The following is a 144179-nucleotide window of genomic DNA, read 5'->3' as shown; positions in this document are numbered from 1 at the left end:
CGACATTAATAACCATGCTATGGAGCCTACTGATATTGTTACCATGGAAACGGATGGATGCCGATCGGCAGCCGATGGAATCCACTCCCCTACGCATGTATCCTCACCTGGAGGAAAGGAAGACGTGGAGGAAAAAAGTTTAAACATATTAAATTAAAAGAATGGTATAGAAGATACGTGTGCTGTAGCTAAGTTTGTAATATACCACTTCAACTGTTGTAGAACACATTGGAAATAAGTTGGGTGATACTTTCATAGGATAAGTAATCCTCTCAAAATTTCTGAAACATGTTTCAAATATATATATATATATATATATATATATATATATATATATATGTATACTTTATTTGATTAAATCAAATAAGATCTAATCGGTATTGATGTATATGCATTATCAATATAGGTTTTAGAGGGGCGGGGTCTTAATCCCAGAAATAATTTTCAACCCCATCTCCTATTTTTTGTTGATTATAAATTAATGTTATCGAGGCAAATGTAGAACATGAGTGCAAGAACCCCTAAGCCCCCAGCCCCAGCCCCCACCCCTGAAAAAAAAACCTTCTAGAATCGCGCCTGAGCATCAAACGATGGTGAAAAACAAGTATATTGAAGAAAGTATAACATTGAAAGAAAGGGCGATAAATAATTGAAGGGAGGTAGAGTTAGAGAGGGGAAGAGGGGTAGAGAGGACGGGTAGGGGTAGAGAGGGAGGGCAGAGGGTTAGATGGGATGTGGGAGCAAGAGGGAGAAAAGGAAGATCGAGTGGGACAGATATATAACGTGACAGAGATACAGGTATTTTATGTGACGTGCGTTTGCATTGTGTGTGGGAAAGAGAGGGTGGGACGGGAATGTGCGTGAGAGAGAGAGAGAGAGAGATAGAGCATTGACAGATACAGAGAGACAGAGAGGGAGGGAGGGAGGGAGAGAGAGAGAGAGAGATACTCACCAGCACATGCATTTCCAACAAATTCAGATTCCGGTGAAGGTTTGTAGACAACTGTGACACAGAAAGAAAAGTTATTCAAATCATCAACATTTTTATCAGTTCTTCCCGATTATGCGTAACAGAAACCCCTCGGTGACATTAGTTCGTCATGGTTAAAAACAGGACCCTAGACCCTACACTTATCCCGATCTTAATCCAAACCTAAAAAGAAAAAAAGAAAGAAAAGGAGAGAGAGAGGGGAGAGGGAGAGAGAGAGATGGCAAGAGGATGAAGTGCAACAAACTTATAGGAGGGTCCCCCGATAACCTCTCAACGGATAAATGGGCTTAAGTTTTTTAATTCACATTTAACATGTTTAAAACCGGTGTGTCCCCCGGCCCTACGCTTGCTACGCTACTATTCGGAGAGTTTGTTTGTTTTGTTTGATTTTATTTCAGTGTTAAAAAAGATAAAAATTCAAAAAATCGAACAATAACAGATATATTGAATAAAATGTTTACAAATTAAAGTAATTGAATAGAAAATCATGTACAATTATATCATACAATAAACATGTACGAAACATACAAATGAGATAAGAAATATATAGTAAATAATTTTCAATAAATTAGAGAGGTAATTTAGTACGCATGACACCACCATCGTGAGCGGTTAGACTGGAGATAAATAATAATAACGTTTTATTTACCCAGAGTAGCCACTTCAGTTATGAAACTGCTCTTCCAGCGGGCCCTGTATAACTGTTGTTATTACTACCCTTCTCAAATCTAATATGCAGAGCGCCTAGCTATGGTAGAAGGTCCCATTGTTATAAGTCTTTGGTATGACTCGGCCGGGGTTTGAACCCACGACTTCCCGTTCATGAGGCGGGCGCTCTAACCACTGAGCCACCATGCCCCAAGGAACTCACCTACTGATGTTGCGAATGTAAACGATGTGCAGTCTCCCAAACCATAGTCATTCTCAGGGCACAGCACACCCACGTAGGAGCTATTCTCAATCAAGTCAAAGAGGACGAATGACCCGTAGTTGCCGGTAGCCGCCGATAAAGCATCCTCTGGCCATCTGAGGGACACTATACTGATGTTCTTTAAAAGACAGGAGGGGGGGGGGGGTTCACAAAGATCCTAAGTTGAACTTATCTCTAAGTTCGACTTAACAACTATGGAAAGTCGTTAAAGCATCTATGAAAATATTTTTTAAAAGTTATTTTAAAGGTATATAATGTTGATTCAAATCATTCATATTTTCTATGATCAAAGAGATTCCATGTTCTTCAGAAGTGGAATTTATGAAAAGTCAAGAATACATTTTGATTTTGAATATATTCTATTTAATGGCTACAAATGGCTCTCCATAATTTTTAAGTTCAACTTAGAGCTAAGTTTGACTTATGATCTTTGTGAAACACCCCCTAAATAAAGACATTGAAATCTCAAGCATACCACTTTCATCGTTGAAAAAGAAGTGATTTTCGGCGTAATTTTTATACTTACTATGTTGTTAAATATTTATTGGTGTTTGAACTATCTGCCCCTTGGTGGCTTAAGTTGGACGGATGGGTTGGACCATCGTTAATAATATTACATTTATAAAGTGCCTTTTCATTTGAAAACAAAATGCATAAACAAGAAATACTAACAAACAACAAAAATAGATAACACTATCATATAAAGCGTATATTAATTACAAACAGAGAGGAATATTACAACAAATTAGAAAAGATAAGTTTTCAGACATTTCTTGAAAACTGCCAATTCTTAAGTACAGGGGGTAAGGAGTTCCAGGTTGGGGGGGGGGGCAATAATGGACAGTAGTAGTTACTATAGGCTAACTGAACAAATATGGGGACCTATATTCGAGTTCTAGCGCTTCTAAATTAATTGCATGTTATTTTGTACGTTAAATTTTCGGGTTTTACCATTTCTTCATTTTTATTTAATTTCTTTACGTTTTTATTCTTTAATTACTAATACTCTACATTAAATCATTCATTCATTTATTTTCTTATAAAATTGTCTTTAGCAAAATAGATAGGTAGCGCACGGACCAACAGAAGAACAGCCTTTGGCTGAAGTTGGTGCCGTGCAAAAATAAAATAAACTGAAACTGATAGATGCACATCTTGAATTCTTTGGAAGGGGGGGGGGGTGAATCTTACTACATTGATAAAAGCAACAAGTCTGCAATTTTATAACATGATTCAAAATCGCTTGATTTTTTGTTCATGTAATCAAATCAGGTATATAATGTATAGTTGTCTTTGTATATGCCGCCAGTAAAAAGTCTAACGTGCCTTACGTACCCCCCCCCCCCCCCCCCGCCACCCCACCCCTTCGGTCCGTTTCTGTCTCTCATTTCAACTTACCTCTATAACGTCTTGCCTTTGGTATTGGATGATGTACCGTGATATAGGGATATTGATGAGTTGAGTGCTATTATCTCCTGGGACTGAAGTTGGTGACCAAATCAGGGTGTAAAAGCGTCCATAGCGACCCAACGTCTCCTTATTCAAGATCACGGGTGCTAGAGGGCGTCCTAAAATAATAGAGATGATGATAACAATAATGATAATAATAACAATTGGAACCAGCTTAAACCGGAGACTATCGCCCACACTGACCCTGTCAAATTCAAAATTGCCCTATCGTCCCCCCCCCCCCCCCCCATCTACAAATAAATACACACTACCCGCACCTCCAGTTAAAACTCAGACGAGTATTTTGTAGGACCAACCAACCAAGAACCAAGAACAATTAAAACAACAACAATATAATAATAACAATTTTAAAAGGAATAATAATTAATATACAATTAACGTTCAGAAGAAAGAAAAGATTGCCTGATAATATCCCCAAACAGTGGCATAGCAAGAGTCCATCTTACCACCCTTCGTCTTGTTACATAAAAGATAATTTAGAAAATAAATCCCCTCACCACTAATTTCTATTGTAGCAGTAGATGTTCCAAGCGAGTTTGTAGCCACGCACGTGTAATTACCATAGTCCTTCTGTGCGTCTAGTTTAAAGATCACGAATCTATACCGAGAGATAAGTTAAATGAAAGGTAATATGTGTAACCACTGTTCATATCTATACAAATATAACGAAGATTCAGTTTTTCACTTTTTTTCACTCCATGGACTTTTATACGAAGAGTAAAATAACAGAAAAATACACTGATAATGTTATTGTAGATGCATAATTATTACAAAACTTGTTCTCAAAATAGACCATAATTAGCGAATAAATAGATGAATACATAATTTGAGACCACAACAATTATCATCGAATTTATAATTATTTCTTACAATCATGTAAACGTTTATCGGAGGAGAATTCTAATTAGTTTCCCTTATGAAATATGTATAATTCATTTCTATAATGAGAAAATGTAAGTGAGGATGAATTATCCTATCCAATGGTAACTCCACATGACTGGAATTTAGAACGGTAATATTGGGCAAGCTAGCTCCCCTTCTAATTTCTTACGGCACTTATAAGATATTCCTTTGGGGCAAAATTGTCGGTCGGCAGTTTGCCATGGATCACCGGCCAGATGGGTCTTTAACCTGTTTTAGGTTGTGTTTCCATATTTCTATCATTTCTCTCTTTGTGTTATGATAAATACTTTCTTGTACGGAAGAGTCGTTGGTGGCGTTCAGTAGACCAGTTTAGCCACAGTAGTAGTTATAGCAGTATGGGGACGGCCATAGGTTTTGCACACAAATATTTTCGTACTTATACTATTTCTAATTGACTCGTGTACATTAACTTTGACATAGTCTATTTACGAGAAAAACGGACTTATAACACGCGTGTCTATGGTTTTTTTTTTTGAGGTCTTGACTTTTCGAATTTAATTTGGGATTTGTCATTTTGGACTTGTACATTTTTTCGAAAAAAACTGAATTATAACACGTGTGTCTATGGTAGTAAGACTTTATGAATATGACTTAGAGACTTTTCATTATCATCTAGACTTACAATTTTTTCGAGAAAAAATGACTTTTAACACTTGTGGTAATAAGTCACTTGTGACTCCCACGCCAAAAAATCAGAATGTCCATACTTTCATTAATCTCGACTTTATGTCCATATATTTGTGTACACAACCTATGGCCGTCCCCATACTCACTGCTATTACTACTAGCCACATAGCGTTTATGCATAGTTTCAGCATGTATTGTCCATTTTATTATATCTGTATAGTATATTATGTGATAATTTTTTTCGTTTCGTTTTCTTTGTACTCTGTATTAATTGTTGTGATTGTAAGGGGAATCGCTGTGTTTTATTGCAAGCCACTGGCTTTTTAATGCGATTTCCCAGGCAAAGTTGTATCACATATTATATCTTTGTATTTTATGAAATTAATGTAAATTGTAGAAAGAAAAAATAAATATAATGAAATGACACTTGCCTGATAAACGTGGAGAAACATGAGAGGGAGATCCTAATAATGATAATTAGAAAGAAATAACAAGAAACTATATACAACTACATTATATAACCACAATCAAAATATGTTTTACAGATGTTCAATCTACAGGTTGTACGATTGGTCTGTGCAGAAAAGTTATCATATAATATATCAAACGACACACCGGCCATATGATAAGCGTATATCACAATTTTCATTTTCATTTTCCCCACGCATTAAAATATAAAATCATTAGTATTTAAACAGTGAATAAAATATTGAACAATAGATGCACATAACCACATGGAAATATTAACATTACAAAAGTGAGTCAATGTTTACATCAAAGTATAGCGAAAATGGATAATAGATCAGCATGAATTAAATATTATTGTGCCTTAAATGTTCTAGTTTGAATACTGCCAAACTAGGGAAAAAATGATACATTCCAAAAGTAAATTTCATCAGGGGCACACTTAAAGACGATTCGATTGGTGCCCCCCCCCCGGATCAATCATTGAATCTCAACGTATTTCTAAACTTACGCGTTAGGAATAGATTCTGTGTCATCTCCGTCGTCATCTAAAATTCTGACGTCATCCTTCAGCCAATAAAAATCCAGAGGTTCGGGAATCCCTGTGACATCACAACCAATCGCTACTGCATCTTTAGGAGCAGCACGGATGTCTGTTTGAGTGGGGTGCACTTCCGGGGCATCTGGCCGTGAAAAAGAATTATTTACATGCAAGTCTACGATAATACTTAAGTAATTCTTTCTTTTTTTTAATTGGAAAAAAAAAAAATCGTAATTGGGATTTGGATCATACTTCGTGTAATTGACTACTTATGTAGTAGCATGCCGTCATTTCGTTTCGTTTTTGTTTACATACTGTACGTGACATGAACTTTGATGAGGCTGGAAACGAAGGAAAATGAATTTCCATAAGAACTTAGTTGGTTGAGCTTTATTCAAACTGAAGAGCATGGGAGAGATCTCTATACAGTACCATAAGTATTACAATACAAATACCGTGTGGGTCAAAAAAAAGTTTACACCTAGAAAATTGCTAATTATTCTTTAAATCATCTATGAACAGTAAATTATTATACATCTTATGAAAGAGTGTTTTATCCCAAATCATTTGGTATCATTTTTGTGTGGTATGTGTTCACGCTTGGATGAATAGGAGGCATTGTTTGCGAGAGTGCAAAAATCGACTTGCGCCAAAGTGATGCCTACAGTATGTATTATGTTGGGATTAGCTGAGTGAGAGAATGAATTGAATGTATCAAATGAAATGCATTACAATGCTTTTTGCAAAGGGCAAAGTCACACACACCCACACACACGCAAATGTTTGTTGATATTTGATATTCGGTTATTTGATATGTGAGGCATGATTATTTTTTTTAGGGATGTTATTTGGATCTGCAAAGACCAAATTAATACCCAAATCCCAATTGTTTTATTCAAACATCACATAAGCAACTTTGGCGCAAGTCGATTTTTGCACGCTCACAAACAATACCTCCTGTTCATTCAAGCGTGAATACATAACACACAAAAGTGTTACCAAATGATTTGGGATAAAACACCCATGCATAAGATGTATAATAATTTACTGTTCATAGATGACTTTTAAAATAATTAGCAATTTTCTAGGTGTAAACTTTTTTTTGGCTCACACTGTACACAGCAGAAAATAAGTTATAGTATAAGAATAAAGAACTACGGAACTCCAGAAAGTAATAATAATATATGGACATGACTTTCACAGCCCCGTATTTTTACGCGCACTTTGTTCCTTTAGCTTGTTATATTATCTGATCTGTTCATTCTTGCGATTTACTCCGATGAGTGCAAGACGAAAGACTTTAGTATGTTTGTTTTCGTTGCAACATCATATATACAATTTGCGACTTGTAGCCGTATAGCCCTACAACAAAGGTCTACCAATAAAACACATTTATTAAAATCAGGAGGACACATTAAAAGCAAGTAAATTCGTGTTAAGTCTATCTCCGAACCACTTCCACAACAAACAAATAACCAAAACATGAAAACATCAATATACACTGTTGCCCAAAACATTGGAATAAAATTCTATTACATCTTTTCGTCAAATGATTGTGACAATATGATTTATTCTATTCTTGATTGGGAAAGTTAATATAATCTCTCTTCTCGGAACTCTATGAATCACTCGAAAGAGTCATAGAGATTGATCTGCAATGTTATAACTTTATGGGAAGATATAATATTATCTATTAAGAATAAATCATACTGTCAATATCTTTTCAATAAAAGAATAAATAAGTTTATTCCAACTTTACGGGCAAAATGGTGAAATAGATATTTTGTACATACATTGTACGACCAGTTCTACATCTGCGGCGTCGTTTCCAAACTGGTTTATCGACTTGCACCTATATATCCCACTCTGTTTTCTTGATACGTTAGTTAACCTTAAATCACCAAGCACTGTCTCATCTGAATAAGAATTGAGAAACGCGGAAATTGTTGAAACTTCGTAACCTTCAATATGTATATTAACAAAATTAACAATAATTGTCATTTCCATATACGACTGATCTAAATGCAATTTAATTCCTTCATGAAAATTATGTTTTTATGATTTATGTCAGTTTAAACAAAAATTCAACCATGAATCGTTATCATTTATTGATCGTGTCGTTTGTATCATTTTACCCTCTGCAATATTGCATTCTTTGTATCTTTAAATTTGTTTGTAAATTTTGAACTATTCAGCAATTGGCTACTTATCCATTTTGTATTGAACCATGAATAAATGAATAAATAAATAAATAATTCAAATATTACGGACAGAGCGTTCTTCGTGCCACTCTCACCTTTGACCTCACACCAACGAACGAACTCTTAAAAAACAGTAAAGAACTGCGCGCGTACATCACTCTTTACCATACTATGAATATTCATTAATATGTTGATTCGTAACACAGTGCTCAAGGCAGATGGAAAGTTATCTATACTTTCCCTCAAAATCCTAGAAAATCAGGTTAGAAATGATTTTAGATCGTTACCAGAAATCAACATAATCTTTAAAACGCTCAAAAGAAAATCCACATAGTAGTGACAGCGGTGGGATATGAAACGACAAAGTTTGCTCTAAAATCGTTAACAGATTGATAAATCATTTTCTGTTTTTTAAATAAAGAATATACAACTGAAGTATAACTATATAAAAGAATAAAAAGAACGAGAAAAAAACTCATTTGAGAAAGAAGAGCATGATTAATGATAACTCCAGAGTTTTAGCAACCAAGCTGTTTAAAGAAAAGTCATTTACTTCAGTAAAATGTTGACAATTAAAAAAGAAATAAATATGAAGAAGTCACATTCATTTCAGAGATATAAAATAATATGGAAAAAATGTGCCTCTGCTTACCTGCAAGTGAAACATTTTTCATGACTTCTCCATCTCGATTTATTCTGGTCCAGTTTATGAATGGCGCTGGTTCACCTCCAGAGTTGCAGCTTAGTGTGATGTTTTCAGTCTCGTTCACGGATATCTTCCCCGGCTCCGCAGGGGTCCAATATGGCACCTTTCTTGGTCCGATGAAATGGATACTGGCGGGGTCTTCGAATGAAAAGATATAGGGACAATCAAGTTAATTTCTACAATCATTATTTTAAATGATTTAAATTTTGTTTTATATACCTCATACATAGATTGTCATTCACTTATTGGTCGAAACTATATCACATGACAAGGAGCATTTCGATCTATCATTGCGTCAGAGGGTTTGATAGCTACTATCAAACCCTGTGATAGAACTCCTAACCCCTCCGCGACTTTTGCTTCGCCTCGGGGGTGATAGGGCCGGTATGAACACCACCTTGGGCGTGATAATTCCCACCATCATCCTCATGAGCAGTCAATATTTGTATATTATTGCCTACCAGCCTACTATACATAAGTACTATTCATACCATGAATAGTCCTTGGCTTTTCTTATTATATTCTTTGTATGTCTTTGTCTAAATTTCTCTCTTTCTGTTTCTGAAGTATCAATAAAGTGATATACCAACTATTCGATAGATATATTTACACCCCCCCCCCCAAAAAAAAAAAAAAAAAAAAAAAAACGTTCAATCAACATTTAAAAGGATCGAGGAGTGACATTAAATCAACACGGTAGCTTTAAAATACTTGGTCAAACAGTACAAAGTTGAATTCAGCATGTAAAAATGTTGATCTAACATTTTGAAAATATTCTTAATCAACAGCCCAATTAAAGGTTTTGGAGTGTATGCAAATGTAATCGCCATTTGAAATATCACAATCACTCATCCCATGTTTTTGTATGCATTGCAAAAATGAAAACAAATATTTACATCTATGTTTTCTCAACAACAAAATACAAGAGACAAAAAACAGCAGCGACATGGACAAGCGGTAAAGGAATAAAAGGAAAGGGGATGTGTCAACAATTAATTAGGGAGGAGCCAAAGTGGTTAAGTGATTGTTTGAGTTGTGGTTGACACGGTAAAGAATCAATAACATATTCTATTTATCTTGACAGTAATTCTCTTTACATTTTGAGCACGATATCCAAAGATCATTCGATATACAGTACATGAAAACGTCACACTTTCTGAATATCAATGAGCATCGTCTTTCCCTCGAGTATTGATAAAGTAAAGCATTAACAAAATAAAACTATATTTCGTGCAGCAGGTCTAAAACGTGACCCAAAATCATAAAATGCTTGTAACATAAAATTGTTTGTATCTATATTAAATTATCTCTTGACATTCACTATAACTAGAGATTTTTATATGATGGTAAAAACTAATCTAACTTAAAATGAAACATCATTATGGAGATTAGGATAGTGAGATAAATGCCAATATATTATTTTGGTGATACAAAATAGTTTAAATGTGCATAAGGAATTAGGAAAAGTTGGAAAAGTCTAAGCTATTTTCAAGTGCGTTTAACATCTCGAATTTTAGTACAGTGTATAATGATCATTACATGATATTATTACCATAATAATATAATAATAAATCTGGCTTTGAAGCGCTTAATGCGGAATATTGTCTCCAAGCGCTTTACAGATACTATTATGACCCCGGTTATCGGATTCAGTCACGCAAACAGTGTGCACAATTTCCTCTCACTGGGAGTATTCTAACCATTAGGCCTATGGTCACCGTGAGGGCATATGTAATTTTATATCACTAAGGCTTTCATCATCCCTCCAGGGGGGTGTTTCACAAAGATCCTAAGTTGAACTTATCTCTAAGTTGGACTTAATAGTTATGAAAAGCCGTTAGCATCATTGAAAATATTTTTTTTAAATTATTTTAAAAGCCATAAAATGTAGATTCAAATCATTTTTTTTTTAATTATCTTGGGAGATTTCATGTTCTTGATGTGGAATTTATGAAAAGTCTAAAATACTAGAATTTTGCTTTGGAATGTATTTCATTATAAGGCTACAAATGGCTTTCCATAATATTTAGGTCCAACTTAGAGATAAGTTCAACTTAGGATCTTTGTGAAACACCCCCCTGGTCTCCATTTCTTTCTTGGGTGAAGAGTGGAACTATAGATTAATGCCTTGCCAAAGAACATTACTGCCTTGCTGGGGATCGAACCCACGGCATTAGCATTTCCAGTCAAGCGCTTAAACCACTCGACTACGACACCTCTCTTCATTAACAGCTAAACTAAAGCTTAGATCAGACCAGAACATTTACGGAAATAACACATTTTATATTCATAATTATATTCAGAACTAAAAAAAACAAAAATTGGTTAAATTTGTACAGCAAATGACCAATAACATTGGACTCAATAATTCAGATGAGATCTGGGGGCGTTTCACAAAGCTTTTTTTCAATGACAAATAACAACAAAACAGTGACAAATCTGCTGATAACCAATCAGAAGCAAGGATTTCAGTAGCTTATAACACAAATTGTCATTTGTCACTGATGACATGTTTTGTGAAACACCCCCTGATGGAAAGCTTTTTTTCTCATCAGGTTCAATCGGGTCAAGTTTAAATAATGAAATATTAACCATCTCATTATTCGTTTCATTGTGGTACTTCCTCGTGTATTCTCATGTGGTTACTGAATTTTTAATCAGGATTCCGAAATGGGTCAGCAAAGGACACAAGCAAGAAACACCCATCTCTTTTAATCTAAACTATCATTATCCGGTATAATAAATCATACAAAATCATGTCATTTTTTTCTTTATAAGAAAACCCCCATCGTGTGACAGAATGAAGCCCAATTTATTACCAAAGTTATAACCATATTAATGAGCATAATATACATCCTTTGAAGAATGAGATAATACATACGAAACCGGATTCTAAAAATTAAAGATAAACTTTAGTACTGGTAATGCGATTGCATTGTGAAAGAAAAGGTGTGGAAAGGATCAGAAACAGTTGATCATGTAGCATGTAAGTATTGGTGCGCACTGCAAGGTTCTGGAGTCATCAAAATCATAATAAATTTGACCGAGTCTTGGTAAAGTAACAAGCACATACACAGAAAGCTATGTATGGGACAACACGCATGGTGTCGGGGTTGGTACTACCTTGATTCCTTGTCTTTCTATGCTCATTACTCAGCCAGTATACATTTTCTTCCAAAATTGTTTGGCACATGTCATTTATTTGTAATCTTGAACATTCAGTGTAAGTTTCGTTTGATTCTGTGAGAAATAATTTTCTTTTTTTTACCAGTACTCAACCTTCTCTTTAATTATGAGAGCATAATATAAATTATTTCAGGAAAAAGAGTATTTTACCAATGGAAAGCTTGATAAATTAGTTGTCGAAAAGAATAACTGCATATTAAAATATGGCTTATCATTTGAGTGTATGCATGGGCGGAAATAGCAAAAGAAAAAAAAATAGATAGGCGGGATAAGCCCCAGCTTCCGTGCGAATTTTAGTATATTTGAAAATTAATAATTGGAAATTGCATGACTATCATGTGAATGTTTTGAACCATATTAAAGTCAGGCAATGGCTCGATTGGAAGCAAAATATATTCGCCGCGCCACCTTCTTCTAATTGGGTATTAATGGAGGGACAACTATTCACCGGTTAGCGGGAAAGATAATTGAATTTTATTATTCATAGCTGGCAGAATTAATTTCTACCATCAGTTCTGATGGGTGCGCCTTGGGAATTGCCCTAGTGTTTAGGTCATGTACATTGTTGTTACAATATCATCATCCATGCTTTATCTCTCGTTCCGTATTTAGGATGTGTCGTGTGTTTCCTATTTTTTCCCCGGTGATGCCACTTCATATTAACGTAGTGTAGAAATTTCGCGGCAAAGGGGTGATTTTCGGAGATCTTTGCAGATTTGAAAAAGCGCATTTTTGTTGTTTGTGTAGTTATTGTAGTTTTAAAGAGCAATACATTTCATGGAAACGGTCACGCATATGAAAAACAAACCTGCCACTCGTATAACATCAAAGTAAATTCCGCGGAAATGTGGTATTCTTTCAGTCTTTATACATTTCGTACTCAATACGAAACAAGGTGTAATTTTAGAGGACATTATTTTTCTACTCGTTTTTAAGGCAATAATGGTTCTTCTGTTGTCGGAAATGTTCTTCGAAGTCTCAAAAGATGTGGCCATTTTCGACATAGCTGGCAGAATTAATTTCTACCAAGAATTCTGGTGAATGCACCTAGGGAATTGCTTTAGTATTGGGGTCATGTATGCACTGTTGTCACAATATCATCAGCCATGATTCATAATTATCTCTCATCGCTTATCTAGAAATGCCCTTTTTGTTTACTATTTCTTCTCACTTCTTTTTGTGCTGTGTGTTGTTTGAGTAAGTTGTCATTGCACAGCCACGACAAAGAGTGTAAATATTATTTCAATTGTATAATTTTAATTGTAATTTTCATTTGTAGTCGAGGTTAGTCCTTGACAAATCATTTTTGATTTTTGACTTCCTCTTCCACATTTGCTGATTTGTTTCTGTTTAAATCATACATTGCTCCAACTGGAGTCATTCTATATATATTGTACATGTTCTATTATTGTATTGTATGTATGTATTTCATTTTATGTAGCTCCCTATGTTTTGCATTTGTGGAGAAATAAATTGAACTATTAAGAACATTTATATCTCTGTATACATGTGTATTATCAGACCTACTAGTCAGAAAACAGGGGTGAAACATCCCTCAAGTCTCCACCACTTACGCCTCCCCCACCGTCCCTCCCCGCCCTCCCGCCCCTCCCCTTCTCCTCCCTTCTCCTCAACCCCCTATCTCCCCTCCCCTTCCTTCCCCTTCCCCTTCCCCCTCTTCTTCCTAGCCCTGTCATGAAGACTGAATGACGCCCCTGGATTAGTATACTCACATTTAACGATGACAGTAAAAATCTCCTGTTTTCTGCAACTCCCCACTCTGGCTTGACACGTGTAATTTAGTGGATCATTTCTGTGCGCGGAGAGAATCGTTAGGTTCGAGCTTTTTGTTAAAGCAGGGCTAACTTTCTGGTAATCGAGCGAATATTTTTCCGATATGGTTATAGGCTCCTCGTTTGCATATAAGGTAGTAACGCCGGCTAGAGAGAGAGATATAGAGAGAGAGAGAGATTGAAAAAGGGTGAGATGGAGAAAGAACAAATGAGGTAAAATGAAAACTGCAGTTTGATGTATGATGTATCATCTAAATGAAAATCTTAGCAGCACTTTCTTTTATGCACACACACACACACACACACACACACACACACAAAAGACAAAAGAAAACATAAAGATAAAAATAGCTGATGTCAATTAAATTTTCTAACTTCGTTCTCAATTCTATATTATATGCGTGAATATGTTCATTTTTTGTCAGCATAGACGAATTTTCTTTTCGTTAATACCTAGCAAAAAGCAAAAGCAGTATCAATGGATTAATGCCTGGCCAAAGGACCTTAGTGCCGGGAGGGGATTCGAACCTTTAACCCTGGGATTGAGAGTCAAGTGGATGAAGCACTATTTAACGACACCTCCACAATCATGAAGTTGTAATAGTTGTGCATCCTAATAACTAAATTTGTCATACCCTTAACAAGGATTTGCAATCTGTTAAGTATGTTAACAATTAATAGTATGTCCAGATTTATGTTTCTGATAATATGACATATTAAAGTTTGAATCTAAAAGTATTAAACAAAGGCCCCAATTCAACCAGTCCACCTTTCTTGATTTACGAAAAACAACAAAAACAAAAAACATCAAATTTACAAAGGATATGAATGATTTAGTTGTGAACTGTATAGAACAAATAATTCTATCTGGATAATCATCCGTCACGATAATATACAAATAATAATAAAAACAATTGAGGAAAAAAAATCCTTCAGAGTTCACTTCTTCACTATACTAAAGAAGTGCATTCTCGGGGATTTTTATTTCAAATGATTTTAGTATTTATATATATATATATATATATATATATATATATAGGATTGTACTGTGGAAAACTTAGTTATGCAGACTCAATTACAAATCAACTTACCATACCAATAGACGTTGGAGCTGGTGCTGATGTTTTTATAGATACACGGTAAAGTGATTGGAGTTCCTTCGGCTACACTTAAGACTTGGTGTTTAGGCTCTGCACCTGAAATTTCAAAAAAGAAGGCAGATGGGTAACACCAGTGTTCAAGATCTATACCCAATAGAATAAGGCTAAGGCATATGAACAACGGGCCTCAACTTCAAGACGTCATATAAGGCCAAGGCTTTGCATCAACGCACCACAAAACCGAAACTAAACATGGGATTTATCTCAACCTAGCATTCATGTCCCTTTCTTACCTTCTGAACCTTCTGAATTTGGAGTCAGCAGGGTGGTATTCCGCATGACGCTAACTTGTACTGGGGGGTGCAGGTGGACCACTACACCGGGGTTCCCCCCTACTCTTATACAAATAGTGCAGTGGGTTCTTAACGTGCAAAGGTAGTGACTCTTCTCTACACGGGGCCTCCATTTAACGTCCTATCCGAGGGATATGATTATGATTGATTAAGTGATAGATTGTATCATCAACAATAACAATATCATGTCTTCAAATTGTCGTTAACGTTATGCAAAGAATATTTCAGAAACGAAAAAAAAAGCCTATCATTAACCACAATTTTGTACGATATACTTAGTGGGATATATTGATAAAATTGCTACCATAATGATGATGCTCAATAATTTTGCTTGAGAATTTTTTCTCCAGATTTCTTCAAGGAATTGTATAAAACTTTGTCGTCAATATGCATACACAGAATGCTGTCCAATCTAACAGAATTTTGCACAAACAAGTCAGGTTAATATTGCATAAATTCTTCTTTTGAAATATTTTGGATCATTTTTTTTTTTATTATAGATGCTCTAAATAACAAAAGGAAGAAGAATTTACTTACACATGAACCTAGCTGCTGCGAGATTCAGATGAAAACATACATGAGCGACCAAGATGTACAGAGACACAGCCATGGCAGCCATCGTCCTGCAAACTGGGAAGCAAATATTTTATTGCAAATGTAAAGCAAATAAGAACGTTCATAATACGTGAAATGTTTTAGATTAGTATCAATTTTGGCTTTATAAAAGACAAGCATAAATGATTATTAAAGCTTTCCAAATATAAATAATTGTATTAAAATGGTCAAATAAGAAAACTACATAAAGAAGAAATGTACACAAATGTAATGACATCACCCTAGTAAAAATCAACTAGTCGAAAAATTGTTAGAGAAAAAACTGCACGACAGAAAATATGTTTTTTGACTATTTCAACTCAAAAATATAATTTTCATCTATTCTTGTAATCCATAGCCTAAAAATGCGTTTTTCATCTTCTTTTCATTAAAAAATAGTTTATTTTTCTAGCAAATACCATAAAAAGATAGATGGAATAGCAACAAAATTGTTAAAATGTGGAAAAGACCAGTATAGGCACATGCTGTTACAATAAGTAGGAACACATTTCATGAGAAAGCTCAAAATATGTATATAATTTATATACAAAATATAAAAGAAATTATAGTTTGTTATATAGAACAATACTTACCGAGTGTGATTCCACAGTTGACTAATATTTCAATATCACTCGCTTCTCTTTCTGTATCAGTATTCGAAGATGACCATCCAAAAAGTTAATTGAATCCCACAATCAACCGGGGTATTCCTCGAAAGTGATACAGCACAATATCGGATACAAGTTGTTACCAATGTTGCTCAATAGGTGTTTAAAGCGTCAAGAATCCGCCACGTATAAGGCAAAGCGAAGCGCGAAAGCAGAAACACATTATTGTCGCCTGCATGAGGAAGATAGATGCAATTATTTCCGCCACCGTAAGTTCAAGCCTTGACGATGGGCCGTGAAATATGCTACTTAATCTCCAGGAACTACAGTAGCAATTGCTTATTACAGAAATTCGGAGGCGCGCGCCCCAGCCTTAAGATGCACTAAAGATGCACTAAAACCAAGGGATGAGATGAGAATAGATTATCTGAACTTCACAGGTGGCTGATGATGCGCGCTCTGACAATTCATAATGGCGTATATTATGCAACAATATTGTTTAGCGTAGCATCGCAGCCCTCAACAGTGGCATATAAACTATAGCTACGATCAGAACACGGGGCAAGGGTACTGGGGCATACCCCCCCCCCCCCCGACAATAGAAAAGCAAAAGGGGAGGGAGGGGCTGAGAAATAAAACAGAAAGGAACAAAGGGGGAAACAACTTGAAAAAAAGAAGAAAAAAAGTCCCCATCTCAAACTCTTCCTTGAGGCTTTGTTCTCTATCATCATCCACTAAGTAAGACGACCCCCCCCCCCTCCCCTCCCCCACCAAACACACACTATTTTGTGTCGGGAACCACGCTTAATGCCACTTGACCTATTATTAAACATACAACATTCACAGCTTCATACACTGCGTCCGATTTTTAATAACTTCGTTAACTTTAAGAATAAACAAAATTCACATCCACCACCTCATAGCAGTAACGCTGTTCTACTTTTCGCGCGCTATTGGAATGCATGGCGCGAAATCATTATAGGAACAAAATATCTGCCAGATTAAATGTGTCGTGAGCGGAGACTAGGGTGTCTCCAAAGACAGATGAAATATTCATTGCTATTCATGTTACATGACGAGATCGGGGCCGAGGAGATAGTACATTACTATTAATTGGCAAATTCTATAAGGTACGTGCCAGTAACACTCTCTACCGGCAACGTGTCTTACACTCGCTTATTAAAGGGACTTGGTAACATATTGTTCAGATAAGACTGAGAGAAATGGTGCTAAGGTATCGGACTTCAATGCTGCATGGATGTACAATTAAAGATAATCTGAAAATTCGTGTGAAAACAGACTATTATTAACGATAAAAATTGGGAAAAACTGATCTGATCGAATCCTTAATTCTCCCAAGTCCCAACGAGATATTATTACAATTTAATTACATTTCAGGTGAATTCAAAAATGGTTGGGAGAATAACTGTAAGAGGGTGTCGCACAGTGACACCTTCAAAGGAAACCCTAAATAATTTTTTCAGGATTTGTTGCATGTAAGAGGGATAATACAGTAGAAGGAATAAAATAAGAAACATTTCACACAAAAATTACGCAATTTTTTCATCATCCTTCAACAATGTTACCGAGTCACTATAACGGGGGAAACTAACCTTGGACCCCTTTTTTCATTCTCTCTCTCTCTCTCTCTCTCTCTCTATTTCTCTCTCTTGTCTGAATTTCAAATGGGAGGGGATAGGTGCTAGGGACGAAAAGTGAGATATCAAACATATCTATTCTATATCACGACTAAATAAAAAAAATGCATAACAGAATTATAGCAAAGGCTTTTGATAATCAGACTAAAACAATTTCAATAGCCTTGTTTGAAAAGTGCGCACTTTACAATGAGGCATAAAGAATAATCCACACATGATTCTATTGCACGTCAAAAACAACTTTCAATTACATTGTAATACATGAATATTATTAGCCCAGTATATTTATACTATGTTACCATGCAGGCGCGTACGCAGGGGGGGGGGGGGGTGAACTCCTCCTTTGGTATTTTTATGTGTGTATTTTGGAGAACCCCCCCCCCCCCCCTTGGTTTGGTTTGGTTGTTGGTTTTTTTTTATTATTAAAAAAAAAAAAATTATGCCAATTGCTGACCTAAAAAAGGTGACCTTATCCCCCCCCCCCCCCCACGAAGAAAAATGTCAAATTTTCAAATTTCCGTGTACAGTGCTTGTAACTTTACGAAGACTGGGCCAAATTTCTTATCATTTTGACGATTCCAGAACCTTGCAGTACACACCAATACTTATATGCTAGATGATCAACCTTTTCTGATCGATTCCACAATGTTTTTTTCACAATGCAATCGCATGACCAGAACTGGTCTTTATCTTTAAGGTTGACCCTTTTTTGATAGTAAAATTTGTCCCATTTGTAGGCCAAAGAAATAAAAATGAAAAGGTTAAATTCCAACGACATTTGAAAGATAATACTAATTTAGAACTTCCCTAAAAAAAAAGGAGTTTGAAAATGTCTTTAAGTGGGAAAATAACGACTATTGGTTGTCGAATCGACTCTAGAGCTATAGAGCCAGTAAGTAATAGTCTGATTTTCAGACCATTGTACCGAATGGTCGTACGTTTTATGCTGCGCAAAGATTCAGTCAGTTTAATTTTGGCCATTACAAAAAGTGGGTTATTGATGTAGACAAATCCTTTACAGCTCATTGTATGTATGTTATTACCAAAGAAGAAAAAAGGCCAGTAGTGACTCAATAGTGTCTGACAGTGAAGTCTATCAAGTAAACGGGTTTCCCTGCATAATTTAAATATTAGGACACTGCTAACGTTAAAATTTCACAGATAGGACATCATGACATATTCATAATTCCTGCAAAGTTCTACAGAATATGATGTTGGCTGCAAAAGGGACATAGTATCCTTAAAGGAAATCTAACCCCAAGAATAAGGCCTAAAATAAAAACTTGTTGTATTGCCCTTTGCGACCGACCCAAAAATCTGAAAATCTACGGCCGGCATTTTAAAAAAGCTTTTTTTTTAAACCGTTTTTTTTTTTTTTTTTTTTTTTTTTTTAATTAATGAATACAAAAATATGTATTTTTTTTTTTTTAGATGGGATATAAATGCATAAAATCAAATTGTTCCAAAATTCTCACTTGTGCACACAATGGATGATTATGAGGGGAAAAGATATCAATGGACATCAATGGATCAAAGCATTAAAAACTGAGAAATATCAGCCAAAAGAGGGCGGGAAAAAAAAAAAGAAACAAAAAAACATTAAAATCTGAAAAATATCGGCCCAAAGAGGGCGACAAAAAAAAGTTAAAAAAAAAAAAAAAATCCGACCGACCGACCCATGTTTTGGCACCCAAAGGCATTTTAGGCCTAAATGTAGGTATTCTGAAAAAAACGAGATGAATTCCTGCCTTTTGATATACAATGAATCTTACGAACGTGTACAAGAGATATATAAATAAAGATTAATGCCTTTTATTTAGCATGACATGGGCGCAGCCATTTTCTTGAAAAAGTTATGTACCAAGCGGAGATGTACATGTTGCGGCAAGCTAAGACTTTCATAACAAAAGTTTTACTTTTCAATAAAGGAAAATCACAACTGAGAAGGAAAAAACTACATTTGGTGAAAATGTATAATAGGGTAACATTACAAATTGTAACTCTAATTATTTTTAAAATTACATAAACATAGCGTTTGAAAAATCTATTCATTTTATGCGACACCTACGCCCTCGAGATCAGCACCAACTTATTTATGCAATTTGCATAGCAGGTGAATGAAATGCTTTGACAACAACACTTGGGAAGGAAGCATCCATAAATTTAGTAGGCCTACGTCATGCAATCAAGAAAATGGCGATGCCCATGTCTTGCTGAGAAACTTATTTTATTCTTGCTTCATGCCTTTCTCATACACTTTGGTGGGAGATCTTGAAGATTGATGGGCAAGAATGATCTCTCAGAACAATTACAGTTCTCCTTTAAACAGTCACGAAAAAAGCTAATCAGACCCGGGAAAATTGTAATATGATACAAAATGGGACAGGCACCGACTAATTTTCCCATTTGAGATTCTCATATTTTACCAACCAAATAATGCATTATTAGCTTATTGTTAGTCCCATTTCTGCCAGTCGTCTATAATATAAGCCCGTTTTTCGCAAATGAACTCGTTAAAAAGACTCGAGTGCATTATCTCTAATCAGCAGGGCCGTAGCCAGAGTGTGATGTGGGGGGGGGGGGGGGGAAGGCACATACATGTAATTGATCGACGTCCTGGGAGGGGTCTAAAAAAGTTCAACCAATCTTGGAAAAAAATTTGAGGGGCACGTGCCCCCCCCCCCCGACCCGTGGCTATGTGCCTGCTAATCAGCCGTAGGGCATTATCTAGAGCTAACCTGCGTATCGGTGAGGTGCAAGCTTCGATTTAAGGTATATTTAATTCAATTCAATTTTTTTCAATTCAATTTCGGTTTTTATTAATATCAATATAATGTACAATGCAGTATTCCAGTGACCAATAATGCAATGTTTACATAAAATGGGCATACAAACAGGAATAATCATATAAATGTATAATAAAAATGATGAAAGATAAAGTTAAAATTATTGTTCATACCTAAAGTTATATACATATATAAATAAATGATAATAGATGGATGATAATAAATGTTGAACCAGTTATTGCAAGTACAAATAATCTTTAAATTAAACAATTATTAAATATATATATATATATAGAGAGAGAGAGAGAGAGAGAGAGAGAGAGAGAGAGAGAGTGAGGAGAGAGAGAGAGAGAGAGGGAGAGAGAGAGAGAGAGGAAATTATTATATTGCAATTGTTAACATGAGATCCATAGACTGAAAAAATATACATGCAGGTGTATCTGTTGTGTGACAGGTAAGGTCAAATTATGTTGAATAGAATTATTACATTAAGAATATATCATTAAAGCATTTCATATAAAATTAAAAGTGATGTATAGTGCCCATGAGCATACACAAATTCTCATAATTGTTGAGTTTCCACATTCAATTTTAAATTGGAGTTGAGTTACAATTATGTTATTGCAGCAGAATTATACGCGGTGGTTTAAGAACAACTTTATAAGAAAAATGAAGAGCACTCAATAAATGTGCACGGAATTTTGAATTTCGGATCGATCTTGAGTTCAATTAAACAAAGTAACACAACAATAACTCCAATATTATTAAAAAAAGAGAAGAAAAACAAGTATGACACATTACTATAGATGATCTACAACTGAGCATTGACCAGTTTGACAAGTGCGGGGACACTTGATTTTCTATATCGTTCAGTTCTTGCATAAGGAATGTGTAGGTGGTTAGAATTCCTAAGTCCACCTCGCGAGAGATGCTGTCGTTCAGCCGGAAGCAAATCACGGTGTCGCGAGGAGACAAGGATTGATTTGGCAAAGTTGGTAAGTAAGTCACTCCTTCGCCTGGCAAGGGAGGGAATGCCGAAGCTGCTCAGGAGTTCCTCATAGTGCTGGTTGATCAGGGTATGATATCATCCTGAGTGATCGACGCTGTACCCGCTCTATGCTATCTGACTGCTGTGATATGATTATATTATTAATATAATGCATTTTTAGAATACATGACAATTTAGAGAGAGGGAGAGGGCGGGGATAGGGAGAGAGAAGGAAAAGGGGCATTTACAAAATAACCTTCATCTTCTTTTCTTCCTCTTTCTCTTCCTCCTCGTCCTCCTTCTTCTTTTCCTTCTTCTTCTTCTTCTTCTTCTTCTTCTCCTTCTCCTTCTTCTTCTTCTTCTTCTTCTTCTTCTTCTTCTTCTTCTTCTTCTTCTTCTTCTTCTTCTTCTTCTTCTTCTTCTTCTTCTTCTTCTTCTTCTTCTTCTTCTTCTTCTTCTTCTTCTTCTTCTTCTTCTTCTTCTTCTTCTTCTTCTTCTTCTTCTTCTTCTTTCTCTTCTTTTACCGATCGTTCCTATTCTTCTCCTTTTTTTTCTTTTTCGATTTTCGATTTTAGGGTACATCAGCCGGAACGTGGGTAAAGATTTTGGCTGAGGATCGAGATCGCCAGTACATGTAAGAGTCCAATTTCATTACTTTTTATGAATAAACGTATGATTGTATTAATAATGTATCGTATGCAAATGCTATGGCATATTATGCATGCAGTGTTCTGTAGATTATGTGAGTAGTGCAATGAAAATCAGCAAACTAAAGCCTTTTGTGTCCCATCTATTGAAAATTGGGTCAGTGTAGCTTAGTGAACGTTTCATGCCGAGACTCCCTCGCCGCGCCGGTCGGTCAGGCGGCCGACCGGCTTGTAACTTGCTCTCGACTTCTTGTACGTCGATACCCAGCAGGATCCATAAGTAAAGATGGAATACTGATGAATTGCACTTGGGTGCTCATTTACAGTGTATGCTTGTAGATCTAGATCTAGGTCTGCTTGTTAATGTTGATTGCTGGTGCTAAATTCTAAGTTGTTGGCATGTTTCAACTTTCATGTTGATTGTTGGCGGCATTGCGTTTTCATTCCTTCAATTTAGAGTTTTCGGCCGATTGGTTGGATGCATGGTAAAATCCCTTTCCAATACATCGCATAATATCATATCACATATCCCACACATACCATACCATGCCAGAGTCACTGAAGAACCACATTTGCAATGAAAAATATATCCTAAAATATCACATTTTAGCGATGTAATCGGCGGTCCCGCTACCCGAATCTGAAAAATTGAGTATCTTACGCGTGTCTGTAAGAAATTTGGGTACCATAAAATGAGTTTTATTTCATGCATTTTTCAGATTAATAGCCCGATTTTGTGCTAGTCGCAAGCTCAAAAGTATCTCACCGCATGTATTAATTAAATCAATGCAGCCGGACACCGCAACGCACACACGATATCTCTGTCTAATTCAGATTCCAATATCCGATCACCGCAGTACTAGTTTTCGGCATGGCGAGCTCCGGGGAGCTCCGTCGTGGGATACCTGCTCCGCCCGCTAGTACTATAGATCAGCGCGGAAATGCATGGGGCGAGCGCGCTTCCTATTGACTTTGTACATGCGGCCGAAAACTGGTTTGCTATGCCGATAACTGACTCCGAAACAGTGAAAATTGAAATGAATATTGTCATGGCAATTCGTGATTTTTTTCTGGGATTCTTTAAAAAAAAAAAAAAATAATATTTGCTTCATGATTTGAACAAGAAATGATAATAAATAGGAAGTAAAGGGTCCAAAAAATAGGATTTTGTCTTAAGTGGCCGAAAACCCCCTCCTTTACTGTACTTTACTTTTTAAAATACTGAAACTAAATAAAGCCTAGGCACTGCCATGGTGAGCAGCCACTTCTTAACTTGAAATGTGGCTGCAATGTTCAAGCCAAGTTTTTTAAAATTGGATTCCATTTTAAAACTTAAGACAGAATCAAACTTTAGAACTCTTTTATTCCAGTTATTTTCCCTTTTAACTAAAATCATGGAAGTCCATTTTGACTGTTAAGATTGAACAAAAGAAAGATCTTGAAAAATTAGGGTCAAGGAGTTGCTGTTTCAGTATCAATTTTCATTTTTAAAGAAAAACAGATGAACAGAGGACTGTATCAGGATGTTAAAATGTACCTTTATTCTTTAACGGACTTCTTTAACGGACAAAGTTAAAGGTACTATGTCCCTTTTGCAGCCAACCTCAAATTCTGTAGAACTTTGCAGGAATTATGAATATGTCATGTATGTCCTATCTGTGAAATTTAAACGTTAGCAGTGTCCTCATATTCAAATTATGCAAGGAAACCCGTTTACTTGCTAGACTTCACTGTCAGACACTATTGAGTGACTGACTGGCTTTTTTCTTCTTTGGTAATAACATACATGAAAATAGTTGTAAAGGGTACATGAGCATTTGTCTACATCAATAACCCACTACTTGTGATGGCCAAGATTAAAGTATTAAACTGATTGAATCTTTGCGCAGCATAAAACGTATGACCATTCGATTTATTGTCTGAAAATCAAGACTATTACTTTTGGGCTCTATAGCCCTAAAGTCGATTTGACAACTAATAGTCATTATTTTCCCACTTGAAGACATTTTCAAGCCCCGCCTTTTTTAGGGAAATTCTAAATAAGTATTATCTTTCAAATGCAGTTGGAATTTAAATTTTTCATTTTTTTGGCCTGCAAATGGGACATAGTACCTTTAAAACAACACAAAACAGAAAATTAAAAATGGATTTATTAGATCTTGAATTTACTCACAATTTACTGTACAGTGTAGGCTGGTCTGGTTTTCTAAAGAGAAGTTTTGACCTTAATTATTGCTTGATTTTTCTTTGCAGCGCTACTGTACATCACACCATGCCATCCAGCATGACCACTAGGCTTTTTCTCAAGTCTAGCAGCCTAGCTGGTAGTAGACTCCTGACAGGTCCCCTCATCCTTCCAGGCCAGAAATGGATTCTTGTGCGGGGTTATCGGCCGGAGAAGAAAAGGCAGATCCGTGAGAGGGGCAAGGAGCAGAGGAAGACGACAGCGAGAAAGATTTATGAGACGTTAGATCTACCAAGCCCCTACAACATACCAACAAAGTAAGTCTCAAGGAACAATGAGACATGTTCTGCATCGGAATGACATGTTAACCTGCAGGCTCCTGTTCAGGGAGAAACTAGCAGAGATTGGATTATTATGATTAGATTTCCTTCATGCTCAATTGTGAACCATTTAATTATCTCAGTGCAGGATGATGCTATATCTTCTAAAAAATATTTCTTCTTCTTACGTTTCATCATCTGTGCTCAAATGTTCTGCCAGGCTCTTGCACACTGAAGAGCCTTCTCATTAGCTGCCACTAGGTCTTCCAGGCAGCATTGGTCATCTAGGAGTGGGCATCTTAATAAGTGCGGACTTAGATTGCATGGATGTTCCACACTTGCAGTCGGTGTCTGTGTCATCAGTGTATCCCCATTTATGCATGTTGTATTAGTTCCCCTTTAAAAAAAAGATTACTATTTCCTTTCCTTATATTCAGGATGAAGGTAGCAGACTGTCATCCCAGGTATTTGAGTCGTATTTCTTTGATTGAATTTGACCAATGCTACCATGATGAGAAAACACATAACACTTACAAGGGGTAATCCATTGGATCCCTTTAAAACCTATTTAAAATAATCTTTAGTCTGTCAAAAAGGCATTTATTTTCATCCTTTCCAGGGAGAATATAGCAGACTATCATCCTCGATTACTGAATCGTGTTGCTGTAAATAAAGACAACTTACACTACCACGATAATATATATACTTTTTGACAGGGTGAGGTATTGATTCGACCTGTTAAAACATATTTAAGAGGCACTTTATATCAAAGTGTAACAGTCTTCAATGGGATAAGAAACATTTTCTTTCATCCTTTCCAGGGAGAAGATAGCAGACTTCCATCCCAGGTACATGAACCGTGTTCACATGAACGAGGACAACCCTCACTACCACGAGGAGAAGACCTACATCTTCAACCATCGGTGTCGGCTAGAGGAAGGTGTGAACCAGGCCCTGTGGCTGACCAAGAGCAAACTCATGGGAGAGGGACAGGTATAAAATGAGTGGTGAATTCCCATTTGGTCTACAACGTGTTCGTCTAATACCCAATTAGTCTATTCCCACATGACCTTTTTATGCTTATGCCCGTTCTGTATCTACGATAGACCAGTTCGTAATTAGCTTTGACCCACCAATATCCACAGATCTTATACACATGGAGACATCCTACTTCGTGTATTTTAGAATAAGTGATGAAGGTGCTTCACGAATACAATTTGTGAGAAGACTTTCACCTGTGTATCAGGGAATGAGCCATCGATGACTATCAATTATTATAAGATGATGACATGGATCCTAATCAAATGATTGGTTGAGAGCGTACACGTCACCAGGCATTTATTTTGCCTAATGCGTCATTTGGAGAATGACCGGTCATTAGTAAAATCATGTTATAAAACATCATTTTATAAAACAAATAAAAAATAATCTTCTAAAACAAATAATACACATCATTTTGTTCGGGCATTAGTAAAATTACCAACACTCAGTACCTTCAAAACAGTCCAAATAACCTGGGCTATCGCCTCTGGCGTGTTAAACTGTTCCAAATGTACCTTGTATGGGTAATTCTTTCTAATGCCTTCATTGCTGCGTGAAGAAACAGTCAATGAAAAGTCGTAGTAGGGTTGACTTGCTAATTTATTCTATGTCAACTAATTCCATCACACTTGCTCCGTGAAAACTGTATGAACAAAACATGATAAAGAAAAAGAACAGATTATAAGTAATTGTTCATACAGGCATTTTCGAATACATGTGTATAAATAATATCATCAGTTCGCCTATTAAATGCAGTGATTAATAACAAATGAATTTCTTCTCTTTGTCTCTTATCATTTGTGTATATGCAATTATCTATAAACAATACCTTCACTCAAGTCACGTGACCAATATTCGTGGTAGATAGTTTGAATCACAAAGACTTATTAGCATAACGCATATCAATGACTGCGTCCTTCTTATAGCGGACACGTCATTCGTATCGTTAATATCGTATACCTATTTACGTGCATACAATTAACATTGCCTTACGTAGCACCCTAGCTTACACTCTATATCGTATATATCGTATACCTGTTTTACGTGCATCTAATTTGCATATATATAACGTCCCCTACAGCCGTATACGGTATCATACGTGTCCGTGCATACACTAATACTACACACACCATTCATTATCACTTAAGCATATTAGATTACATTCATATCATCATTTCTCATTATTTATACTATTTATACTCGTTATACATTAATATATCGAATTAACGAACCTTCTTGCCTCCTTATTGTTGCAAACGGGTTGGCTTCGTATCAATAACAGGTGTAATTTAGGACAAGATTTCGGTGCGAACATCCAATTCGTTGCTACTGCTATGTCGGAATTAGGAAAGCGTAGATGGCGCTATTTCAGCCCATGACGTAAGTCAGAATACTCCTTTTTGTCAGATAAACTAACTCTCATAAACGATCACATTAACATGGCTCCTTTAAATTAATAATTAATTTACCCCTTTTTAGCTTCATAGAAATGACTTGGATTATTTGTTCCTTATCAACATTAATAGTTCAAAATATATCAATATATGTATACATATAGATCTACATCTCAAAATTTCAATTTCTACTTATCTTGAAACGTACATGATCAATTGCGCATGCAGGAAAACAAATCTTTATTCAAGATTTACAGTTCAAATTGTATCGTGAGATTACTTCATCTCTAGTACAGAGCTTGTACCAAGTATCTTATTACAGCATCTGAGTTAAATTAAATTTAACCGCGAGTCTCAAACACTCAGACCTTGCAACTCACCATTTATGACTAGCAATTAGCTGTATTTGCAAGTACTGGATTTAGAAATCGAGAAAATAACCTGGATCAACTCTCAGTTCAAATACTCTGCATGAATTTACGTTGCAAAAGGGGGGTTTCAATTCAGGTTCACATCTAATGCTCATTCATGTATACAATACATACAAGCATAATGATGAAATTGAACTGAAATACCCTTTAAATACATTCTTATAAGTGCAATCACATTGTAATTTTTTGCAAGGTAATTAATGCGATAAAATGAGGTATATCAACTTAATTTCCGTTTTCTACAAATATAGTTGTCATATGCTCGATCTTCCAATTTGATAAGATTACATTTTTTCAAACAGAGAACAAAAAACAAACAGCAATAAAGGTCATTACAGCTCATTCGGAAATGTCGTCAATCCACAAAAAGAGTTCTTGTTGTTGTTCAATCAGATCAATTAGTTCAAGAGTTTACTCAGTTCAATTAGACTTCATTTCAGCTGATGTGCGTCTGTAGTTACAGTTCCAGCATAGTCTTTGTTACAGACCAATTACAGATATTCTTGGTTCTAAAACTTCAATTAGATTATTTGACTAGTCTTATTCTAGACTTTCAGATTTTGCGGGTAATTCGAATTTTGGATAGTCTTATGTTCAGACTTCTATATTTACTTAAATCTATCAAAACCTATTTGTGAGGGATATTAATTACCTTACAGTATTCAAGGCTCCTTGGTCGGGAATCCGTCCTGGTCTTCACGCGGAAGCAGCAAAACCAGTTTGTGTATCGGACGCTCTAGTTCTTTCACAGGTCCTTTACGCTTACCGCTGTCGTCAAGTTCGGAGTCACCCTTTACGAGCTTCACTTTACGAATGAGTCCATCGGTAGAAGGAAAGACCTCGCTTATCCTTGCTAGGGACCATTGATTTCGTGGCAAGTTCTCGTCTTTCATGATGACGATATCCCCAATCTTAGCATCCCGTCGGGGCCGAGTCCATTTCTGGCGTGTCTGTAAGTTCTGGAGAAACTCCTTTCTCCAACGATCCCAGAACTCGTTGATCAGATGTTGTACCCTCCTCCAACGCTTTCTGGAGTACAAATCAGTGTCCTGAAAATTGCCTGGTGGAGGAAGTAAGACTTTCGACTTCATGGTTATGAGATGATTTGGCGTAAGAGGAGCCAAATATGTTGGGTCGTTCAGGTCAGTCACAGTCAGCGGCCTGCTATTGACAATTGCAGCCGCTTCATACATCAGTGTTCTCAGTGATTCATCATTGAGTTGTCTACTCGATTGATACAGCAAAGTTTCAAGCACTCTCCTGGCAGATCTTATCTGGCGCTCCCATACTCCACCCATATGGCTTGCCGCGGGGACGTTGAAAGTGAACTGTACGTAGTCACATCCTTCTTTCATTAGAGTGCCTTTGACATGTTCGTGATTCATTTCTGACCACGCTTTCCTTAACTCTGCTTCTGCGCCAACGAAGTTCGTTCCCCTGTCGCATCTCAGTTGACGTATTGGACCCCTCAGAGCAGCAAAGCGACGATATCCCTGAATGAATGAGTCTGTAGTCAGACTATTGAGTGTCTCAATATGCACGGCTCTCGAAGGCATGCATGTGAAGAGGAGTCCATATCGCTTCATCTCCTTTCTACCTTCCTTTATCACCCATGGGCCAAAGCAGTCGATGCCACAGTAAGTGAAAGGTGCTGCAGGTAACACACGGTCAGACGGTAGATCAGACATCTTCTGTATTTGTGCGGGACTACGTAGCCTATTGCATATGACACATTTTCGTATGAAATTGGCCACTCGATTACTGCTTCCAAGAACCCAAAATCCATTCTCTCTTATCTGGTTCAATGTCATGCCTCTTCCTTGATGAGCAGTCAACTCATGACAGTGACGTATCACAAGGTCCGTTACGTGGCTTCTTTGTGGGAGAATCAGGGGATGCTTTCTGTCATATGAGTCGTCTCCCCTTCGAATTCTTCCTCCAACTCTTAGAATTCCCTTTTTATCCAGGAAAGTGTCAAGTCCATGGAGACGACTTTCTTTCTTTATTTGACGTCTTCTCTGCCTGTCATTCAGATCCTGTTTCCTCTGGATTGACTTCAGGATTTCTATTTCTTCCCCAAAGGCTTCACTCTGGACGTGTCTCAGTATCTCAGTTTCTGCCTGTTGTAGATTCTGCACCGAGACTTTGCCTTGGGAAGTTGAGTCATCATTTGCCTGTCTTGTACGTTTTCTTTGACAACGTTGTTTCAGTCTTGTGATGAACAGCAGACAATAAGCCATCGCCCTCTTTGCTCTATACCATGTCGGGAATCGGTCTAGGCGACTCAGATCAAACTTGGAGTCACCCATTACAGTCGCGTTCACCATAGACTTCTTCACCTCGGGGTCACCTGGTGAAACCTCGAATTCCTCCTGATCATCAGCGCGAGGAACCGTCTCTTCCCATAGAAAATCTGGGCCAGTGAACCAGTTCGAAGTGATGAGTTGGTCAACGGTAAACCCTCTGGAAGCTCCATCTGCTGGATTGTCCTGTGTTCGAACGTGCTTCCACTGCGATGATTCTGAGTGTTGTCTGATCTCACAGATCCTATTTGCTACGAACACATGGAACCGCTTCGATTCATTGTTTATGTATCCAAGTACCACATTGCTGTCTGTCCAGTAGATATGCTCAATGTCCTCCAAGGCTAACTCTCGCTGAAGAAATGTGCTCACCCTAATGGAAACAACGGCAGCTGATAGTTCCAAACGGGGTATTGTTACTGCCTTGAGCGGGGCAATCCTGGACTTTGCCATCACCAGGATACAGTGGACTCTTCCCTCTCCATTCTTAATTCTCATGTATGAGCATTGGCCGTATCCCTCGGAACTAGCATCGGAGAAGTGGTGCATCTGCATGGTCGTAACCTCACCGAAGTCTGCAGGTTTGTAGCATCTCTGTATTGATAGGGAGTCAAGATTATGCAGATCAGTTGTCCATTTCTCCCATCTTTCTCTGAGATGATCTGGCAGGGGGTCGTCCCAATCAGCAGACATCTTACACAGCTCTTGCAGAATCTGCTTACCAGGTAAGACAATCGGGGCTAGTAATCCCATAGGGTCATAGATCGACATCACGGTTGACAGTATTCCGCGCCTGGTTAGAGGTCTGTCATCGAGTGTGACTCTGAATTGGAACGTGTCAGATTCCACACACCATTGCACCCCAAGTGCCTTCTGCAAAGGAAGCTTATCCTGTAGGAGATTAGTCTTGGTAGTGCCCTTTGCTCTATCCTCTTCCGGAACTGTTTCCAGCACTTCTTGGGTGTTTGAGATGAATTTGTGCAAGTGGAGGCCTCCTTTCTTGCACATCTCTCTGGTTCTCGAGATCAGATTCTTGGCCTCTTCTTTGGTAGGAACAGATATTAGCCCATCGTCCACGTAGAAGTTATGATGTACAAAGTTCTTTACATCCTCTCCAAATTCAATAGCATGGTCGCTGGCAATCTGTTTCAAACAAAAGTTTGAGCATCCTGGAGACGACGTCGCCCCAAACAAATGGACAGTCATTCTTAGCTCATGGGGCTGTTGCAGAAAGTCTCCATCCTTCCACCACAAATACCGTAGGTATTTCCTATGATCTTCCTTCACCTTGAATTGGTAGAACATCTCACGTATATCGCAACAAAATGCGATTGGTTCCAGTCTGAACCTGCAAAGTACTCCCACTAGTGTGTTAGTCAGATCTGGTCCAGAAAGAAGCTGCTTGTTGAGAGATTCCTTTCCAAATTCTGCACTGCAATCAAACACAACTCGTAACTTGTTGGGTTGTACTACCCCATGATGGGGAATGTACCATGCTTGGCCGTTCTGCTTGTCATATTCTGGTACACTTTCAGCATATCCTTTCTCCAAGAGAGCATCCATCTTTTCCGAGTATTTCTGATGATACTCAGAGTCTCTTTGAAACTTTCTCTTTAGATGACTCAATCTCCTTTCCGCCATGAATCTGTTGTTGGGAAGGTTGACGACATCTTCTTTAAAGGGAAGAGGAGTCTCGTAATGACCATCATCTGTGATATGGACATTCTCCGACATGATTCTCATAAATCTTGTATCATGTTGCGAAAATGGTACCTCACTTCTGCTCTCTGAGAAATCTCTTTCCATCAGCTTCAGCACAGACGAAGGGCTGATCTCTTCTTTGATTGTAACGTTGTGAGTGAACGTTACTCTCTTCTTGATGGACATGTCTCTTTCAGCTAGTTCAGCGGGTATTTCACGTGCTGTCAAGCGATGACTGTGGCCAACGTGATCATCGGGGTTGTAGTGCTGTTCATCTTGACTTGTAACACCCACTATGCTCCATCCCAAGTCAGTTTTCATTCCAAATGGACCGTCATCGTCTTGGGAGGGAATCACATCTCGAGGAGTCAGAGCTCTTCCACAATCATAGCCGATCAACAATCCTATTTCACAGTGCTTCAGAGGCAGAAGTTGGTCAGCAATTGGAACCAAATGTGGGAAAGAGCGAGCTACTTCAGGAGTGGGGATGTGTTCTCTGTTGGCTGGCATTATGTCTCTAGTGTATGCAGCTGGAAGGTGTATCACCTTTTCACTGTTAAAGGCTCGAGCTGTGAGTCCTTTAATCTTCTCACTTGGAATCCTTTCGTTCTTGGTCGACATTGTAGACAGAAGAAGGTTGACCCTCAGTCCATGAAGTCCTAAGGCATCCTTTGTAGAATTCAATATGAAGGTGGTATCCGATTGAGTATCTAATAGTGCGTATACGAGCCTCTCTTCCTTCATATTCTCATGAGACAGCCAGACTGGCACGATTGCCGCGCTTTTCACATAACTTGTGGCGTTAGAATTAACAAGTGTATGTGAATTTGAAGATTGTATTTCTTCCTGGTTCGATGTCCTTTCCCTTTCTTCTGAAGGTCTTCTGTCAAAGTGTAGTGGCGTAGGATGACGCTTGTTGCACTCTCTGCATGTGCTTCTCACTCGACATTTTTTGGTCAGATGACCTCTCTTGAGACACCCGTAACACAAGCCCTTTTCTCTTATGAACTTCTTCCTCTCGGACATAGGCTGATTGACAAAGGCTTGACAATCCTCAAGGTGATGATGATTTCTACAGAATATACAGAATGATTTCCGTTCTGGCCTCTTTGTCTCATCTTGGATGGAGCTGGTTCTCGTAGTTAACGCTCTCATGGATTTTCCTCTGTCCTGTTTCGGTTTGTCCTCCTTCAGGCTACCAATGGACGTGATTGGGTCACATGCAATGTTACTCTCTTCCTCAATGAATGATGAGAAGGTACCGAATGAAGGAAATGTACCATGTGACCTCCTATGCTCATAGACTCGTCGGCTCCATTTAGTAACAAGCCAATCGGGAAGTTTGGATAGGAGTTTCCTATTCTCACGTTCGTCATCTAACTGTCGGAGGTTGCCGATCTTTTCTATTGCTGTTTGGCATTGTCGTAGGTAATCAGAGAATCTACGCAGTCCTCTGGAATCCTTTGTAGGTATCTTTGGCCAGTTATCCAGTCGGTCACGAAATGCATTCGAAATGATGAATGGATCACCATATCTCTGTTCTAGTTCACTCGTAGCTCGATTGTATGCCATATCATTGTGTATCAGAGAAAATCCTTGCACGAGTTCGAGAGGTGGGCCACGTAGATACTTCTTTAAGTAGAAGAATCGATCCCTTGCAGGAATACCTTGATGTTCCATTAAGATGTCGTAGGCCTGTTTCCAACTAGGGTATTGCAGTGGATCCCCAGAAAAGATATCTGGTTCTGGCAGTGGCAAGCGACCAATCTGTAGCTGAGTCAGCAAATTTAACAAGGGTTCTTTAGTCGGCAATTCTGTAGTCGGAACATCTTCAGTTGGCACATCTTTGGTCGGCACATCTTTAGTCGGCACATCATCCTGGCTTTCAAACGAGCATTCATTCACCCATTTTTGACAGGATGATAGTCTTTTCGATGAAACTTTAGATTTTCTTGACGATTCTTGTTCGAGGAGGTGTTCTTGTACTCCTTTCATCAGCTCTGAGTGTTCTTGTTCGATGTTGTCGAGCCTTTCATGGCTGTCATCGTCGATTCCTGCCAACTCCAATAGAATCTGAAGGTCTTCTTGAGCGGATATGGCGTTGTCCATCACCTGCTGCAGAGCGTCCCTACCTTGTCGAATAACTTTGACATCACTGATGTCGCTCAAGGTAGCTCTTAACTTATTCGACGCTCTACGCCAAGCACTAATGGATCTCTTAAATTCCTTCCCTTTTGTTTCAGCTTGATACTGCAGACCTTTCTCAGTGAGTTTGACTTCTCGCTTTGACCTTGTGTCCACAGCTTCAGCAACAGGGTTTTCCTTCTCCTTGTCCCCCATCATGTCCACTTCCGACATCTTGTACCAAATCACGTAATCTGAATCACGACGTCATCGCAGGTTGCAAGTCGTAGTGAAGTGAAGTTTTCACTGAAGAAACAGTCAATGAAAAGTCGTAGTAGGGTTGACTTGCTAATTTATTCTATGTCAACTAATTCCATCACACTTGCTCCGTGAAAACTGTATGAACAAAACATGATAAAGAAAAAGAACAGATTATAAGTAATTGTTCATACAGGCATTTTCGAATACATGTGTATAAATAATATCATCAGTTCGCCTATTAAATGCAGTGATTAATAACAAATGAATTTCTTCTCTTTGTCTCTTATCATTTGTGTATATGCAATTATCTATAAACAATACCTTCACTCAAGTCACGTGACCAATATTCGTGGTAGATAGTTTGAATCACAAAGACTTATTAGCATAACGCATATCAATGACTGCGTCCTTCTTATAGCGGACACGTCATTCGTATCGTTAATATCGTATACCTATTTACGTGCATACAATTAACATTGCCTTACGTAGCACCCTAGCTTACACTCTATATCGTATATATCGTATACCTGTTTTACGTGCATCTAATTTGAATATATATAACGTCCCCTACAGCCGTATACGGTATCATACGTGTCCGTGCATACACTAATACTACACACACCATTCATTATCACTTAAGCATATTAGATTACATTCATATCATCATTTCTCATTATTTATACTATTTATACTCGTTATACATTAATATATCGAATTAACGAACCTTCTTGCCTCCTTATTGTTGCAAACGGGTTGGCTTCGTATCAATAACAGGTGTAATTTAGGACAAGATTTCGGTGCGAACATCCAATTCGTTGCTACTGCTATGTCGGAATTAGGAAAGCGTAGATGGCGCTATTTCAGCCCATGACGTAAGTCAGAATACTCCTTTTTGTCAGATAAACTAACTCTCATAAACGATCACATTAACACTGCGTATAATTTGTATAATGAACAATGATTACATAACTTTCATGAGCACAAATCCAGAATTTATCTCGATGGGTTTTACAATTTATTAACAAATGACCTTCATCTGCCCATTTTCTTTATTTTTCTAGCTTCCAGAGAGGATACAGGAGCTCGCGTCTCGTCTTGAGATGCCCGATATGGAGGAGAGAGTCTTGAGATCAATCAGGAAATGTCGTCAGTATGACACGCAGAGCAAACTCATCCCAGTCGATAGATACAGGTAGCTATAATGCTTTTTTGAAATTATGCTATTTTTTAACATAATTTTTTTGTCTGGTCATGGAATCTTGTGAAAGAATCTGACTGGAAGTGATTGGCAACGGTTGATTACCGTATTTGCCGGCGATAAGGCCGCAGCGCCGCATAGGCCGCACCCCCGATTTTGAAAAAAGTTTGGAAAAAAAATTTGGAAAAAAAATTACCGCCTTAGACCGCTCGGCCATCCCACACTGATGCCATACCCTGCAGTTTTCTCTGATGTATACATTGAAATGGAATGAAAATGGCGACTTTGCGTGCTGGATGCTTCGCGGCAGCTCCGTTAAACGGGCCCTTTTACTTTTGCAATGCATTGGCATGAACTTAGATCAAGATCTATCGGCAGATGTTGTTTTTGGAAGTTTATTTTCATCTTCATGTCAACAATGCAAGATAAAATTGTCGGTAAGATGTGTGGAAATGTCCTGTACCATAGTGGTATAGTTATTTTACCGTTCGTAGTCCCATATGTGCAAATTCATGCTGGTTTGGACTTACATTTTTTTTTTTTTTTTACTGTTTCGCCGCAAAGGCCGCACCCCGACTTTTTGATATTTTCTCTTCCAAAAATAATGTGGCCATTACGTCGGCAAATACGGTATGTAAAATTTAGGAGGCACGATGGCTTAGCATGAGATCAGTTGTCTCAGAATTGGTAGGTCCTGGGTTCGAAACCAATTTGATGCGCTTGTGCCATTTCCTAAGGTAATAATCCTCATTACTAACATTGAAAAAAAAATGCAACAGTGAAAGAATATTACCAGTCATGCCAATTGTGTAGACGACTACCTGTCCATGACAAGTTCAGAACCTTCATACATGGGATGGCAGGACTTTTTGATGTAAATCCTTCAATACAAATACCATTGCCTTTTTTATGCCTCCGTTACGAAGTAGCCGGAGGCATTATGTTTTCGGGTTGTCCGTCCGTCCGTCCGTCCGTCCGTCCGAGTTTGCGATGGTATGCTTGTGTGTTTAGTTTTACGTATGAGATATCCTTGTGTGTCACTTTAGACTTGTGTGTCTAGCCACACAAGAAAACTATCATATTCAGTGTCTAAGATGTCTGACATGTCATTTCTAATCAACTAAGATTTAGTCACACAAGAAAAGTTTCTCCCAAAAAAAGCCCAAAATAAATGTCCAAATTTTAGAGAGGGGTTGTGTCCAAGTAGCCAAACAGAATAGTGCCATCTACAGTTGACATCCAGGTAGCTAGGTACTATGCTCATCTGCAGTACTTGGGTGTGTGTGTGTGTGTGTGACTTGTTAGTGTGTAGTATTTGTAAGCAAAGTAGTAGGCAGTGTATGGCTCTGTGTGTGTGTGTGTCATGGGTGGATGGTTTTGTGTGTGCAGTGTATATAATACATGTAATGTTTTTTTATGCCACACAAGCCTTAATTTTCTTGAATTGGACAGGGGTAGACAATAATGTCGTTCTGCCACACTAGCCTTAATTTTCACGACTTGGACAGAGGTATATAATACATGTAATGTCTTTCTGCCACACAAGCCCTAATTTTCTTGACTTGGACTGGGGTAGATAATAATGTCTTTCTGCCACACAAGCCTCTATTTTCTTGACTTTGACAGGGGTAGACAATAATGTCTTTCTGCCACACAAGCCTTAATTTTCATGACTTGGACTGGGGTAGATAATAATGTGTTTCAGCCACACAAGCCCTAATTTTCTTGACTTGGACAGGGGTAGACAATAATGTCGTTCTGCCACACAAGCCTTAATTTTCATGACTTGGACAGAGGTATATAATACATGTAATGTCTTTCTGCCACACATGCCCTAATTTTCTTGACTTGGACAGGGAAAGATAATAATGTCTTTCTGACACAAGCCTTAATTTTCTTGACTTGGACTGGAGTAGATAATAATGTCTTTCTGCCACACAAGCCTTAATTTTCTTGACTTGGACAGGGGTAGACAATAATGTCGTTCTGCCACACAAGCCTTAATTTTCATGACTTGGACAGAGGTATATAATACATGTAATGTCTTTCTGCTACACATGCCCTAATTTTCTTGACTTGGACAGGGAAAGATAATAATGTCTTTCTGACACACAAGCCTTAATTTTCTTGACTTGGACAGGGGTAGACAATAATGTCTTTCTGCCACACATGCCCTAATTTTCTTGACTTGGACAGGGAAAGATAATAATGTCTTTCTGACACACAAGCCTTAATTTTCTTGACTTGGACAGGGGTAGACAATAATGTGTTTCTGCCACACAAGCCTTAATTTTCTTGACTTGGACAGGGGTAGACAATAATGTCGTTCTGCCACACAAGCCTTAATTTTCATGACTTGGACAGAGGTATATAATACATGTAATGTCTTTCTGCCACACAAGCCCTAATTTTCTTGACTTGGACAGGGGTAGACAATAATGTGTTTCTGCCACACAAGCCTTAATTTTCTTGACTTGGACAGGGGTAGACAATAATGTCGTTCTGCCACACAAGCCTTAATTTTCATGACTTGGACAGAGGTATATAATACATGTAATGTCTTTCTGCCACACATGCCCTAATTTTCTTGACTTGGACAGGGAAAGATAATAATGTCTTTCTGACACACAAGCCTTAATTTTCTTGACTTGGACTGGAGTAGATAATAATGTCTTTCTGCCACACAAGCCTTAATTTTCATGACTTGGACAGAGGTATATAATACATGTAATGTCTTTCTGCCACACAAGCCCATTATTTTCTTGACTTGGACTGGGGTAGATAATAATGCCTTTCTGCCACACAAGCCCTAATTTTCTTGACTTGGACAGTGGTACAGGTATATATTACATGTAATGTTTTTATGCCACACAAGCCTTAATTTTCTTGACTTGGACTGGGGTAGACAATAATGTTTTTCTGCCACACAAGCCTTAATTTTCTCGACTTGGACTGGGGTAGATGACAATATCTTTCTGACACACAAGCCTTAATTTTCATGACTTGGACAGAGGTATATAATACATGTAATGTTTTTTTTATGCCACACAAGCCCTAATTTTCGTGACTTGGACAGGGGTAGACAATAATGTCTTTCTGCCACACAAGCCTTAATTTTCTTGACTTGGACAGGGGTAGATAATAATGTCTTTCTGTCACACAAGCCTCTATTTTCTTGACTTGGACTTGGGTAGATGACAATATCTTTCTAGCAACACAAGCCTTAATTTTCTTGACTTGGACTGGGGTAGACAATAATGTCTTTCTGCCACACAAGCCCTAATTTTCTTGACTTTGACAGGGGTAGATAATAATGTCTTTCTGTCACACAAGCCTTAATTTTCTTGACTTGGACAGGGGGAGAAAATAATGTCTTTCTGCCACACAAGCCCTAATTTTCTTGACTTGGACCGGGGTAATTGACAATATCTTTCTGACACACAAGCCTTAATTTTCATGACTTGGACAGGGGTAGATAATAATGTCTTTCTGCCACACAAGCCTTAATTTTCATGACTTGGACTGGGGTAGATGACAATATCTTTCTGACACACAAGCCTTAATTTTCATGACTTGGACAGAGGTAGATGACAATATCTTTCTGACAAACAAGCCTTAATTTTCATGACTTGGACAGAGGTATATAATACATGTAATGTTTTTTTTATGCCACACAAGCCCTAATTTTCTTGACTTGGACAGGGGTAGACAATAATGTCGTTCTGCCACACAAGCCTTAATTTTCATGACTTGGACAGAGGTATATAATACATGTAATGTCTTTCTGCCACACATGCCCTAATTTTCTTGACTTGGACAGGGAAAGATAATAATGTCTTTCTGACACACAAGCCTTAATTTTCTTGACTTGGACTGGAGTAGATAATAATGTCTTTCTGCCACACAAGCCTTAATTTTCATGACTTGGACAGAGGTATATAATACATGTAATGTCTTTCTGCCACACAAGCCCATTATTTTCTTGACTTGGACTGGGGTAGATAATAATGCCTTTCTGCCACACAAGCCCTAATTTTCTTGACTTGGACAGTGGTACAGGTATATATTACATGTAATGTTTTTATGCCACACAAGCCTTAATTTTCTTGACTTGGACTGGGGTAGACAATAATGTTTTTCTGCCACACAAGCCTTAATTTTCTTGACTTGGACTGGGGTAGATGACAATATCTTTCTGACACACAAGCCTTAATTTTCATGACTTGGACAGAGGTATATAATACATGTAATGTTTTTTTTATGCCACACAAGCCCTAATTTTCTGGACTTGGACAGGGGTAGACAATAATGTCTTTCTGCCACACAAGCCTTAATTTTCTTGACTTGGACAGGGGTAGATAATAATGTCTTTCTGTCACACAAGCCTTAATTTTCTTGACTTGGACAGGGGTAGACAATAATGTCTTTCTGCCACACATGCCCTAATTTTCTTGACTTGGACAGGGAAAGATAATAATGTCTTTCTGACACACAAGCCTTAATTTTCTTGACTTGGACAGGGGTAGACAATAATGTGTTTCTGCCACACAAGCCTTAATTTTCTTGACTTGGACAGGGGTAGACAATAATGTCGTTCTGCCACACAAGCCTTAATTTTCATGACTTGGACAGAGGTATATAATACATGTAATGTCTTTCTGCCACACAAGCCCTAATTTTCTTGACTTGGACAGGGGTAGACAATAATGTGTTTCTGCCACACAAGCCTTAATTTTCTTGACTTGGACAGGGGTAGACAATAATGTCGTTCTGCCACACAAGCCTTAATTTTCATGACTTGGACAGAGGTATATAATACATGTAATGTCTTTCTGCCACACATGCCCTAATTTTCTTGACTTGGACAGGGAAAGATAATAATGTCTTTCTGACACACAAGCCTTAATTTTCTTGACTTGGACTGGAGTAGATAATAATGTCTTTCTGCCACACAAGCCTTAATTTTCATGACTTGGACAGAGGTATATAATACATGTAATGTCTTTCTGCCACACAAGCCCATTATTTTCTTGACTTGGACTGGGGTAGATAATAATGCCTTTCTGCCACACAAGCCCTAATTTTCTTGACTTGGACAGTGGTACAGGTATATATTACATGTAATGTTTTTATGCCACACAAGCCTTAATTTTCTTGACTTGGACTGGGGTAGACAATAATGTTTTTCTGCCACACAAGCCTTAATTTTCTCGACTTGGACTAGGGTAGATGACAATATCTTTCTGACACACAAGCCTTAATTTTCATGACTTGGACAGAGGTATATAATACATGTAATGTTTTTTTTATGCCACACAAGCCCTAATTTTCGTGACTTGGACAGGGGTAGACAATAATGTCTTTCTGCCACACAAGCCTTAATTTTCTTGACTTGGACAGGGGTAGATAATAATGTCTTTCTGTCACACAAGCCTCTATTTTCTTGACTTGGACTTGGGTAGATGACAATATCTTTCTAGCAACACAAGCCTTAATTTTCTTGACTTGGACTGGGGTAGACAATAATGTCTTTCTGCCACACAAGCCCTAATTTTCTTGACTTTGACAGGGGTAGATAATAATGTCTTTCTGTCACACAAGCCTTAATTTTCTTGACTTGGACAGGGGGAGAAAATAATGTCTTTCTGCCACACAAGCCCTAATTTTCTTGACTTGGACCGGGGTAATTGACAATATCTTTCTGACACACAAGCCTTAATTTTCATGACTTGGACAGGGGTAGATAATAATGTCTTTCTGCCACACAAGCCTTAATTTTCATGACTTGGACTGGGGTAGATGACAATATCTTTCTGACACACAAGCCTTAATTTTCATGACTTGGACAGAGGTAGATGACAATATCTTTCTGACAAACAAGCCTTAATTTTCTGGACTTGGACAGGGGTAGACAATAATGTCTTTCTGCCACACAAGCCTTAATTTTCTTGACTTGGACAGGGGTAGATAATAATGTCTTTCTGTCACACAAGCCTTAATTTTCTTGACTTGGACAGGGGTAGACAATAATGTCTTTCTGCCACACATGCCCTAATTTTCTTGACTTGGACAGGGAAAGATAATAATGTCTTTCTGACACACAAGCCTTAATTTTCTTGACTTGGACAGGGGTAGACAATAATGTGTTTCTGCCACACAAGCCTTAATTTTCTTGACTTGGACAGGGGTAGACAATAATGTCGTTCTGCCACACAAGCCTTAATTTTCATGACTTGGACAGAGGTATATAATACATGTAATGTCTTTCTGCCACACAAGCCCTAATTTTCTTGACTTGGACAGGGGTAGACAATAATGTGTTTCTGCCACACAAGCCTTAATTTTCTTGACTTGGACAGGGGTAGACAATAATGTCGTTCTGCCACACAAGCCTTAATTTTCATGACTTGGACAGAGGTATATAATACATGTAATGTCTTTCTGCCACACATGCCCTAATTTTCTTGACTTGGACAGGGAAAGATAATAATGTCTTTCTGACACACAAGCCTTAATTTTCTTGACTTGGACTGGAGTAGATAATAATGTCTTTCTGCCACACAAGCCTTAATTTTCATGACTTGGACAGAGGTATATAATACATGTAATGTCTTTCTGCCACACAAGCCCATTATTTTCTTGACTTGGACTGGGGTAGATAATAATGCCTTTCTGCCACACAAGCCCTAATTTTCTTGACTTGGACAGTGGTACAGGTATATATTACATGTAATGTTTTTATGCCACACAAGCCTTAATTTTCTTGACTTGGACTGGGGTAGACAATAATGTTTTTCTGCCACACAAGCCTTAATTTTCTCGACTTGGACTAGGGTAGATGACAATATCTTTCTGACACACAAGCCTTAATTTTCATGACTTGGACAGAGGTATATAATACATGTAATGTTTTTTTTATGCCACACAAGCCCTAATTTTCGTGACTTGGACAGGGGTAGACAATAATGTCTTTCTGCCACACAAGCCTTAATTTTCTTGACTTGGACAGGGGTAGATAATAATGTCTTTCTGTCACACAAGCCTCTATTTTCTTGACTTGGACTTGGGTAGATGACAATATCTTTCTAGCAACACAAGCCTTAATTTTCTTGACTTGGACTGGGGTAGACAATAATGTCTTTCTGCCACACAAGCCCTAATTTTCTTGACTTTGACAGGGGTAGATAATAATGTCTTTCTGTCACACAAGCCTTAATTTTCTTGACTTGGACAGGGGGAGAAAATAATGTCTTTCTGCCACACAAGCCCTAATTTTCTTGACTTGGACCGGGGTAATTGACAATATCTTTCTGACACACAAGCCTTAATTTTCATGACTTGGACAGGGGTAGATAATAATGTCTTTCTGCCACACAAGCCTTAATTTTCATGACTTGGACTGGGGTAGATGACAATATCTTTCTGACACACAAGCCTTAATTTTCATGACTTGGACAGAGGTAGATGACAATATCTTTCTGACAAACAAGCCTTAATTTTCATGACTTGGACAGAGGTATATAATACATGTAATGTTTTTTTTATGCCACACAAGCCCTAATTTTCTTGACTTGGACAGGGGTAGACAATAATGTCGTTCTGCCACACAAGCCTTAATTTTCATGACTTGGACAGAGGTATATAATACATGTAATGTCTTTCTGCCACACATGCCCTAATTTTCTTGACTTGGACAGGGAAAGATAATAATGTCTTTCTGACACACAAGCCTTAATTTTCTTGACTTGGACTGGAGTAGATAATAATGTCTTTCTGCCACACAAGCCTTAATTTTCATGACTTGGACAGAGGTATATAATACATGTAATGTCTTTCTGCCACACAAGCCCATTATTTTCTTGACTTGGACTGGGGTAGATAATAATGCCTTTCTGCCACACAAGCCCTAATTTTCTTGACTTGGACAGTGGTACAGGTATATATTACATGTAATGTTTTTATGCCACACAAGCCTTAATTTTCTTGACTTGGACTGGGGTAGACAATAATGTTTTTCTGCCACACAAGCCTTAATTTTCTTGACTTGGACTGGGGTAGATGACAATATCTTTCTGACACACAAGCCTTAATTTTCATGACTTGGACAGAGGTATATAATACATGTAATGTTTTTTTTATGCCACACAAGCCCTAATTTTCTGGACTTGGACAGGGGTAGACAATAATGTCTTTCTGCCACACAAGCCTTAATTTTCTTGACTTGGACAGGGGTAGATAATAATGTCTTTCTGTCACACAAGCCTTAATTTTCTTGACTTGGACTGGGGTAGATGACAATATCTTTCTAGCAACACAAGCCTTAATTTTCTTGACTTGGACTGGGGTAGACAATAATGTCTTTCTGCCACACAAGCCCTAATTTTCTTGACTTGGACAGGGGTAGATAATAATGTCTTTCTGTCACACAAGCCTTAATTTTCTTGACTTCGACAGGGGGAGAAAATAATGCCTTTCTGCCACACAAGCCCTAATTTTCTTGACTTGGACAGGGGTAGACAATAATGTCTTTCTGCCACACAAGCCCTATAATTTTGTTGACTTGGACAGGGGAAGATAATAAAGTCTTTCTGCTACACAAGCCCTAATTTTGTTGACTTGGACTGGGGTAGATAATAATGCCTTTCTGCCACACAAGCCCTAATTTTCTTGACTTGGACAGAGGTATGTAATGTTTTTTTATGCCACACAAGCCTTAATTTTCTTGACTTGGACAGGGGAAGATAATAATGTCTTTCTGACACACAAGCCTTAATTTTCTTGACTTGGACTGGAGTAGATAATAATGTCTTTCTGCCACACAAGCCTTAATTTTCATGACTTGGACAGAGGTATATAATACATGTAATGTCTTTCTGCCACACAAGCCCATTATTTTCTTGACTTGGACTGGGGTAGATAATAATGCCTTTCTGCCACACAAGCCCTAATTTTCTTGACTTGGACAGTGGTACAGGTATATAATTCATGTAATGTTTTTATGCCACACAAGCCTTAATTTTCATGACTTGGACAGGGGTAGACAATAATGTTTTTCTGCCACACAAGCCTTAATTTTCTTGACTTGGACTGGGGTAGATGACAAAATCTTTCTGACACACAAGCCTTAATTTTCATGACTTGGACAGAGGTGTATAATACATGTAATGTTTTTTTTATGCCACACAAGCCCTAATTTTCTGGACTTGGACAGGGTTAGATAATAATGTCTTTCTGTCACACAAGCCTTAATTTTCTTGACTTGGACTGGGGTAGATGACAATATCTTTCTAGCAACACAAGCCTTAATTTTCTTGACTTGGACTGGGGTAGTCAATAATGTCTTTCTGCCACACAAGCCCTAATTTTCTTGACTTGGACAGTGGTACAGGTATATAATACATGTAATGTTTTTATGCCACACAAGTCCTAATTTTCTTGACTTGGACAGGGGTAGACAATAATGTCTTCCTGCCACACAAGCCTTAATTTTCATGCCTTGGACAGGGGTAGATAATAATGTCTTTCTGCCACACAAGCCTTAATTTTCATGACTTGGACTGGGGTATTACTATTTGACAATATCTTTCTGACACACAAGCCTTAATTTTCATGACTTGGACAGGGGTAGATAATAATGTCTTTCTGCCACACAAGCCGCAATCTTCATGACTTGGACTGGGGTAGATGACAATATCTTTCTGACACACAAGCCTTAATTTTCATGACTTGGACAGAGGTAGATGACAATATCTTTCTGACACACAAGCCTTAATTTTCATGACTTGGACAGAGGTATATAATACATGTAATGTTTTTTTTATGCCACACAAGCCCTAATTTTCTTGACTTGGACAGGGGTAGACAATAATGTCTTTCTGCCACACAAGCCTTAATTTTCTTGACTTGGACAGGGGTAGATAATAATGTCTTTCTGTCACACAAGCCTTAATTTTCTTGACTTGGACAGGGGTAGACAATAATGTCTTTCTGCCACACAAGCCCTAATTATCTTGACATGGAAAGTGGTACAGGTATATATTACGTGTAATGTTTTTATGCCACTCAAGCCTTAATTTTCTTGACTTGGACTGGGGTAGATGACAAAATCTTTCTGACACACAAGCCTTAATTTTCATGACTTGGACAGAGGTATATAATACATGTAATGTTTTGTTTATGCCACACAAGCCCTAATTTTCTGGACTTGGACAGGGGTAGATAATAATGTCTTTCTGTCACACAAGCCTTAATTTTCTTGACTTGGACTGGGGTAGATGACAATATCTTTCTAGCAACACAAGCCTTAATTTTCTTGACTTGGACTGGGGTGGACAATAATGTCTTTCTGCCATACAAGCCCTAATTTTCTTGACTTGGACAGTGGTACAGGTATATAATACATGTAATGTTTTGTTTATGCCACACAAGCCCTAATTTTCTGGACTTGGACAGGGGTAGATAATAATGTCTTTCTGTCACACAAGCCTTAATTTTCTTGACTTGGACTGGGGTAGATGACAATATCTTTCTAGCAACACAAGCCTTAATTTTCTTGACTTGGACTGGGGTGGACAATAATGTCTTTCTGCCACACAAGCCTTAATTTTCATGACTTGGACTGGGGTAGATGACAATATCTTTCTGACACACAAGCCTTAATTTTCATGACTTGGACAGAGGTATATAATACATGTAATTTTTTTTTATGCCACACAAGCCCTCATTTTCGTGACTTGCACAGGGGTAGACAATAATGTCTTTCTGCCACACAAGCCTTAATTTTCTTGACTTGGACAGGGGTAGATAATAATGTCTTTCTGTCACACAAGCCTTAATTTTCTTGACTTGGACAGGGGTAGACAATAATGTCTTTCTGCCACACAAGCCCTAATTTTCTTGGCTTGGACAGGGGTAGACAATAATGTCTTTCTGCCACACAAGCCTTAATTTTCATGACTTGGACAGGGGTAGATAATAATGTCTTTCTGCCACACAAGCCTTAATTTTCATGACTTGGACTGGGGTAATTGACAATATCTTTCTGACACACAAGCCTTAATTTTCATGACTTGGACAGGGGTAGATAATAATGTCTTTCTGCCACACAAGCCGCAATCTTCATGACTTGGACTGGGATAGATGACAATATCTTTCTGACACACAAGCCTTAATTTTCATGACTTGGACAGAGGTAGATGACAATATCTTTCTGACACACAAGCCTTAATTTTCATGACTTGGACAGAGGTATATAATACATGTAATGGTTTTTTTATGCCACACAAGCCCTAATTTTCTTGACTTGGACAGGGGTAGACAATAATGTCTTTCTGCCACACAAGCCTTAATTTTCTTGACTTGGACAGGGGTAGACAATAATGTCTTTCTGCCACACAAGCCCTAATTTTGTTGACTTGGACAGGGGAAGATAATAATGTCTTTCTGCCACACAAGCCCTAATTTTGTTGACTTGGACTGGGGTAGATGAGAATATCTTTCTGCCACACAAGCCCTAATTTTCTTGACTTGGACAGAGGTATATAATACATGTAATGTCTTTCTGCCACACAAGCCCATTATTTTCTTGACTTGGACTGGGGTAGATAATAATGCCTTTCTGCCACACAAGCCCTAATTTTCTTGACTTGGACAGTGGTACAGGTATATAATACATGTAATTTTTTTTATGCCACACAAGCCTTCATTTTCTTGACTCGGACTGGGGTAGACAATAATGTTTTTCTGACACACAAGCCTTAATTTTCATGACTTGGACAGAGGTATATAATACATGTAATGTTTTTTTTTTATGCCACACAAGCCCTAATTTTCTGGACTTGGACAGGGGTAGACAATAATGTCTTTCTGCCACACAAGCCCTAATTTTCTTGACTTGGACAGGGGTAGATAATAATGTCTTTCTGTCACACAAGCCTTAATTTTCTTGACTTGGACTGGGGTAGATGACAATATCTTTCTAGCAACACAAGCCTTAATTTTCTTGACTTGGACTGAGGTAGACAATAATGTCTTTCTGCCACACAAGCCCTAATTTTCTTGACTTGGACAGTGGTACAGGTATATAATATCTTTCTGCCACACAAGCCCTAATTTTCTTGACTTGGACAGAGGTATATAATACATGTAATGTCTTTCTGACACACAAGCCTTAATTTTCTTGACTTGGACTGGAGTAGATAATAATGTCTTTCTGCCACACAAGCCTTAATTTTCATGACTTGGACAGAGGTATATAATACATGTAATGTCTTTCTGCCACAAAAGCCCATTATTTTCTTGACTTGGACTGGGGTAGATAATAATGCCTTTCTGCCACACAAGCCCTAATTTTCTTGACTTGGACAGTGGTACAGGTATATATTACATGTAATGTTTTTATGCCACACAAGCCTTAATTTTCATGACTTGGACAGGGGTAGACAATAATGTTTTTCTGCCACACAAGCCTTAATTTTCTTGACTTGGACTGGGGTAGATGACAAAATCTTTCTGACACACAAGCCTTAATTTTCATGACTTGGACAGAGGTATATAATACATGTAATGTTTTGTTTATGCCACACAAGCCCTAATTTTCTGGACTTGGACAGGGGTAGATAATAATGTCTTTCTGTCACACAACCCTTAATTTTCTTGACTTGGACTGGGGTAGATGACAATATCTTTCTAGCAACACAAGCCTTAATTTTCTTGACTTGGACTGGGGTAGACAATAATGTCTTTCTGCCACACAAGCCCTAATTTTCTTGACTTGGACAGTGGTACAGGTATATAATACATGTAATGTTTTTATGCCACACAAGCCTTAATTTTCTTGACTTGGACAGGTGTAGATAATAATGTCTTTCTGCCACACAAGCCTTAATTTTCATGACTTGGACAGGGGTAGATAATAATGTCTTTCTGCCACACAAGCCTTTATTTTCATGACTTGGACAGGGGCAGACAATAATGTCTTTCTGCCACACAAGCCTCAATTTTCAGGACTTAGGCGGATAAATGATGTGTTTTTGCGGGACACAAGCCTTAATTTTCCTGACTTGGATAGAGGTAGACAATAATGTCTTTTGGGCATGCAAGCCTTAATTTTAATTTTAGAAACCAATCTCAACACATTTTGTATTAAAAAACACACAAGATGCATTTTCATTTAGTTTTAGACAAACACACAAGAAGTTGGGAATTAAGACACACAAGTAGTCTTTAGAAGGAAAAAATGAAAAGACACACAAGATACCCCTTTTTCTAGACACACAAGACAAAAATCTCACAAGCATACTGTCGTGAGTAGTACCGTCCGTACGTCTGTACGTACGTCTGTACGTACGTCCCGTTCTCGTGATCACGTTATCTGAAGAACGGATCGATGGATTCCTACCAAACTTTGGTCATATATGTATCTAGCAAAGTCGATGAACTGATTAGATTTTGGGGTCACGAGGTCAAAGGTCAAAGGTCACAGGGCTCATTATGTATGCAAAAACAGCTCGTGATCGCGTTATCTGAAGAACCGATTGATAGATTCCTGCCAAACTTTGGTCATGTATGTATCTTGTAGAGTCGATGAACTGATTAGATTTTGGGGTCACGAGGTCAAAGGTCAAAGGTCACAGGGCTCATTATGTATGCAAAACGGCTCGTGATCGCGTTATCTGAAGAACCGATAGATGGATTCCTGCCAAACTTTGGTCATGTATGTATCTTGCAGAGCCAATGAACTGATTAGATTTTGGGGTCACGAGGTCAAAGGTCACAGGGCTCATTATGTATGCAAAAACAGCTTGTGATCGCGTTATCTCAAGAACCGATTGATGGATTCCTGCCAAACTTAGGTCATGTATGTTACTTGCAGAGCCGATGAACTTATTAGATTTTGGGTAACGAGGTCAAAGGTCACAGCGCCCATTATGTATGCAAAAACAGCTTGTGATCGCGTTATCATTAGAACAGATTGATGGATTCCTGCCAAACTTAGATCATTTATGTATCTTGCAGAGCCAATGAACTGTGTAGATTCTTGGTTCATAAGGTCCAAGGTCATGGGCTCATTATGTATGCAAAAATAGCTTGTGAACGCATTCTCATTAGAACTGACAGATGGATTACTATTTAACTCTGGATATCTTGCAGAGCCAATGAGCTGAGTAGATATTAGGATCATGAGGTCAAAGTTCAAAGGGTCATATATGTATATGAGAAATTGTTTGTAATCACGATATTCTGAGAACCTGTTAATGGATTACAATTGAACTTGAATTTGAAAAATTTCTTCTGTTTTGGTTTGTAAAATTGCTCTATGACGGAGGCATCATTTTCGACTGCGCGCAGTCGAATTCCATCTAGTTATTATTTGACCTTTAACCTTTGTAGCTACGCACAGAACATAGATTTCATCCGGCTATGTCAGCTGATGAGCGGTCAGTATCCAGGGCTACTACAGAGGGCTCAGTCAGACGGGTACTACGTAGCAGGATCATGGCATAGAGGTAGGTAGAACTGGTCATTTTATTATTTAATCAAATTGGTTTATTGATAGGAAATCATTTTTTCCATGGAACTCAACTGTATATATATATATTTTTTTTTTTTTTAAATATTTTTTTTTACCGGTAATAGTAATTTATAGGGCAGTTTAATTATCTGTAATGTTATTATTAGAATTATGTATTATTATTGCTGTATTTTTATTTTACGTTGTACCTAATTACTTGTATGTTAAGCGCTTAGAAACATTGTATTAAGCGCTTTATAAATGTAATATATTATTATTATTATTATTATTTCTCCCTTGCTTTGAATCCAAAGTGTTGAGTATCTTGACATGGCATTCTCACCTTGTCTTGAAAATTGATCTTTGGAATATTAACCTCTCCTGGCCATGTTCAATTACCAATACGACACTACTGTTGTGTGTTGGTATACATGGCTGGAGAAACATTAGTACCAAGTCATGTCACTTCTCCCCTTCTCACTTAGTTTTTTTAGTTCAGTGGATTTCAAAATTTGGTACACTTGTCTTTATCTTTTCATTTATGAACTGTCACAAACTAGAATCAGCGAGCTTTCTTGGCATTTATTGAAGGGAATAAAAGAAGATGTAGATATATAAACATTTTTTGAGAATTAGTTAAAAACATTATCGTTTACATTTAGGAATTACTGTGGCTTAGTGCATGTAAAGACGTGGTCTAGTGGATACGTCACCATACTGTGGATCACATTGTCCACAGTTTGTGTCAAGACATTGACATTAATATAATTATTATTATCATTATCATTATTATTGTCTTTATTATTATTATTATTATTATTATCAGTATTATTATTATATTTAATATTATTATCGTTATTATTATTATAATTGCTATCATTATTGATATTTTGTTATTATTGTTGTTGTTGTTTTTGTTATTATTATTAAAGTAATACACAGATTTGATTATGGTAATTGATTGTGAAGATATTTTTTCTTATTACTCATTGTCTGTCAAATAGTCTTACAGTATGCTACGCTCTCTTCCGTGAACTTGATTGTCTTAAAATGTATATTGCCGTTTGATTTTGGTCTTCTAATTTCTCTTCCTGTCTTCATTCGTTACATAAAAGGGGACGAACAGATCCAGGTGCGTGGACGGTCAGGTCTGCTGGTCTCCTCTACCAGTCCCTTAGAGCGGTTAGCCAGTCCAGAGGAGGTAGCGGAGACGGCCTCTCACACCCTCCCCGACTTCTACCCTCTTGCTCCGACCATTGACCTTTTGACCCGTAACGTCTACAAGGACAATCATAACTTCTCAGGTGAGTCTCGAGTCTTGTTTAGCCTCACTAACTACAAATATTGATAAAAAGTTTTGAAAGTAAAGTTTTTAGGGTTTTTGTTGTGAAAGGCCCACTGTACTACTTGCTCCCTCTATACAGAAAACAATGCCTAATCGGTGACCATTGGTCCCCCATGATCCTCTTTTTCTTATGTTATAATATTAATTGAGAGCTGAGTTGTTGAGATAGCCACCTGTCAGTGACCTTCCTGGGTAATCTAATCCCTCCTAGCCAAACTAGTACAGATGGGCTTTAAATGAATTGCCTTTAGTGGCCAAAAATAATTTATCAATACATGTAGATGGTTATGTTTCAGGAGGGAACACTGTGATTATGATAATAATAGTAATCATCTGGATTTTATATACGGTAGCGCTTGAAACAAAATATCGTCTCTGAGTGTTTTACAGATATTATTACCCAGGTCATCGGATTCATTCACCCACAATGTGCACCATCTCCACTGCCTGTGTAGTATTCCTACCATATGCGTATAGGTTGAATTACATTCAGTTTACAATGTAATGATATCAATATCTATCCATGTCTATCTTCCAATCTATACATTTCTTCATTGATTTGAACCCAAAGTGTTGAGTATAACACTATCTTGACATGGCATTCTCACCTTATCTTGAAAAATTGATCTTTGGAATATTAACCTCTCCTAGCCTTGACCAATTACCAATGCAACACTGCTCTTGTGTGTTGGTATACATGGCTGGAGAAACATTAGTACCAAGTCATGTCACTTCGCCCCTTCTTTTTCCGGCAGTTTTCCTGAGGGGATTTCCCATGCTTATATCTTCTTCACACTTTGTTTGGTTTGATGGTTTGTTTTACCTGACTACTAAGCAAGCATGTGTATGCTTCTAAGTAAGCAACCAGGGGACTGACAGCTTTAAGTCCTCTCCAAGGGGCTTGGTAATGAGGATATGTGCCTTATCAAAGGGTGCTAGCACATTGATTTGATTTCAAACCAGGGACCTCCCAGTTACGAGACCACTGCTCCACCACTGAGCCATCACGTCTTTTTAGGAACCTCATTTTCTTCACACTTGATTCAAGAAATTGGTTGTGTCACACCGTGCACTATGCAGTGTCAGTACCTCGGGGGCTTTGTGTATGCCTCCTCACTTCCGTCCCTGCACTCTCTTCATTCTTAAGGAGTTTGTGTCTGTCATGCGCCATATTAACCCTCAGGGGCACATGTCTCCCCCCATCATTTCCAATCCCCAAACAAATGTCATGTTTTTGCTTCTGTCTTGTTTTTCAAACATGTTTCTTTGAAGAGTTGCCCTTCCCCCATGGCCACACTCTCTTTCTGCATGAATCATGAAATTGGTGTCATAATACCATGCACCATCTCAACCATTTCTTTTCCCCTCCCCTTCTTCTGCATCTGATCTGATTGTATCTATTCTCATCTCATCTCTTATTCTTACCAGGTTTTTATGAAGGGTCGCCTTTTCCTCATGCCCACACTCTCTTCATACATGATGCCAGGAATTGGTGTCGCAATACGATGCAGTATCTCAATGCTCAGGGACTGATGTTTGCTTTCGCCAATGCCATGTCAAGAGCTAAACTTCAATATGGGGTAAGAAATTAGAAGAGAAATGTAGAAAAATACGGTGTCACGTGCATAAATGTTTTTGATTTGTGGGAGTGTCCAAGATTCACAACATTTTCATTTTCTCAATTAAATTGAAATCCAAAAATCTCAAAACCCATTTTGAGTAAAATTTACCAAGTTTTGGGCCGCAAGAGTAGCCGTTATTAACTATTTGAGATGTTTACCCAAAGTTTTTAGTTGTACAGTAACAATTGTTGATTACTTATTTCTCATGAAAGAACCACATGTACTTTTTGTTCCTTATCTTTTACCAATGTTGATTTTCTTTCTCCTTCTCGAAGAGCTTTTTATCCAGTGACATAAGATAATATGAATATGAAACTGTTAATTAGGATAATCATTTAATTATTTATATCCATTGATATCTGACAGTAGGTCATGCCGTTGGCACTCTACATCACATACCTTCAAGAACTACACCAATTATTTATTACGGAAGGACAAATAAAAGTCATAAATTTTCCATTTTCTGCTCAAAGAATCAGCACTCATGCTAGGTATCAGATGAGGCATTTATTGCCATCCTGTTCCTGTTATTTATTAATGGTACCGTATTTGTTATTTGCAAATGAGCATTGTTTAATTTCTGTTTAGGCTGATGCTGCCATTGACCTTGATGAACCCATCGTGACCCAGAGCATCGTGTCGACGGGGGTCAAGTTCGCCTTCATCCAAGTTCAGCTGAACACCCTGAACATGAACTCTAATGACGGCATCAAAAACATGGTCTGGGTCGATGAAGGGAACGTGATGTACTCCGATCATTATCCTGTGGTAGGTAATCAGGAGGATGAGGAGGAGATGAAGGTGGTTGTGGTGGTGGTGGTGGTGATAATGGTGGTGATGGTGGTGATTGTTATGATGATGATGATGATGATGATGAAGATGATGATGATGATGAAGATGATGATGATGATGTTGGTGGTGGTGGTGGTGGTGGTGGTGGTGGTGGTGATGGTGATGGTGATGGTGATAGTGATGGTGGTGATGGTGGTAGTGATGATGATGGTGGTGGTGGTGGTGGTGGTGGTGGTGGTGGTGGTGGTGGTGGTGGTGATGATGATGATGATGATGATAATGGTGGTGGTGGTGGTGTTGATGATGATGATGATGATGATGATGATGATGGTGGTGGTTATGATGGTAATGATGATAATGGTGGTCTTAATGAAGGCAAGAAGGAGGTGTGATGTGATGATAAAAAGGAGAATAAAATATAATAATAATAATAATAATCTTTTAAAGTCCACTCCAAATTTTATTAAGTTAAACCAAAAATGAAAATTCTTTTTGCCCAATTGGTCGTGAGCCTGGCAGCCACTGAGCAGCGCCAGATCGACGTTGCTCTATCCCTTATTGTTGAACGCCAAACAGGGTAGCAGCAACTCCCGTCTTTTAACGTCTTGTGGTATGACGCGGCCGGGGTTTGAACCCACGACCTCCCGGTTGTGAGGCGGACGCTCTACTGACTGAGCCAACACACCGGTGACAGTAAAAGCAGTGGTTAATGTGATGAAGATTCCATTGGCATTGGTTGTGATAATGATAAGCTCAGACAATCATCGCATCATGAATGTGTGCAACAAGGAAGGCAGTGTCCTTGCTCTGCTTCTTTTACCCCCTCCCTTCCTTGCCTCCCATTCCTATGTCTGCAAGTGGTTATTCATCCACTTTTCTCTCTCTATCCCTCATCTTCTTACCGCAGGTATTCAGGATATTCAAAACCCATGGCAACCGCCACACCAAGCCTGGTTACATTAAGAAGATGCATCGAAGGGATCCTGACCTCGGATGCAGAGAGCTCGACGTAAACGTCTTCCGGAAGTTTCTTGCATGCTATGTCAACGGTGCAGCATGATACAGAAATATAGATAGTTAGCTTTAATGTGTGTGTCTATGTTTATGTAGAGGACTTTTTTTTATTCCCTTACATGTAAGTGATATGTATCATTATTGTACAACATATTCTCTGACTACAAGTTGTCCCAATTTAATTCTAATGCTAGTTGAATTTGATATAAACTTCCTCAGAAGTTTTCTGGTGTGCTATGTCTATGGTGCTGTACGATTGAGAGGATTAGCAATTGAACAAGCAAAATACAACAGAGTCGAAATTTCAACATAGGGCTCATGTGTGCAGATTGTAAAAGGTTAATTCCAGACCATTCTAAAAAAAAAGTTAGTATGAAGCCCTGCCTAAAATCCATATATCTTTGATAAAATGAAAGCAGAAGTACATGCCACTGGAACAAATCTTGTGGGAGTACGCATTGGATCACTTTTATGACTTCTAGTGCTCCTATTATATTTTTGAAAAAAGTGCTGGGAAGGTTTAATTGTCTTAATGTGTCAACGATAATCAGTGATTGAAACTTTGTTTGCATATTTGTATGTGTTTTTTTTTCTTATGAGAGTCTAAATGACACTAAGTAAATAAACTGATCATATCGTGATTGAAAGTTGTAGACCATTTGATTTGTGAGATTATGTATTTAATTGTACACTAATGAATATGTCTGCAAGTGCACAGGCAAATCCCATTTGCTTCTCAATATCAGGGGCAAAATGAGGTAAATTATTGGGGCAGGAAGATCAAAGGACAGAGAGAGACGGACAGAGATGCAGAGAGAGAGAGAGACGGACAGAGATGCAGAGAGAGAGAGAGAGAGAGACAGAAAGGGACAAAGTGAGAGAGACAGATAGATAGAGAGAGACAGACAGACAGAGATGAAGAGAGAGAGAGAGAAAGGGAGAAACAAACTGAGACAGAGAGAGAAAGAGACAGAGAGAGAGGGAGAGAGAGAGACAGACGACGGAGATAGAGACAGACAGACAGAGAGAGAGAGAGAGACACACACAGAGAGAGGGAGAAAGAGATAGCACAAGATATAGAGACATGACAGATAAAGAGAGACAGATGATGGAGATAGAGACACACAGATAAAGAGAGAGAGAGAAAGACACAAAGTAAAAGGGATAAGAAGAGGAGAGAAAGCTTGGCACAGAAAGACAAGATATGTGAAATATAGAAAGATAGTAGGATAAACAACAAATAAGAGAGAGGTACTATTAAAAACAAAGAAAAGATGAAAGGGGCTCCTCGAAAGATGGGATAGATGTTCAGATAGTAGATAGAAAGGGGCACAGAGGTGAATGTACATTGTTCTATATGGAGAGAGAGAGAGAGATGGGGGGGGGGGGGGGGGGAGGATGGGAGCAACTTTTCTAGAATTTTTAAACTTTTGTCTTCTTTTAGACTGTTCTGTAGTTTTCTGCATATTCCTCTCCCTTTCTCTCCAATCCCTCATCATTCCGCTATCCCTTTCTATCTCTCACTCTCTCTTTACACACACTTCTTCCCCCTTCTTTCTATGCCACATTTTTCCTCCCCTACACGTCAGTCCTCTCTCTATCTCTCATCTCGCCCCTCTATCTCCTTCTCTCCATCTCACTTATATGTTCTCTCTTTTGCTCTCTCTCTCTATAACATACAAGCACACATTCAAATGATTTTTTTTTTAATGACCCGTTACAAAACAGACGTGCACGAAATGAATTTTCACAGATTATGTATCATACAAAATATATATTTCAGTTGAAATCTAAGTACTATCTGAGAACAGTGTATAAGAAACATAAAGTACAAAACAATTGCATATCCAATGAAAGTATCATTTTTTTGTTATTAGTAAGTTAATGTATAACATATTTGATAGAACTTGTAAGGCTAGGCAGAAATAGTGATACCTGTATTGTACATAAAGTGAAGGTTCCAATCAAGACAAAATATCAAATCCCGAGATATGACGATGAGAAAAACAGAAACGGGCAAATATGATGACAACATTCCCATTCTGACAGTATCAATCAAAAAACATGAGTTATATGCCTACTGAAAACAAAAATGAAAGCTCTGGTCATTTTGATCTTTCAGCTAATCAGCAGCACATGTATATATTTCAATGGTAGAGGGCTAGAAGCTGGTAGTGTACATGAAGAAATGTGGATTTAAAAAGAAACTGCTAAATTAGTCGGCTAAGTAGAAAAAAAGAGGAAAAAAAAGGAAAAGAAAAGGAAATAAAACTTATTATAATGGTCCAAGATTTAAGTCATTTATCAGACCTGTATTGTATCTAAAATTTCATGATATGCATCAATATTCTGTTTATGAACATATAAATCAATTCACAATGCAATGCAACAAATCCATATTATGTTTGTAAACATATATACATGTATCATATAAATCAATTCACAAGCAGTGTAACAAGTTCATATTCTGTTTGTAAACATACATATCATATAAATCAATTCACAATGGAATGCAACAAGTCCATATTATGTTTGTAAACATATATATCATATACATCAATTCATGATGCAATGTAACAAGTCCATATTCTGTTTGTAAACATATATACATGTATCATATAAATCAATTCACAAGCAGTGTAACAAGTTCATATTCTGTTTGTAAACATACATATCATATAAATCAATTCACAATGGAATGCAACAAGTCCATATTCTGTTTGTAAACATATATATCATATACATCAATTCACGATGCAATGTAACAAGTCCATATTCTGTTTGTAAACATATATACATGTATCATATAAATCAATTCACAAGCAGTGTAACAAGTTCATATTCTGTTTGTAAACATACATATCATATAAATCAATTCACAATGGAATGCAACAAGTCCATATTCTGTTTGTAAACATATATATCATATACATCAATTCACGATGCAATGAAACAAGTCCACATTCTGTTTGTAAACATATATATCATATACATAAATTCACAATGCAGTGTATATATATAGCAAAACAGAAGGAAAATTATATACAGCAGAAACACTCTTCTTTCTTCTTGTAAAAATATGACATATACGCATAAAATAAATAATATAATGTACCATAATACATTCGAAGATATAAAACCTAATATAGCAATTTTCTAAATACATTATAACTCATGCTATATACAAAATAGGCAAATGCAGTACATGGAATGTCTAAAATACATGATGTACACGGAATAGTACTTATACATGAATAGTACTTATACAACATACGTGAATGGTCCATTGAACTTTAACTACAAATACCTGTATACATATTTTATTTGAATATTCAAGGTTGATATAAGATAAGGCAGATTATGATAGAACTGATAAAAACTAGGGATTTAAGTTCACCGAGTGCCCGATTCAGTGTGAAGTTTTTGCTAATCACTGATGAATTTCTATTGTCACACAATGGGATAAATAAATATAACCGTTTAATTGCCCTCAACATGTACATGTATGTGAATCAGTCTCAGGAACGCTTGCATCCCAATAAGCAAGACTTTCAAATATATCAGATAGGGTACTTGTTAGCAAATAGCTGGAAAGGTTTTATGCAGCAATAATAATAATAATAATAATAATACTCAGTTTTTATATAGCGCAAATTACAATTAAGTCTCTAAGCGCTATGGAAGGAAGGAAATCAATCAATACAGTAGTTAGCTACATTTTTGGCATGGTCAGAGCAAGCATAATCAAGATGTAACCATCTGTCCTGCTTGCCAACTTGTACCCATCGTCTCCATTGTCTTAAGGGGAAATCCCACCCAAATAGACAACTACCGGTACTCTAACATAAAGCATAACAAAATCAGAGAGGCAAAATGATGAAAGTTTCAATTAAATCTGACTAAATATTCGAAAGTTATGAATTTTTTCGAAGTTGTAATTACTATACAGTGTACGTATGGGCACTTCAAATTGGCTGAAGCGGTAATGTCAATGTATTGTGATGTAGTGCCGGACTGCTTTTCCATCTGTTCCAACATATAAAATGACTAAAATCTAGATTTTTCAAAAATTCATGGCTCAGGAGGGTCTATTCTTCTTATATACAGGTAAATATTCTCCAATATTCTCTAATAAGTTGAGTAGTGCCCCAAGGGAGAAGGAACTTACGAGGCAAATGGGAGAGTTATCCACGTCCTACGTCACATTCCAGTGACCTAACTACCAATTTAAGATTCGCATAGACTTAGTGATGTCATATTTCAAACATTCATAACTTCCTTACTATTGGTCAGATTCATTTCAAACTTTTGCCATTCTCTTTCTCTTATTTTTCTGCTTTCATACAAATCAACTTATTACAAGGGTTGGATTAAATGAGCACATTTGGCGCAAAGGCAACATGAATACTATAAAAGGGGCCCTACTCCAAAAAGTATAAGGCATGAGATCATAAAAAGTCAAACACTATCAGTTAAATGTCACAAATATTGCATGTATATTGCTGTTTCATTCACGTCCAAAATTAGGATCTCTCTCGTGCCATTATTTTAACTACAGACTTAGGCCTCGGTGAAATATAGCATGACCTGGGGATTCTGATTACTTTTGTTCTTATATATTTTGTTATATTGGACGTAGGAGCATGCAATATCTTTTTAAAACAATGTGCATGAACCAGTTTTGGTTTGTTTATATGCAAATTACATGCATGTTTGAAATCAATTTTGAATATTATGAGAAAGAAAGAAATCCAGAGACTTCAAGCTGTAATCTAATAGTTTAAAAGCAAAATGAGGAAATTACCCAATTCATGTTTATGCAAATTTCTTTATTGCAATACCCCCAGATCATAAGCACCTTCACATCAAATGAGATTTTGCAAATCAATTAATTGTTACGTGATACATTAAAAAAATCTATGAACATGTATTTACATGCACACAAAAATAGTTACATATGTATAACTTACACATGTATGTAGATACAAAAATGTAACTATTGCCAGTTTGCCACTAATTATCTGTGGATTTGTATATGACGTTTCAAATCGCACATTCTTGAAAACCCCCGACTGCAAACGGAACATTTAAGGGATTTTTCTGGATCGTGCAATTTCATGTGTTGTTTAAGATCATATTTTCTTGTCAATCCTTTAGCGCAAATAGGACAGTAATATGGCGTTTCGCCCGTGTGGACTTTCATATGTTCCGTAAGAGTTCCTTTCTGAGGAAAGCGTTCGCTACAAACAGGACATTGAAATGACTCTTCACCTGTATGGATTAGTGTGTGTAACGTCATCTGGTTCTTGGTGACGAAGCTCCTGCTGCAAAAAGAACATGCATAGGGTTTTTTCCCGGTGTGGATTCTTATATGTATTCTCAGATCCCCCTTTGCTAAAAATCTCTTGCTACAAACAGCACACACATAAGGTTTTTCTCCTGTGTGTGTTCTCATATGAAGAGACAGGGCATATGCATGTAAAAAACCATTACCACACACAGAACACTTATGCGACTTTTCCCCATTACATGTATGAGTTTTCATATGTGCAGACAGACTATTCTTGTAGATAAACGCCCTGCTACAAATGGTACACTGATATGGCTTTTGACCGGTGTGTGTAAGCTTATGTGCAGCAAGGCTATTCCAATGGGTAAAATCCTTGTTACAAATCTTACATTTGTAAGGCTTTTCTCCTGTGTGTCTTCTCAGGTGTATATTGAGGCTGCTAGTATGGGAAAACTTCTTCTCACAGATCGTACATTGATATGGTTTTTCTCCTGAATGGGTTCTCATATGTATGACGAGACTGCGATTGATTGAAAACGCTCTACTACAAACAGAACATTGAAAGCATTCGCATTTGTGGTTCGTCCTTACATGACTTGAGAGAGCGTCTCCATTGGAAAAAAGTTCGCTACAATAAGAACACCGATATATTGGCTTTACTACTCCAGGATGGGCAGTTTTCACATGTTGGTTAAGGTTACTGACAGTAGTGAACCCTTTGTTGATACAAAGAGCACATTGGAAGGGTTTGTCTTGTTGATGGGTTATCATGTGCTTTATAAGGACGTCTTCATGAGAAAACATTTGGTTACAAGCGGGGCACTGAAAGTGCTTCAATTTCAAATGCTTGTTTAGGTTTCCTCTGCTGGAGAATTCTTTGTCACAAGCACTACACAGAAAGACCTTTTCTGCAGCAAGGTTTCCTTGAGGTTTACATTGAGTGTTCTGTGTTGTAGCATGATGGGAAGGCTGGCCATTATCTTGAATAGGTGCATTTTCTCGTTTCTCATCACATTTCTTTTCGATGTCTGCATTAATTTCTCCATGATTTTGATGAGAACTTGCAGACTCCCCTATATCCCTCTCATTACTACATTGTTCTTGAACAGAACTTACATGATTTGCTAAGTGACCGGAGCCATTCTCACTTATAAATCTCTCATTCACAGATATATCCGGCTGGCTTCGCAACTCAGCTTGTGAAGGGGGACTGTCACCATAGGCTTTTCGTCTACGGTGCGTTTTCAAATGTCTCGCAATAAGATCTTCAGAGGAAAATACTTTTTTACAAATATAACACTGAAAATGTATGACTCTCAAATGCTTTTGACGATTAGCTCTACAGGTAAATAGTTTCGAACAAAGAGGGCACTTATCTGATTTTGGTTTACGGTGCGTTTGTATATGTTTTGCAAGAATATCTTCGGAGGAAAACACTTTGCTACAATCAGAACACTGACAATGTATGATTCTCAAATGCTTATTAAGATTACCTCTACAGGTAAATTTACTCTTACAATGAGTACACTCATATGGTTTGGGTTTACCGTGGGTAATTTGTACATGTCTTAACAGAGTCTCGTCATTGGAAATGTTTGGTTACAGAGAGAACACTGACAATGCATCTTTCTCAGATGCTTGCTATGGTTGCCTTTGGATGAAAATCTCTTGTCACAATGTGAACAGTGAAAAGGCTGGACTCCAGAGGTTCTGATACCCTTTCTGATACCCATGGATTTGTTTTGGGTCTCGGGTCTAGTTTCCTCATCTTCTATGAACTGTATGTCGTCAATATCCAAGGGTTCTTCTTTTATGGATGTGATAGTTTTCCCATCTGCTTCTTCTGTTGGTTGTGCCTTCTGTGTCTCTATGGCATCCGCAACTCCTGTCCAACCATTTTTTGAACATTTTTCTCTGTGTATTTCTTCTCTCTTGTTGATCTTGTCACATACCTGTCCACTGTCCACTCTGCAGCCATGTTCCAAGCTCTCTCCAGGCTGGAATCCTAGTTCCTCTGATGAGGGCGGTAACGCTATGATCTCTATCTTAATCACTCTCAAGTTGGTCTTCTCAATTTCCATGATTCTGTAGAAGAGATTGCAAACATACAACAAATCTATTGAGATATCAAAATTAGAATTAATCTGTTCTAGGGGGGGGGGGGCACTTTTTCAAGAACCCTAAAAGTGCCCATTTAACATAGGAAAAGTGCCCCCTTAGCTTTGTAAGAAGTGCCCCTTCCCCTTTCCACCACTGATATAAAGTGCCCTTTTTTTTTTTTACACATACCCCTTTTCCTTCGACAAGTTCCCATTTTCCTTTGCAATAAGTGTCCATTTTCCATTCTCATAAGTGGCCTTTTTAATCTTTAGTAAGTGCCCCCTTTTCACTTTTGATAAGAGCCTCCTTCACCTCTGATAATTGCCCTTTTAAAATCTGAAATGTGCCCCTTTTACTTTGACAAGTGCCCCTTCCCCCTTTTTAACTTGGATAAGCGCACCTTATATTTTCACATGTGCCCCCTTTCCTTTCTAGTAAGTGCCCCTTTTCCTTATGATAAGTGCCCCCCTTTAAAAGGAGCCCCTTCCCCTTCTCATTAATGCCCCTTTTCACCTTTGCAAATAGTCCCTTTTCATTCTCATAAGTGCCCCTTTTCTTCTCTGGTAAATGCCCCTATCAAAATCAGTGCCCTTTTTCTTTCAACAAATGCACATTTTTCTTTTATTTATAGTGCCCCTTTTGCATTCTCATAAGTGTCTTTTCATCCTTGGTGAGTGCCCCTTTTTAAGGTGTAAGAAGTGCCCCATTTTCACCTCTGATAATTACCTGTTGTACTTTGACACGTGCATATGCGCATGCTCCTTTTTTTTTCTCCAATAAGTGTCCCTACCTATTCCTCTACTCATTAAACGTGCCCCTAATTTCAAGCGACTTAAAGCAATATCTCTCAAAGATTGCTCACTACGCTCGCTCGCATTTATAGATGTCTTAATTATGTTACTTATCAAAGGTCTTTTCAGTCTTCTGTTATGAGAATGTGCTTTGTAACCCCATCAGGATTGGGTTTTTCCTCTTTATAAAATGTTATTTTTCGCTCTGCGACCTCACAAATCTGATTTTTTTTTTCCTCGCTCGCGCTCGCTTTGCTCCCTCGCGAATGAATTTTCAGACCATCACACCCAACTGCAAGGTGTGATGCTTAAGCAATATCTTATAGGATGTAAGAAGAAAAACAAATATTGAAATCATCCCTGATAATATGTTATCAAAATGGAACAACTTTAGAATACGTACCCACCACTAAAATTGACCAAACGCTTGTAGGGTACCAATGTCGAATATACCAATGTCTAAAAAATTGTATATTTTCGCTTTCAGATTTCCATTTGGAGGTGCCCCCTTTTTTTGTTGGTCCCCCCCCCCCCCCCCCCCCCACTTTGGAAGTCGCTCCGCTGCCTCTGTCCAAAGAAACCTTGAGTTTCATCAATTTTATACATTCCTACATATTGATTTGTGCTATACCAATAACTTAGATTTTTGCTTTTTAACCAGTTGAGTGAAATTAAGCCTATTATTCATTCTCTAATTTGGTAATTCAGGATAAAATCTGACCGATTGTGGCAAAGACTGGTAGTAAATTATTAGGCTGCAGGCTGTAGACCTAGACTAGAGGCTAGATTCTTAATATTTTTAGCTGATAGAATCAAATTATTTAATTTGTTGTTGATTATGATCAGGTTTTGTAAAACGGTTTATCCACGTCCTGACATCTCTGTAGGTCACCGACGAAGAATACGACCGTCAACTCATGGAGTTGGTTACAGATTCCTGATTAAACGACCCCCAGGCCCCGCCCTGTTCAATTTTTTTTGTGGGATATTCTATTTCTAATTTAGATTTAGTCAAGACGTTGCTCCAAAAGTAGGCCTACAAATACATTTTTATTCCAATTTTGGCTTAATCATAGTAATTTTTAGATTTAGAATAACAAAGACGAAATTAGATAAACATAAGAAAAGAAATTTACCTAATCCTGATATTTCAGCCCATGAATCAAAATTGCGTAGCACGTAATGCGTAGCTTTAGCTTTACTAGTTTTGTATCATCAGATCATCATCATGCACATGCATCAGTCACAGACAGTTCAGTGGCAGATGCAGAGACAAGTGACAGCTAGCAGCTCCTCGCTGAGATCCGGCCGGAGTACTAGCGGTCTAACTTTAGCTCCATCGTCGACGGAATGACGCATGAATATGATCATGACGGGCTAGTTTTATAAGGAAATCCGCGGCTGAGTTTCCTGTAAAGATGAACCAAATTAAGACTCCTTCCTTCAGTGAGCTAATGACACGCGAACGTATGAAGTACGGGAGTTGTTTCTATGAACAATTTCTACGACTTCCTGGTCATGAGAACTATTGTACTGTTCAGTAAATTTGGGTTTACGACGTAAACAAAGGCAGTCACATGATCAAGCGGCTTTTGTTATTCAGATCAGATAGCGCGCGCGCTGCCGATGAGCAAGCTAGCCGGATCGGGGGGGGGGGGGGGGGGGGGGGGGGGGGGGGGGGGGGGGGGGGGGAAACAATTAGTCGGTGCCACCGACTAATATCATGTAAATTTAGTTGGCGCTGACTAAATTTGACCAATCACAGGCCTGGCAAATAGTCGGTGACAAAAGAATTGTCGGTGAACATGATATTTAGTCGCGGTGAACCACCGACTAATTGTTTCATGAAACGCCCCCAGTTATCTAGCTAGAGAATCCAATATGTCAGTTTATGAAAATCTAAATGGTCCGCAAAATGAGAGATTGGGTGAAAATAACATCCTATTCCCCCCCCCCCCCCAAACCTGTCAGCTAGGACCCGTTTTACATTAAGCCTGTTTTCAATGACAAGAATCAGTAACAAATCTGCTGTTAAGCAATCAGAAACAAGGATTTCAGTAATTATAACAAAAAACTGTCATTAATTGTCACCGATGACAAGTTTTGTAATATCTCGAGGCTCTGGCTCCTAACCATTATAGGAGCAAGCTAGCATAGAACACTGAGTTCCTATATGAAATATATTCATTCAGATGGTCATATCTTAGCCAATACTTAACATATTCAATTGGTTTTTCGACATTTGGACATTATTTTTGATGCTATTTCGGAAAATGACGAAAAAGTTGAGAAATTCTAAAAATAGATTTTTATGACGTCACAGCTTCGGAAGGCCTACTCTAAATGATCTCGATCACTTCACCCCCATTCTCGACTATATAGCTACTTCATACCCCTCTTGATACTCTTCTCCCTCTCTCACTTCCCAATTTTATACCCCCTTCTCATCTCGATCAACTCCTTGCACCGGCATCTCCCGTGCCAATTCTCTGTTTCACTTTCATCCCTGTTCATCTCATCTCCACTTGATCCAATCTCGATCCTAACCTGTTAATAGTTTCTATCACTCATCCCCCCTTCTCGCATTTCTCTATTTCAAGTCTCATATAAATATTACTCAATTATAATCTCCTTATATCACCGTGTTGTCTTCTTTTCATCTCACTTTATGCCGTATATCACCGTGGTGTCTTCTTTTCATCTAATTTCCGTCTTTGCCTTCCCACCATTTTCTCTATCTCACCTTCCCTCCCTTGTACCGGCCACCAAACTCTTCCTTACCTCGCCTCCATTCCCCTTCACGTTCCCTTTCTTTGTATCACATCGATTTTCTATGGCGTCATGATTGTCTCCTTTTTATCTCAACATGCATGCCTTCGCGCGGTCTCTGCATTGATGATGATAGTGGTGGTGATGATGGTGATGATGATGATGATGGTGATGATGAGGATGATAATGATGATGACGCATGGTGATGATGATGAGGATGATAATGATGATGATGATACTGATGGCGATGGTGATGATGAGGATGATAATGATGATGATGATACTGATGGTGATGGTGATGATGAGGATGATAATGATGATGACGCATGGTGATGATGATGAGGATGATAATGATGATGACGCATGGTGATGATGATGAGGATGATAATGATGATGATGATACTGATGGCGATGATGATGACGCATGGTGATGATGATGGTGATGATGGTGGTGATGATCAGGGGCAAAATGAGGTAAATTAAGATCAAAGGACACAGAGAGAGAGAGACAGAGAGACAGAGATGAAGAGAGAGAGAGAGAGAGGGGGGGGGGGGGGAGATACTAACTGAGACGGACAGATAGATAGAGAGAGACAGATCAAGATGAAGAGCGAGAGAGAGAGAAACTGTGACAGGCAGAGAGACAAAAAAAAGGGATAGAGACATAGAGAGGGAGAGAGAGAGAGAGAGATAGAGAGACAGACAGATAGAGGGAGAAAGAGAGAGAGAGAGAGAGAGAGACAGACATATAGGGAAAGAGATAGAGAGAGAAAGACACAAAGTAAGAGTGATAGTAAGAGAAGAGAGAAAGACGGGTGTAGACGTGTTTTCACCCAAGACTAGATCAAAGTGAAATATCGAGATATGTAGGGTAAAAAACAACAAATAAGAGAGAGGTACTTTTAAAAACAAAGATAAGAAGAAAGAGGCTCCTCAAAGAAGAGGAGATAAATGGAATAAATAGATGTACATAAAAGACAGAAAGGGACGCAGATGTGAACGTACATTGTTTCATGTTGAGAGAGATTAAGAAGGGAGAGAGAGAGGGGGGGGGGGGCAACTTTTCTAGAATTTTGAAACTTGTGTCTTCTTTTAGACCGTTCTGTAGTTTTCTGCATATTCCCTTTCCCCTTTATCTCCAATCCCTTTCTTTCTATCCCTCACTCTCTCTTTACACACACTCCTACCCCTTCTTTCTCTCTGCCACATGTTCCCTCTCCTACACATCAGTCCCCTCTCTGTCTCATCTCACACCATCACCCCCCCCCCCCTCTTTCTCCCCTTCTCACTTCTAAATTCCCTCTCCCTGCTCTCTTTTTTTTGTCTCTCTCTCTCTCTCTTTCTCTCTAACACACTCACACACATCCAAATGGAATATTGTTCTTTTAAATTGCCCATTACAAAACGGACATTGACAAATTAATTTTCACAGAATATGTATCATACAAAATATATTCTAGTTGAAATCCAACTCACTTTATCAAATTTCTAAGCACTATCTGAGAACGGTGTATATAAGAAACATAAAATACACACAAATGCATCCATTACTAGGACGTTAATGTCCCATAGGAAAGAAATGAGCCTGCCGCATACTCCTGCGGCAGACTTGCCGCAGATCTGCAGCAGACCTGCCGCAGACAGTCATCTTTTTCACATGCAAATTAGCTTTGCCGCAGACTTGCTGCAGACTTGCCGCATACTCTTTCAGTATGATGAAGAGTCTGCGGCAGGCCTGCCGCAGACTTGCTGCAGACCTGCCGCATACTCTTTCAGTATGATAAAGAGTCTGCGGCAGGTCTGCCGCAGACTTGCCGCATACTCTTTCAGTATGATGAAGAGTCTGCGGCAGGTCTGCCGCAGACTTGCTGCAGACTTGCCACATACTCTTTCAGTATGATGAAGAGTCTGCGGCAGGTCTGCCGCAGACTTGCTGCAGACTTGCCACATACTCTTTCAGTATGATGAAGAGTCTGCGGCAGGTCTGCCGCAGACTTGCTGCAGACTTGCCGCATACTCTTTCAGTATGATGAAGAGTCTGCGGCAGGTCTGCAGCAAGTCTGCGGCAGACCTGCCGCAGACTCTTCGTCATGAATATTCATATCTCATATAGACCTGCTGCAGACCTGCCGCATACTCTTTCATATCCAGTACGTGGCAATAAAGTATGCATGTAGAAGAACCAGTGATAAACTAATTGATACTTCATAATCGATATTGGCAATATCGATATTACCAATTAGGTAATACCAATATATATCGATATTACCAATTAGGTGTTCTATTCTCAATTGTATTAACTTCATCACATTGATCATTTGAAGTGTATTCAAAAGTAACATTTAAAGAGACACAGGCTCGTACACATATATATACTAAATATGTATATTGTTTCTTGGTTAGTAATCATAGTTTCTTGGTTAGTAATCAATATATCTATTGCTTAAACCTGAATGTAATTGTAACATGATCAGACAAAATAATCTATTGGTTAATAATGGCAAAAGGAAAATAGAAATCACAAAAATGATGTGCATTGTCTTAATTTGCTTAACAAATCATGATAAATGTATTTTTCTGTCACACGTGTAAAGTAATAATGAATATGCATGAGATGATTGGTTTCAATTGGCCCTATTAGACTTTAATGGGATTTCCTGTGGCAGACCTGCCGCAGACTGTTCTTGTGGCGTACTGGTATGCGGCAAGTCTGGAGCAAAGTTTCGCCCTGCTGCAGATCTGCCGCAGACTGTTCCTGTGGCATATACTAGTATGCGGCAAGTCTGCAGCAAAGTTTCATCCTGCCGCAGATCTGCCGCAGACTGTTCCTGTGGCATACTAGTATGCGGCAAGTCTGCAGCAAAATTTCATCCTGCCGCAGATCTGCCGCAGACTGTTCCTGTGGCATACTAGTATGCGGCAAGTCTGGAGCAAAGTTTCATCCTGCCGCAGATCTGCCGCAGACTGTTCCTGTGGCATACTAGTATGCGGCAAGTCTGCAGCAAAATTTCATCCTGCCGCAGATCTGCCGCAGACTGTTCCTGTGGCATACTAGTATGCGGCAAGTCTGGAGCAAAGTTTCATCCTGCCGCAGATCTGCCGCAGACTGTTCCTGTGGCATACTAGTATGCGGCAAGTCTGCAGCAAAATTTCATCCTGCCGCAGATCTGCCGCAGACTGTTCCTGTGGCATACTGGTATGCGGCAAGTCTGCAGCAAAATTTCTTTCTGCCGCATACCTCGGCATACTCTTTGCCGCAGACTAAAAGTCTGCGGCAGGTCTGCGGCAGATCTGCGGCAGGTCTGCGGCAGGTCTGCGGCATACTTTTCACTTTCCTATGGGGTATAACATATTTGATAGAACTCGTGAGGCTAGGCAGAAATATTGATACCTGTATTGTACATGAAGTGTCAAAATTCTAGACTTTCAAATATATATGATTGGGTATAAATTTGTTAGCAATAATGCCATTAGTTGAAAAAGGTTTTATGCGGCACTCAATAGTTTGCTATATTTTTGGCATGGTACAGAGCATAAAAAAGATGTAACCATCAGTCTTGCTTGCCCACTAGCACCCATTGTCTTAAATGAGCACATTGACGCAAAGGCAACATAAATGTTATGGAAGGGGCCCCCGACTCCAAAATAATAAGCAAGGCATGAGATCATGAACAGTCAAACACCATCAGTCTCTTATTTAAACATATTTGTGGCTTACACCCAGTAAATAAGATCGATTGATCTTATTAAATAGTAAATAAGATTGATTAAGCCACAAATATGTTAAAATAATTGAAATTTCTCCCAGGAAGCATTACATTTATAAAAAATAAAAAAAACATCAGTCTCATACATTGTATGTCACAAAAATTTCATGCATATCGTTGTTCCATTCACGTCCAAATCTAGGATCTCTCGTGCCATTATTTCAACTAAGGTCTTGGGCCTCAGTCAAATATACTTGACCACGGGATTCTGATTGTTTTTGTTCTTATATTTTTTTGTTATATAAGTTTTGATTTGCATACATGTACATACATGTTCTATGGACGAATGTATGTTCGAAATCAATTTTGAATATTATTAGAAAGAAAGAAATCCAGATATTTCAAGCTGTAATCTAATAGTTTAAAAGCAAAATGAGAAAATTACCTAATTCATGTACATGTAAAGTTCTCTATCTATTGTAAAATCCCCACATCAGAAGCACCACTTAATTGTTACATGGTACATGGTCTATAGACATGTAAATACACGAAACAAAACAAAAAGTTACGTATGTATAACTTACACATGCATACAATACTGTAACTATTGCTAATAATTATCTGTACTGTGTGTGGATTCGTATATGACGATTGTAATCGCACTGTCTTGTCAATACTCGGCTGCAAACGGGACATACGTGGGATTTTTTTCTGAATCGTGCGATTTCATGTGACGTTTAACATCATAACTTCTTGCAAATCCTCTGGCACAAACAGAACAGTGATATGGCTTTACACTTGAGTGGACTTTCATATGCACCGTAAGAATTCCTTTCCGATGAAAGCGTTTGCTACAAACAGAACATTGAAATGGTTTTTCACCTGAATGGGTTCTTGCATGTAACTTCAGCTGGTTCCTTGTGACAAAGCTCTTGCTGCAAAAAGAACACTCATAGGGTCTTTCCCCCGTGTGGATTCTTATATGCAATTTCAGATCCCCCTTTGCTAAGAATCTCATGCTACAAACAGAACACACATGAGGTTTTTCTCCCGTGTGTCTTCTCATACTATGTACCGACAGGCTAGTCGCATTTGCACAAACTATACCACACACAGAACACTGATGCGACTCTCCCCCCTTATGAGATCTTATGTGTGTAGACAGACTATTCTTGTAGCTAAACTCCTTGCTACAAATTGTACACCGATATGGCTTTTCACCCATGTGTGCATTCTTATGTGCAGCAAGGCTATTCAAATGGGTAAAATCCTTGTTACAAATCGTACATTTGTAAGGCTTTTCTCCTGTGTGTCTTCTCACATGTACAGCGAGGCCGCTCATATAAGAAAAACTCTTCTTACAGGTCATACATTGATATGGCTTTTCTCCTGAATGGGTTTTCATAAAATGTATGTCGAGATTGCTTTTGCTTGAAAACGCTCTAATACAAACAGAACATTGATAGGATTTGCCTTTGTGGTGCCTCCTTACATGTTTTGAGAGAGTGTCTCCATTGGAAAAAGGTTTGCTACAATAAGAACACTGATATATAGGCTTTTCTTCTCCAGGGTGGGCAAGTTTCATATGTTTATTCAGATTAGTTGTGGAAATGAACCCTTTGTTACAAAGACCACATTGGTAGGGTTTGTCTTGTTGATGGGTTTTCATATGTCTTAAAAGGACGTCTTCGTGGGAAAACTTTAGGTTGCATACAGGGCACTGACGGTGCATCATTTTCAAATGCTTGTTGAGGTTTCCTCTGTTGGAGAATTCTTTGTTACAAACACTACACGGAAAGAGCTTTTCTCCAGCAAGGTTTCCTTGAGGTTCATATTGAGAATTCTGTGTCATAGCATGAAAGGAAGACTGACCAATATCTTGAATAGATGCAGTTTCATATTTCTCATCACATTCCTTTTTGATGGCTGTATTAGTTTCTCCATGCTCTTGTTGAGAACTTGCAGACTCCCCTATATCCCTCTCATTACCACATTGATCTTGAACAGAACTTACATGGTTTGCTAAGTGACCAGAGCCATTCTCACTTAAAAATCTCTCGTTCACAGATATATCCGACTGGGTTCCTAACTCAGCTTGAGAAGGGGGACGTTCACCATAGGCTTTTCGTCCATGGTGCGTTCTCATATGTCTCGCAAGAATATCTTTAGAGGAAAATACTTTGTTACAAACCCAACACTGGCAATGTATGACTTTCAAATGCCTATTAAGATTACATCTACTGGTAAATATAATCTTACAATGAGTACACTCATATTGTTTGGGTCTACTGTGGGTTTGTATACATGTATGTTTTGCAAGAATATCTTCAGAGAAAAACACTTTGTTACAAGCAGAACACTTACAATGTACGATTCTCAAATGCTTATTAAGATTACCTATACAGGTAAATGTATTCTTACAATGAGTACACTCATATGGTTTGGGTTTACTGTGGGTAATTTGTACATGTCTTGACAGAGTCTCTTTATTGGAAAATGTTTGGTTACAGACAGTACACTGACAATGCGTCATTCTCAGATGCTTGTTAAGATTGCCACTGGATGAAAATTCCTTGTCACAAAGTGAACAGTGAAAAGGCTTGACTCCAGAGTTCTTTCTGATACCCTTGGATTTGCTTCGTTTCTGGGGTCTAGTTTCCTCATCTTCTACATGTATGAACCATGTGTCGTCAATATCCAAGGGTTCTTCTTTTATTTTAATGAATTTGATAGTTTTCCCATCTGCTTCTTCTGTTGGTTGTGCCTTCTGTGTCTCTATGGCATCATCAGCCCCTGTCCAACCATCTTGTGAACATTCTACTTTCACAGAATCAGTAGGGTATCCTCTGTGTATCTCTTCTCCCTGGTTGATCTCGTCACAAACCTCTTCGGCTCCACTGTCCGCTCTGCAGCCATGTGCCAAGCCTTCTCCGGTCTGGAATCCTAGTTCCTCTGATGAGGGCGGTAACGCTATGATCTCCATCTTAATCACCCTCATGTTGGTCTCCTGATTTTCCATGATTCTGTAAAAGAGATTACAAACAGACACCAAAGCTATTGAGACATCAAAAATTCTAGAATAAATCGTTTTCAGGACAATTACCCCTGGCCAATCACCCCCATAAAATTAACCCCCAAGGACAATTACCCCAGAGGACATTACGCCCCCTTTTAAAAAAAAGTCTATTTTATTAAAACTAACATATTTTCAGGGTGGACTTCCCCTTTAATGAACAGAGAGAGAGAGAGGGGGGGGGGGGGTGGTTGTCTTCAGAGGGTTATTTTTGTCCTGATACAGAATAATCCTGTATGAGTATGCACCATTATATTAATTAAGATAACTATTTCAAAGACATCTACTTCTATTCTGCTACTTTTCAAAGCCTGTTCAGCATCTAGACAAGGGTGATCTTCTACCGATGGTGGACGGCTTGTGTGAATTTGTGCATAATCATATACATGTTTATGGTGCAAGTAAAAATGATGATGCTGTGACTATTCGCAGCTGATGGCTTCCTTGAACTGCTTCAATGTGGGCAGCTCAATGATATTTGTAGGAAGCTCATCCCAGCCTTTCATGGTGCGAGGAAAGAAGTTGTACTTGTAAGAATCAGAGGATGTACCAAGTCTGGTGAAACGAAGATGATGTTGACTTCTTGTAGCTCTGCCTTTCTGTGAGATGTAATCTGGAAGAGGGATGGCTATCTGGTGGTGGAGGATCTTGTACATCATGGCTAGACGTGATTGCAGTCGTCGCTCTTGTAAAGTTGGGAGTCCGATGTCCAATTGCATAGCCGTGACGCTGTCTTCTCGGCTGTGATTCCCTGTGATGAAGCGTATCCCCCTCCTCTGAACTTTCTCAAGGCTATTCTATCAGGTTTTGCCAATATGGATCCCATATTCTAGTTGTGATCTGACTAGTGTTGTGTATGCCTGTTTCTTCATGGTAGATGAGCATAGGCTGAGGTTTCTTCGAATGAATCCAAGTGTTCTGTTGGCTTTGGCTGCGACTGCCTTGATGTGATGTTTCCAGCTAAGTCTTTCATGGATCTCATCCCCAAGTAGGGCAGGCTGGAAACAGCGGTGAGCACCTCATCTCCCATGGTGTAGTTAATTAGTTATGGATGATGGGTTTCTGCTTGCAATGAATTCTCATGCTGTAGCACTTCTTCGCATTGAATAGCATCTGCCACTTTTCAGTCCATTTGTGCAGTTTTTGAAGGTATTTCTGTAGATCCCGGGCATCCTCATCTTTGTCGATCTTTCTGAACAGGAGGCAATCATCGGCAAAGAGCTTGATGGTTGAGCTAATGTCCTCTCCAATATCATTGATGTAAGGAACATCAGTGGCCCTAAAACAGTCCCCTGTGGCACCCCTGATTCAACATCTATGGTTTCCGATGCTGCTCCATCAACAACTACCTGGTACTCGTTGTGTTCGTGTAGTTAGCCAGTCTCTATCCAGTTCTTTTCATTCATTTGCCGGAACGATAACTCCCAGGACATGGGTTCAAACCACATTTGTATATATTATTTATATTGCCAATGTATTATAGTGTAATATAATACAAAGATAAAAAAACATTCTATTTCTAGTTTAGACTTAAGACGTTGCTCCTTAAAGGTACTATGTCCCTTTTGCAGCCAACCTCAAATTCTGTAGAACTTTGCAGGAATTATGAATATGTCATGTATGTCCTATCTGTGAAATTTAAACAATAGCAGTGTCCTCATATTCAAATTATGCAAGAAAACCTGTTTACTTGCTAGACTTCACTGTCAGACACTATTGAGTGACTGACTGGCTTTTCTTCTTCTTTGGTAATAACATACATGAAAAGAGTTGTAAAGGGTGTATGAGCATTTGTCTACATCAATAACCCACTTCTTGTGATGGCCAAGATTAAACTGATTGAATCTTTGCGCAGCATAAAACGTATGACCATTCGGTACAATTGTCTGAAAATCAAGACTATTACTTTTGGGCTCTATAGCCCTAAAGTCGATTTGGCAACTAATAGTCATTATTTTCCCACTTGAAGACATTTTCAAGCCCCACCTTTTTTAGGGAAGTTCTAAATAAGTATTATCTTTCAAATGCAGTTGGAATTTAACTTTTTCATTTTTTTGGCCTGCAAATGGGACATAGTTCCTTTAAGTACAAATAAATTTGTATTCAAATTTTGGCTTAAACTAGATACTACCAATATGTCCCTTTTGCAGCAAATTCTGTAGAACTTTGCAGGAATAACGAATATGTCATGTATGTCCTATCTGTGAAATTTAAACGTTAGCAGTGGTATGCAAGGAAACCCGTTTACTTGCTAGACTTCACTGTCAGACACTATTGAGTGAGTGACTGGCTTTTCTTCTTCTTTGATAACAACATGCATGAAATGAGCTATAAAGGAACATGAGCATTTGTCTTCATCAATAACCCACTTTTTGTAATGGCCAAAATGAAACTGATTGAATCTTTGGGCAGCATAAAACGTACAACCTTTCGGTACAATGGTCTGAAAATCAGACTATGACTTACTGGCTCTATAGCTCTTAAATCGTTTCAACAACTATTAGTCGTTATTTCCCCACTTAAAGACATTTTCAAGCCCCCTTGTATTGAGGGAATTTGTATTTAGTATTAATATCTTTCAAATGCTGTTGTTATTTAACCATTTCATTTTTTGGGCCTGCATATCTGATATGCAAATCAAATGGGATTTAGATTTAGAATAACAACGAGGCAAGATAAACATAACTGATATTGATAACAAAAAGAAACTTACCTAATCCTGATATTTCAGCCCATGAATCAAAATTGTGTAGCATATTGCGTATCTTTAGCTTTTAGGCTTTACAAGTTTTGTTTTGTATCATCAGATCATCATACACATGCATCAGTTACAGGTAGTTCTGTGGCATAGACAAGAGACAGCTCCTCGGTGAGCTCCGGCCGGAGAACTAGCGGCCTGACGTTACCTCCATCGCCGTCGATGGAATGACGAAGGAATATGATCATGACAGGCTTATTATATTTCTAGGGAAATCTGCGGCTGAGTTTCCTGTAAAGATGAAACAAATTTAGACTCCTTCAGTGAGCTACTGACACACGTAGATCTACGTATGAAGCATAACTACTGCCCAGCCCGGGAAGTTGTTTCTATGAACAATTTCTCCGACTTTCTGATCCTGAGAACTCCAGCAAAGCATAGTGAGTCAATAGGCAGCACATTTGAATACATGAATAGTCAATACACTCATAACACACAGATGCACATAATCTTGCCGATGCGGCTGCGCTGATCGGCAAGTTTGACGGACTCACAATTTGAATTTTTTTATTATACTTTCTAACCAGGGGCGTCGCCAAAGGGGTGTGGGGGGGGCGACACCCCCCACCTGTCAGGATATTGTCGGTAAAATTGCGCTGCCGTCGGGAAAAAGAGAAAAGGGGGAGGGAAAAAAAGAGAGGGGAAAAAAGAGAGGGAAAAAAAGAGAGGGAAATAAAGAAAAGGAAAAGAAATTAAGAAAGAAAGGAAAGGAGAAAGGAAAGAAAGGAAAAGAAAGGAAAGAAAAGAGAAGAAAGAAAGAGAAAAAAAAGAAAAAGAGGGGGAGAGGAAAGAAAGGAAAAGAAAGAAAAGAAAGAAATTAAAGGAAAAAAAGAAGAAAAAAGAGTGAAAGGGAAACGGGGGATTTTTTTTTTTCATAGGTTTTTATTCGTTTCTCTCAAAGAAAATTGTACATTTATAACATAATACATTGGATACAAAATAACAAAATAATTTAACATAGGTCTTTATAAATTTACCAATGATCTTTTACATTTACATACAAAAGTTACACCTCTTCATTTTCCTTTGGAGACAAAAAAAAATATATATATAAAAAAGGGAAAAAGCTACAAAACACCTACTACCCCCCCCCCCCCACCCCACACAACATTTAAACACATAACATGTACAGCAGTATACAAAACACACTCTAACATAGAACGAGCAAACAAAAAAAACAAAAAACAAAAAAAAGAGAAGAGAGGGAGGGTCAGGAAGTTGTATATTGAGAGAAAAAAAAAAGAAAAAAAAAAAAAGAAAAAAAAAACTGAAAACATTTATTCTAAACTTTCCAAAGCTTCCCATTTCCTTAAATGAATTGAAAGTGTGTCTCTTTCCATTGCAAGTTTTTTCTCTTCATTTCTATTTTCCAACAATCTATATTCTATTTCTTTTGCTTTTGGAGGGTTTCCCTTCTCTCTACTGTGGAAAATCATATATTTAATCAAAATTAAAATGTGGTTCAATAATTGCTCTGTTTTAAATGTAGTGTCATCTATTCCTATATGAATTTCTTTCCAGGATAATTTCTTCAAAATTGGTAAATTAAGTCTATCTCCACATTTCCCCAGACTTCCTTTATTGTATTACATTCAAAGAATATATGTTGATAAGTTTCTTCAAAATTTTTGCAAAATGAGCACAAACCATTTTCATGGAACCTGAATCTATGTAAATGATGATTTGTATATAAAATATTATGCAATAATTTGAACTGAAATTCTCGCAGTTTACTACTTAAGGTACACATCCTTGGTTGAACATATATCTTTTCTACTTCTTTTCTTGGAATATTGTAAAGTGTCATTAAATTGCCGTCTGCCGAGTTTGTTTCTACATTCTTTTTAATTTGACTCTTATATACCATTTTTGCAGTTAAATCTTCAAATGTAAACACTTTCTTTGAAAAAATAAATTCTAAACTAAAGCCAGTGTGAATTGCTTTTCTTAAAGGTTGAACATTCTGTTTCCATTCATAAGGGGCTACGTTATAAATTTGTTTTACTTTATCAATTTCCACTCTGCTCAAACCTAACATTATAAAATGAGCTTCAGGTTTCAATTCTCCATTTTCTTCACAAATGTGATGAATTCGATATATATTTTTCAAAAACAAAGTTTCCTCAAATAAGGTTTGACCTTCTAGTTGAATAAAATTATTATTATACAATATTTCATTCCCTTTGTATCTCTCTTCTGTTTTAACATATTCTTTCATATCTATCTATGCTTTCAGAAGATTCTGATAAAAGGAAGGTAACATAAGTTTCACTGTATCTCTCCAATAATTGCAATAAAATATTAAATTACCTCCTATCGGTCTCATTAAATATTTAAAGTATTGTTTCCACTTGATATCATGAGTTCCTGTTACAAGCCTTTTTATCCACATTATTCTTTGTGCTTTTACAAACAACCTAAAATTCATCATTTTGAGCCCACCCTGCTGATAGTCTAACATCATTGTACTTCTTTTAATTTTATCTTTACCTCTCCACAAAAAAATCAAAACATATTACTTCCATTTCTTTGTATACCCACTCTGGAACTGGCATTAGTGATGTTACATATGTCAATTTAGAGTATCCATATACTTTCATCAATTGAATTTTACCCATTAAAGTTAGGTCACGCTGTTTCCACCACGTCAGTAGTTTTTTAATTTTGCTCAATATTTCCTTATAATTCATTTTTTCCTTGATATCTACATGAACTGAAAAATAAACACCTAATATTTTAACAGCATCTACAAGTTTCCCAAACGGAAATGTGTTATTAGACACCTGTGGGCCCAGGGGCAGAATATATGTCTTATCCTTGTTTAACTTTAATCCTGATATTTTATAAAAAACCTTCTAAAACGTGTTCTATTTCCTTAACTGAACTCATATCTTTGATGAAGAGTGTTATATCATCAGCATATAATACTTGCTTTATTTCTGTATTTCCAAAACAAATTCCTTTTACCAATTGATTGTTTCTAATCGTATGAGCTAAATTTCAATGCATAAAATGAACAGGTATGGAGATAATGGGTCTCCTTGTCTAATTCCTCTTTCAACTTTAAAATAACCTGTTGATGCGTTTCCATTTATAACACAACTTTCAGTATTAGTATAAAGTATATTCACCCATTTACAAAACAATGGTCCAAACCCAAATGAATTTAAGACTTTGTATAGAAAACAATGAGAAACAGAGTCGAATGCCTTTTCAAAATCTAAGGCCATCAAAAAAGCATTTTCCTTATAAAAAGAAGTATGAAAAATCATGTCATCTATTATTCTTATGGCTTCTCCAATGTTTCTATTCTTAACATATCCAAGTTGATCAGAAGATACAATATCAGGTAAAATTTCTTGCAATCTCTTTGAAAGTATCTTTGTTAAAATTTTATAATCCACATTTAAAAGAGAAATCGGTCTGTAATTCTTTATAAAGTCTGAATCTTTATCTTTTTTATGTATCAAGGTGATAACTGCTTGTCTCTGAGAGGCCGATAGTTCTCCATGATTAAAGGCTTCATTAAAAGATGCAAGGATTAGATCTCCAATTACCGGCCAAAATTTAAGATAAAACTCTACACTTAAGCCATCATTTCCTGGTGATTTATTTAATTTCATATTTTTAATATTTCTATACATTCCCTTTCTACTATCTTTTCTTCACCTAAACCCCTTAAGGTCTCGTTCAATTTTGGCATGTTACTAGGGAAAAATTCTAAACCTCCATCTAGTACAACTTCTATTTTTTTATACAACTGACTGTAAAACTGTTTTATTCCCTCGACAATTTCTGTTTCCTTAGTAACAATCTTTCCGTTTACGTTTAATTTCTGTATTACACTTTTCTTTCTATTTGCTTCCATGAGCTGTTTAAAAAATGCTGTATTCTTCTCTCCACATTCATACCAAGAGGCCCTTGATCGTATTTTTAAACCTTCATTAATATAGTCATAAAATACTCTAAGTTGTTGTTTCTTAATTTTCAGTTGTTCAAGGATATCTTTATAATGTACATTATTGATTGATAGTAGATTTTCTTCCAAGTCTTCAATTTCTTTTTCTAGCTTTTCTATTTTTTCCTTCCTTTCCCTTGCCCTTTTCTTTGAAAATTTAGTTGTAAACCTGCGTATTTCCATTTTGATATAGTCCCATAATACTCTCTTGTCTTTTATCTCAGATAACATTTTGTTCTTTAAAGTCTGTATTTCTTCCTTCATCTTTAAAACATAGTCTCTATCATTTACCAAGCTATTATTGAACTTCCAATAACCCCTTTTACCCTGAAATTGTCCAGACGTTCTATCATGCAGAACCAAATTAACAGCTGAATGGTCGGGTGCTAAGGAGGGAATAATGTCACATTTGGATGTTATCTGTTCTAAATTCTCTGATATAATGAAATAATCCAAACGGCTTTGCATAAATGGATTCCCTTGTCTATAAGTATATTGTTTTTTATCTTTATTTTTATTTCTCCATACATCTCTTAATTTAAATTCATCCATGAATTCTTCTAATTTGCTACTGAATTTTGATTGCTTCTTTGTAACTTGTCCAAAATAATCTAAGTTCTTGTCTCTAATAACATTAAAATCACCTCCAAGAACTACTGGGTTCCCTTCTGAATTTTTTCTATACAACAACTCCCTTAAATCCATTAAACATTTTATTTGTGAAAGGAGAGAGAGGGGATCGATCGAGGTAAGAGTCTGAGAGAGGAGGAGTGGGAGTAAAAGAGAAAAGGCCCGGGTTGTTGGGCGGAGTCGTCTCGTCGAGGGAGCAAGAAAGACACGGGTAAATATGTTGCTGTGTCGGGTCAGCTGTGTCGGTATTCTTGCTCGATCCTCATCAATGCATAAGTTTGAAGTCGGTGAGATGTATATTGTCGGTCGGCCGACAAGTTTTTTTTCCCTACGAACTGCGACTTCTTATCCGCTGTGACGACTTCGAGAGTGACTACAACTACAATACTTTCTACAATACAGTATTTTCTCGAAGTTTCACTTTCCTATAATATCAGCTAAAGAAATCAGAGGTTTAAAATTTTCGGGGAAACAAAATTCAAACAAGGTTAAAGAGTCAACAACGGTACGAGGAATCATTTTCCTTTCTTTATATTGTGATGAAACGCCAAAAATTCCGCGCTTCGCGCGGAAGGGGAAACTTCATTTAGACGAATCGAGAACGGTACAACGAATCGTCTTCTTTCTCTAATAATTTAAGGAAACGTCAAAGCTTCCGCGCTTCGCGCGAGAGGGGGAAACTGAATTCAGACAAAATTAATAGGGTTCATTTAGAGTCGAAAACGGTACAACGAATCGTGATCTTTCTCTAATAATTTGAGGAAACATCAAAGCTTTCGCGCTTCGCGCGAGAGGGGTAAACTGAATTTAGTGAATAGGGCTTAATAAGATTCGAAAACGGTACGAGGAATCGTCTTCCTTTCTCAATATTGTGATGAAACGCCAAAAATTCTGCGCTTCGCGCGGAAGGGGAAACTTCATTTAGACGAGTCGAGAACGGAACGACGAATCGTCTTCTTTCTCTAATAATTTAAGGAAACGTCAAAGCTTTCGCGCTTCGCGCGATAGGGGGAAACTGAATTCAGACAAAATTAATAGGGCTTATTTAGAGTCGAAAACGGTACAACGAATCGTGTTCTTTCTCTAATAATTCAAGGAAACGTCAAAGCTTCCGCGCTTCGTGCGAGAGGGGGAAACTGAATTCAGACAAAATTAATAGGGTTTATTAAAAGTCGAAAACGGTACAACGAATCGTGTTCTTTCTCTAATGATATGAGGAAACGTAAAAGCTTTCGCGCTTCGCGCGAGAGGGGGGAACTGAATTCAGATGAAGGCTTATTAAGAGTCGAAAACGATACGACGAATCGTCTTCTTTCTCTAATAATTTAATAAAACCAAAACTTCCGTGCTTCGCGCGGGAGGGGGAAGCTTCATTCAGATTAGGATTAAGAGTCGCCAGAACAGTACACCGAATCGTCTGCTTTTTCTCATAATGTAAGGAAAAGTCAAAGCTTCCGCGCTTCGCGAGAGAGGGGGAAACTGAATTCAGACAAAATTAATAGGGCTTGTTTAAAGTCGAAAACGGTACGACGAATCGTGTTCTTTCTCTAATGATATGAGGAAACGTAAAAGCTTTCGCGCTTCGCGCGAGAGGGGGAAACTGAATTCAGATGAATAGGGCTTATTAAGAGTCGAAAACGATACGACGAATCGTCTTCTTTCTCTAATAATTTAATAAAACCAAAACTTCCGTGCTTCGCGCGGGAGGGGGAAGCTTCATTCAGATTAGGATTAAGAGTCGAGAACAGTACACCGAATCGTCTGCTTTTTCTCATAATTTAATGAAACGTCAAAGCTTCCGCGCTGTCCGCGCGGGGGGGGGGGGGGGATACTGAATTCAGAAAAGGATAAACAGTCGAGAATGGTACAGCAAATCGTCTTCTTTTTTTTATAATAATTTAATGAAACGTCAAAGCTTTCGCGCTTCGCGCGGGAGGGAGGGGGGGGGAAAAACTTCATTCAGCCTAGGATTACCAGTCGAAAACGGTACAATTAATCGTCTTCTTTTTCTAATAATTTAAGGAAACGTCTAAGCTTCCGCGCTTCGCGCGGGAGGCTCATCACCCACACCCTCTTTATGAGCGCGCTTTTAAGTGATTCTCTTGCTCACTACCGCCCCTCCCTTAAATAAGATCCTAGCTCCGCGCCTGCATTAAAATATATAGCCATGATGCTGACTAAATTTAAGAAATAATTCGTATATTAATGTCGTCGAGGAAAATGACCATTTTGCGCATATGCAAGTACTATAGATAGTCCATAGGAAAAACAATTTAGCCTTCGGCCCCAGGTTTATAGGGTTGACTTTGTAGATATTGGAAATTTAATTTTGTGGGTAATTGGTGGCTACTTTTGTCGGTAATCGTTGGCCTCCACACCCCCACTGAAAAAGGTCTAGCGACGCCCCTGTTTCTAACATCGGAAAGTTGACAATTTTTATATTTAAAAGCTATTTAGGTGTCATCAATCGTCACTAAAGTACCGATTCTGAGTATTAGTTGAGTTTTGTACAGTAGTGTTTAAAAGGTTGAGAATCAATAGCACAGCTTTTAATACACAGCCAGGATAGATGCTGAACAGGCTTTGACAAGTAGCAGAATAGAAGTAGAAGTGGTGATGGTGGTGGAGGTGATGATTGTGATGCCCTTATAAAAAAAAACATAATGGTAAATCAATGGTGTTTGAATGGTAGCGTCAATGGTAAATGGTATTTCAATAATATTGTGTGCCAATGGTGGATTCTGTATGGTGAATGGTGTTTCAATGGTGTATGATGGTGAATGGTGTTTCAATGGTAGAGTCTGTATGGTGAATGGTGTTTCAATGGTGGAATTGTATGGTCAATGGTGGAATTGTATGGTCAATGGTGTTTCAATGGTGGCGTCTGTATGGTGAATGGTGTTTCAATTGTGGAATTGTATGGTCATTGGTGTGCCAATGGTGGTGAATGGTGTTTCAATGGTGGAAGTGTATGGTCAATGGCGTTTCAATGGTGGAATTATATGGTCAATGGTGTTTCACTGGTAGTGACTTTGTGAAAACTAGGTGTCCTTTATACTTTGAACTACAATTTGCTCTGTGATTCGCTTTATTTTTCGCTAATTTTTCTTCATGATCAACGTTTCAAAGCTGCCAAACTGCAATACCCTAATCCTCAGGAACAATGATGGATCTTAAGTTTTTTTCTTCAATTTTATGGAGTAATTTTGGATCTGATATGTGTCTCTTTTACCGTAACTATGCTGTTTTGTGCCTGTGGTCCCACTCATATAACTCTGTGATGTACATTACATTTGCTTACATGAAGAGTTGAACAGCGCGCCTAGCTAGTTATTGTTAATTAAAGCAGCCTATAAATCATTCTATTCTATTACACAAATTGAAATATTACAGTATTAGCTAGGGGCACACCTTTAAAACTTTAATCAAATTATTTATCTGATCGTAAACAATTAATTATTAATGAAGCTGAATCCCATGTTAAAACAATAGGTTGCGGAATTCCTAAGGATCTATTCTCGGCCCCATTTTGTTTTAGATTTATATTAATGACATGTCATGTTCAACCCATAATTTGCGTTATATTTTATTTGCAGACGATACCAGTGTATTTTTTTTTACAAAAAAATGTTCAATGGTATACCATTCGGAGGTACCACTGAAAATATCATACGGATACCATTCACAATTAAACACCATTTAAATACCATTCGGATACCATTGAGATTACGCTCGCAACGTACTATTGGGCACCATTCATCTACCAGTGAAATACCATTCAACCTAATAATAATTTTTTGGACGCTCATTTGCATAATCACCAATGGTAGATGAATGGTACAATTTACATTATTGAAATTCGAATATGAAAATATATGCAAATTTTGTACCATAATCATCTACCATTCACCATTGGCATACCATTCACATACCATTCACCATTGGCCTACCATTCACAACCCACCATTGCATGGCCTACCATTGACAAATCATTTACCAGCAAAATGAGTTAAATTAAGATCAAAGGACAGAGAGAGAGAGAGAGAGAGAAACAGAGATGAAGAGAGAGAGAGAGAGAGAGAGACAAACTGAGACGGACAGATAGATAGAGAGATAGATAAAGATGAAGAGAGAGAAAGAGAGAGACAAACTCAGACAGATAGAGAGAGACAAAAAAGGATAGAGAGAGAGAGAGAGAGAGAGGGAGGGATACGGACAGAGAGAGAGAGAGAGAGAGACGGACGAAAGAGAGAGAGAGACAAACTGAGACAGAGACAGACTAAAGAAACAGAGACAGACAGAGATAGATAGAGACAGATAGAGGGAGAGAGACAGAGTGAAAGACACAAAGTAAGAGTGATGGTAAAAGAAGAGAGGAAGACGGGTGTAGACGTGTTTTCACCCAAGACAAGATCAAAGTGAAGGTGAGAGATGTAGGAGAGAGAAGATAAGAAGAAAGGGGCTCCTCAAAAGAAGAAGAGATAGATGGGATAAATAGATGTACAGATAGAAGAAAGAAAGGGACGTAGATGTGGACGTACATTGTTTCATATGGAGAGAGATTAAGAAGAGAGAGAGAGGGGGGGGGGGAGCAACTTTTCTAGAATTTGAAACTTCTTTTAGACCGTTTTGTAGTTTTCTGCATATTCCCTTTCCCTTTCTCTATAATCCATTATCCCTTTCTATCTCTCACTCTCTCTTTACATACCCCCTTCTTTCTCTCTGCCACTTGTTCCCACTCCTACACATCAGTCCCCTCTCCCTCTCATCTCACTCCCCCCCCCCTTCTCTCCATCTCACTTCTAAATTCTCTCTCCCTGCTCTCTTGCTCTCTCTCTCTCTCTAAACACACTCACACACATCCAAATGGAATATTGTTATTTTAAATTGCCTATTACAAAACAGACATGCACAAATTAATTTTTACAGAACATGTATCATACAAAATATATTCTAGTTGTAATCCAACAAAATTTATAAAATTTCTAAGCACTATCTGAGAACGGTGTATAAGAAAAATAAAATACAAAACAAATGCATCCAGTACTAGGATGTTAATGTAATAGTATTATTATTATTATTTTATTTGGCAAATCAAGTCACATAATACAACAATATAACAAACATGAATTGAGAGTAAAAAATCAATAGAAAGCAATTTGACAGAACTCGTGAGGCTAGGCAGAAATATTGATACCTGTATTGTACATAAAGTGAAGGATCTAATAAAGACAAAATATCAAATCCCAAGATAAATTATAATGATGAAAAAAACAAAAGCGGGAAAATATGAAAACATTCTGATTCTGATGTCACCTTATCAATCAACAGACAATATATGCCTACTGAAAACAAAAATGAAAACTCCAGTCATTTTGTTCTTTCAGCAAATTAGCACATGTATATGTTTTAATGGAAGAGGCTGGTGGTGTACCGTACATGAAAAAATTAGTTGGCTCAGTAAAAAAAAAAAGGAAAGGTATAGTAAAGAAACCAACTATAAAAAATGGTCCAAAATTGAAGTCATGTATCAGACATGAATAGTCCCTTGTACTTGATATGGATATACAAATACATACATATGATATTTTATTTGAATATTCATGTTTGATATAAGATATGGCAGATTATGATGGAACTAATAACTGTTTAATTGCCCTCAACATGTATGAGAATTAAGTCTCCAGGACTTTTGCATCCCAATAAGCGAGACTTTCAAATATATAAGATTGGGTATTTGTTAGCAATTAGCTGAAAAAGGTTTTATGCGGCACTCAATATTTTGCTATATTTTTGGCATGGTACAGAGCATAAAAAAGATGTAACCATCAGTCTTGCTTGCCCACTGGCACCCATCGTCTCCATTGTCTTAAATGAGCACATTTGACGCAAAGGCAACATAAATGTTATGGAAGGCCCCCCCCCCCCCCCCGGACTCCAAATAAGCAAGGCATAAGATCATGAACAGTCAAACACCATCAGTCTCATATGTCACAAATATTTCATGCATATCGTTGTTCCATTCACATCCAAATTTAGGATCTCTCTCGTGCCATTATTTCAACTAAGGTCTTGGGCCTCAGTGAAATATACTTGACCAGGGGATCTGATTGTTTTTGTTATTATATTTTTTTGTTATAAAGTTTTGATTTGTATACATGTACATTTAACTACATGTACTACGTACAAATGTATGCTTGAAATCAATTTTGAATATTATGAGAAAGAAAGAAATCCAGAGATTTCAAGCTGTAATCTAATAGTTTAAAAGCAAGATGAGAAAATTACCTAATTCATGTACATGTAAAGTTCTCTATCTATTGCAAAATCCCCACATCATATAAAGCACCTCTATATCAAATGAGATTTTCCACATCACTTAATTGTTACATGGCATAAATCTGTTAATTTTATCTATGAACATGTAAATACACGCACAAAACAAAAAGTTACGTATGCATAACTTATACCCCCTTCACATACACAGATATTTCTTACGAGTCCTTACGGATCGCACATACTCACAGATCTTTAAAGGATCCATACGATTTGGCCACTTTTACGTCCGGTTTAAGAGTTATTACGAGCTGTTTGCGATTTATTACGGATTATTACAAGTTGTTACGAGTATTTATGAGTCCTTACGAATTTTAGCCAAAAAATAACGACTGAAAATTAAGTTTTTCTAATTTGCAGCTTTTATACCTTCCCCAAATCGATAACAGTTTGTAAGCATACGTAATGTGTAGGTATTTATTCGTAAAGTACTCGTAACTACACGTAAAATACTGGTAATAACCTGTATCAATCCGTAAAGCCATCGTAAAATGACCCAAATAAAATTGTAAAGAACACGTAATCACACGTTACCATCCGTAAACTGCTCGCAATAATCCGTAAACAAATCGTAAACAAAACAAAACTAACCGTAACAAATCGTTACAAAAAACTGCTATGAGTCATTTACGGATTCTTGCGAGCAGTTAACGGATGGTTATGTATTGTTACGAGCTATTTACGGACAAATCAATCCGTGGACAATCGTAAGAAGATTTTTGACATGTCAAAAAATTTGCCTCTCCTTTCACGGATCCTTAAGAGTGTCTACGAGTTGTTGTGAGTTGTGACGAGTTATTTACGGATACCAGCGAGTTATTTACGGATGCTTGCGATTGACTACGAGATGGCGATCCATAAGGACTCGTGAGAAAAGTCTGTGTATGTGAAGGGGGTATTACACATGCATACAATACCGTAACTATTGCTAATAATTATATGTACTATGTGTGGATTCGTATATGACGATTGTAATCGCACTGTCTTGTCAATACTCGGCTGCAAACGGGACATACGTGGGATTTTTTTTCTGAATCGTGCGATTTCATATGACGTTTAAGGTCATTACTTCTTGCAAAACCTCTAGCACAAACAGAACAGTGATATGGCTTTACACTTGAGTGGACTTTCATATGTTCTGTAAGAGTTCCTTTCCGATGAAAGCGTTTGCTACAAACAGAACATTGAAATGGTTTTTCACCCCAATGGATTCTTGCATGCAACTTCAGCTGGTTCCTTGTGACATAGCTCTTGCTGCAAAAGGAACATGCATAGGGTCTTTCCCCCGTGTGGGTTCTCATATGCAATTTCAGATCCCCCTTTGCAAAGAATCTCATGCTACAAACAGAACACACATGAGGTTTTTCTCCCGTGTGTCTTCTCATACCATGTACCGACAGGCTAGTTGCATTTGCACAAACTATACCACACACAGAACACTGATGCTGCTCTCCTCCCTTATGAGATCTTATGTGTGTAGACAGACTGTTCTTGTAGCTAAACTCCTTGCTACAAATTGTACACCGATATGGCTTTTCACCCATGTGTGCATTCTTATGTGCAGCAAGGCTATTCCAAGTGGTAAAATCCTTGTTACAATTTGTACATTTGTAAGGCTTTTCTCCTGTGTGGCTTCTTATGTGTACAGTGAGGCCGCTCGTATGAGAAAACTCCTTCATACAGGTCATACATTGATATGGTTTTTCTCCTGAATGGGTTCTCATATGTATGTCGAGACAGTTTTTGCTTGAAAACGCTCTTCTACAAATAGAACATTGATAGCATTTGCCTTCGTGGTGCCTCCTTACATGTCTTGAGAGAGTGTCTCCATTGGAAAAAGGTTCGCTACAATAAGAACACAGATATATAGGCTTTTCTTCTCCAGGGTGGGCACGTTTCATATGTTTATTGAGATTAGTTGTGGTAGTGTACACTTTGTTACAAAGACCACATTGGAAGGGTTTGTCTTGTTGATGGGTTTTCATGTGTATTATAAGGACGTCTTTGTGAGAAAACTTTAGGTTGCATACAGGGCACTGACGGTGCATCATTTTCAAATGCTTGTTGAGGTTTCCTCTGTTGGAGGATTCTTTGTTACAAACACTACACGGAAAGAGCTTTTCTCCAGCAAGGTTTCCTTGAGGTTCATATTGAGAACTCTGTGTTGTAGCATGAAAGGAAGACTGACCAATATCTTGAATAGATGCAATTTCACATTTCTCATCACATTCCTTTTTTATGTCTGTATTAATTTCTCCATGCTTTTGTTGAGAACTTGCAGATTCCCCTTTATCCCTCTCCTTACCACATTGTTCTTGAACAGAACTTACATGCTTTGCTAAGTGACCAGAGCCATTCTCACTTAGAAATCTCTTATTCACAGATATATCCGACTGGGTTCCTAACTCGGCTTGCGAAGGGGGACTTTCACCATAGGCTTTTCGTCCATGGTGCGTTCTCATATGTCTTGCAAGAATATCTTCAGAGGAAAATACTTTGTTACAAGCAGAACACTGACAATGTATGTTTTTCAAATGCTGTTTTAGATTACCTTTGCTGATAAAGCTTTTTAAACAAAGAGTGCACGGATATGATTTTGGTTTATGGTGCGTTTGTATATGTCTTGCAAGAATATCTTCAGAGGAAAACACTTTGTTACAAGCAGAACACTTACAATGTATGATTCTCAAATGCTTTTTTAGATTACCTTTGCTTATAAAGCTATTCAAACAAAGAGTGCACGGATATGATTTTGGTTTATGGTGCGTTTGTATATGTCTTGCAAGAATATCTTCAGAGGAAAACACTTTGTTACAAGCAGAACACTGACAATGTATGATTCTCAAATGCTTTTTTAGATTACCTTTGCTGCTAAATCTATTCAAACAAAGAGTGCACGGATTTGATTTTGATTTATGGTGCATTTGTATATGTCTTGCAAGAATATCTTCAGAGGAAAACACTTTGTTACAAGCAGAACAGTAACACTTACAATGTATGATTCTCAAATGCCTAATAAGATTACATCTAATGGTAAAGCTATTCAAACAAAGAGTGCACGGATATGATTTTGGTTTACGGTGCGTTTGTATATGTCTTGCAAGAATATCTTCAGAGGAAAACACTTTGTTACAAGCAGAACACTTACAATGTATGATTCTCAAATGCCTATAAAGACTACCTCTACTGGTAAATATATTCTTACAATGAGTACACTCATATTGTTTGGGCTTACTGTGGGTTTGTACATGTCTTGACAGAGTCTCGTCATTGGAAAATGTTTGGTTACAGATAGAACACTGACAATGCATCATTCTCAGATGCTTGTTAAGATTGCCTTTGGATGAAAATCTCTTGTCACAAAGTGAACAGTGAAAAGGCTTGACTCCAGAGTTCTTTCTGATACCCTTGGATTTGCTTCGTTTCTGGGGTCTAGTTTCCTCATCTTCTACATGTATGAACCATGTGTCGTCAATATCAAAGGGTTCTTCTTTTATTTTAATGAATGCGATAGTTTTTCCATCTGCTTCTTCTGTTGGTTGTGCCTTCTGTGTCTCTATGGCATCATCAGCCCCTGTCCAACCATCTTGTGAACATTCTACTTTCACAGAATCAGTAGGGTATCCTCTGTGTATCTCTTCTCCCTGGTTGATCTCGTCACAAACCTCTTCGGCTCCACTGTCCGCTCTGCAGCCATGTGCCAAGCCATCTCCAGGCTGGAGTCCTAGTTCCTCTGATGAGGGCGGTAGCGCTATGATCTCTATCTTAATCACCTTCATGTTGATCTTCTCATTTTCCATGATTCTGTAAAAGAGATTGCAAACAGACACCAAAGCTATTGAGATATCAAAAATTCTAGAATAAATCGTTTTCAGGACAATCACCCCCTGGCCTATCACCCCCCAGAAAATTAACCCCAGAGGACATTAACCCCCCTTTTAAAAAAAAAAATCTATTTTTATTAAAACTAACATATTTTCAGGGTGGACTTCCCCTTTAATGAACAGAGAGAGAGGGGGGGGGGGGGGGGGGGGGGGGGGGGGTAATTTTCCTAGGGGGTAATTTCCCTGGGGGGGGGGGGGGTGGTTGTCCTCAGAGGTTTATTTTTGTCCTGATACGGAATAATCCTGTATGAGTATGCACCATTATATTAATTAAGATAACTATTTCAAAGACATCTACTTCTATTCTGCTACTTGTCAAAGCCTGTTCAGCATCTAGACAAGGGTGATCTTCTGCCGACGGTGGACGGCTTGTGTGAATTTTTGCATAATTATATACATGTTTATGGTGCAAGTAAAAATGATGATGCTGTGACTATTCACAGCTGATGGCTTCCTTGAACTGCTTCAATGTGGGCAGCTCAATGATATTTGTAGGAAGCTCATCCCAGCCTTTCATGGTGCGAGGAAAGAAGCTGTACTTGTAAGAATCAGAGGATGTACCAAGTCTGGTGAAACGAAGATGATGTTGACTTCTTGTAGCTCTGCCTTTCTGTGAGATGTAATCTGGAAGAGGGATGGCTATCTGGTGGTGGAGGATCTTGTACATCATGGCTAGACGTGATTGCAGTCGTCGCTCTTGTAAAGTTGGGAGTCCGATGTCCAATTGCATAGCCGTGACGCTGTCTTCCCGGCTGTGATTCCCTGTGATGAAGCGTATCCCCCTCCTCTGAACTTTCTCAAGGCTATTCTATCAGGTTTTGCCAATATAGATCCCATATTCTAGTTGTGATCTGACTAGTGTTGTTTATGCCTGTTTCTTCATGGCAGATGAGCATAGGCTGAGGTTTCTTCGAATGAATCCAATTGTTCTGTTGGCTTTGGCTGCGACTGCCTTGATGTGATGTTTCCAGCTACATGTAAGTCTTTCATGGATCTCCATCCCCAAGTAGGGCTGGCTGGAAACAGCGGCGAGCACCTCATCTCCCATGGTGTAGTTAATTAGTTATGGATGATGGGTTTCTGCTTGCAATGAATTCTCATGCTGTAGCACTTCTTCGCATTGAATAGCATCTGCCACTTTTCGATCAGTCCATTTGTGCAGCTTTTGAAGGTCTTTCTGTAGATCCTGGGCATCCTCATCTTTGTCGATCTTTCTGCAGAACAGGAGGCAATCATCGGCAAAGAGCTTGATGGTTGAGCTAATGTCCTCTCCAATATCATTGATGTAAGGAACATCAGTGGCCCTAAAACAGTCCCCTGTGGCACCCCTGATTCAACATCTATGGTTTCCGATGCTGCTCCATCAACAACTACCTGGTACTTGTTGTGTTCGTGTAGTTAGCCAGGTCTCTATCCAGTTCTTTTCATTCATTTGCCGGAAGGATAGCTCCCAAGCCATGGGTTCAAACCACATTTGTATATATTATTTATATTGCCAATGTATTATAGTGTAATAAAATACAAAGATAAAGAACATTCTATTTCTAATTTAGACTTAAGACGTTGCTCCTTAAAGGGAAAGTCCACCCTGAAATTAAGTTAGTTTTAATAGGAGTAGAAAAATGAGAGAAACAAGTCAGTGAAAGTTTGAGCAAATTCCGATTAAAAATAAGGAAGTTAGGATTTTTGAAGTTGTGATCAATCAAACACAAATTGGCAACTCTATGACGTATCATGCGAGCTCAACTTCCATTTGCTCAGTACTAAAAAAATCTAAAATTTTCATTTTCCCTCAAGAAAAATTTTAACCATACATGCACCCTAAATATAATAATTGCAAATATGTTTCTATACTCCCCCTGCAAGGAACAAATATTTATTCCGTCATCAATAACGAAGAAAACATGATTTTATGGAATATTATGCACAAAGCAAATGAAGGAGAGCTCGTATAATAAGTCATAGAGTTGCCAATTTGTATTTGATTGATCACAACTTCAATAATTCATAACTTTCTTATTTTCTTTCAGAATTTGCTCAAACTTTCACTCACCTGATTTTCTTATTATTCTGCCTCTATCGGAACAAACTTATTTTGGGGGTGGACTTTCCCTTTAAGTACAAATAAATTTGTATTCAAATTTTGGCTTAAAGATACTACCAATATGTCCCTTTTGCAGCAAATTCTGTAGAACTTTGCAGGAATAACGAATATATCATGTATGTCCTATCTGTGAAATTTAAACGTTAGCAGTGGCCTAATATTCACACTACGTGTATGCAAGGAAACCTGTTTACTTGCTAGACTTCACTTTATAGACACTATTGAGTGAGTGACTGGCTTTTCTTCTTCTTTAGTAATTCAACATGCATAAAATGAGCTATAAAGGAACATGAGCATTTGTCTTCATCAATAACCCACTTCTTGTAATGGCCAAAATTAAACTGATTGAATCTTTGGGCAGCATAAAACGTACGACCTTTCGGTACAATGGTCTGAAAATCAGACTATGACTTAGTGGCTCTATAGCTCTTACATCGATTCAACAACTATTAGTTGTTATTTCCCCACTTAAAGACATTTTCAAGCCCCCTTGTATTGAGGGAATTTTTATTTAGTATTATCTTTCAAATGCTGTTGGAATTTAACCATTTCATTTTTTGGGCCTGCATACCTGATATGCAAATCAAATGGGATTTAGATAAACATAACTGTCTGATATTGATAACAAAAAGAAACTTACCTAATCCTGATATTTCAGCCCATGAATCAAAATTGTGTAGCACGTACTGCGTATCTTTAGCTTTTAGGCTTTACTAGTTTTGTTTTGTATCATCAGATCATCATGCACATGCATCAGTCACAGGTAGTTCAGCTCAGTGGCAGAGACAAGAGACAGCTCCTCGCTGAGCTCCGGCCGGAGAACTAGCGGCCTAACGTTACCTCCATCGCCGTCGATGGAACGACGAAGGAATATGACAGGCTTATTATATTTCTAGGGAAATCTGCGGCTGAGTTTCCTGTAAAGATGAAACAAATTTAGACTCCTTCAGTGAGCTACTGACACACGTACGTATGAAGCATAAATACTGCCCAGCCCGGGAAATTGTTTCTATGAACAATTTCTACGACTTTCTGATCCTGAGAACTCCAGCAAAGGCAGAAAGTCAATGCGAATGCGTATTGATATCTAGCACTGCACTGTAGGCAGCACATTTGAATAGTCAATACACTCATAACACACAGATGCACATAATCTTGCCGATGCGGCTGATCGGCAAGTTTGACGGACTCACAATTTGAATTTTTTTTATTATACTTTCTAACATCGGAAAGTTGACAATTTTTATATTTTACTGCTATTTAGGTGTCATCAATCGTCACTAAAGTACCTATTTTGAGTAAAATTAGTTGAGTTTTGTACAGTAGTGTTTAAAAGGTTGAGAATCAATAGCACAGCTTTTAATACACAGCCAGGATAGATGCTGAACAGGCTTTGACAAGTAGCAGAATAGAAGTAGAAGTGGTGGTGGTGGTGGAGGTGATGATTTTGATGCCCTTACAAAAAAAAAAAACATAATGGTAAATCAATGGTGTTTGAATGGTAGCGTCAATGGTAATTAAATGGTATTTCAATTGTGTGCCAATGGTGGATGGTGTTTCAATGGTGTATGATGGTGAATGGTGTTTCAATGGTGGAATTGTATGGTCAATGGTGTTTCAATGGTGGCGTCTGTATTCATGAATGGTGTTTTAATGGTGGAATTGTATGGTCAATGGTATGGTGTGCCAATGGTGTATGGTGAATGGTGTTTCAATGGTGGAATTATATGGTCAATGGTGTATCTCTGGTAGTGACTTTGTGAAAACTAGGTGTCCCTTATTATACTTTATTGAACTACAATTTGCTCTGTGATTCGCTTTATTTTTCGCGAATTTTTCTTCATGATCAACGTTTCAAAGCTGCCAAACTGCAATACCCTAATCCTCAGGAACAATAAATGGATCTTAAGTTTTTTCTTCAATTTGGAGTAATTTTGGATCTGATATGTGTCTCTTTTACCGCAACTGCTGTTTTGTGCCTGTGGTCCCACTCATATAATTCTGTGATGTACATTACATTTGCTTACATGAACAGCCTGTTATTGTTAATTGAAGCAGCCTTTAAATCATTCTATTCTTTTACAAAAATTGAAATATTACAGTATTAGGGGCACACCTTTAAAACTTTTATCAAGTTATTTATCTGATCGTAAACAATTAACAATTATTAATGAAGCTGAATCCTAAGTTAAAACAATAGGTTGCGGAATTCCTAAGGATCTATTCTCGGCCCCCTTTTGTTTTAGATTTATATTAATCACATGTCATGTTCAACCCATAATTTGCGTTATATTTTATTTGCAGACGATACCGTGTATTTTCTTTTACAAAAAAATGTTCAATGGTATACCATTCGGAAGTATACGACTGAAAATATCATACGGATACCATTCACAAACACCATTTAAATATCATTGGGATACCATTGAGATTACGCTCGCAACGTACCATTGGGCACCATTCATCTACCAGTGAAATACCATTCAACCTAATAATAATTTTTTGGAGGCTCATTTGTATAATCACCAATGGTAGATGAATGGTACAATTTACATTATTGAAATATGAATATGAAATATGCAAATTTTGTACCATTAATCATCTACCATTCACCATTGGCATACCATTCACATACCATTCACCATTGGCCTACCATTCACAACCCACCATTGCATGGCCTACCATTGACAACCCACCATTGCATGGCCTACCATTGACACATCAGGTAAATTAAGATCAAAGGACAGAGAGAGAGAGAGAGAGAAACAGAGATGAAGAGAGAGAGAGAGAGAGAGATAGAGAGACAAACTGAGACGGACAGATAGATAGAGAGACAGATAAAGATGAAGAGAGAGAGAAAGAGAGAGACAAACTCAGACAGATAGAGAGAGAGAGAGACAAAAAAGGGATAGAGAGAGGGAGGGATACGGAGAGAGAGAGAGAGAGACGGACAAAAGAGAGAAAGAGACTAAAGAAATAGAGACAGAGATAGAGAGAGAAACAGACAGATAGAGGGAGAGAGACAGAGACAGAGAGTGAAAGACACAAAGTAAGAGTGATGGTAAAAGAAGAGAGAAAGACGGGTGTACACGTATTTACACCCAAGACAAGATTAAAGTGAAGTTGAGAGATGTAGGAGAGAGAAGATAAGAAGAAAGGGGCTCCTCAAAAGAAGAGATAGATGGGATAAATAGATGTACAGATAGAACAAAGTAAGGGACGTAGATGTGAACGTACATTGTTTCATATGGAGAGAGATTAAGAAGAGAGAGAGGGGGGGGGGGGGAGCAACTTTTCCAGAATTTGAAACTTTTGTCTTCTTTTAGACCGCTTTGTAGTTTTCTGCATATTCCCTTCCCCTTTCTCTATAATCCCTTATCATTCAATTATCCCTTTCTATCTCTCACTCTCTCTTTACACACACTTCTACCCCCTTCTTTCTCTCTGCCACTTGTTCCCTCTTCTACACGTCAGTCCCCTCTCCCTCTCATCTCACCCCCCCCCCCCTCTTCTCTCCATCTCACTTCTAAATTCTCTCTCCCTGCTCTCTTGCTCTCTCTCTCTCTCTCTAAAAACACACACACATCCAAATGGATTAAATTGCCTATTACAAAACAGACATGCACAAATTAATTTTTACAGAATATCTATCATACAAAATATATTCTAGTTGAAATCCAACAAAATTTATAAAATTTCTAAGCACTATCTGAGAACGGTGTATAAGAAAAATAAAATACAAAACAAACGCATCCAGTACTAGGATGTTAATGTAATAGTATTATTATTATTATTTTATTTGGCAAATCAAGTCACATAATACAACAATATAACAAACATGAATTGAGAGTAAAAAATCAATAGAAAGCAATTTGACAGAACTCGTGAGGCTAGGCAGAAATATTGATACCTGTATTGTACATAAAGTGAAAGACAAAATATCAAATCCCAAGATAAATTATAATGATGAAAAAACAGAAGCAGGAAAATATGAAAACATTCTGATTCTGATGTCACCTTATCAATCAACAGACAATATATGCCTACTGAAAACAAAAATGAAAACTCCAGTCATTTTTTTCTTTCAGCAAATCAGCACATGGCGGTATATATTTTAATGGAAGAGGCTGGTGGTGTACCGTACATGAAGAAATTAGTTGGCTCAGTAAAAAAAAAAAAAGGAAAAGTATAGTAAAGAAACCAACTATAATGGTCCAAAATTTAAGTCATGTATCAGACATGAATAGTCCCTTGAACTTGATATGGATATACAAATACATACATATTTTATTTGAATATTCATGTTTGATATAAGATATGGCAGATTATGATGGAACTAATAACTGTTTAATTGCCCTCAACATGTATGAGAATTAAGTCTCCAGGACTTTTGCATCTCAATAAGCGAGACTTTCAAATATATAAGATTAGGTATTTGTTAGCAATTAGCTGAAAAAGGTTTTATGCGGCACTCAATATTTTGCTATATTTTTGGCATGGTACAGAGCATAAAAAAGATGTAACCATCAGTCTTGCTTGCCCACTGGCACCCATCGTCTCCATTGTCTTAAATGAGCACATTTGACGCAAAGGCAACATAAATGTTATGGAAGGCCCCCCCCCCCCCCCCCCCCCCCCGGACTCCAAATAAGCAAGGCATAAGATCATGAACAGTCAAACACCATCAGTCTCATATGTCACAAATATTTCATGCATATCGTTGTTCCATTCACATCCAAATTTAGGATCTCTCTCGTGCCATTATTTCAACTAAGGTCTTGGGCCTCAGTGAAATATACTTGACCAGGGATCTGATTGTTTTTGTTATTATATTTTTTTGTTATAAAGTTTTGATTTGTATACATGTACATTTAACTACATGTACTACGTACAAATGTATGCTTGAAATCAATTTTGAATATTATGAGAAACAAAGAAATCCAGAGATTTCAAGCTGTAATCTAATAGTTTAAAAGCAAGATGAGAAAATTACCTAATTCATGTACATGTAAAGTTCTCTATCTATTGCAAAATCCCCACATCATATAAAGCACCTCTATATCAAATGAGATTTTCCACATCACTTAATTGTTACATGGCATAAATCTGTTAATTTTATCTATGAACATGTAAATACACGCACAAAACAAAAAGTTACGTATGCATAACTTATACCCCCTTCACATACACAGATATTTCTTACGAGTCCTTACGGATCGCACATACTCACAGATCTTTAAAGGATCCATACGATTTGGCCACTTTTACGTCCGGTTTAAGAGTTATTACAAGCTGTTTGCGATTTATTACGGATTATTACAAGTTGTTCCGAGTATTTACGAGTCCTTACGAATTTTAGCCAAAAAATAACGACTGAAAATTAAGTTTTTCTAATTTGCAGCTTTTATACCTTCCCCAAATCGATAACAGTTTGTAAGCATACGTAATGTGTAGGTATTTATTCGTAAAGTACTCGTAACTACACGTAAAATACTGGTAATAACCTGTATCAATCCGTAAAGCCATCGTAAAATGACCCAAATAAAATTGTAAAGAACACGTAATCACACGTTACCATCCGTAAACTGCTCGCAATAATCCGTAAACAAATCGTAAACAAAACAAAACTAACCGTAACGAATCGTTACAAAAAACTGCTATGAGTCATTTACGGATTCTTGCGAGCAGTTAACGGATGGTTATGTATTGTTACGAGCTATTTACGGACAAATCAATCCGTGGACAATCGTAAGAAGATTTTTGACATGTCAAAAAATTTGCCTCTCCTTTCACGGATCCTTAAGAGTGTCTACGAGTTGTTGTGAGTTGTGACGAGTTATTTACGGATACCAGCGAGTTATTTACGGATGCTTGCGATTGACTACGAGATGGCGATCCATAAGGACTCGTGAGAAAAATCTGTGTATGTGAAGGGGGTATTACACATGCATACAATACCGTAACTATTGCTAATAATTATCTGTACTATGTGTGGATTCGTATATGACGATTGTAATCGCACTGTCTTGTCAATACTCGGCTGCAAACGGGACATACGTGGGATTTTTTTTCTGAATCGTGCGATTTCATATGACGTTTAAGGTCATTACTTCTTGCAAAACCTCTAGCACAAACAGAACAGTGATATGGCTTTACACTTGAGTGGACTTTCATATGTTCTGTAAGAGTTCCTTTCCGATGAAAGCGTTTGCTACAAACAGAACATTGAAATGGTTTTTCACCCCAATGGATTCTTGCATGCAACTTCAGCTGGTTCCTTGTGACATAGCTCTTGCTGCAAAAGGAACATGCATAGGGTCTTTCCCCCGTGTGGGTTCTCATATGCAATTTCAGATCCCCCTTTGCAAAGAATCTCATGCTACAAACAGAACACACATGAGGTTTTTCTCCCGTGTGTCTTCTCATACCATGTACCGACAGGCTAGTTGCATTTGCACAAACTATACCACACACAGAACACTGATGCTGCTCTCCTCCCTTATGAGATCTTATGTGTGTAGACAGACTGTTCTTGTAGCTAAACTCCTTGCTACAAATTGTACACCGATATGGCTTTTCACCCATGTGTGCATTCTTATGTGCAGCAAGGCTATTCCAAGTGGTAAAATCCTTGTTACAATTTGTACATTTGTAAGGCTTTTCTCCTGTGTGGCTTCTTATGTGTACAGTGAGGCCGCTCGTATGAGAAAACTCCTTCATACAGGTCATACATTGATATGGTTTTTCTCCTGAATGGGTTCTCATATGTATGTCGAGACAGTTTTTGCTTGAAAACGCTCTTCTACAAATAGAACATTGATAGCATTTGCCTTCGTGGTGCCTCCTTACATGTCTTGAGAGAGTGTCTCCATTGGAAAAAGGTTCGCTACAATAAGAACACAGATATATAGGCTTTTCTTCTCCAGGGTGGGCACGTTTCATATGTTTATTGAGATTAGTTGTGGTAGTGTACACTTTGTTACAAAGACCACATTGGAAGGGTTTGTCTTGTTGATGGGTTTTCATGTGTCTTATAAGGACGTCTTTGTGAGAAAACTTTAGGTTGCATACAGGGCACTGACGGTGCATCATTTTCAAATGCTTGTTGAGGTTTCCTCTGTTGGAGGATTCTTTGTTACAAACACTACACGGAAAGAGCTTTTCTCCAGCAAGGTTTCCTTGAGGTTCATATTGAGAACTCTGTGTTGTAGCATGAAAGGAAGACTGACCAATATCTTGAATAGATGCAATTTCACATTTCTCATCACATTCCTTTTTGATGTCTGTATTAATTTCTCCATGCTTTTGTTGAGAACTTGCAGATTCCCCTTTATCCCTCTCCTTACCACATTGTTCTTGAACAGAACTTACATGCTTTGCTAAGTGACCAGAGCCATTCTCACTTAGAAATCTCTTATTCACAGATATATCCGACTGGGTTCCTAACTCGGCTTGCGAAGGGGACTTTCACCATAGGCTTTTCGTCCATGGTGCGTTCTCATATGTCTTGCAAGAATATCTTCAGAGGAAAATACTTTGTTACAAGCAGAACACTGACAATGTATGTTTTTCAAATGCTGTTTTAGATTACCTTTGCTGATAAAGCTTTTTAAACAAAGAGTGCACGGATATGATTTTGGTTTACGGTGCGTTTGTATATGTCTTGCAAGAATATCTTCAGAGGAAAACACTTTGTTACAAGCAGAACACTTACAATGTATGATTCTCAAATGCTTTTTTAGATTACCTTTGCTTATAAAGCTATTCAAACAAAGAGTGCACGGATATGATTTTGGTTTATGGTGCGTTTGTATATGTCTTGCAAGAATATCTTCAGAGGAAAACACTTTGTTACAAGCAGAACACTGACAATGTATGATTCTCAAATGCTTTTTTAGATTACCTTTGCTGCTAAATCTATTCAAACAAAGAGTGCACGGATTTGATTTTGATTTATGGTGCATTTTTATATGTCTTGCAAGAATATCTTCAGAGGAAAACACTTTGTTACAAGCAGAACAGTAACACTTACAATGTATGATTCTCAAATGCCTAATAAGATTACATCTAATGGTAAAGCTATTCAAACAAAGAGTGCACGGATATGATTTTGGTTTACGGTGCGTTTGTATATGTCTTGCAAGAATATCTTCAGAGGAAAACACTTTGTTACAAGCAGAACACTTACAATGTATGATTCTCAAATGCCTATAAAGACTACCTCTACTGGTAAATATATTCTTACAATGAGTACACTCATATTGTTTGGGTTTACTGTGGGTTTGTACATGTCTTGACAGAGTCTCGTCATTGGAAAATGTTTGGTTACAGATAGAACACTGACAATGCATCATTCTCAGATGCTTGTTAAGATTGCCTTTGGATGAAAATCTCTTGTCACAAAGTGAACAGTGAAAAGGCTTGACTCCAGAGTTCTTTCTGGTACCTTGGATTTGCTTCTTGTCTTGGGTCTAGTACCCTCGTCTTCTGTGTACCGTGTGTCGTCAATATCCAAGGGTTCTTCTTTTATTTTAATGAATTTGATAGTTTTCCCATCTGCTTCTTCTGTTGGTTGTGCCTTCTGTGTCTCTATGGCATCATCAGCCCCTGTCCAACCATCTTGTGAACATTCTACTTTCACAGAATCAGTAGGGTATCCTCTGTGTATCTCTTCTCCCTGGTTGATCTCGTCACAAACCTCTTCAGCTTCACTGTCCACTCTGCAGCCATGTGCCAAGCCATCTCCAGGCTGGAGTCCTAGTTCCTCTGATGAGGGCGGTAGTGCTATGATCTCTATCTTAATCACCTTCATGTTGATCTTCTCATTTTCCATGATTCTGTAAAAGAGATTGCGAACAAAGTTATTGAGATATCAAAAATTAGAATAAATCGGTTCTAGGACAATTACCCCCTGGGCAATCACCCCCTAGAAAATTACCAGCAGGACATTACCCCTCTGAAATTTCCCCCCAAGGACAACCACCCCCTCCCCCCTCCCCGAGGACATTTACCTCCCGAAAAACAAGTCTGCTTTTGATAAAAGTAACATAATTACCCACATATTATCAGGGTGGACTTCCTCTTTAGTGAACAGAGAGAGAGAAAGAGAGGGGGTGGTTGTCCTCAGGGGTAGTTGTCCTGATACAGAATAAATCTTGTACGAGTATGCCCCATCGATTAAGATAACTATTTCAAAACATGTATTTGCCGGAAGGATAGCTTTTTATGCATTGTAAAGCAAACCGCTATTGAAATAGCTCAATTCCATTCTTAATAGACCTGTTGAATGCTTGAATGAAATGAAATACCATTTACACTTTCCCATTTGTCTTAATTATCTACCTGTTGAATGGTCCGGAATCTCATTGTCTGCTTACATCTTACGTTTTAAATTTTACGTTTTATATGCTTCCATTCACTTGTAACACCTTTTTAAAAATGTATTAATGTATTGAATAGTGATAAGGTTTTGTAGCAATCATGACATAGCAATTCAGATCAGATGGTGTCCAAGGTTTTAATTCATGTACTTATTGTATTGTATTGTACCGTAATCAATGGTGTATAAACCACACTTTTTTTTTTAAAGTTTCGATTTATTCCCCCTCCACCTGGCGCTATGCCTGGTAATGTCTCCCAGCTCAGTAATCGGTATGTTGACTCACCACTCGGAAACTAGAACAACACTCAAATTTGTCTTTCATCTTGGTTTGAAAGTAATCTTTCTGATAGATCTCAATTCCTGTAAAGGAATTATACCGCAACGATGAACAATTCAAACCAAAGCACAAAATAAGAGTACCGGTACCCGGAATGTAGTTTATAATAATAATTCCTTCAATTTTTCTTCTATTACACGGCGTACCACAAGGTTCTATCCTAGGTCCTCTACTGTTTTTTGATATACATTAATGATCTTACACATTCAGCTGCACCTCGCAGTTAAATGAAAGACCTTCCCGGGTGGGTTTTTTAACACGGACCTGGCTTGCTGCCGACAGAGTCGGCAAAAAAAAATTTAAAAAAGTTTTTTTTTATTTTTTAAGGCGAAAAAGAGGGGTGCGGTTAATACATGAGGGCGGTTTATACACTTAATTACGGTAAGTCATGAATCACATTTTTACCCATAAATCATATATTATTCATATTTAAGCATTCTTTTTCACTACATACATTCGTTAGACTATTTGGAATAATAATACAACAACAAATTTGGAAGAACCAGTTTATTCCTTATGTTATCTCTTGTTTTTGTTGTTTTATTTCATTTTAAACTACAATTCAAACTTTAAACAAGACCCAATAACTAATGTTTGATCTATTTTTAGGAAAAATTACATTTCCATATATGTTTTGTACACAAATCACGAAAATGAGCGATTTTCGGGCTGACATGGAAAGACAAAAGGTCACATGACCTACGAACTGTAGGTCTGATTTCCAAAAAAATTCTTTTACAAGATGAGCAAGAAAGAAAAAGTCAACGAGCGGCGGGGTGCCTTCCATATGCGTTCCCGACCAATCATGAAAATTGTGGAGGGGGGGGGGGGGGGGGGGCCATAACTTTAAAAAAAAAAGAGGTATTGATTTAGACCTAACCCTAACCCTAAACTTTTCCATAGGCTCAACACGCACCTAACCCCAATCTGTGCCGCCGAAAAAAATAACACCCCCCCCCCCCCCGGCCTTGTAGGGTTAAGACGTTGCTCCTAAAGTACTAAAGTACAAATAATTTTGTATTCAAATTTTGGCCAACTTGTCTTTAGACTTCTAGATTTAGAATAACAAAGAAGCAAGATAAACATAACAAAAGAAACTTGCCTAATCCTGATATTTCAGCCCAAATTGTGTAGCACGCACGGTACTGCGTATCTTTAGCTTTTAGGCTGTAGACCTACTAGTTTTTTTATCATCAGATCATCATGCACATACATCAGCATCACAGTTAGTTCAGCTCAGGGGCAGAAACAAGTGACAGCTACATGTAGCTGCTCCTCGCTGAGCTCCGGCCGGAGAACTAGCGGCCTGACGTTAGCTCCATCGCCGTCGATGGAATCATGACGAAGGAATATGATAATGACGGGCTTATATTTCTAGGGAAATCTGCGGCTGAGTTTCCTGTAAAGATGAAACAAATTTAGACTCCTTCAGTGATTATAGCTACTGACACACGAACGTATGAAGCGTAGTCAGAGTTATTTTCTTTGATTTTTTTTTACGACTTCCTGAAACTGTACTGTACTCCTATTGTTGTAAACAAAGTCAGATAGTCACATGGTCTAGCGGCTTTTGTTTTTTTTTCAGATAGCGCGCGCGCGCTGCATGCTGAGCAAGCTTATAGTCTGCAAGCACAAACCCTGGTCAGTCGTAAAAGTGAGTCTGCACTATAAGACTACCATAGGCCATGTACTGTAGCTGCTCCTGACACATTGACACAACCTTAACCAGTAGGAAGCTGGGCTAGACTTCTCTCAAGGCACAATGATTTTTTGATTAAGTGTCAAATTAGGGTCTTTGCCTGCAGACTAGAGCAAGCTTGCCGGATCTAGCTAGAAAATCGGATATGTCAGTTTATGAAAATGTTGGTCCGCGCGCCTGGGCGGTGAAATTGGTGCAAAATCACATCTACTCCCCCCCCCCCCCCCACCAATCAGGGGCCCGTTTCTCAAAGCCTTTTTTCAATGAAAACAAAATCAATGACAAATCTGCTGCTAACAATCAGAAGCAAAGATTTCAATAGCTATTTGTCACTGATGACAATGAAATGGAATATCGATCCTCCCCCCTCTCGGTACATAAGTAAACACTTATCTTTATCTCAATCACTTCACCCCCTACCCCATCTCGACTATAGCTCCTTCACCCCATACCCCCCCCCATCTCGACTGTAGCTCCTTCACCCCCTTCTTATCTCATCTCCACTCACTGACTCAGGCGCGGATCCACGAGGAGGAGCGGGGGGGGGGGGGGGGGGCGACCCCCCCCGGCCCTGGCTTAAAAAAAAATATATATTATTTTTTTAATTTTATAAATGTTATTTTATATAATTAGTTGTAGTTAGCACCCACACTACCCCCCCCCCCCCCCCCCCCCCCCCCACTGAGCGAAAAAACGGTCTGCTCAATTTACGAATTCCCGGGGTCAAAAATGAAGGAAAAAAAATAAGTTTGACTTAAGTATTATGGAGAGCCATTTGTAACCTTAAAATAGAATATATTCAAATATAAAATTCAAGTGTTTAAGACTTTTTATAAATTGCACATCAAGGACATGAAATCTCCCATGATAATAGAAAATATGAATGATTTGAATTAACATTTCATGCCTTTTAAAATAACTTTTACCAAATATTTGTAAAGATGCTTAGGCCTACAGCTTTCCATAATTGTTAAGTCCAACTTAGAGATAAATTCAACTTGGGATCTTTGTGAAACACCCTCCCTAGTCCCCTTTCTATCTCAACATGTCTTCGGTCTCTCCACATGCAAGACCTCCTTTTTCTCTATCTCCCCCCAACCCCCCCCCCCCCCTCGATCTATCTCGCTCCCTCTATATCTTACCTCGATCGCATCCTTTCCCCTTCTCTAGCTCTTATCAACTTGACACTCTGTTCCCATCTTTCAGCCTCTACTAGTATTCTAATACTGCTGCTCACTCACTTTGAAATAAAGTACGCTAATTACACTTACTTACAGAGCAGGTCGAGTTCTGGCAAAAGTGAAAACTTATTGCGTGCTTCTTCAGTCTTTTCATTTTGGTGTGGAAGAGTATCAAATACTGGTACATAATTGTCCCTTGAGAAAGATGACTCTACAAATGTAATACTTAAAGCCCTACTGCTCTACTTATTTTGTAGCTACTTGCGCCCTCTATATAGCAAACAATGCCTGATCGGTGCCTGTTGTTCCCCCATGATCCTCTCTTTCTTATGTTAATTGAGAGCTGATTTGATGAGATAACCACCTGTAGGTGACCTTGCAGGGAGGTCTAATCCCTCTGGCCAAACTAGTGCAGACAGGCTTTGAAGTTTGTGGACCACACTTTCATGCCCCATGTTTGTGTAGTCCCATAAACATAATCATGTCTATAGTTGCTTTGCTTTTTCAGCAAGACTGGGCCAATTGTTTTTAAGATTCCAAACCTCAAATCAAAAGGGTCTACAATATGTGCTAAACAATCAACATTTTCCATTCTAACACTATTACCATTTCTTTCACACAAAGCGTGCAATCGCATGACTATAACTTTCTAAATAGAGCAGACTTTGAACGTAAAAAAGTCAAAGGTCATCATTTTTCCTTATTGAACATTGGAATAAATTTATGTCGTGAATGACACTTGACAGTAAGCATACCATCATATAATAGATAAAAAAAACGGGTAGAAAAATATAAATATTACCCAACATGGAGGAATTAATAACAGATTAGTTTACAAACAAAACCTGGGAAATACTGAGCCCTCTCTCTCTCTCTCTCTCTCTCTATATATACATTTAACAACAAAATTATTCATACCCCTCGTATTTTTATTTTGTTTTTAACTCAAGAAAGGTGGACTGGTTAAATTAGGTCCTTTGTTTACTATTAGATGCAAGTTTTAATATGTCACATTCTCAAGAAAATAAATCGTGGAAGAAAAAAATTCACATACCGGGTACTTAAAATTTAACAAAACTTGATAAAACTTTATATGCATAAAACTGTTCTCATAAACATGTTTGAAATTTTGTTCTCATCTTGTTGTACAAATTAAATCTGTACCCCACTTTCCACTCACACACTCACACATACACACAATATATTCTTGTCTGACACTTTTATTATAATCGACCTATGCCCTGTAACATAAAAATAAACTAACAATTAATCATAAAAATCTACTGTTAATGCTATCTTATTACCGGTATGCATTATGTCTATCTGGAAACATAAATGTCATCATGTTATTTATTGAAAAACTTGAAGGTTGTAATATTAAACTAAATGTCTGGAAACTTCAAATTGGTGATGTCGCTGTGATATAGAGCCAGGCAGCTTTCCCATTTGCTCCAACACATTATGCCTAAAATGCATGACTAAGGTGGGTCTTTTCTCTTCAGAGTACCTTTATTATTAAGCTATTCACGACACATTTTTAGTAGTGCCCCTAGGGAGATGGCACTTAAGGAGAAAAACATGAATTGATTTTCTTTTTTAGATTACCGGTAGACACAATTAAGTACACAGCGCATGTGAGAACCTACTGTAGAAGAACACCACACCATGTTACGGTAAAAACCACACCCTGTTGCGGTACAAACCACACCCTGTTACGGTACAAACCCCACCCTGTAACGGTACAAACCACACCCTGTAACGGTACAAACCACACCCTGTTACGGTACAAACCCCACCCTGTTGCGGTACGAACCACACCCTGTTACGGTACAAACCCCACCCTGTAACGGTACAAACCCCACCCTGTAACGGTACAAACCACACCCTGTTACGGTACAAACCCCACCCTGTTGCGGTACAAACCCCACCCTGTTACGGTACAAACCCCACCCTGTAACGGTACGAACCACACCCTGTTACGATACAAACCACACCATGTTGCGGTACGATCCACACCCTGTAAAGGTACAAACCCCACCCTGTTGCGGTACAAACCCCACCCTGTAACGGTACAAACCACACCCTGTTGCGGTACAAACCACACCCTGTTGCGGTACGAACCACACCCTGTTGCGGTACGAACCACACCCTGTTGCGGTACAAACCCCACCCTGTAACGGTACAAACCACACCCTGTTGCGGTACAAACCACACCCTGTTGCGGTACAAACCACACCCTGTTGCGGTACAAACCACACCCTGTTGCGATACAAACCACACCCTGTTACGGTACAAACCAAACATTGGTAGGGTTTTCTGCTGGGTGGCTTTTCATGTGGATTAAAAGACTATTTGCCTTGGAAAATCTTTCACTACAAACAGAACATTGATAGGGCTTTTCCCCTGTGTGGGAACTTCTCATATGCAATGACAAATCAAAGTTGTCGTGAAACAATTCGCCACAACTCGAACACAGAAGTTTTTTAATGGTATGAGTTTCCATATGTGATGTCAACGCCCTCTCATACAGATATATTTTGTTGCAAATATGGCACTCAAAAAGATTTTTTCCTGTCCGATTTCTCTCGTATCGAGTAGCTCTAGTTGGCCTTTTCTCATCAGAAAATCTTAAATCGCAAGCTGAATACTGGTATGGATTTCTTCCTACATGGGTTCTTGTGTGGTATGCCAGACTCATCGCATCGGGGAATGTTTTCTTGCAAACAGCACACTCACAGGGTTCATCTTTTCTGTGGGACCAACTATGCATCGACAAACGCTTCTCAGAGGAAAATCTTAAATCACATACAAGACAAGGATATCTTTGGGAGTGAAGTTTCACATGTTTCAATAGAGAGCTCAAATAGAAAAATCTTTGGTTACAGAGACTACACTGGTACAACGACTTCATTCCTTTGTGGTTTCTCGCGTCAGTCGCGTGTCTCAAAAGATGAGTACTTTGGGTAAATTTCTTGTTACACAAAGAACATTTAAAAATCATTTCTCGTGTGGGTCTCATGAGACAAGTGTGTGACTCAACGTCCAATACATTGGAAAATTCTTTGTTACAAAATTCGACACTGGCTGATGTACGGCTCTCCTGCAACGAGGGTAAACAGGGGCTTGGCAAGATTTTCCTCTGTTCCTCCAAACTGGGAAGATTGTCCAATGCCTTCAATTAAAGTCTCTTCACACTTCTCGTCACATTCTTTTGTTCTTTCTGTATCCATCTGTCCGTAAACATGATGTGAAAGCCCCTGGTCCAATGTCTCTCTTTCAGCGACACTTTGTTTTTTACCAGAATCGTTGGCATAGTTACAAGGGCCACACTTACTTGTAGAACTGTCACTTTCGGATGAATCCAGAGGAGTTCCCCGCTCCGCTTGTGAAGATAAATTGTCATCAAGCTGTTGTACTCGACTATCCGAAATTACCGGTAGCAGAGGCTGTCTCACACCTGATAACGAAAAGCAAATTTTTTCATTGTTTTAAAGAACACTGTCATAATAAACACTCATGGTAACATGGTAATCTTCTGTCCCAATTTGTTGTATTTTAGACCATTTACCCCCCTCTCCCTCCCCTACTCCTTCCGTTAGAAAATCCTGAACTTATAAAATAAGGAAATCCTTTTATAAAATATTTCCTTAGTTGTCTCATACAATTACTGCTCAAATTATCCTGTCAATACCAATTTATGTCATTTTTTAAATTTTGTTAATTTTATTTATTTATTTTTTATTTTTTTTTATTTTTTATTTTATTTTATTTTTTTTTGGGGGGGGGCAGATGTTAGACCCTCATTCTAGACTTATACTAGTCCAGATTCTGTCCTTTTTTTACATATTTTTTGAATTCTTCAATCATCTGTGTCCTCCCTTTATACACGAATCCCACACAGATTGCCGAACTCTGAAAATACACCTGTCGAGGGAGAGAATGAAACGCAAGGGCCGTCTTCGATTTAACGTTGAGGGAACTTGAGGGTGTGTTACTTTCTCAGCTCAGATTGGGAGTGCGACACAGAAACAGTTCTGGCAGTGTACTAGACTTCTACATGTTAATAAAATGCCTCGTTCAGAGACAATGCAGTAAAAGTAAACTGCTTCAGGAAAGCCCCTGCAGTACAGTAAACCCATATGTACAAAAACTGTCAACTTGGCAAGCTGGGCGTTTTAAGAATGTAGATCAACTGAACAAAGGCCTGTAATTGTATCTTCATTCTACAATTATATGATACAAAATTACAAATCCCACTGCAAGATTAATTACTGCACAATTTTTGTTGTGAGGCAGTTTACAACATTTTGTTGAACAAGGCTGAATGACCATGCCACTAACCTTCTTCACCTAATGGCTGTGGCTTTATCATCCCCCAGTTGGCACCATTAAGTACACCTTCCATGGAGTCACTATCCAAAGGTTCTTCCTTTACATAGCCCGTTAAGGTCAGGTAATTCACTTCACCCAGTTGTGATGCATGAATCTCCTTGCCACCGTCTTCCTTACTACAGCCATCGTTTACGTGTACTTGATCTGATAGTTGTAAATTCATCTCTATGGCACCATCTTCCTCTGCGCAATCACCGTCTTTGTCTTTTCTCGTAATGGAACCTGCATGGTGCTCATGCCTCAGTAGAAGCTCTTCATATGTCCCTTGAGACTCGCTATCAGGCCCGCCATCTCCCAAGTTTTTTTCATTCGCTACAACAGAATAAATGTCCACTTCTGGTTCTTCCAACAATGTCAGCTTTTGAGACACCGGTAGATGTTTGGAATGACCATCTTCTGCCAAGCCTTCAAAGTCTTCTTCCTTGATCATGAGGGCCGTGTATCCTAGTTTCTTGGTTGGTTGTGGTTCGTCCGCTGTTACTTTCGTAATTGATTCCGTGTTGCTCTTTTCTCTGGACATGCTTTTCTAAAAGATATTGCAAATAGAAGAAAAAAGAGAGAAAACAAATTATTGAGGATAGCATGACTGCTTTAGAATTTGAGAGTTTTGAGGGATCAAATCAAATAGATAATATTAATAATGCAGTGTCGCTTGAAGGAGTCATGTTCTAAGGTTCACTTTGTTCACTTCTCATATACATGTACTTGCGCCCTCTTGCCAGGCAAAACCCATAACATGAACAGAAAAAATGTACTTGAATCTCATTAAAATCTGTGCACGTATGCCCCCCCCCCCTTCACACACACACACATTTATCTTACTTCTGAGATTTTTTGTAAAAGCAAAATCACCTCTGAATTAAAAGAATCTTCTTTAAAAAAAAATTATCAGCATGTACGTTTCTCTTTTTTTAAATATTTTTTTACAAATGTGCCCCTTCCTCAGTTAGAGAATTCTGTTTTCAGCATTGTACATCTACAACAAGTGTCAACAACCCAGCATTTGCACGATAATTGGTAAACATACCGTAGACTATAACAATTAGAAATGTCTTAAATCCAATTTCTCATGATATGCATTTTCATTTCCAGAACTAGGTAAAGACAGTATCAATCTGTAACCCATGCAATACTAATTAAGCTCCTGAAGAACTCATTGGTGGTAAGGCCTAGACTATAGGAAGAAAAAAAACCTAAAAATACATACAAATTCAGGGTTAAAGGTAAAGACCAGTATTGGAAACGCCCCAATTTCAAAAAATAAAATGGGAGCTCTCATTACCAATCATGTGAAAGAATATGTTTTGACTAATAAATGATGATAAAAAAATTTGCTGGGAAACCGCTAGACAGCAATAACCATCTGATTTGGGTCATTTCTTTAATAAAACTGACATTTGTTGTCGTTCCCCAATAATCTGTAATCGGAGGTCTAGTGGAGCCAGACGTAGTCTCAGTGGAACAACCGACGATTAGAGAGACTGAAGTTTTCGGTCTAGGAAACCGCCTACTTATCGATATATTTGGTAAATTAGTTTATCTATTGGCCTGTGAGAGATAAACGCACGTGTCGCGCAAGTGCGCGTAGTCCCATATACATCTTTCTGTGTACAGTGCTTGTACTTTACGAAGACTGGGCCAAATTTCTTATAATTTTGATGATTCCAGAACCTTGCAGTTCGCTAGATGATCAACCTTTTCTGATCGATTCCACAACGTTTCTTTCACAAAGCAATCGCATGACCATAACTGGTCTTTATCTTTAAGTATATCGTTACTTTAATTGTCACAATTAAGAGGCTATGCAGCTTAACCACTCCAGCAAAGCATAGAGAGTCAATGCTAATGCGTATTGACCTTTAGCACTGCATACTTGCTGAGAGGCAGGTATTATACATAGATACACCCACCACACACTATTGCATAGACTGCACGCAATAGCCCCGATTGGGCTGATCGGCAAATTTGACACTAGACTTACAATTTGAATTTTTAAATTACTCTTTTTGACATCAATAAGTTGAAAAAAATGTATTTTACTGCTATTTAGGTGTCATTAATTGTCACTAAAGTACCGATTTTTAGTGAAATTACTTGAGTTTTGTACAGTGGTACTTGAAATGTTGAGAATAAATGGCACAGATTTTACTACACAGCCAGGATAGTGATGCACCAATGTGTGTTACTTACCTTGCCCCTGGGCCTGGGCGCTCGAGCTGGCCTGGCCATTCGATCAAGACTGCAGTCTAGACAGACAAGTCTGGTATAGACTCGTCCGCTGCTTCTCCGACTTTTGTTCATTCTCAGCAATTTTTTGCCATTTTCTTTAGCTTTCCCACGTTGGTAAGACTATTATTATTAAAGAGGTCCTTATCAGTCACCATAATGTATGCTGTGCATATAGTTTCTTGTTGTGAAATAGCGCCATCTCACCAGAAAAGCTGTCAGTGCTTCGGCCTATGCGACTTCCAGGGCCGAGTAAGAATTCTCCCAGAAAAAAAACATCTAAAATCTGATATTGTGATAAGCTAAGGTAAGATTATTAATCAATGAAAAGGTGATCGATATAGGAACCGATATTTCAGTAAACATGTTGGGTTAAGTAGAAATTATAGGCCTAGAGATGAGCTGGAATTATCGTTTTATTTATTAGCTTGTTTCAGGCACACATCTAGTAGGCCTAGTACACATCACAATGGAATAGACTAGGCCTAGCTGCATTGTATAGGTAATGCTATCCATGGAAGCTGTGCAGTCTGAGTCGATGCAATAGTGTGTAGCCTATGTGTGTATTATCTGCCTCTCAGCAAGTACAGAGACGCCAAGTTCAAAGATCAGCAATGCGTGACATTTTCATGAATCATAATCTAGATCTAGATTTCTATATACCGTATTTGCCGGCGTAAAGGCCGCACCCCCGCATAGGCCGCACCCCCGATTTTGACATAAAAAAAAAAAAAAAAAAAAAAAAAAAAAAAAAAAAAAAAAAAAAAAAAAAAAAAAAAAAAAAAAAAAAAAAAAAAAAAATCGTTTTTTTTGTTTTGTTGTTGTTGTTTTACTGCCAAAAACCCACGCGTGGAAGGACCTTCATTTAACATCGAGGTTCAGTTAAAGGCGCTGATTTGTGCTTGTAAACTTGTCACAAATAATAGTAACAATGTCGTTTTTAGAAGAATGTGTAAGATCATTAATGTGAATTAAAAACAATAAAGTACCTATGGTACCAGTGGTGTACCTTGTGGTACACCATTTGTTATAGAAAAAAAATTTGAGGAACTATTATTATAAACTACATATTGAGATCTATTAGAAAGATTACTTTCAAACCAAGATGACAGTCAAATTTTAGTGTTGTTGTAGTTTCTGAGTGGTGAGTCAACACACTGATTACTGAGCTGGGAGACATTGCCAGGCATAGCGCCATAAATCGAAACTAAAAAAAAAAAAAAAAAAAAAAAAAAAAAAAAACTTTTTTTACTCTTTCGGCGCATAGGCCGCACCCCGACTTTTTGATATTTTCTCTTCCAAAAATACTGCGGCCTATACGCCGGCAAATACTATAGTCTAGCTTGTTTTTTTAATGTAGCGCTCGCGCGCGTCGTGCATGAGAGCGTTTTCAGACCCTCGAAATGCGTGACGTCATGCCCTATGTGTGACACTTGGTTAGTTGGTAGTTCTGCAAGTATGCAGTGCTAGAGTAGAGGTACGTATTTATTAGCATTGACTAGGTCTATGCTTTGCTGGAGCGTTTACATCGAAAGGGTGTGGTGAGTTCAACGCATTTGAGAAAAGCCCCCCCCCCCCCCCCGCTTTTCTCGAAAGGGTGCGTTGAGAACGGAGTAGGGGTCTACCGTTTTAACACACCCTTTCGGGATAAGCAGGGGGTCTTTTCTCGAAAGGGTGCGTCGACTAGTCTTTCACAATCACATCAGCCGTTCAAAATGTTTAAGGAATAGAAATGTTGTAGGCCTATTATAAATTTAAATATTCAAATTGAACTACTTTTTAGTCTTGCAGATCAGGCGAAAAATGGGCACCGATCGGGTTTTAAAGGGGTAGACTATTTATCGGAGGTGAAGGAGGCACCTCCCTGAAGTGAAAAGGAGTAATGCCTCGAAACCTGAAAAGGGTCATTACCAGAGAAGGGGCACTTATGAGAAGGGGAAGGGGCTCTGTTTTAATGGGGCACTTATCATCTGGAAAAGGGGCACTTATATTAGAAAGGAAAAGGGACACATGTGAAAATATAAGGTGCGCTTATCCGAGTTAAAATTACAAAAGAAAAGGGGCACTTGTCAAAGTAAAAGAGGCACCTCTCTGATTTGAATAGGGCAATTATCAGAGGCAAAGGGGGCACTTATCAAAGGTGAAAAGAGGCACTTCTCGTACCTGATAGGGGGCAAATTAAAAAGGGCACTAATGAGAATGGAAAACGGACACTTATTGCAAATGAAAATGGGAACTTGTAAAGGACAAGGGGCACGTGTCCAAATAAAAGGGGCACTTATCAGAGTTGAAAAGTGGAAGGGGCACTTAGACTAATTAATAGGGGCATTTAAAAAGTGGGGGCACAGTGCCCCCCCTGACTGTCAGAAAGAATAATTAAAAAATTCAAATTATAAGTCTACTGTCAAACTTGCCGATCAGCCACATTGTCTTCATTGACATTGTGTGCAATAATTGACTATTCATATGTGCAATTGCTGTCTCTTAGCACGTAGTGCAGCGCTAAAGGTCAATATGCATTCAGGCGCGGATCCAGGATTATCCAATAGAGGGTGAGGGGGGGGGGGGGGCTGGAAATTTGAAAATAGCGCAGAACGTTATTTCAACTCGACTTGCCAATACTGACAAGGTCATATTAAAAGCACCGTACCGGCACTCCAGCAAAGCATAGAGAGTCGACGCCAACGCGTTTTGACCTCTAGCTGCATGCTTGCTGTGAGGCCGGTATTTTTAGACCCATACACAAATACACACACCACACAATATTGCATAGACTGTACACAATCATGTCGGTGCAGCTGTAAGCAAAGTTTGACACTAGACTTACAATTTGAATTTTTAAATTATTCTTTTTAACATCAGTAAGTGTATTTTACTGCTATTTAGGTATCATCAATTGTCACTAAAGTACCGATTTTGAGTGAAATCAGTTGTTTTGTACAGTGGTGTTTGAAATGTTGAGAATCAAAAGCACAGCTTTTACTACACAGCCAGGATAGTGATGCTCCTATGTGTGCGTACTGGTACTTACAAGCGGGCACAATTTTGGAAAGGGGGCAAGCTCAAGTCACGTCTCTTGTCCGATATCAACATTCCCCTAGTATAAGTTATGCTTATGCTTATGGAGGGGGGGGGGGGGGGGGGGGGGGTCAAGGGGCGTACCCCTCGGAAGCTCAGGGGTTTTTAGGCATTTGATTACGGTCAGATGAGCATATTTTGATACCTTAATTTGTCACACTAGCAGGTCACTAATTAGGTTGGGGTCCAGGGGACTGAGCCTCATGAAGCTCATGGGTTTTAGACATTTAATAATGGTCAGATGAGCATCCAGGGGACTGACCTAGGGCCCCTCTGATGGGGCGGAGCCCTAGCAAGTTCAGGGTTTTAAGGTAGGTATTTGCGGTCAGATGGGCACATTTTGATACCTCACTTGTGGCACTGGCAGGTCACAATTTGTCTTTCTTCTTTTCTTTCTATTTTAATATTTTAAACATACTTTTTTTTAAAGTGAGGGGGTAGCTCGAGGCCCTCAGCCCCCCCCCCCTGTTCCGCGGGCCCTGACATGTAGGCTTCTAAATAAGTAAATGTTGGCGGACTGCAAACTTGGGAAATTGTCATTTTCCAGCAAACAGATAAAAAAAAAGTATAATTTACAGAACAGTAACAAAATATCCCTGAAAGTCACGTCATTTCAGCAAAATTTGTAAATCATTGGTATCGAATTAGAAAGAAACTATGTTTGAATTTTATTTGGGGGGCACGCCTAAACCCCCCCCCCCCCCCCTCCCACTCATCAGTACACCAGTGCAGCCCTCCCTTGTCATGTTCTATAGACACAGGCCAGGTCATGGTGGAAAAGCCGACATCCCGGGATTAGGATGCCAATGGAGGCCTATGATGTGTAGAAGAGTTCCCAAACTATAACCGTTATAATGAAAAATTATGGGAAACAAAAACCCCACTGTACTCTTCATACGAGATTAGGGGTGGGATCAGGGATGGTGGTGGTTGAAACCTTCGATACAGGGCTTGCACATGACATCTCGACCATTCTGTGACGAAAAATCCGAAGGTTATACAAATTTAATTCTTCCCACCCCCCCCCCCCCTACCCGTCACAGGCGAACGCAAGGGACTAAAAAAAAAAAAAAGCCTTCGCCCTGGGTTGCGCTCATTCAGGGCTCACTCCCCATGTACCCACACCATGCATGGAGGGATGATATGGAGACTGTGTTTTACATCCAACATTCAAATAGAATAGTTTTACATTCAAATAGAAGGGCGCTGTTGAGCTGCGGCCCTGGTAGATTTTTTGAGCTGTACATATTACATTTGTTTTACTGTTTGTTACTGTTTGTTATTTATATAACTTTTGCCGCTCTTCGCCAAGCTTCTATTTGTATATTCAGGACTCACTGTAACCAGGTATGGATGTGTTTCGTTTTATCGTATGCCTACATTTTACAAGTTTGTTGTTGACATTATCGTTGTTCTCGACGGTCATAGACTTACACACACAACGAATTATAGGCTGTACACTTCCGAGTTCTGTCTTTCATATGCAAATTTCTGGTACGAACACAATGGATAAATCATGCCCTGGTCGGTCAAATTCTCATTGTCCGCAACGGTACGTTTATTCAGTCGCCGAACTGTTCAAGTTACGTCACAATGTCTCGTATCCGGTTGAGAATGTGCGTCGTGTTGCCAGGGAACTCGGTATCGTAAAGCGCAAACGGGGAAGAAGGGCTGGTAGTCACATCCATCGGCCGATTAACTCCGTTGTTTCGAGATATCCTAAGGCCCGAAATCTGAATAAAAGGAACGTTTGTGCTAACAATCTTATTACAATTCAGACAGATATCAATGCAAATAATATCTCAAGTTCTACAAAGAGAACTCCATACCCATCAATTTTGTTGAGTAACCTTCGATCACTATCAAATAAATTAGATGACTTGATTGTTACAATGAATGTTAATCAAACTGATATTGCAGTTCTATGTGAAACCTGGCTGAATGACTCTAAACCTGATGAACAATTCCATATTCCTGGATTTGCGCTTCATCGTCGTGATCGCAGAGGTCGTCAAGGTGGCGGCGTCGCAATCTACACCCGATCTGATCTTAATGTTACCATTCTTGATAATGCGACGTCACCCGAGCTCGAGGTCCTATGGATTAGATTGGATTCTCAGAAGCTCCATACAATGTTCGTAGCTGCTGTTTATGCACCACCCAATTCGCCCTTTCACCAAGATCTTAACGATTCACTGGTTGAAACAGTGGATTATATTCACACTCGATTTCCTGAATCTGGCATTGTGATCTTGGGAGATTTCAATGACATGGATACCGATTCTCTAGCATCCGAAATCGATTTTTCCCAGATTGTTGACAAACCTACGAGAGGCGACAACGTCTTAAACAAGGTCCTGACAAATATCGCTGATGATTACAACCGACCAGCAGTCATCAATCCGATTCGTAACAGTGATCATAGAACGATCATTGTTTCTCCGAAGGCCACTATTCCCAAACCGAAGCGACAGAAGATATCAATCCGCCCCATTAGAGATTCTTCTATCAGGTCCTTTGGCCAGTGGCTGACCTCTGTAGATTGGAGTTGGCTACTTGATCTTGAAAATGCTGCTGATATGCAGGTATCATTTCAAGATGAGCTAACCACGGCTTATGAGAGATGCTTCCCTCAGATTACATTTGTACGGAGAGAAGATGATAAGCCTTGGATGAACAATCGTATTCGTTCTCTGATCGACCAACGCCAAGCTGCCTATCAATCAGGAAACCTTCCACGTTATAGCCAACTCAGAAAGCAAGTAGAGCAGGAAATTAAAGCTACCAAGAGCAAATTCTTCCTTGGAAAGGTGTCACACCTGAAGAAATCACAACCTGGGAAATGGTACAAGGAGATCCGTAACATTACTAGTGTAAAAAAGACATCAAATAAGCTACCTGGATCTCATATGGCACCCGCCGAGCAGGCTGACTGGATAAACTCCCACTTTGCGAATGTCTGTTCCTCCCTACCACCCCTGGATCGCAAGTCTCTTCCGGCGTACTTGCCAGCTGATTCACCACCGAAAATCCAACCTTACCAAGTGTACAATAAATTGAAGAAACTGAAGATCTCAAAGTCATCTCATACTAATGATATTCCTTTGAGACTTGTTCGTGAGTTTGCTGTCGAATTATCTGTACCATTATCTATCATTTTCAATTCCTGTCTACAATCGGGTATGTTTCCAGAGTATTGGAAAATCGGTAACATCATTCCGATTCCTAAAGTAAACCCATGCAATTCTCTGGATCAGTTACGTCCTATCTCTGTAACACCAGTCTTTGCTCGTGTCTTTGAGGAGTTTCTTGTGGAGTGGATTAGACGTGATATTGCCGATCACATAGACCCCCGTCAGTTTGGCAGTGTCAGAGGCTCTTCCACTGTATATTACCTCCTCAGCCTGGTTGATTGTATTTTGCGTGAAACTGACAAATCGGGAACGATTGCATCAATTTGCACAGTTGACTATGCCAAAGCATTTGATGCTATCGATCATACCGTTTTAGTAACTAAGATGATAAATATGGGTGTCAGTAAATCTATCATTTCCGTTGTGTGTGACTTCCTGAGTAACAGATCCCAAACTGTCCGCCTTGGTGGCATTACCTCTCAAGTTCAATCCATAACATGTGGTGTCCCACAGGGCACCAAGCTTGGCCCAATCCTTTTTCTGATCATGATCAATGATGCTGCAGATTTCACCCCAAATAGATGGAAATATGTTGACGACCTTACCCTAGCAGAATTCAGAAAACATACTCAGCAATCACAATTGCAAGATCAGGTCTCCCAGCTAACCCAATGGTCCAGCACAAATCACATGACGCCTAAACCGTCAAAATGTAAGATCCTAAATATATGCTTCATGCGAAACCCTCCACCTTTCCCTGAAATCAAGATCGGCGATTCTGTTCTTCAGGAAGTCACACATCTGTCACTGTTAGGAGTTACTTTGCAATGTAATATGAAGTGGGGTCAACAAATTGATCTCGTCGTTCAAAAAGCTTCGAGAAGATTGTTTATGTTGTGTATCTTGAAGAAATACAACGCATCCTGTAGTGATCTAGTTACCATTTACGCATCCCATATCCGTCCCATTCTAGAGTATGCCTCACCTGTCTGGTCTTCTTCAATCACTTGTCAACAGTCTGAGAAAGTTGAGAGAGTTCAGAGACGTGTGACCAAGATCATTCTCGGTTTCACCCCTCTCACCTATGATGAAAGGCTAGAGAGTCTAAATCTGCCCTCCCTTCAAGCAAGAAGAATAGAGCTTGATGCTAAGTTTGCCCACTCGTTACTGACGTCCCGACACAGAGACTTACTTCCACCATCTAAAGACTCCTTGCCCAATTTTCGCCCCCTCCGTAATAATCATGGTTTGGTCATTCCTAGGTGCAGGACTAGCCGATATCAAAATTCTGCTGTTCCTTCTCTTGTTCGTGCAATTAATAAGCCTTGATTCTCTCTCTCTCTCTCTCTCTCTCTCTCTATCTATCTCTATCTCTATCATCTTTCTCTCTCTCTCTCTCTATCTCTCTCTCCCTCTTGCCTTATTCCTCAGAATCTTTTAATTGACACATTCACAATTTGGTGTACGTTATATTTTAATAATGGCATTGTATAACTAATTCTTAAAGTCGATTCCAATTTGTAATTTATATATTTCTGTGTGGTTATCTTATCAACTCAAACGTAATTATGTTAATTCAGGTTTTAAGGCTTTTATCGTTGCCTATCTTCAAAATATTTTCCCCCCTTTTTTCTTTGATTGTTTGGTTGCTCAACATTATTTTTGTCTGTTTATCTGCTACCATTACCATATATCAGTTTAGTAATTTGATGATCCTGACCCTACTTTCTCTTAGTTTATTTTGGTATTGTATTGATGGAATTGAATCATTTTTGTCATCTTTATTTCGTATTGTACTTGTCATACCTTTCGTTTGGCTCACTATTGTATATTTACTTTATTTATAACCGTATTGTATAATTTGTAAACATGAACAGTTTTGGTCCTTGGACCTTTGAATCATGTATATTTATATGTCTTTTTAAACCGAAATAAATAAATAAAAAAAAAATCCATTCCTCAGCGTTTGTGGGACTCAATCCCTTTCTGTCTTTGTGAGACTACAATCTAGAACATGTCAAATAATGCCTCAAAACATATCTATTTCGGCAAGTGTGAAAAATACTCTCTCCAATGGAGGGGCCTGTGCCTTTGAATGTTCTTTAATTAAAAATATGTCGCCATATAAAGGGTGTAAATTATCATCTTCATTATGGTCACTACCATCACCATTATCATCATCATCATTATCATCATCATCATCATCATCATCATCATCATCATCAACATTATCTCCCCCCCCCTTTTAATTTTTTCTTTCTTTTCTTTTTCCCCAAGCTGAAAGGCATACCACAAAATATAAAAACGAACATAACAGGATATTATAAAATTTGTATTTAAAAATACTGGTGAGAATTTGACCTTATTACACTTTTAAAAACTAAAATGTTACCAATTGAGCTTACTTGATTAACAATCTATATCATGTTATTTTATACTACATCATATCATAATCTATCCATGTCATACATGTATATTCTCATAGTAATAACATATTGTTTTTTATCATAATCATACTTTGTCACATCAATACTATATCACATCGTATCTTTTCATATGATATAATATCATAATAGTTATTATTTCATATTCATATCTTTTCATATAAAACATTATATTTTTGCATCACATGATATCGTATCTTATAATAAATATTTTGTTATCATTTTGTGCAATGTTAAGTCAGGTGATATCACATGAATGCAATAACATTACGATATCATATTTAGATCATGATCATATTATGTTAATATTAGGCCTGAGTCATGTCGGGATTTTCATAAACCGGGTCCCGACGGCCTTGCACCGATCGGGACCCGGTGTCCCGAAATCAGCTCGCAGGATTTGTCACTTGCCTCTATAAAAAGCGCATATCATCAGTATGTCCCTTAAAAGTGACCTTTTTATCAATCAAATAAATCAACACATGCATACCTCGCCTCAGATCGGTATATTTTTCCACTTGACATTTTTTTCATCGATGATTGGCGATTTTTAGTGCCATTATCGTGCCTCTAAAAGTAAAAAAACTGGGGCAAAAATGGAAAGACAACATTCGAGCAGCCATTTTGATTCATGCAGGTTGAATAAATCGGGTCAAAAAATATGAATGTTAGAATAATAAAACGGCTTTCTAAAAAATTCTTCTTGACAATATACCGATCAAATAATTTTTTAAAGACAAAATAAATATTTATCTCTTATTTTAAACATTGCATGCTTTTTTTTAAAAAGCTGAAAATTACTTGGTAATCACAAGAAGTTTCGATACGGATAACTGTTGCAAGGGAAGTTCAGACTAGTCTCGGAAAAATGCGCACTGCACCTCGTTAGCTGTATAATGCGTGCCCAAACGAAACCAAGCAATGACGTGATCGTAACGAGAAAAAAATCATTACAAACTACGAGAGCACAATTGGAAAGACAACTACTCAAAATTATCGTAAGCAGATACATAACTTGGAGGAAGAATACAATAGTTGTCCAAGAAAAGCCACAGAAATAGTGATATTTAAGGAGTTACTATAGGTACAATCATTATCTGAATGGGCCTCCTGCAAATACTCGAACTACACGTGTTTAAATTGAACACGAGGCTAGAAACCAAATACCGCCCTCTACGGTAAAAAGCAGTATAACAAAGGATTTGAGTATTTGCAGCAGGCCCTTGCGATAAAAATGTACCCAGTTTCTCCTCGATTATCACTATTTCTGTGGCTTTTCCTGGACAACTATTGTATTCTTCCTCCAAGTTATGTATCTTCTTACGATAATTTTGAGTACAGGTAGTTGTCTTTCCAATTGTGCTCTCGTAGTTTGTAATGATTTTTTTCTCGTTACGATCACGTCATTGTTTGGTTTCGTTTGGGCACGCATTACAGTTAACGAGGTGCACTGCGCATTTTTCCGAGACTAGTCTGAACTTGCCTTGCAACAACTATCCGTATCGAAACTTCTTGTGATTACCAAGTAATTTTCAGTTTTTAAAAGAAGCATGCGGTGTTTAAAATCAAAGAAAAAATATCTATTTTGTCTTTTAAAAATTGTTCGATCGGTATGTTGTAAAGAAGTATTTTTAGAAAGCCGTTTTATTATTCAAACATTAATGTTTCTTTCAACCTGATTTATTAATCCTGCCGAGAGACCCGGCCGCGAATTTTTTTTCCGTACTCGAGAGGGCAAATACCCCATGTGCGCATGCGCGTGGACTTGTGATTTCTCTGCTACTTCCCATACGAAATGTACATGTATTCGCATCTACTGTGCACGATTCGCGTTCTACGAGTAAACGATGGCATAGTAGTCTTCAAACACAGACTCTGATTTGCCAGTTTGACAAAACAATTACGCATATATCGTGCGTAGCAATAGTACTAGTATTCAAGTCTGAGTAGTTGTATGATTCAGACATTTTAGTGCTTACAGAAATGCATCCCAAATTGAATAGCATGGTATAGTAGTCTGCAAGCACAGACGCTAATCGGACAGTTTGACAACATAGTGTCTTGAGTAGTGCTTTATATTCAAATATGTGTAGTTTTATGATTCAGACCCTACTGGTGCGTGTATTGGAAAGGCATCTCAACTTGCAGAGTGGCATAGTAGTCTGCAAGCACAGACGCTAATCTGACAGTTTGACAAAATAGTGTTATTCAAGTCTGAGTAGTTTTATGATTCAGACCCTACTGGTGCGTGTATTGGACCATGGGGTCTGGAATCATTAAACTACACAAACTTGCATAAAATCACTACTCATCAATACACAATATATTATTATGTCCTTGCAGACTACTATACTACACTCTACACATTGAGATGCATTTCTAACGCACGCACCAGTAGGGTCTGAATCATACATCTACGCAGACTTGAATAAAGTACTTCTCAGCACACTACTAGTATGTTGTCAAACTGTCAGATTAGCGTCTGTGCTTGCAGACTACTATACCATTCTATACAAGTTGGCGACTTGAATAAAGTACTTCTCAGCACACTACTAGTATGTTGTCAAACTGTCAGATTAGCGTCTGTGCTTGCAGACTACTATACCATTCTATACAAGTTGCAATGTATTTCCATATGCACTACTGGGTCTGAATCATACAACTACACAGACTTGAATAAGCACATCGCGACACATACGCATATTGATTTGTCAAACTGGCAAATCAGAGTCTGTGTTTGAAGACTACTATGCCATCGTTTACTCGTAGAACGCGAATCGTGCACAGTACATGCGAATACATGTACATTTCGTATGGGAAGTAGCAGAGAAATCACAAGTCCACGCGCATGCGCACATGGGGTATTTGCCCTCTCGAGTACGGAAAAAAAATTCGCGACCCGGCCGCGACTTTGCGTTTTACACCCTGGCCTGGACATTTTCCCGGTAAATAGCAATGAAACTGCTTGAATGAGTCTAGTCTACGCTCCTCGATCGGGCGCGCCAGTTATTTTCACGTATCATCCATTATTATGTGTATTCAGTTCGTTATCTACAAAGTAAAGTGCGGTGCACGCCTCTGCGCCCATGAATCCGCCTATGTTCAGATCTCTTTTTATCTACATGTGCATGTATTTTCAAATAAAAATTTCTTATAGTCATTTCTTGCATCTAAATCTTAACACACTGTCAAATTATCTGTTCAAATTTCTACTATTGTTTGCTTTCACTTTTACTACATATTTCTTCTTTATATAACTATTTATGCATACACATACTCCTGTATCTTTTGTATTACTTCTCTGACATTGAAGGATTAGATTACCTTCACGAAAAAAAAAAGTTTATGAATGTAAAGCAGTAAATAAAGTGCAAATGAATTCATGTAAAACTGGTGTATCATGTTATGTGTCTGTACATTACACTAGACAAAGTGATGAATGGAAAAAGAGAGAAAGAGAGGTCTTATAAACAAATATCATGAATTTAAAATGAGAAAGAGAGAAAGGGAGAGAGAGACAGAGGTCTTAGAAACAAATATGAATTCAAGAAGTGAGAAAGAGAGGGGGTCTTAGAAACAAATATCATGAATTGAGAGCTAGAGAGAGAGAGGTCTTAGAAACAAATATCAAGAAATGAGAAAGAGAGGGGGGGGGGGGTCTTAGAAACAAATATGAAGAGAGAGAGAGAGGCCTTAGAAACAAATATGAAGAGGGGGTTAATGAGAGAGAAAGAAAGAGGGGTCTGAGAAATACATACGAGAGAGAGAGTGGGTCGAGAGAGAGAGGTCTTAGAAAACAAATATGAATAGAGATGGGGGGGGGGGGGCGGGGGAGAAATGGGTCTTAGAAAACAAATATGAAGAGAGATGAAGGGGGGGGGGGAGGTCTTAGAAAACAAATATGAAGGGAGAGGGGTCAAGAGAATTAGAGAAATTAGGTCTTAGAAACAAATGACATGAATTTAAAAAATGAAAGACGTGATCCCACAATAATAGAAAATGGTACGAGTGCAATATTTAAATCACAGTTTATGTATTACATTACCATTACACATATTATGTCGAGTGTAGTCTGTGTATGTGTCGATATGTGTACACGTGTGTTAGGGGGGGGGGGGGTCCGAATCAGCAAATGGTTTGAAAGTAGGCTACACGTCAAAAATTGAAACCCTGAAGAAGGCGGAATTAAACCACAAAAACCATAATATTATTTGGTTTCTCTCTTTCCTTACTTTGATTAATTCCTTCTCTAATTTCTCTCTTTCTTTCAAGTTAGTTTTTGTTTTCTCTTTCTGCTTATGACATTCTTTGTTTCCTCTCTGTTCTTTAATTATTTATTGTTTTTCTCTATTTCCTTCTGTTGTTATTCGTTGTTTTTCTCTCACTCGTACGTCTCGATACAAAAGTACATGTACCGCGTACCGCGACACTGGACATATAGGACGTACGTTGAGCATTGCAGAAGAGCTACGTGCGCGCACAATATCTTGTCATGGATAGACTTTTCCCAGTCGGTTCCTTGAAATTTATTGGGAAAAGGTCCAGGCCAGGGTGTAAAACGCAAAGTCGCGACCCGGCCAGTACAGTAGCTAGCTAGCAGCTGGCAACAACAACCCCATGGGGCGAACTGCTTTGCAACCCATATTTATATCAGCAGTTCGGATTGATTCAGGATGAGCTAATTAAATACTTAAGTTTTAAGGTGGATTGATTTTAGTGGTGTGCAAAACTGCAATTTCTTACATATTTCATTATTTTTTTCGGAGCGTCGGTTCTCAAAAAACGAAACCGGGACCCGACGGCAACGGTCGGGTCCCGGTGTGATCGACCGTACCGACTCAGGCCTAGTTAATATGTACATGTACATGTAATATCAATCATGTCGATTATCCTTTGTATCATGATATTCATACGATTGTGCGGGTAAAGTGTTAATTTGATTTCTTCAATCTTAAAGAGTTCATTTTACTGTACAAGTGTTGCCGTAATTATATCTCGCATTTATAATTTTGAAATATGAATGTAAATGTATTTATTCCTGTTATATTCTGGCCCGTCTCCTTGGTCCAATGGTCAAGACATTGGTGTTCTAATAGCCAGTGACCCTTGTTCGATTCCTGGTGGAGTCATTTTTTCCACATTCGCAATCAATTCCGAAAAGGGATGACAGCAACTAAAAGTATCTAGGAAATCAATGTATTTCCCCGGCGTTGGATTTCTTTTTTGTCTTTAATATTCTTTCTTACTTTCAAAATAGTCTTGCAAAAGTCAGAACCATCTCATTTTTATAAAACCGCGGAAGTACATGTAGTAAAACAGTTAATTTCAAGGATTTGTATATCAATTGTTTTACCGGTAATCAGCATTAATATACTCTCTTAAAGGAGGTTGGATGGAAACTTTATAATGAAAAAATATGCATCAGTATAAACAAACTTGACACTTCTGTGGCGTGGGAAAGGGGTGTACCCTATTGTTCAGGGGAAAATCAAATCCTGATCAATGAATTTCCCATCAAATTATTGACGTTTGCAGTGTCTCTTTCGATTAGAAGCCTTTTCATTATGAAGGACAGTGCTATCGTAAACAGACAATAAGGTGGCAATTTAATTGTTTAGTAATACAAACTAAAAATTCAATAACCAACAGATGGAGAATTCTCTTTGATACAAATATTGTTTTTATCAAAAAAAAATCTGCACTTGTAGGCCTTCATGTAGGCATACGTACATCACACGCAATAGATCCAAGATTGCCAGTGTTTGTCAAGTCTGGCTTTAAAACTGTTTACCGAGGTTGCAGATACTACTGACTCAGGGAGGGAGTTCCAGTTGTTGAGGAACCTGTGGCTATAAACGAATCTTGCCTGAGTTTGGTGTTGCACCTGTGTTTGGTCAGTTTGAAAGCATGCCCTCTCGTCGTTGAATTGATTGCAGGTGTGAAGAATCGGGTAGAGTCCAACCTGTCAATGTTCTGCATCAACTTGTACACCTGAATCGTGTCTCCTCGGCGGTGGCTAAGTGAGGGAAGCTTCAAACTCTCAAGTCTCTCATGGTAGCTTTGGTGTTTTATCTCTGGTACAATTTTTGTTGCTCTTTTTTGTACTATGATTTTTTTTGTCCTTCACTGGACTCAAGATTGCAGGTCAATTTATCCCATTTTGGATCAAATTTGTTGTTGGAAACTGTATTTGAAGCATTAAACAAATATATGCCCAGGAAAGGAAAGAGAAAGGTTTTTAAGGGAGTTCCAAGCTGGCGAAAAGGAAAAGATACACAGAACAAGAAGCAGGAGAGAAGGACAGAAAAAGTACAACTACAACAATTAGGTAGGGAGGACTCTAGGAGACAGAAATAACCGTCTGGCATAGCATTAAAGGCATCGTTTAACAATGTTAAATCTGAGATGCACGGCCCTACGTTTTATCAGTGTCTGTGATATAGTGTAATATTGAAGCCCTAACAAAATTGCACTTCAAAATGATCAAGAAGCGGCTCAAAAAATTAAAAACCTTTGAGCGACTGGTTTTGGTGATAATGTAAAATATGATATTGATATCACCAAGCCTTAACTGGCTCCCTTAGACGTGCACGAAGAGACAGGTAAAACAAACCCTAAATGATGTCGTTGATGATACAGTTGATATGATGGTGAGGTGATGACGACGACAATCAATGCGTCAACAAAACTCATCAGATGAAGGCGATCAAAAAAACAGATAAAAGATACTGAGTCGGTGATAAACAGTTGTCCAAACAATTAAATGCAGGGTGTCGGTGAGAAAAACCATAGATCATCAACAATGTTCTATTCTCACCGCACGAATCGAGTTGAAAAAAAGGCGACGCAATGAAGTGCAAAAGAGTCGAACATAAATTTTGCAAAAATGTAAGGTGTTTAATTTGTGAGCAAGTCAAATGGGAGAGGTCCACGCGGGGACAAAGTCGTTGCATGAGTCCTCATTGAACGAAAGTTAATTCGACCGGCACTATAAATAAAACGCTGATTTAACGACCTGTGTGTACCGATAAAAAAATCCCTCTGAATTCGACATGGAAAATTAAAGCAAAGCCACAATCACCACTGTGGCGTGATTGGTCATTTTAAATATGTGTATACGATACCATGAAAATAAACCCCTAGCTTCATCATAATAGAATATATTTACGAACCAGACAGAACCGGTTGAAACATGACTGAAAAGCCAGACTGCGGAGTTGGAAAATACCACACAAGGGAAATTAATTCTCCCTAGTTATAAACATGAACAAATCATTGCATAAAACTCGTAAAACGTTATTATACATGCAAAAGTTAAAAAATCATGACATTTGGTCACTACAATGGTACTTTTTACATCCATAGATGCCGTGTAACTACGTTCGGAAAACGGAGCGTGGATCATGGACCCCAGAAGTCCTGAAAAGTGCTCTCAATGCCTGCAAGAATGGAATGAGCCTTCGAATAGCAGCTACCACGTTCAACATCCCAAGGTCAACCTTAGCAGCTAGAGTCAAGCTGAGCTATGCACATGATGCCCTTCCCATTAGGCCACCTCGTTTTGGGAGGAAGCCAATGCTTGGATTTGAGAAAGAGGCTGAACTAGAACATATGATCCTTGAATTTGAGTCACGGGGGTTAGGCTTGACTAAAGACGATTTATGCTGTTTAGCGTATGAGTTTGCTGAGAGAAATAACATTAAACATGATTTTAATAAAGATACGTGCAAAGCTGGTCGATTTTGGATAGAGGGTTTCTTAAAACGCCACCCTAGAATCAAACCCAGAAAGGCTGAAGGGTCATCCAAGGCAAGGGCCCGCAGAGTGTACAGAGAAGTTGTGGGACAGTACTTTGCTCGTCTTGGTGCCGTTATGGATCGAGAAGGGCTTCACCAACACTCAGAAAGAGTTTACAATGTTGATAAGACTGGCATGCCTATGTGTAACAGGCCGGGGACAGTTCTGGCAAAGGAGGGGAAAAGGTTAGTTGTAACAATTACAAATGCTTAACGGGGAGAGAATGTCACCGCAGTAGCGTCATCCTATCAAGTTTTTAATGTTTTCATTTTAAAGCATCATTTTACTTCATGCAATTATGTACCATTGAACTTGAATAATAAATCAAATCAAATCAAATCAAAATCATCATGACCATTTCTTGAAGGGAATTAACCTCAAACTGCATGATAATTTCAGTTTGTAGGCCATTTAAAACATCTGACAATATAAAAACATCATACATTTGACAAAAAGGAGGATGTAACTCTTCTTCAGAATCCTTCGTCTTTTGTGGCTGTGGGAATTTTCTGAACGTTGCCATTGTTTTTTATTCACGGCCCGATCTGTGACGTATCGCATGGATTCGACCGCTATTGCGTACGTTCGTTTCCCTGCTGTTAACTGTAAAATGATCACTATAGATCACATCGTCTTTCCTGTCTTTCTTTGTCCGGAAATTTCTCCACCTTCAGAGCTGCGCTACCTATATAGCTTGAATATGTGATTGCGATAGTGTTGGTGTGGAAACCGATGAAACAACTTCCCCCTTGGTTTTTCGAGGAACTATTATTACAACCAAGCACCATGCATATATGACGTGTATTGCAATACGTCACAGCCCAGAGGTTTTTAAAGGCACACTGTCCTATTTGTAGCTACTTGCTCCCTCTACATGTATATAGAAAACTTCCCCAATCGGTGCCTGTTGGTCCCCCATGATCCTCTTTTTTCTTATGTTAAATGAGAGCTGAGTTAACGAGTTAGCCACCTGTCACAGTGACCTCGCTGGCTCGCCGGGTGGTCTAATCCTTTCTGGCTGAAGTAGTAAAGCCTGCCTTTAAGGGAAATTACAACAAAATGGCAGCTTCCTTGGGGAGCAGACGTCGTCGTAGATACAATTAGAGTCTCTTCATTGTACTTGCAAGACAATATTATTTGGCCTTAAGCAATGCTTTTTTTATCAAATGAAACGTATTACTCTCTATGTCATGATAATGCTTCGTAGTCGAGAGGTTAATTCCCCTTTAATTGAATTCTCTAAATTAAAGATGCTGCACATAAAACTAAACTGCAGTATAAATCCAGACCCTACCGTGAGTTTGTTTGGGGCGAGTTGTACAAGGCCCACATCGCTGTTAATATTTCACTGAACCGTGTATTTGCAAAAAGGAGACAGATTTTATGTTTGTTTTAGAAATTTAGTCCTTCATGTTTATCTGTTGTCTTGTATATTTGCATGCTGTCGACTTTCATATATCCACAATGTTAGTCTTGTTCGCATTATTTGTTGTCCATTTGACAAGTTTCTTTGCCTTTGTCTTTGTTTCAAGCTCTACCGGTCTTCTGGGACTCACCCCCCCCCCCCCCCTTCAAAAATAAAAGGAGAAAAAAAGTACAGGCACTCGTCTTTTTAGCATGTGTAGCATGTGTAGATCTAGAGCTGTATCTTGCAGACTTTGCTAAGATCTACTCTTTTATGAAAATGGTCATATTAACGATACATAAATGTAAAGTGAGTTTTGTGACTGTGTCTGTGACTGTCCTAATGTGACTGTATCTGTGACATTATCCTGTTTCTTTGTTAAGAAGAAGAATCTATTCAAGTATGAATAAGTTAGCATTAACTCTGTCTTATGAGAAGTTGACTGTAAATTTCCATGGGAATTTAAATGTACTGACTCTTTAACTATATACAATGTAGTATAGTCTATAGATTTTCCTCAAAGTTTAACAAAAAAAATGTATTGTTAATCTCTTTCACAGAATCATGGCAGACAAGAAGACCAGTTTGGAAGTGATCAAGAGTGAGATCAAAGAGGAACCTCAGTCACCAGAGGAATCATACAAGACCTACATCGTGAAGGAAGAAGACTTGGAAGATGACTGGACAGAGAATGATGCCCAAGAAGTATCGGAAGAGCAACAGTCATTAGAAAGAACTAAGAAGTCTGTGGTTGAGGAAGACCACTTGAAAGAAGGTCAGCATGGAGAAGAAATTCAGAGACGATTTCATACTGATCCCGTGCAGGAAGCAGATTCAGAAGATGGTTGGACGGAGGATGATAATGCTAAGGAGATGGAGGCCCAACAATCAAAAGAAGCTGACCACCAGACTTTTACATGCTTTATAAAGGAAGAACCTGTGGATAGTGACGGTGCTGATGATGATGATGAAGGGACCGCTCTGCAGGCAACATCACCGTCATGTAGCAAACAAGGTTTGTATCAACGACCATTCAGACCACCTTGGTATTAAAAGAAAGATGAAACAAAATCATCTGAGTGCACTTTACATTCCTGTATCTCAATATCAGTGATTATGCATAGGGATGAAAGGGGATACATTAATGTATGTTGCTACATGTATGCTTTTTACCTTGCCCTACTAAAAAATGTGATACGATGAAAGCAACAATGAAAAAGAATGATGGTGATGACAGTGAATGTCATAATAATAGTAATAATAATGATAATAATAGTGAATAGTGATGGTGGTAATAATAGCATGCAACAGTTTGAATTCTGGTGTCATATCCTGAAAATGATTGTTGTTTCTAATGTTGGGGGAAACAAAGTTAATTTCATACCAAAATGAAATTGCAGGAAACTTAACTCTTAACCATTGAAATTTATCTCTTTTGACTTCACATGAACACCTGTGCCCTGTTGCAGTTGTCTGTGCACAAACATGTACATGTAACTTAATTGAGAAGCTTCCATTTAAAATCAAAGTTAAATATTTCATCTTGCTCTTTGTGCTTAGGTGGGAGACATCTTCCGGAGGATTTCCCATTACAAGCTTACTTAGGAACTCAATCTGGTTCATCTGAAAGAGGGAGTTGCACAAGTGAGTATGACTCTTGTCTCATACCAAGCCAAGTGGCTTATTTTCAAGAAAAACGAGCAGGTGACAGAGAGACACTGGATGCTACCGGGTCATATCATAAACCTGGAGGAATGGATCAAGATAGGAATGAAGACATCGAGATGGAATATGATGAGATGATCAATCAGTCTTCCCAACTTTGTGCAACAGGAAGCGATCAAAATGATCCTAGCTGCAGCCTAACTGAAGAAAAACCATTTCTCTGTTGTGTTTGTAGCAAAGGATTTACCCTCAGGACTAGTTTGTCTAGGCACATGAGAATTCATGGAGGAGAGAAGCCCCATGAGTGTACATTTTGCAGCAAGAGATTTCTGTACGGGAATGGTCTAAAGAGACACTTGAGAATCCACACAGGTGAAAAGCCTTATCGGTGTACAGTTTGCGACAAAGGATTTAATGAAAGTAGTCATCTCACGCAGCATATGACGGTTCATACGGGAGAAAAGCCATATGGGTGTAAATTTTGTGATAAGATATATGCCCGGAGGACTAGTCTGGATGTGCACATGAAAACCCATACAGGGGATAAGCCATATCAGTGTATGTACTGCGATGTGAGATTTAGTCGTGTTGATACGCTCTCCAGACACATAAGATCCCATACAGGAGAGAAGCCTTACGAGTGTTCTTTTTGCAACAAAACATTTTCCCAAACCGCTCACCTTACAAGGCACATAAAAATCCACACAGGAGAAAGACCCTTCGAATGTCCAATATGTAGCAAAACCTTTGCAGAACGGGGTCATCTGACAGATCATCAGAAAATTCACACAGGAGAAAAGCCATATTTGTGTTCCGTTTGTGAGAAAAGGTTCGGTAAAAAAAATGATTTCAAACGACACATGAGGATCCATACCGGAGAAAAACCCTATCCATGCTCTGTCTGTGACAAGAGCTTTAGGGAAAGGAGTACCCGTAAAGTGCATATGAAAACCCACACTTGACAATTGATAACTGAATAGACCAGTTCACGGTTAGCACATCTCTGCAATGACCCCGAATATCCACAGATCTTTAAAACATGAAGAGGTCCCACTTTGTACGTTTTCAAACTCCTACAGCGATGGAGGTGCTACATGTACATAAATAATCTTTGTTTCCCCTTTTCAAAGAATACTTCCACCTGTGTAACATGGAGTGCACTGCTTGTGCATGAATGAACAACGATTACTTAACTTTCAAGAGCACGTATCCAATATTTTGTCTCTGTGTATTTCATAATTTGTTTTGCAATGACCTTTATCTGCTCATGCTCAGACTGCAACCGTGAACTGGCTTATTCTCTTATGCCCATAGGCTTAATGCAGGTTCCACCTGATTCCTGCAGGCAATGGGTTTAAGTATGTGAGGGGGCATTTTCTTGCCTTTGTAGGAGGAGTGGTTAGATTAGCCACAGCAATGTTTACATTAATCTGTGGTATTTTTGAGGTTTGTGATGCACATGCCTATCCTTTTTTTGTTTCCTCTTTTCTATTGCTATTTTATTTTAAGGTGCATTACAAGCCCTCATGCAATCTATGGTCATCTTCACAATTAAACCTTGTGTCTACTTCGGTGTCAACTCTGTCTTATGGTCATCACTATTTTGCAAAGCTTCTGCTGAACTTTGGAACAAACTACTATTAAATGTCAAACTTTTAACCAATTCAAAACTTAATTGTCTTAAGACACATTTTTTTAACATTGCTTTTGATGATTAACTTACTCTGTTCACATTAAAGTGTATTTCATATATATGGTAATTTGTAGGTTTATTTGCACTTTTTTGTTTCGTTTAATCTGTTATTGTTTATCAGTCTATTTTGTTTGTTATAGCGCTAAGGGACTTCGTTGGTAAGCGCTTTATGAGCAACGATTTTATTATTATTATACCCCTTGATTTGGGGGAAATGGCTTTATAGAAAAATATAACCATCTTAAAGATATTTATGAACTTTTGAAGCTGTTCCTTATTAAACTGAAAGCTAGATATTACATCTTGCTTTTTTGTGTATAGGTGGGAATTCAAGTATGCAGGACATCAATCAAAGTATGAGAAACACCCAGGAAATGTCAGGTGACAGATCACATGATGATAAGAGACATCTAGCAGTTATCCTGTCGCGAGCTGAGTTAGGAACCCAATCAGATTCATCTGAAAAAGCGAGTATCAAGAGTGAGTATGGCTCTAACCCCATACCAAACCAAGTGCCCAATGTTCAAGAAAAATGCTCAGCTACAGAGGGTATGTCTGAGCCTGCAAGTGGTAATCACGAGGATGAAGGTATAGCTAGAGACGTGAAATTTTGCGTAGATACAGGGAGTGAAAGAGAACATGAAAATAAGTGTGTCGCTACTAGTCAAGACACTGTTCAGTCTTCCCAGCATGATACAACACAAAACAAGCAGTACGAACCCCAAGGATGTCTAGCAGACAAAGGACCTTTGCAATGTTCTGTCTGTAAAACAGAATATTTATTAACTACTTCTGAAATATTAGAAGAAACAGGTGAGAAGCTTTATTGGTGTGCCGGTTGTCGCTGCGCATTTTCATGCCAGGAAAAACTCCGAGATCATATGAAAATTCATGCAGAAGTGAAGCCTCTTAAATGTCTTAAGTGTTATTATGATACCAAAGGAAAAGGGAACATTTTGCCGAGATACATGGAAATTGGCTGTGGAAAAAGGCCTTATAGATGTACTGTTTGTAGCAAGTCATTTTCAACTAAATCTAAGTTTTGTGTGCATGCGAGAATGCACAATGAAGTTTTGCCCTATAAATGTAAAATTTGTGACAAAGGATATTGCTATAAGAAAGGTCTGTCTGCACACATGAGAACCCACACAGCTAAAAGGTCTCATAAGTGTACAGTTTGTAATGAGAGATTTCTCAATATAAAGAGACACATGAAAATCCATTCAGGACTGATTCAGTGTTCCATTTGTAACCAAGGCTTTTCCAACCATGGCAATCTCACGCAACATCGGAAAATTCATAGGAAACAAAATAGGTAAATAACATGACAAAGTAGACGAAAGACTTGATATCAGTGTATGTACTGCGATGTGAGATTTAGTCGTGTTGATACGCTCTCCAGACACATAAGATCCCATACAGGAGAGAAGCCTTATGAATGTTCATTTTGCAACAAAAAAACATTTTCCCAAACCGCTCACCTTACAAGGCACATAAAAATCCACACGGGAGAAAGACCCTTCGAATGTTCAATATGTAGCAAAATGTTTGCAGAACGGAGTCATCTGACGGATCATCAGAAAATTCACACGGGAGAAAAGCCATATTTGTGTTCTGTTTGTGAGAAAAGGTTTGGTTAAAAAAATGATTTCAAACAACACATAAGGATCCATACCGGAAAAAAACTTTAACGTGCTCTGTCTGTGACAAGAGCTTTAGGGAAAGGAGTACCCGTAAAGTGCATATAAAAACCCACACTTGACAATCGATTACTGAATTCTCTCATGTCCATAGACTTAATACAGGATCCACCCAGTTCCTGTAGGCAATAGGTTCATCCATCCAGTTCCTGTAGGCAATGGGTTCATCTAACCAGTTCCTGTAGGCAATAGGTTCATCCATCCAGGTCCTGAATGCAATAGGTTCATCCAACCAGTTCCTGTAGGCAATAGGTTCATCCATCCAGGTCCTGAATGCAATAGGTTCATCCATCCAGTTCCTGTATGCAATAGGTTCATCCATCCAGTTCATGTAGGCAATAGGTTCATCCATCCAGTTCCTGTAGGCAATAGGTTCATCCACCCAGTTCCTGTAGGCAATAGGTTCATCCACCCAGTTCCTGTAGGCAATGGGTTCATCCATCCAGTTCCTGCAGACAATGGGTTAATTCAACCAGGTCCTGAATGCAATAGGTTCATCCATCCAGTTCCTGCAGGCAATGGGTTCATCCAGCCAGTTCATGTATGCAATAGGTTCATCCATCCAGTTCCTGTAGGCAATAGGTTCATCCACCCAGTTCCTGTAGGCAATGGGTTCATCCAGCCAGTTCATGTATGCAATAGGTTCATCCATCCAGTTCCTGTAGGCAATGGGTTCATTCACCCAGTTCCTGCAGGCAATGGGTTCATCCACCCGGTTCCTGTAGGCAATAGGTTCATCCATCCAGTTCCTGTAGGCAATAGGTTCATCCACCCAGTTCCTGTAGGCAATAGGTTCATCCATCCAGTTCCTGCAGACAATGGGTTAATTCAACCAGGTCCTGAATGCAATGGGTTCATCCACCCAGTTCTTGCAGGCAATGGGTTCACCCAACCAGTTCTTGCAGGCAATAGGTTCTTCTACCCAGTTCATGTAGGCAACGGTTTTAAGTATGCTAGGGAATATTTTCTTGCTTTTGTAGTACGAGTGGTAATATTAGCCACATCAATGATCACATTATTCTCTATATGCACATAACCCTGGAGAATATGATTGATTTAATATTCCTAACATCTACCAACATGTACCCACCTACTACAGCTGGGTGTAAAGTGGGAATGTCTTGCCAAATGACATACCATGGGGGGACTCGAGCCATGTGATCCTTTATAGTCTGGTGAGATATACTGTTGGACTATGACACCTCTACTAAAATTTACATGTAGCTTTGTGTGAAATAAAGTCCTTTTCAGCTCCCCATTAATCTGTGATATTTTTGAGGTTTGTGATGCACATACCAACCCTTTTTTTGTTTCCTCTTTTCTATTGCTATTCTATTTTAGGGTGCATTTGATTAAATTTTATTTTTATTTGATTTATGGGTTTCTGCATCTTTTTTCTTTCTTTTTCATCATACATTTTCATGAACATGATTTGGTTAGATTTGGGAAAATGGCTTTATAGACAAATATAACCATCTCGTTTATATTTATGAACTTTTGAAGCTGTTCCTTATTAAACTGAAAGCTAGATATTGCATCTTGCTTTTTGTGTATAGGTGGGAATTCAAGTATGCAGGACATCAATCGAAGTATGAAAAACACCCAGGAAATGTCAGGTGACAGGTCACATGATGATAAGAGACATCTAGAAGTTATCCTGTCGCGAGCTCAGTTAGGAACCCAATCAGATTCATCTGAAAAAGCGAGTTTCAAGAGTGAGTATGGCTCTTGCCCCATACCGTACCAAGTGCCCAATGTTCAAGAAAAATGCTCAGCTACAGAGGATATGACTGAGCCTGCAACTTGTAATCACAAGAATGAAGGTATTGCTAGAGACGTGAAATTTTGCGTAGATTCAGGGAGTGAAAGAGAACATGAAAATAAGTGTGTCGGTACTAGTCAAGACACTGTTCAGTCTTCCCAGCATGATACAACACAAAACAATCAGTACGAACCCCAAGGATGCCTAGCAGACAAAGGACCATTTCTATGTTCTGTCTGTAAAACAGAATATTCATTAAGTTCTTCTGAAACATTAGAAGAAACAGGTGTGAAGCTTTATTGGTGTGCCGGTTGTCGCTGCGCATTTTCATGCCAGGAAAAACTTGGAGATCATATGAAATTTCATGTAGAAGAGAAGCCTCTGAAGTGTCTTAAGTGTTATTATGATACCAAAGGAAAAGGCAACATTCTGCCAAGATACATGGAAATTGGCTGTGGAAATTGGCCTTATAGATGTAGTGTTTGTTGCAGGTCATTTTCAAGTAAATCTGAGTTGTTTGCGCACGTGAAACTTCACAAAGAAGTTAGGCCCTATAAATGTTCCTTTTGTGTCAAAGACTACCACTTTGAGAGCGGTCTGACTGCACACATGAGAACCCACACAGCTAAAAAGTATCATCAGTGTACAGTTTGCAACAAGAAATTTATCAATATAAAGAGACACATGAAAATCCATTCAGGACTGAATCAGTGTTCCATTTGTAACAAAGGCTTTTCCAATCATGGCAATCTCAAGAGACATAGGAAATTCCATAAGAAAACCAACACTCAAGAAAAACCCTATTAGTGTTCCGTCTGTAGCAAAAGCTTTCCACGCAATGCTACTCTTAAGATCATATGACAATTCACACTGGAGAAAAGTCTCATGTGTGTTTGATTTGTAATAAAGCGTTGACCAGAGGTGAGTCTCTTACAAGACATAGTAGTAGTAATGGTTTAGTGAAATAAAAATCAATAGCGGCTCGAAAGCCAAATTACAGGTTTTGTACAATAGAAAAGCAAAAATCAAAATTACAGGGAACAAAATAGGTAAATAAGAAGACAAAGAAGACGAAAGACTTGATGCATGGCTGATCGTCAACAAAACTGAGTTGAGTCTTTTGTCAACTCCGTTTGTCCGTTACTGCAGGCAGCCAGTGAAAACGAATTTGTTTAATTAAATTATGGAAATGCAAGCATTACTTTAAACCAACAGAACTTTGTTATTCCTGGCTCATTTTTCCTGATTGAAGGGCAGAATATGAACTCTCTAGCATTGTGATTTTTCTCTTCGAAATTCAGATACACTTTAAACATGACTTTTTAGTTTCCTCTCTTCAAATTGTTTTTAATTACTTATGCGTGAAATATGCATCGTATGAGTTGCTTCAAATGAAAGAGGAGGATCTAAGCTTTACAAATATGTGTCATTTGTCAATTATGAACATCTATAATTCTCGTTTTCGTTTTTTCTGGGACGCACTGTACAGCCACAAATGCACATACACATGTACATGTCCCACACAGGAGATGAGTCGTATGGGTGTTTGTTTTGTATGGGTGTCAGTCCTTGTACGTACTAATAATAATACTTGATACAATAATACTTGAAACAATATTCTTGTAAAGATCATAACACATTACATAAGCATGTCCCTATAGTGCGCTTGGTAAGAAAAAAGCTACAAAGAAGGCAAATGAAAAAATAGTTACTGAGTTCCTTTTTATCTTTTAATGATTTGGAATGTAAGTGTGTTTTGAGGGCAGACTGAAACTTATCTATTGTATTAGTCTTTCTAAGAGGCTATTAAATTTAACTCGGGCAGCATGGGCAAATGAAAGTTCATCATATGTTTTTTTGTCTATGTTGTCTTTTGTCCTGATGTATAAGGGTTTCGTAATCAAGTGGATACATGATATATTTGTGAAAATGATGTCATCTATGCACCGACAGCTACATGTAGTACATTCTATAATACACAATACACATGTGGAAGTTTCCTTTTCAAGAGGGCAAACAAAATGTATTTATGTAGCACTTCTATCACCTTGGCAGTAACTAAATATTCTACAAACCTCTCCATGTTTGAAAGATCTGTCAATATATTGGGGGTCATTTGTACATGTTCTATCTCCAAAGTGTTTTATTGTTTTCTAAATTATGCCAAAGTAATATTTATCAAGGTTAACTAAGAAAAATCAAATGTAGCTTGCAATGTTGAATAATTAATAATAAAATGGTGTTTTGTTTTTTTTTGGTGCTAGATTTGTATCACCTACAGGTACCCTATGTAAAGTTTGCCAACCTTATATTTTATTGATGGTTGTTGTTATTATTGTGGAGGTCTAGTGATTATGTCACTGGATTGTGGATCACATGGTTTGCAGTCCGAGTCCCATCTTTTCATGAATGTTCTTTGGCAAGACATTAATATAATTTTGCCACACACGACCCAGATTCCTTGAAATGCTAGAGTTCATTAATGGCAACCATGCTGAAGCCAGGGTAATAATGGTTGAGCATCAGGATTGTCAAGTCTGACCGACATGAGCACTATACAAGAACTCACTTTTATGATGATTATTACTTTGAATATTATTTTTATTATTATTGTTATGACTATTATTATGATAAAAATTATGATATTATGATTATCAATATGATTGAAATAATTATGATAATATTAATAATTATTAACATTATCATGTTCTTAGAAAAGAAAGTGAGTTGTAAAATGCATAAATTGCCAACGCTTTGAGAGGTTCAAAATCATTAAATTTCTAGGAAAGTTACCAATTAAAGGGCAACTTTTTTCAATTGGTTTGTCTGATATCTCTGCTTTTATTGAAAGTAAGTTATTTTTGGAGTGGACTTGCCCTTTAAAAATAAGTACATGTATAATTGTTGCCAATTTGAAGAACAGCATGTGATCAGTTTGGCCTTTAAGAAAATACCTGTCCTGGAAGGTTGTACATTGAGGTGGATTAAAACCCTGCTGAAGACTTAATTAATGACATGATCTTGGTTGTTGTGTTTATTATTGTACCAATTCTCATATTTGGGTATTGATGTGTCTATGGAGATTTTGTAGTTTCTATTTCACTGGAGATGTGACTGCCTGAATATCCATCCTCAAGTTATTTAGATAAATATTAAGAGATAGCGAGAAAGAGAGAGAGAGAGAGAGAGAGAGAGAGAGATCGAACTAGAGAAAGAGGAATCAGCAGAAGATTTTAAGAAGATATCAGAGGATAAGAGAGACTTATAGAGAAATTTTCTTAATATCTGAAGAGAGAGAGAGAGAGAGGAAGATATCGGACTTGAGAAAGGGGATCAGAAGAAGATATTTTAGTAATCATGACTGCTTTGAGAGACATAGAAGATAAGAGAGATTTAAATAGAAATTTGCTTAATATCTGAAAAGAGAGGAAGATATCGGACTTGAGAAAGGGGGATCAGGAGAATTAGAAGGTATTAGAGGGTAAGAGAAGCATAGGCCTACAGAGAAATGTCAAAATATCTGAAGAGAGAGAGAGAGGAAGATATCGAAGTATAGAGAAGATGGGATCAGCAGAAGATTAAAAGGAGATATTAGATGGTAAACCATGTGCAGAAAATTGAAAGGATTTTTTTTTTTATGGTAAAGAGAGACGTAGACCTACAGATAAATTTTTTAATTATTTTGAGAGAGAAAGGGGGGATATATCGCACTGGAGAAAGATACATCAGCAGAACATTAGAATGAGATTATTAGAGGGTAAGAGAGTCGAGTACAGAGAAATGTCTAAATCTCTGAGTATAGATATATCAAACTACCGGCTAGAGTAAAACTATAAAGCATTCTAACATAACAAAAAAAAGTAAATAATATGCAGACACGCGTACTGCCTGAAAATAGGACTCGAACAAAATAGTGAATAAGACAAAGAGTAACACGAGGAGGACACACAAACAAAATAATATACAATGAAATTCATCACCCTCAGTCAAAAATGGGGGGGGGGGGGGGGCGGGTATCCTTCCGCCCCCAACCCAATTTTATTGCTAAAAACTTCTCACTTTTTTGAAAAAGTATGTTATAGAGAAAGAAAAAAATGAGTGACCTGCCAGTGTCACAAAGTCAAAGGTATAAAAATATGCTCATCTGACCGTAATTAATTGTCTAAAGCCCTGAGCTTCCGGGTGCTCTGAACCCCACTTATTATAGGGCCCTTTATAATTTCTTGATTTAATTAGCCATGCTGCAATCATAATTATAAACCTTCGGGTCATACGGTACATGAATTCCGTGAGTTTCACAAGTCAATCGCCCGTCTGATTATCAAGATATTTATGATAGAAAATCTAAATTTCAAAACCGTTTGCCAAACGGTTTTGAAAATGTAACGGTAGACTCTAGGCATACCTCCCTCTTTCAGTACAAGATGTACCGCGTATTAGCTGAATGAAGCGACCAAGCAGCGGCGGCAGCGACTCCCGACAGAGCAGGCAACAGAGTCGTCAGGCATTTGACGTGGGCATACTGTACTGGCCGGCGCGCACTGTACTCCGATGCGATCCAGCCGCCCGGACCTCCGGGCTAGCTGGGCTCGCCAGCGCGCTAGGCATGGGGCCCGGCTAGCGCTAGCTAGCTAGCTAGCTGCATTGATTTTAGTAGTTGATGAACAATCAACGTAAGCGTACCGTACAAGTAGATGTAGGCCTATGCGACGCAATTGACAACATGCCGATGCCGAAGCGGATGAAAACTAATTCCGAGAAGAAGCGGGTGACGAAAGCAAGAAGGGAAAGATTTGAAAGGTTAAATCTGAAGTTGGAATACTTTGAAAAGCTCCAAGAAATTGCACGGAAAGAAAGATTGACCGTCACTGAAGCGGCGGCTGTCGTGATCGACGCGTAAGTAAACTCGTATACTGCACTGCCCAGTCCCATGCCATTGACATTGCTGTAGGCTAGCATAGCATGTGTAGGCTTGTTGTTTAATAGGGAGGCCAATACCAAAATCCACACATGGCTGCATTACTATCTATCCTGGCTGTGTATTAAAAGCTTTGCTATTTATTCTCAACATTTCAAACACCACTGTACAAAACTCAAGTGATTTCACTAAGAATCGGTACTTTAATGACAATTGATGACACCTACTAGTACTAAAATTAAAATACGATAACTTAGATCTAGACACTAATGTTAAAAAGAACAATATAAAAATTCAAATTGTAAGTCTAGACCCTAGTCTAGTGTCAAATTTGCCGATCAGCCCAATTGCTGCTATTGTGTGCAGTATGCAATAGGGTGCGGTGTGTTTAACTGTGTATAATACCTGCCTCTCAGCAAGTATGCAGTGCTAGAGTAGAGGTCAATACGCGTTAGCATTGATTCTCTTCTATGCTTTTTTTATTACTCATTTATTTATAATAAAGCACAATACAAGTACATACCTATGGTGGGTTGCGGGCGGACGCGGACGCCTGTGTGAAGTAGTTATCTACCGTAATGTCTCAGACCCACATTACGGTAGATAACTTCACACGGGCGCGAGGTGCAGTTCGCTGTTGGAGACGCCAATTTTTGCTTGTGAACTTGTCACAAATAAAAGTAATAATGAACCGTCACAAACAATAATAACGATGAAGTTATCACAATAATGAACTTGTCACAAATAATAATAACAATGAAGTTATCACAATAATGAACCGTCACAAATAATAATAACAATGAAGTTATAACAATAATGAACATTTAGTAATAATGAAGTTTTCACAATAATGAACATTTAGTAGGGAGGCCAATGCCCGGGCGTAAGGCTTCTACGCCTACGATTTGTGCGCTCGTCGTCCAAGTCAGAAAATTACCAGAAGAAAAAAAAAGGGGAAAAAAAAGAAAACAAATATCTATGGAATAAAATGTATAACAAATACACAATTACACACTCCACAACATACCTATAATCACGGATCTGTAACGATTTTTCACCATTTATTGACGATCTTGCAGATTTTGACGTATTTTGATCCAATAATTGGGCTAGCAGACGGAAAAAACGGACGCACAAGAGAAACTAGAGGGCGATGAGGTTAGCTCACTAAAATCCTTCTCAATGACTGAAGGTAGAGCCTAAAAATATGGAACCAATTTAATATCAAAGAACTTTTGATAGAGATTAACATATCAGATGTGCACAAATGTCACTTTTAACAATTAGAAAATATAACGAAAAAAGATTATATCTTTTTAATTGCAGATTTTTACAAACTGCACATTCGAAGGTAGATAGAGTACAATGTTTTTGTCAATCTTGCGTTGGTTTGAGCCCCATAGCTAGAGCCATCTCAAATTGAGAAGGAAAATTGTGAACAGAGACCTCATTGTTTCAGCCCCAAATAGAAGTCTTGCGACATCATAATATGAATATTTATGAGCTCCGGTCTCAACGCGCGCAAAACAAATTTGACGTAGTCTCACACATAGTACCTTTTTCTCAGCACTAGACACCAGTGTCGTGCAGTAATGTATGAGAAGTGTAAAAAAAGACATTTCAGTAAAAAAAAAAAAAGTCTACGTGAGCAGTCTATACTCCAATTGAGAAGTGTAATGAATGCCATGATTTGAGCGTGTGTGTTTTAGTGTATGATATCATCATATGGTTAGTGAGAGAGATCGAGAGAGGGAGAGAAATATCTCCGTAAGTAGTACACGTCTATCAATGCGTGCAGTCATGTTTGATTCCGTCTTGTGATCGCTGCATGCTAGTGCAAGTTGGATTTATCGATCGATGATAATGCAGTGTCAGATCTTTACTCATGAGGAAATAGTAATTGGAATACATCGCAAAACTAATGTAGGCCTATTTATTTATTTCAATTACTTTCTTAATTTACAATGAGTGGCTTGCATGCAATTACCGTACCTGGCCTGCAGTACTGTGTCGGTGTGTGCGACTAATTCAAGGCTAGCCGGTGCATGATGAATGTACTTTCGCGCGAAGTTTTGAACTTGTTGTCCGGGCAATGACCATGATGACACGCCCATTCCCTCGGGCCTGTCTAATTCTCAACGTAATTGAAATTGATTGTTTCAAGGCTCTTACGTACGGCCAGGCGTAGAAGGAACCTCATAGGAACTAGCTGGATATCTCCTATTTTATGGAACGTCTGGAGTCGGCAGATGGGTGAGTTTTCTTAGTGCAAGAAAATGCTTTCTTTTAATGTTTGTTTTATTATAAACAAATTAGTAATTAAAAAGTTAGATTTGGGCATTGGCCTCCCTACATTTAGTAATAATGAAGTTATCAGAACAATGAACATTTCATTGTTCATTATTCTGATAATTAGTTTTTAAAACTAAAGATGACAGGCAAATTTTCCTGACACTCAAGTAGTGTTGTTCTAGTTTCCGAGTGGTATGACTGAGCTGGGGGACATTGCGTCTTAAAAGTGCATCTTATACACTGAGATTTACGGCAGTTTTTACTACTACTAGTATACTCTATAACCTGGGCAGTTATTATTGATTTAAGATAGAAACCAAAATTTGGATGAACTACTAAATCTAATATGTACACAGTATAAACATATATGTTCATGTAGCTTATGGTTATGGTCTCTCCCTCCGCCCCCGCCCCCCTTCCCATACATTTCATTTAAAAATGAATTCATCTGTGTTTTTTCTGCAGATACTGCAAGAAGGATTTGGATGCAAGAAGGTACATTTCTCTTTTTTACTATGAGTTTTACTTTTTCTCTTTGGATATGCAATAAGGTATTGCCAATACCATAATTTATGACATATAAAATAAATTTAATTATATTATTTATATGAAACACTGAATATAGGACCTAGTAGCTGGAAGTAGTTGTATAGACTGTTTATATGGGGTATACAATGATTTTTGTTTTCCTTAAAAAGATTTTTATGCCTCCGCCACCGAAGGTGGTGCCGGAGGCATCATGTTTTCGGGTTGTCCGTCCGTACGTCCGTCCCGTTTGACCGTTATCACAATATCTCAAGAACCATTTAAGATTTAAACTTAAGACTGGGGAATAGTATTTATCACCATAGGAAGACGATCT

General features: G+C 38.2%; 8 protein-coding genes and 2 long non-coding RNA genes across 14 annotated transcripts in view; 2 read left to right on the top strand and 8 right to left on the bottom strand.

Annotated features, from left to right (window-relative positions):
- LOC105442627 overlaps positions 1-6240 on the bottom strand; it is a 7139-nt gene extending 899 nt beyond the window's left edge. The window contains exons 1-7 of the mRNA XM_030978708.1: positions 6219-6240; positions 5920-6091; positions 3890-3990; positions 3321-3490; positions 1863-2040; positions 953-1003; positions 1-107 (exon numbers count right to left, since the gene is read on the bottom strand). The exon at positions 1-107 is cut by the window's left edge and continues 899 nt beyond it. Of these exons, the coding sequence (XP_030834568.1) occupies positions 1-107; positions 953-1003; positions 1863-2040; positions 3321-3490; positions 3890-3990; positions 5920-6091; positions 6219-6240 (801 nt within the window). The remainder of the gene's footprint in view (positions 108-952; positions 1004-1862; positions 2041-3320; positions 3491-3889; positions 3991-5919; positions 6092-6218) is intronic.
- A 7541-nt stretch (positions 6241-13781) lies between these two features.
- Positions 13782-16903, bottom strand: LOC105442631. Its single transcript, XR_004062899.1, has 4 exons — positions 16476-16903; positions 15826-15918; positions 14927-15031; positions 13782-13982 (listed from the first exon to the last, which is right to left on the bottom strand). It is a non-coding gene; the product is annotated as an uncharacterized LOC105442631 (long non-coding RNA).
- Positions 16904-24800: 7897 nt separating this feature from the next.
- Positions 24801-55453, top strand: LOC587952 (39S ribosomal protein L37, mitochondrial). Its single transcript, XM_030978099.1, has 8 exons — positions 24801-25071; positions 25896-26067; positions 35391-35521; positions 49919-50034; positions 51155-51343; positions 52813-52964; positions 53595-53774; positions 54706-55453. Exons 1-8 carry the CDS (start codon positions 24842-24844, stop codon positions 54856-54858), a joined length of 1323 nt encoding a protein of 440 aa, XP_030833959.1. The 5' UTR covers positions 24801-24841; the 3' UTR covers positions 54859-55453.
- On the bottom strand, positions 26669-28979 carry LOC115921062. The gene is made up of 2 exons (XR_004062720.1): positions 27348-28979; positions 26669-26758 (listed from the first exon to the last, which is right to left on the bottom strand). It is a non-coding gene; the product is annotated as an uncharacterized LOC115921062 (long non-coding RNA).
- A 6129-nt stretch (positions 55454-61582) lies between the features above and the next one.
- On the bottom strand, positions 61583-64541 carry LOC105445314. Its single transcript, XM_011680707.2, has 2 exons — positions 64130-64541; positions 61583-62187 (listed from the first exon to the last, which is right to left on the bottom strand). Exon 2 carries the CDS (start codon positions 62181-62183, stop codon positions 61671-61673), a length of 513 nt encoding a protein of 170 aa, XP_011679009.2. The 5' UTR covers positions 62184-62187; positions 64130-64541; the 3' UTR covers positions 61583-61670.
- A 5456-nt stretch (positions 64542-69997) lies between these two features.
- Positions 69998-93313, bottom strand: LOC115921060 (zinc finger protein 271-like). 4 transcript variants are annotated; one of them, XM_030978096.1, is made up of 2 exons: positions 92853-93313; positions 69998-72492 (listed from the first exon to the last, which is right to left on the bottom strand). In XM_030978096.1, the coding sequence occupies exon 2, from the start codon at positions 72486-72488 to the stop codon at positions 70140-70142; it is 2349 nt and encodes a 782-aa protein (XP_030833956.1). In that variant the 5' UTR covers positions 72489-72492; positions 92853-93313; the 3' UTR covers positions 69998-70139. The 4 variants fall into 4 exon arrangements, with proteins under 4 accessions (XP_030833956.1, XP_030833955.1, XP_030833957.1 ...); XM_030978095.1 differs by lacking the exon at positions 92853-93313 and adding an exon at positions 75256-75304; XM_030978097.1 differs by lacking the exon at positions 92853-93313 and adding an exon at positions 73093-73541.
- Positions 93314-97597: 4284 nt separating this feature from the next.
- Positions 97598-99326, bottom strand: LOC115921058 (gastrula zinc finger protein XlCGF52.1-like). Its single transcript, XM_030978092.1, has one exon. The coding sequence runs from the start codon at positions 99302-99304 to the stop codon at positions 98198-98200; it is 1107 nt and encodes a 368-aa protein (XP_030833952.1). The 5' UTR covers positions 99305-99326; the 3' UTR covers positions 97598-98197.
- A 321-nt stretch (positions 99327-99647) lies between these two features.
- On the bottom strand, positions 99648-102052 carry LOC115921059 (zinc finger protein 431-like). The gene is made up of 2 exons (XM_030978093.1): positions 101878-102052; positions 99648-101049 (listed from the first exon to the last, which is right to left on the bottom strand). The coding sequence occupies exon 2, from the start codon at positions 100564-100566 to the stop codon at positions 99655-99657; it is 912 nt and encodes a 303-aa protein (XP_030833953.1). The 5' UTR covers positions 100567-101049; positions 101878-102052; the 3' UTR covers positions 99648-99654.
- Positions 102053-106842: 4790 nt separating this feature from the next.
- LOC105445315 lies at positions 106843-111596 on the bottom strand. 2 transcript variants are annotated; one of them, XM_030978090.1, is made up of 4 exons: positions 111390-111596; positions 110802-110803; positions 109153-109729; positions 106843-108268 (listed from the first exon to the last, which is right to left on the bottom strand). In XM_030978090.1, exons 1-4 carry the CDS (start codon positions 111502-111504, stop codon positions 107877-107879), a joined length of 1086 nt encoding a protein of 361 aa, XP_030833950.1. In that variant the 5' UTR covers positions 111505-111596; the 3' UTR covers positions 106843-107876. The 2 variants fall into 2 exon arrangements, with proteins under 2 accessions (XP_030833950.1, XP_011679017.2); XM_011680715.2 differs by lacking the exon at positions 110802-110803 and having other exon boundaries at positions 111394-111596.
- A 31-nt stretch (positions 111597-111627) lies between these two features.
- LOC576594 (zinc finger protein 37) lies at positions 111628-137226 on the top strand. Its single transcript, XM_011680709.2, has 6 exons — positions 111628-111736; positions 127451-128067; positions 129848-130302; positions 130848-130931; positions 132967-133125; positions 135902-137226. Exons 2-6 carry the CDS (start codon positions 127451-127453, stop codon positions 136912-136914), a joined length of 2328 nt encoding a protein of 775 aa, XP_011679011.2. The 5' UTR covers positions 111628-111736; the 3' UTR covers positions 136915-137226.
- Positions 137227-144179: the final 6953 nt, after the last annotated feature.

Source organism: Strongylocentrotus purpuratus, unplaced genomic scaffold (assembly GCF_000002235.5).
Source record: "Strongylocentrotus purpuratus isolate Spur 01 unplaced genomic scaffold, Spur_5.0 spur5_scaffold_1, whole genome shotgun sequence".
Classification (NCBI taxonomy): domain Eukaryota; kingdom Metazoa; phylum Echinodermata; class Echinoidea; order Camarodonta; family Strongylocentrotidae; genus Strongylocentrotus; species Strongylocentrotus purpuratus.
The sequence above is the reverse complement of the archived record's forward strand: the minus strand, read 5'-3'. Positions and strand labels throughout refer to the sequence as shown.

Bases quoted from the DNA above. Each gene is read 5' to 3' on its own strand.
- LOC587952 (XM_030978099.1), top strand. From the start codon at position 24,842: ATGCCATCCAGCATGACCACTAGGCTTTTTCTCAAGTCTAGCAGCCTA. The intron at 51,344-52,812 runs GTGAGTCTCGAG...TATTCTTACCAG, and splicing joins GGACAATCATAACTTCTCAG to GTTTTTATGAAGGGTCGCCT. The intron at 52,965-53,594 runs GTAAGAAATTAG...ATTTCTGTTTAG, and splicing joins GAGCTAAACTTCAATATGGG to GCTGATGCTGCCATTGACCT.
- LOC105445314 (XM_011680707.2), bottom strand. From the start codon at position 62,183: ATGGAAATTGAGAAGACCAACTTGAGAGTGATTAAGATAGAGATCATA.
- LOC115921060 (XM_030978094.1), bottom strand. From the start codon at position 90,024: ATGGAAAATGAGAAGATCAACATGAAGGTGATTAAGATAGAGATCATA.
- LOC115921058 (XM_030978092.1), bottom strand. From the start codon at position 99,304: ATGATGCACCGTCAGTGCCCTGTATGCAACCTAAAGTTTTCTCACAAA.
- LOC115921059 (XM_030978093.1), bottom strand. From the start codon at position 100,566: ATGATGCATTGTCAGTGTTCTATCTGTAACCAAACATTTTCCAATGAC.
- LOC105445315 (XM_030978090.1), bottom strand. From the start codon at position 111,504: ATGAACAAAAGTCGGAGAAGCAGCGGACGAGTCTATACCAGACTTGTC. The intron at 108,269-109,152 runs GTTAGTGGCATG...TTTCGTTATCAG, and splicing joins ACAGCCATTAGGTGAAGAAG to GTGTGAGACAGCCTCTGCTA.
- LOC576594 (XM_011680709.2), top strand. From the start codon at position 127,451: ATGCCGTGTAACTACGTTCGGAAAACGGAGCGTGGATCATGGACCCCA. The intron at 128,068-129,847 runs GTTAGTTGTAAC...TCTCTTTCACAG, and splicing joins CTGGCAAAGGAGGGGAAAAG to AATCATGGCAGACAAGAAGA. The intron at 130,303-130,847 runs GTTTGTATCAAC...CTTTGTGCTTAG, and splicing joins ACCGTCATGTAGCAAACAAG to GTGGGAGACATCTTCCGGAG.